The 132,750-nt window shown below is 37.8% G+C and overlaps 3 protein-coding genes and 2 long non-coding RNA genes across 14 annotated transcripts; 4 read left to right on the plus strand and 1 right to left on the minus strand.

The window, feature by feature from the left end:
• Positions 1-547: 547 nt before the first annotated feature.
• Positions 548-9,549, plus strand: LOC145277965 (cystatin-B-like). Its single transcript, XM_080130093.1, has 3 exons — positions 548-992; positions 5,949-6,050; positions 9,353-9,549. The coding sequence occupies exons 1-3, from the start codon at positions 924-926 to the stop codon at positions 9,470-9,472; spliced, it is 291 nt and encodes a 96-aa protein (XP_079986219.1). The 5' UTR covers positions 548-923; the 3' UTR covers positions 9,473-9,549.
• A 13,641-nt stretch (positions 9,550-23,190) lies between these two features.
• Positions 23,191-110,362, plus strand: LOC145277971 (uncharacterized). 7 transcript variants are annotated; one of them, XR_013868266.1, is made up of 4 exons: positions 23,191-24,051; positions 27,388-27,631; positions 104,219-104,327; positions 105,133-110,362. It is a non-coding gene; the product is annotated as an uncharacterized LOC145277971 (long non-coding RNA). The 7 variants fall into 7 exon arrangements; XR_013868262.1 differs by having other exon boundaries at positions 23,196-24,051; positions 104,219-110,362; XR_013868261.1 differs by lacking the exons at positions 23,191-24,051; positions 27,388-27,631 and adding an exon at positions 100,085-104,060.
• Positions 44,754-78,557, plus strand: LOC145277969 (uncharacterized). Of its 4 annotated transcripts, none has more exons than XM_080130104.1 (2): positions 44,754-66,331; positions 67,436-78,557. In XM_080130104.1, the coding sequence occupies exon 1, from the start codon at positions 44,754-44,756 to the stop codon at positions 45,093-45,095; it is 342 nt and encodes a 113-aa protein (XP_079986230.1). In that variant the 3' UTR covers positions 45,096-66,331; positions 67,436-78,557. The 4 variants fall into 4 exon arrangements, with proteins under 4 accessions (XP_079986230.1, XP_079986229.1, XP_079986227.1 ...); XM_080130103.1 differs by having other exon boundaries at positions 44,754-61,252; positions 61,546-78,557; XM_080130101.1 differs by having other exon boundaries at positions 44,754-54,621; positions 54,915-78,557.
• LOC145277970 (uncharacterized) lies at positions 52,057-78,557 on the plus strand. Its single transcript, XR_013868259.1, has 2 exons — positions 52,057-53,307; positions 53,584-78,557. It is a non-coding gene; the product is annotated as an uncharacterized LOC145277970 (long non-coding RNA).
• On the minus strand, positions 80,291-91,637 carry LOC145278330 (uncharacterized). Its single transcript, XM_080130621.1, has 2 exons — positions 91,032-91,637; positions 80,291-80,829 (listed from the first exon to the last, which is right to left on the minus strand). The coding sequence occupies exon 2, from the start codon at positions 80,674-80,676 to the stop codon at positions 80,311-80,313; it is 366 nt and encodes a 121-aa protein (XP_079986747.1). The 5' UTR covers positions 80,677-80,829; positions 91,032-91,637; the 3' UTR covers positions 80,291-80,310.
• Positions 110,363-132,750: the final 22,388 nt, after the last annotated feature.

Below are 132,750 nucleotides of genomic sequence, written 5' to 3' on the forward strand. Positions count from 1 at the left end.
AATTTGCAAAAGATAGCCTCAGCCGTTTTGGGACTTATGAGGAACTCACACACACACACACACACACACACACACACACACACACACACACACACAAAGTGAGTTTTATATAATAGTAGAAATGGAGATTACAATTTCTTTGGAATAATCTTCGCATTTTTACATAGAGACATCTTTTTTCTTACAATTCTTCGAAGTTGCGTTTTCTTAATAAAAAAAAGTAGTCGAAAAATAACAATTTCTCCAAAATTAGCGTCGCTTTCCACCACCCCCTGTTTTGCTGTTATTATTGTTGTTGTTGTTGTTGTTGTTGTTATTATTATTATTATTATTATTATTATTTTCTTTTTTTGTAATGTTAAAACTTTGTTACATTAAATTAAATTAAATAATTGAATGTTTTGTCCAATAAAAATGTAGTAAAAACAAAGCTATTTAGCGTCCTAAATTCTCGTATGAAAAACTGATTGAATCTGTTCGTAAATTGGAGTCAACACAATGACGACGACTGAAAAAAAAAAAAAAAAGAAAAAAAAAAGAAAAGCTCAGTACGTAAACTGTAGAAGTACCGATAAATGTTTAGTTTAATATCAGCTGCAGCTTGTAAACAAGAATTTCTATTTCCGGTGAACTATTCGTATTTTTCCATCGGAGGAAATGAAAAATAAATAAATAAAAAGGAAACTGCCCATCAGTTAATAATTAACACGTGCCCTTTGGGGCGTGGTCACCCACATGACAGTAAATAATAAAAACTATTGAACCAGCGCTTGTATTCGTCACATGTTTACAGTGAAGGCAACCTTAGTGTTTTAAAGGAAGTAGAATCGTAAGTAGCAGTAATATATAAACAGTAAACACAGAGTTCATCTGGCTCGAAAAGTAGACTGAACTTTACTAACTTTACATATAAAAAAATCAATATGCAGAGATGTGGAGGAGTACAGGAGCAGCAGGTTGCCACGGAGGAAATCCAAGCATACTGTGATCAAGTAAGTTTAATTTAAAACTATCCCACACCCAAAATGGGTCTTTTATAGAATCACTCCCGTTTCTAACCTAACGAATTCTTTGCGAATTCGTTTTTAGCGGTCCAATATATTATATACAGTTGAGTACAGTATATGAAGTAAGTTTAGAGACTAGAGTGATTGAATTGAACTAGGAATTGAACTGAGTTTTTTTTTTGGGGGGGGGCGTATTCTAAACTACTCCTTACCTAAGTTTAACGTTTATATTTTGTTGGTTCGGTCCAAATTCTGTAGAAGCACCGAGTAAGTTTATAACATACAAAAAGAAAGTCTAAGGGGAATAACTCCATACAAGTATTTTTGGCGGACCTGTACGAGAGTGCCCACTCTCTAAAAAATGCGTGACTTTCACCTGTTTATCTTTTTTTTTTTTTTAAGCATGTATGGTCCCCCCTCCCTCCCCCCCCGTGAGTGCACATGAACGAGGCATAAAAAAAATGACTAAGTTCAACATTTGCCCCCCTCCCATTTAGCCCCAAAAGCCCCCAACGCCTTAACATATTTGAGTTCAGCCAGCAGTCAGTCAGCGCCATGCAAAACTGCTAAATAGACATGCATGCAGTGCATAAAATTTTGGACAAACATGATAAAATAGTCCAGAAAAATGGAGTGTGTTTATTGGTCCCCCGATTTATCGGAGAGAGACCTATGTTTTTAGTGGCGTTAGTCCAGACGATTGCCAGTTAGCTATTCATTCGTTTTTCCTAGAAATTTTCCACAAGTTGTATTTCATTTAATAGATGTGCAGAGTAAAAAAAAAAAAAAAAAAATTAAAAAAAAATTTTATTTGCAAAAGTTTCCGTTGCGTCACAAGGGGCTCAAAAGAGGTCAAAAATGCCCCAAAATGGCCAAAAATGACACGTTTTGCCCCATAACTTTTGATCCATCCATTAGATTTTTCTGAATCTTGGCCAAAATGTGGAGCTGGGAGCCCATTGTTCTTAATATAAATCCAACATGGGTGATACTGGCAAAATTCTGGTTTGCATCCCCGGGACTTTCAGCGCTGAAAACGCCCCTTTTTGTGGCTCTTTTTTCATATTTCTCAACAAAAACTTTGTCTGACTATATAGTGGTTTTTCACGGTGGTCAACTCAAATATACATGTGTTAAGGCCTGAAACTGCACCGTTATCCATTTAAACTGGGATTCGGCGTCCCCAGGGGCTCCAAAGAGGTAAAAAATGCCCCCAAATGACCTAAAGTGACACCTTTTGCCTCATAGTGTTTGATCCATCCATTAGATTTTCCTGAAACTTGCCCAAAATGTGGAAACCATTGTTCCTAATATAAATTCAGTATGGGTGATGCTGGCAAAATTCTTGTTTGCATCCCTCTGGGACTTTTAGAGCTAAAAACATGCCTTTTTCAAGCTCTTTTTCCATATTACTCAAAAACTTGATATATATGTCTATATAGTGGTTTTTCATAGTGCTGAATTAAAATATACATGTCTTAAGGCATGAAACTGCATCGTTTGTCCATTTTAACTGGGATTCGGCTTTCCCAGGAGCTCAAAAGGGGTCACAAATGCCCCAAAATTGAAAATAATGACATTTACCCCATAACTTTTGTCCCATCCATTAGATTTTTATGAATCTTGATGAAAATGTGAAGGCAATGTTGGCCCTTCACACTTCTCACATTCATCATTTCTTCACTATTTTTGTGGCATCATCTCACATGCAGCACCAGAGGGGTCCACGCATGCACGGCTGGTTAGCTGTAAAAGAGCCCACGGGGCACACCCAAGAGTGATCGCGAAGTATATACAAACAAAATTATAGAGAAATCAGTTAGTTACAACTTTTCAGAAAGTTTTATAAAAATCCAAGGCATCAATTTTTTTTACTAAGCACAAAAATGTCAATTTTAGCCATTTTAATCTGAAAGCCCCCCCCCCCCGGGGGGTAACCAGAGTTTTTCCAGAAAATCCGTTCTGTTACTTTTTTACTCATATCATGTTTAATGTTTGTGCAAAAATTTTTTAAATTCTAAGGCGTAGTTATTAAGAAAAGCGCGGACAGATGAACAGACAAAAGGACAAGGGTGAATTTGCAGGTCCCCCCCCCCTCTCCTTTTGTCGGGGGGGGGGGACCAAAAAGTTTCATCCTTGTTTTATTAAAGAGTTTCATTCTTGACAGTTTTTAAAGGTTAAAGAAATATTTCTTAAAAACCTCTCATAACATTTGTTTTTTAATTAAGAAAAGTTGCCAAACTTCTTTTTTAAATGTGTTCATCTAATGAATATATTGTGGGTTCGTTGGGTTTCTCTTAATAGTCGCATAAAGACTACATTTTGTATTATTAATGTTATCAACTTTGTTACGTTAAAAAAAAAATTCGTTGCAGCTTTTTTTTTTTTTTTTATGTTTTGATGTAGAAATAAAAAAAAAAAGAACGTTGCGTCCTAAATTGAGATGAAAGATGAACGAATCTTAGTAAACGAGAGTTGTCTCTCTCTGCAGTGACAAATTGTAAAACAATGCCAAACTTTTTTCTATTTTTAATAGAATTTTAAACTTCCAACGGGTCACGGGTAGTCTAATTATATATATATATATATATATATATATATATATATAAAGACTACCCGTGACCCGTTGGGTCAGTATGTTATATTAGTAGTTTGAATTGGCCGCCATCTTTGTTTCAATAAAGTGGGATAGTGAGCATGCGCACAATGAGCACGAGCAGACGATCTGTGTAGTTAAGTCTACAATATACAAACGTTTATTCAACGTTATTTCTTTCAGAATAAACCCCCCTCCACCTCCCCATGTTAAGAACGGCTTTCGGAATAAACACCCCCAACCTCCTCATAGTGGAATTACCTGGACTTTTGAATTAGCCTGATTACATGATTGAATTTCGTTGAGTTAACTACACAGATCATCTGCTCATGCTCACTGCAGCATGGGCTCACATGCTCAGTATACCATTTCATTGAAACAACAAAGATGGCGCCCAAATAAAACTACTGGAAATTACATAGCATAATACAGGTATTTATATATTGAAAACTATTTGTCTGCGCTAATTTTTTCTGTGATATTTGTTTTCAGCATACCCAAAAACGTAGAAAAGTCTTTTTTGTTTTTTAACAAACTGTTAAGGCGACTTCAATTGGCATGACAGTGAACATTGACCCCACCCCACACCGAAGTTAAGCAACAATTAGGCTGGCCAGTACCAGATGAGTGACAATTTTGGGAATGCTAGGTGCCGTATGTGTTTGTGACAACTCCTGCATCTAGTATCACGCTTTGTCGTCTTGACCCTGTCTTGCCATTAGAACCAAGTGTTTCTGGATGAGAAAGTGTGGTAGATGCAAGTGTCTCACACTTTAAACTAAGTCAAGCGCAAGTCACAGCAAAAAGGAAAAGGGGGAGATAACAACTGTTTGTAAATACAAACAACTGTGTGTAAGCTTTTATGGTTGACCATAGGTGAGTTAATATCAAATAACAAATTGCTGAAAGAAATTATCGTATTTTTAGGAAAATGCAGTTATTTAGCGATTTTTTTTTTTTTATGTACCGATACTTCAAAGCATTTCTTATTTGGTCCTGGATATGACCTTAAACTATATCCGATGGTGAGGATCCCAGCTTTCAGGCCTTAGGGAGTGTGGAGTCACCCTTTAATTACCATTGCTCCCAGGTCCACTCTGACCCGGAGTGGTAGCACCTGTTAGGGTCCCAACTATGGGTTAAATAGAATACGACTTAAAAAACAGATATACTATATCAAAAAATCGTTCTTCAAAATCACCAGATTCGGCATTAAATAACCTGAAAAGGGTTGATATGCCGTAAAACAACCAACCAACCATTTCTTATTTAATGGTATATTAGCAATATTGAGTGCACTAAAAGAAAATTATTCGTGTTTTTTTGTAAAAATAATGAAAATATGTTCTGGCTATATTGTTTATAATAGAAACAAAATCCTTTATATCTTGTTCAAAATAAAAAAGGATTGTTTATTTAAAGAAACCGTTCTATTTATATGCTACCACCAGGCAATGCCGGTTAGCAGGTCCTGCTAGTATATAATAAAATAAAGTGAAGCTTATGCATTAATGTTCCTGTGTTATTTTTTAAATAGTATTTTCAAGTTTTACAATATCTTTTTTGTTTAATAAATTGTTAGGTGAAAGTACAGAATAGTTACAAAACACCTGCCAGCCTGATAACATAAGTGCCAATAAAGTGATTTTTTTTTTCCTTTTTTTTTTTTAAATATCGTAAATACTCCTCACTCCTCATCCAAAAATAACTGGTTTATTTTTCAGCTAAATTTATAACAAGCTTCAGTTGAATGAATAGTTTATTTTAATCTTGCTACACCGTAATCATTAAAAAATTTTCAGACAAAAATTTGGGAGACAACAAATCAAAGAGGACTCAATTATATATTGATATATTTTATGCAATAAATGTTTTAGTTTTCAAATATTTTTGTGTTTGGAAAAAAAATCTTTATGTATTTGTCATGTTATTTGGCAAAGAACTTGAAGTTATCACCCTCTAACAATGGCGCCGTCCATATAATTCAGAAAAAAAATGAGTATTTTTTTTTTTTTTTAATGGTTTCATTAAGAAATTTGTTTAATGCAACTATATTTGTTTTTTTTATTTTAGTGAAATTTTAAAATTGAAATATTCAATTTAGAGTGAAACCAATAGTATCTACTGAATCGTCATGTCACAGTAATGAATATATCCAAAAGTTACGAAAAACGATAAGGTAGAAAATTATTAATGAAAATCGTTTTCGAAGACGGTAAGCAAAAAGCAAGTCCCATCACTAATCTGAATATATTGCTGTTCTCTTTTGTTACATGTTTTGTTCAAGTATGTCTACCACAATAAATTATATTCATTAAATCAATTTTTTTTCTTTAATTCTTTAGTTAAAACCACAAGTTGAAGAGAAGGCGGGAACCACTTTCAGTGTCTATGAAAGCAAATCCTATCGGCACCAATTGGTGGCAGGAATGAACTATTTCGTGAAGGTAATTTTATTTATTTATTTTTTTTTTTAATGAAGACTGTATTTGCTATCTGCAATAGCAGCTAAATTACCAGTCTGCACTGTGTGAAGGGTTATAATTAGAGTTAAGTTTTTAGGCAAGGAAAGATAGTGGATTGAGGGAGAAAGTTACTGGTTAGGAACGTCAATGACATGTACAGTTGCTATAATGACTGACATATGCTGTGATAAACAATCCAGAATAACAACTGAACGGTAGTTGATTTAAGACCCAGAAGACGCTCACATGTGATTACTTATCTCATTACATACTTTCTCATCATCTTGTGCTTTGGATTTCTGAGTAACTGTGTTAATGTGTTCACTTTAATGTTTAATCGTAATGTTTTTTAATCAAGGTTTATTACAAAGATAAGAACAGTCACAGAAAAAAAAATCAGAACAACTGGTTACTTCCATATGCTTGAGCTGGAGAAAGACCAAGATGGATAGCTTGTCATTTGTCCTAACCCTAACCCGCTCTCTCATTGGGGATGACACCCTTGACATGAGTGAAATATCCTCGGACAAGAGACAGAAAATCTATGCCTGGAAGTTACTTCCATTCTAGGATCACCTCTAACCCGTAGGTGTCACTAAAACGTTTCCATTTAAACAGCAGTCCTTGTTATATTATAATTGGATTTTTTTTTTTTATTGTCCGAAATATTATTTTATTTCTCTATTTAAAAGATGAGAAACATAACCATGGCGTCTGTCCAGGAAAAAACGTCCAATATGGGATATTAACAATGAGCCATCCAACCAGCAAATGGACTCTATTTGTGCAACTTGTGACAATCAAAAAAAGGATCTATAATGTACAGGATACCCCATGAAAAAGAATTGATAGTTCTTTTTTTCTTTTCTTTATTTTTTCTTTATTTATTTGTTTTACAAATGAGTCACCAGTTATCGAGGCCCATCAAGGATATGGGTTAATGAGTGTATGGTAATCGTTAGTAGTGGAAATTTGGTAAATTGGATTACTTAAGGGGATGGCTCATCAAGAATTTGTTTATGTTGGACTTGGAGACAACCATATTGTAGTCAGCTGAAAAGCAGGGAAACAAGAGTTTTACAGGCATGCAGTTCTAAGAAAGAAGCTGTGTTCATGGAATCTGTTTAGGTTTAGGCACAGATAATGAGTGGGGGAAATTATTGATAGTGGTTTTGTTGAAGAGAAGTGCATTATAAATGGCAATGAGATGTCAGCAATAGATGAGCAGGTCAAGAGAGATGCTTGAAAAACGCCACTAAGAATTGTCGAATACTGATTTGTCATGGAACTGAGAAAATTTAGAAGTTGCAGAAGCAGCATCTGATCCATCTGTAAGAATTGAGAAAAATCTTATGAGAAGCTTGTAGCCTGCTTTTCAACTGACTAAAATATGATCATCTTCAAGTCCAACGTAAACAAGTTCTTGTTGAGTTGCTCCCCCTCCACCCCTAAAAAATCTATTTCTACCCAATTTCAACCACTAACTATTAATACACTGTTATCCCAGTGACCATCTTGCACTCATTAACCCTTATTCTCAAGTAACCTTTGAGCTTTGTTACTGGTGACTCCCACATAAAAAAAAAATAAATAAATTACTGTAAGATAAATAGGAAGGATGGAGGACTGTCAGGTGTTATTGTGGAAATGTTGAAGGTTTCAGATGAAACAGGCATAGAGATGATTAGAGGTGATATAGCAATAACCACTGCTTGTAAAACGTTACTAAAATAGCATCTTTGGGATAACGGTGTGAGGTATCCATCAAAAAGACACTTACAAAATTGCTATAAACATAAAATCTAATCAAAATATACATTAAATGAAAAAGAATTGATTTATCTATAAGCTTACCAATGTTATTTTTGTTTATCTTATTTGTATAACTGCTTATCAGTGAGATGAAAAATTAAAATTGTTGAATCCCAAGAAATGAATACTTGTAAATTTTAAGTTATTGCAATTAATGTGAATTGACCTTCTTGTTACATTCAAGTACAATCAAACCATTAATTTAACTTTTCATTATATTGAAATTGAGCACACTTATATCTCCTGCTAATTTCTTTCATTACATTTTTGTTAATGAGCATGTATGTTTATACTTGCATTCTTGAATAGGACCAAACTATTGCATGTTACAATAATTTTTTCATTACATAGAAAAATGTGTGCATGAAAAGTAATATGGTTGAGAATAAACATGGAAAAGTAAAAGGACTAGTTGTTAAAGTGGAAAAGAAAGACAAGATATTCTAGAAAAAAAATACAAGTCTATAACTTAAAATATTGCAGCATTAAGTTTTTTTTAAAATTCAATTTAACATTATATCATCAATTCTTAATTAATACTGTAATATTTTAAGTTATATATTTATTATATTTTTTTACTAGAATATCTTGTCTTTTTCTTTTCCAGTTTTAACAACTAGACCTTTTACTTTTCCATGTTTAAATCTTAACCATATTCACTTTTCATGCTCGTATTTTTCTATGTAATCCATGATTTTTCCAGGTTTCGCCTTGAAATAAAATTTTCTGTTTCACTTTTTACCTCTCTCTATGGATTGTGGTGTTCATTCAGCAGTCAGTTTTTGCTGGCAAGCAAAGACAAAAGGCGTTTAAGCACAGCGATGGTGAATTATCAGTGACAGTAAAACTGAGCGACAGATCGTGACAGCGGTGAATTATTAGTAACAGTTTTTTATATCTTGTTACATCATCTCCGCCGTTTCCAGTCGATTTGAGGTAGCCTAACAGCCAATCGTAAAAGAACGTCACTATATTCCTTACAAATTCTGATAATTTTTTAACACAGTAATTTTATAACTTCTGTTTTACTGAACAATTTTCTTTTTTTTCAAAATATAGCTGAGAAGGTGACTTATGAACTGTAAAAATTGTTTGGCATTTAGTCGCAAAATGAGTGAGCGGTGAGGCTTTAAAGCAATTTTAAATGGGTAAAACTAATAACCATATATTCAAACACTACTGTGTTTGAATGATTAAACGACTTCAGTTATAATTGCAGGAGTATGGTCCTTATCACAAGACATATTGACTGAGTTTGATATGCCGTCTGCCCTACACTGCTCATCTATTTTGCTAGGTTTCTAGTCACCCTAGTAAGTCATATTGGAGAACCAGTTCATCCGCCACGTTCTAAAGCAGACTTTTCCTTTCAGCTTAAACACCAAATATTTTCTCTGGATATAAACACCATTTTCTTTTTCTTTCTTTCTTTTTCTTTTTTTTTCATTTTTATTTATTTCTTCTTTTTCTAGGTCCACGTTGGGAATGGTAATTATATTCATTTAAGAATATACAAGATGCTGGACAACACCCTGGAGTTAACAAACGTTAAGTTGGATCAGAAAGATCACGATGAATTGGCATATTTTTAATAAAAATGACCATGTTAAATAAAACATATCTTTGCAACTCGTGTGTAAATTTAAAATAAATGATTTTATTGATAGCGTTTGACTGGTTTGTCATTAAATATTTTTTTAAAAATAATTAAAATAAACAAAGAAATGATATTTGTAATAGTTTTTATTGTTCTACATAGATACCTTGCTTGCCACCATCATCCCATCTGTGTAGCAGAAACCAGAAGTCAAAAAGAGAAGACAATCTTGACTATAAACCAAAATTTTACACTTGAGTGGCATTTGGTCCTTGCTAAGGGCTAAGGAATTTGTCAGGTGAACAGTGAGAAAATACATAGGAGATACATTAGTTGAAACAGAGTAGAATTTGAATATTTAAAAGGATGGCTCTGCAAATATTCATTAACACTACTTGAAAACAATCCTGCTGGGAAGCATCCCTGTGGGTTTGTGGTTCATAGATGGGTAATGTTTGGGAAAGAAACTCTCCCAAGGAACATCCGTTTAGCTCTAGGTACAGAATCATAGAAGGAAATTATTTGTAGTAGTTCTAGGTATATAGTTCTCTCCCACTGCAAGAACTGTGACACAACGGTTGGAAAGTGGAATTAAAAAGTCAACGCCCTCAAGGAGGCACACTCTGAACTGCAAAAAGTGCAAGGGCAACCCCATCAGCATTACCCGATGAGAGCGCCTCAAGCGATTATCAATAAGCTAACCTCTTCTCAGAGGTTAGTTTATTTAGAGAAGACAAAGCCTAGGATGGTGGACCCCCTAGGACTGCACAGAATTAAACTCTCACCACAAAATCAACAAGGATGGGATCTAATTTTTTTTTTTGGAGGGGGGGGTCCCAGGATAAAAATCCCTAGCGGAGTTTATTTGCAGTGATTGTAGCCCGACAGATATTTGCTTGTGAATGTTTTACAGGAGGCAGGGTGGGGGGTATTAGAGATGGTGGCATTTAAGATATTGCAAATATCCCAAACTCTGGGGTGGGCAAAACTAAGCAACATTTCACGCCTACTTTCTATGCAGTCCAAATCAAAGGATTGATATCAGTCATGTTACATACAGTCACATCATTTCTCATGCACTCAAGTGAGGTCTTCCTCAGTCTACCATATGAGAGGTATCCAGCTGTGTTATGGGGTTGATGCTAGAAGTTGCAAATCACCCGATATGCCAAGCAAATAAAGCATCTATAAACGCACCAAGTTTCTGATAAAGTATGGATGAAGGGATCGTTTCCTCCAGTTTGCTTCTCCATATTTACCTGATCATCATGTCAAGGCTGAGCCAGATCAGAAGTGTTTAGGCGATGTCTCTCCTATGCAAAATGGCAGAGCAAACACAGGTTGAAACAACTTTACCTCAAATCTTGAAGAGAATTTGCCTGGATATAAAAATTGGCCGCAGCTTCCCGAACCTTCCCTAAACAACACAACATCAAGCAATGATGATGGCTAAATGGTTAACGACACTGACAACCTGGGTGTACCAAGTTCGAATCCAGTTCATTCCACATGAACACTTTCATTTAGGGATGTTGGCAACCTCCATATGGTACCTCCTGTAATGTCTTTCTAGAAAGAATTCTAATTAGAAAGATATCAGAGGAAATGAATGCCAACAATAATCACCTTATTCATATGAAATGAATGATGCTCAACAACAATAATAGTGATATCACATTTATAACCACTAACAACATTCAACCGAAGCATCAAAAGGTGATTTCATCCAAATCTAAATGTGTTACAGTTCAATTAATGATTAGGTGAGAAACATAATCAAAAATTAGGCACCAAGTAAAACCATTACATTTGTGGACTCATAATTTCCACTATTCTGACAAGAAGCATTTAGCTTTGAAATACCATGGCCTGAAGAGGTTTCTCCCTTGTTCCCCTTTCTGTATCCCTTATTGATTTGATAATGGAATAAAGTTCCTATGCGACTTTACTTTTTATCATTTTAGCTTAATCTATTGTTCGCTCCTCTTAACCGGGTAGAGCTTTTCTTATCCAGATTGGTTTGCCTTATCATGGAAAATTTATTTTTCAGATTAATTTTATTAGTACACACACACACACACACACACATATATATATGGCCTTTGTGTTGATTAAATAGTGACTCATAGTGGCATTATATCTGGTTGAATAAAAGTAAAATAATAATGATAAATAAGCAAAAAAAAAAATAGATACATATCAAATTTTGTGTCAATGAATCTATGTTCTATTCAACTCTACAATCACTTCATGATTACATTTTATTCATATACGAGAACTCAAATGGCACGATTACACTAACACTGAGGTCATGCTGACATTGCAACATGTTTGACAACCGGTTTGACAACGATTTAATAAGAATTATTTTTCCAGTTTTATGAATCATACTAATATGCACCTGTCGTCGTATTGCCACTAAACAATAAGAGACTTTTCTAATCGTTTTGGGTACCAATAAGTCCCTGTTTAGCGAGTCCCAAAAGCCACTTGAGGATAAGAGTTAATGAATTTCTCAGATGGATGGAGAGACAAACATCTTTAGGGAGATGATGTATGAAACTAGGTAGAATCTGATTATTTAAAAGGATGGCCCACCAAGAATTTTTTAATAAGACTTGAGAATGACCATGCTTAAGTCAACTGGGCAGCAGCCTTATTGGAATGTGTTCCATAGACCGATGGTTATTGGAAAAAAACTACTCATAGAAAATCTATTTATGTCTCACCCCCCCCCCTCACTAAATTGCAGAGGTCGTTTTTAATGTGGGGGAAAAACCAGCTCTCCCAAAAAGAGAGCGCTCTGGCAGTATGCAAATAAATAGTAATTGTCTTGGTATGAAGGACCAATTCCAGAACAAATACTACCCAGCCGAAAGTTTTGCTTTATTCATATGAAAAAGACAAACACTCGAAACAAGGGGATTTTTTTAAAACTCAATCAAAAAGAAACAAAATAGAGACGATGTCTGTTTGCAAATCTGAGATATTACAACGTATAAGAAAACTTCTCCTGGAAGCTAACCAACACAAGAAGCCTGGCACAAAAAAAGCTTTTCGTGGACATCAACAAACGCGTGTGACCATCTTGCCTAGACTAGCCTAGGTGCCCGGGTGTTTATAGGTGTGTGTTGAGCAAAAAAAAAAAAAAAAGTTGAAGTAGGCAGGTTCAAACCCATGACACAAAGGCAGAAAAGAAAATGCAGGTGTGTGTGGTTGAACAAAAAAAGGAAAATTGGGAGTGCAAAAAAAGAAAGTGAAAAAAAAAACGTAACGCGTTAGCTGCTCCACGTTCTGAAGTGACATAGATTCAAATTAAGGCTAGACAATCGAAAGGAGGCAATGATTTTAAAAAATACCGGCAAAAAAAGCAAACCTTTCCTGTAGAAAAGTGCCCAGTTGAGGGTGACAGAATTAATCTTTTTGGCCAATTTTTCGATATTTGTCACCCGAAAGGTCAAGCTTCAAAATGATACTGATCTCATGAAAATCTGTCGCCTCTGTCAAAAGTTTTAGGCATACATACATACATCTCTCTCTCTCTCTCTCTCTCTCTCTCTCTCTCTCTCTCTCTCTCTCTCTCTGGCACTCCATCGATTTCAACGATGATGCAGAGATCAGTTAGTGTCCGTGTTGAAGGTGCGATGTGAGTCAGATTGGAGCTCTGAAACCCCGGCTACAGATGTGACACCTGATGGCAGGAAATCCGGGTAGTGGCGCCTGTAGTCACACTCTTTTTACTTCCCTTCAGCACGACCACAACCATTATACTCTAATCGCCTGAGTGCAGAGATCACACTACGGCTTCCAGTCCATCAAATCTGATGGTACGCCTTCACTCCATCGCAACAGGACTTTCACCTCTCTTCCAGCCTAGGCAAAGTAGGAATAAGCAGCTAGCACCCTCTCTACTGAAAGCAAAAGTACAGAAGTAAAGACGGGCCAGAACAGTCTGCACACATGCAATCAGTTGCATCCGATGGCTGAGGCAGACCCGAGTCAAGTAGGCACTGCGGTGCTGATTCATTCACTGCGCAAGCCGTTGGGATTCCTTCCTCATCTGCCAACAGTATCGTTGACCAGGCTTGGATATTTGTTATCCTGAATAGGGGGGCTAATGTGTACTACACCTTGCCCAAGGGTGACCCAGCATTACAATGACTAAGGGATAATGACATTCTCCCCAAAACCCTGGAGCTTCCACACCAATGCCTCGTTGTCGGATGTAGTTTTACGTCATACCCAGGACACACATACATACATACATACATTTAGACAGGTGAGAGTTATATTATAGATTATTATACATGGCTGTACTAGAATTTTAAAGAGAAACACTAGAATTATTCATTTACATTAATTTAAAGAGAAATACTAGAATTATTCATTTACATTATTTTAAAGAGAAATACTAGAATTATTCATTTACATTAATTTAAAGAGAAATATTTAAAGAGAAATTCTAGAATTATTCATTTACATTAATTTAAAGAGAAATATTTAAAGAGAAATACTAGAATTATTCATTTACATTATTTTAAAGAGAAATACTAGAATTATTCAGTTACATTATTTTAAAGAGAAATACTAGAATTATTCATTTACATTAATTTAAAGAGAAATACTAGAATTATTGATTTACATTAATTTAAAGAGAAATACTAGAATTATTCATTTGCATTAATTTAAAGAGAAATACTAGAATTATTCATTTACATTAATTTAAAGAGAAACACTAGAATTATTCATTTACATTATTTTAAAGAGAAACACTAGAATTATTCAGTTACATTATTTTAAAGAGAAACACTAGAATTATTCATTTACATTAATTTAAAGAGAAACACTAGAATTATTCATTTACATTATTTTAAAGAGAAATACTAGAATTATTCATTTACATTATTTTAAAGAGAAATACTAGAATTATTCATTTACATTAATTTAAAGAGAAACACTAGAATTATTCATTTACATTAATTTAAAGAGAAATACTAGAATTATTCATTTACATTAATTTAAAGAGAAACACTAGAATTATTCATTTACATTATTTTAAAGAGAAATACTAGAATTATTCATTTACATTAATTTAAAGAGAAACACTAGAATTATTCAGTTACATTAATTTAAAGAGAAATACTAGAATTATTCATTTACATTAATTTAAAGAGAAATACTAGAATTATTCATTTACATTAATTTAAAGAGAAACACTAGAATTATTCATTTACATTAATTTAAAGAGAAACACTAGAATTATTCATTTACATTAATTTAAAGAGAAATACTAGAATTATTCATTTACATTAATTTAAAGAGAAACACTAGAATTATTCATTTACATTAATTTAAAGAGAAACACTAGAATTATTCATTTACATTAATTTAAAGAGAAACACTAGAATTATTCAGTTACATTAATTTAAAGAGAAACACTAGAATTATTCATTTACATTAATTTAAAGAGAAACACTAGAATTATTCATTTACATTAATTTAAAGAGAAACACTAGAATTATTCAGTTACATTAATTTAAAGAGAAATACTAGAATTATTCATTTGCATTAATTTAAAGAGAAACACTAGAATTATTCAGTTACATTAATTTAAAGAGAAACACTAGAATTATTCAGTTACATTAATTTAAAGAGAAACACTAGAATTATTCAGTTACATTAATTTAAAGAGAAATACTAGAATTATTCAGTTACATTAATTTAAAGAGAAACACTAGAATTATTCAGTTACATTACATTAGCCCTGATCAAAATTAACCTTTTCTTAGTTTAATAGATGTCTATATTTTTGCCATGTTTGTTGACCTGACAAAGCCGTCAACTCCTTGACATGCTAAACTCAACATTATCTAATATCACTGCCGTCATCTCCTCCTCCTCCTTTTTTGTCCTCCTCCTCCGTTTTCGTCCTCCTCCTCCTCCTCTCATCATCATCATCATCATCCTCATCCTCCTCCTCCTCTCAGTAGTTCAATGCCCATTTTATATACTGTTGGGCGGCTTTTAGAAAATTAATTTCCAAACTTATCTCTGGTTACATTTATAAACGAATCGAGGCCATCAATTTATAAAGGGGGGGGGACCGATGACATTTAAATATTCATTCAAATATCATAGACTCCTTTATAATTAGAAATAAAATAAAATGCAAGAACAATGTCAATAAATGACAATCAACTCGAACTATTTTGTTCACATGTATGAAAAAATGATTTTTATTTATGACTTTCTTTTTGGTCATCCAAACCATTATGAAGTAAGTTAAGGATTGTGTTTATCAACGTGGAATCCAAGTTCATATTTTCTTTTAGAGAATGTCTAGAAATATTTAGTACATTATTTAGTGAATATAGTTTGAAATGAATCCTGTGTCAGGATAAAAGAAAAAAACTCAGAAGAAAATTATTCATGATTATTTGGTAAGGCAGAAATTCCTGGTGTGCATTAATTCTGGTGTGCGCAAAATCCATGGTAAAACCTTCTAACATCTTATGGTGGAGCTAGGAGCAAATAAAGAAAGTCTCTAACTGATTTGTTTTTCCTGCAAAACGGTATTGATAATCAGGATTACAACATTCTCGATAGTTCTGGGCTGTTTAAAGTATCAATACATGCAAAGACAAAAATTAGTCTGCATAGTATTTACACAGGCTTGAAACAGAGAACACATTGAACGCTATGCTATTTGTTTTATGTGGGTAGGTGCCGTTCTTGTCAGAACTGACAACTTGAAAATAATTTTGATTAAGTTATCTCCCTTTGATTGTGCAGAGATGGTGGATTCATCTGTATGGTGACAATTCACTGCAAGTTTCTTTGGAAGTTATTTCTTTAACTGGGGCACGATTTTTACAGAATAGATGCTCTTCCTGAGATCAACCCAGTGAGATGATTGGAACCAGCATTTTTAGCAATGCACCATCTCTAGGTGATTCCCTACCACTGCTAAAAAGTACTGCACCTACCTATAGAAAAGAAATAAGTACAAAAACATTTTTAACAAGTGCATAAGTCAGACCAACAATATAGGGATGGGCTAAATTCTTATCTGAGCCTTACTTCACCATATTCTATGAAATATTTCTGTGATTCCTTTAGCCTCTTGATGTGCGTGAGAAAACTAACAACTGGTTTAATTATGGTTAGAATAATTTTATTCCTGTACATATGCAGCTGTGAAAACTGCAATAAAAATAAATAAAAACGATTGGCCTAAATGAAATACAAAACGTACAAAACGATATATTTTACAAAAATAGCATGAAAACAAACAAAATAATACAAAGAAAAGGATAGGAGATAGACATGACAGCGACACCAGACACATATGATACAAAAAAGGATTCTTCAAGACTATCACGTGGAATGAGAAATGTAGCTGCCAAACGTATATTAATTATATAAGTAAAAAAAGATTGAATATACTCTTATTAAAAACAAGGCTACGTACTACCTTTTAACTAATTCATGATCAACAAAACATTAAGATTTTGGATTCTTACCTCGTTGGCACTTTTAGGGGCTAAAGAAAAACTGCTACTACATTTGAAACTGGCCGAACGATGGACGTACAGTGAAACGAAGTGATCTGTTCTCTCCAGGGTCTAATCTCAGAAAGGCTTGGCATCCTTTCTATGATATCACTTCACCTGGGGCATTGACCGAATAACGACTCGGAAGTAGGAACACCTATCTTATTTTGCTATCTAAGCTATATATAACAAAATGAATAATTATTTTATTTAAATATATTTATACCACGTTTACAATATTACTCTAACTAAAACAATATTTTTCCTATCTTTTTTAGCCTTATCTTAAGGGCCTATTTTACAGTGACGGATTTAGCTAGGGTCTATTAGGCTTTGCTATTTGGCATTAAAAAGCCAGAATGCCAAAACCCATCTATTCTATAAAAAATGAATCTGGCGGCAGCCACAATTTCAGTGGTTATGCCCTGGAAACATTAACGGCTGAATGAACACGTGTACACCGAAGACTTTCATTTCTCAACAGAAAATAAACGACATGTTTATTTTATTCCAGCATTTGAGTTCTTTGTTTCCTTCATTCAATTCGTTTCATTATTTTTTCTTGTAGCGAGTTAGGGTATTTTATATCCTGGTCCGCAACAAAATTAACAAAGTTTATTATTATTATTATTATTATTATTATTATTATTATAAGTATTTTATATCCTGGTCCGCAACAAGCCACTAGTATATGTTAAAGTTTTTTCTTCTTCTTCTTCTTCTTCTTCTTCTTCTTATTATTATTATTATTATTATTATTATTATTATTATTATTAACCTTACATAAATTTATAATTATTAAAAGTAAAATATTTCGATGGATGATGAATTCACAAATTCGTTGTTGATGCTACATGATCCACATGTTTCCTTCTGTTTTCACTTTTTTCACTATTTTAATCTATTCCCACTCTAACTAAAACGATATTTTTCCTATCTTTTTTGGCCTTATCTTAAGCGCCTATTTTACACTGATGATGATTAAGTGATGTAACCGATAAACATGAGGCTATCCAATATATTTCACTATAAAATACGAAATGACTAGTAAATGGAATTAGTAGATAAGAATGTATACAAAATAGTTACAAATATTGTTACACAGTTATAAGTGTTACAAAATAGTAAATTAAATTAAAACAACAGAGCGATTAATTTAAATATAATCTTTACTTAACACAAACACAATAAAACATTTAACATAAATGAAAAACAAAAGCAAAAAAAAAATTACTTAAGCTCACAATGAAGTCAGAAAACCTAATTGCAGGGAGGTGAGGGTATTAGGAGAAGGAAGACAGAGTATGCTGGGTAGTTTAATTTAAATATTCACATAAAGAAATCTCAAAATTTTAAATTCATGGTATCTTTGGTCAGAGAAATATTTCAAAAGAAGTTGCCTTTTCTTAACGAGAGGTTTTAAAGAGGATTCTTTCGGTTGACTGAACCAAACTTGAACTCATCATGTTGACAAACCAACAAATACCGCCTTTACATGAAAATCTTTTATAGCAAGTCACAACAGGTATTAAAATATTCTAGAACCCTCTCGATCTTTCTTGGAGGTCTGGGAAAGTTCTGGGAGATTCTGTTTTTTTTTTTGTTTTTTTAAATCTTTTTATTTCTTTTCTATATTATTATAGATTTTAGTGAAAAAAAATCTTTCTAAAATGGCAGATAAGACCTTTATATATATTTAAGAAAGATGAATTAAGCCCTCATAACAATATCAACATCAAAGATTGTTTAAAACGTACATGAGCTCTGATATTTTGAGTTGTATGGTCAGATTTTTATCATGGCAAGATGAAGATTTTATTATGAATGCTTTAAAAATGTTTCTCTGTCAATACTTGTAACTAGTTTGTTTTCATGTTTATCAACTAATTCCATGTATTAACCATTTTATTTTTATAGGAAATTTAATTTCCGTTTATTTAAATTTCCTCGGCTAAGTTCTAAATTCAGTTCAAAATTTTCTGTGTATGTCTATTTAGCAGGTGCTGAACTCAAATTTAAATATGTTAAGGTCTTGGGGACTTTTTAGGCTAAATGTGTGTGGGGGGGGGAAGGATGAACTTTGTCATTTCTTTTTTGCATGGTGCAGGACTCAAATTTATATATGTTAAGGCCTAAAACTGCTCCGTTTGTTCATTTCCACCAGGATTTGACGTCCCCTGGGGGCGTTTGAGGCTAAATGGGGGTGGGGGAATGCTGAACTTAGTCATTTTTTTATGCATCGTTCACTGTGCACTCACAGGGGACCATGCATACTTCATTTGTTTTTGTTTTTTTAATGTTTCATGATAAAACAAGAAGTGTTTCCATATGGTTTTGTTTTTCGTTTCATGCTTAGTGACTTCCGTTCCATATTTAGCTAAACCGAGTCCACTTCTGGCATCTTAACTTTGTGTACTGAAGTTTTGGATTTGTCCATTTCATTTCCTCACACTATTGTTAAAGTTGAACTATAAAACCTTTTTACCAAAATAACAGGATTGGCCATTAAATAAATCGAAAAATGTGTTCATATGCTGAAAAAACAAAACAAAAGAAAAAAAAATGAAACCAATATGGACGATGTTAAGTTAACCCACTCACTTTTGTACATAATAAAATCAGAACAAAAGAGATTGCCACTCCTTATTCATAGAGTTTTCTAGGTGTATTGTGGGTTTGTGTAATTGGGAGGAGAGTATGCCAAAACATCATATACAAAAATAGTAATGAATACTCTGTTTAAAAATAACTGTCGCTTTTAAATATATATATCCTTTAATACTTGTCATGACTTACTATCTCCAAACAGGTGACGGGATTGGCAGACTTAAATGATTATTCTTACTTGCTTCCCACGAAGGCAGAGTTAGATGTGAGGTCGGTTTTTAATGTGGGGAAAATCTAGCTCCCCAAAAAGGGGCACTCTGGATAGAAACAAAAATACAAATTGTCTCAGTCACTGAACTCCCTTCCAAATCTTTAAATATTGTTTTCTTTTTTCAATTTCTTTTGGTGCTTGTGCTCTTTTGCCACCGAGATTTTTAAATAGTTTTTTTCAGGTTAAATTCAAGCTTCACGATATCATTTTTTGTTTTAATTTTAATTGTTAGGTGGAAGCACATAATAGTTACAAAACATTCTCCCCTCCTCATGTTAAGAATGGCTTTCAAAATAATAACGTTATTATTTCAGCACAGTGGGAAAAGTGCATAAGTACCATTTTATTATTTTTTTTTTTTTAATCTGGTGTTCAATCGATAATAATCCGCAGATATATTTGAAAAAAGACGAAAAGGAAAAAATTGTAAGAGGGGTGACGATTGTTCAGGTGTACCATTTCTTAAAAAATGGGTGGGGGAGGGGTCTTTATTTAAAACGAAATAGAGTTGCACTAATGCACCAGTGCACTAGCAGTGTCAGAAAATCTCCATTAAAAATGCGTGATAAAAACTTGAATAATTAGACTTACTATCTTTCGAAGCTTATAACTACTTGCAAAATGTAATTCAACCCCTAATTTTTTTTTTCAATAAAAGAAGCAAAGACCAAATTTTAAAATAATAACAGGCTTAATAGAAAAATATGCAATATTTATTTTTTTTAAATCGGTTTTCTTTAAAAAAGATTTCAAGAAAATCAACGAATTTTAACTTACTTCGAATATAATATATATATATATATATATATATATATATATATTTATATATATATATATACATACATATATATATATACATACATATATATATATACATACATATATATACATACATATATATACATACATATATATATATATATATATATATAAATTCCAAAAAAATCACTTACCTATAAAAATACTAATCAATGGGTACTTCCAGTCTTCATTGTTAAGAATTTATCCAGATTTATATTTTATATTTCAGGTCCTTTTTTAAATAAAATACTTTTTAACCAAGGATTTAAAAAATACCGCGACATCAGATGTTTCACAACTGGAATAAAGGGAGACAAATGTTTCCTTTTATTCGAGTTGAGAACTTCGGTGGCCTTAAGCGCCAGAATTAATCTCTCTTTCTATTGCTGACTGTAAACAAAAGTTAGTCGATATCAGCCATCGTAACTGTAAAAAAGATCATATTTCATTTATTAGTTTTTGCCGTTTAAAAAAATTCCACTCGACTGGTTTTCCATTTTTTTTTTTCTCTCTCTTAAAGAAATACATGAGTTTTTGATTTCATATATTTTATTTCTTCCTTATGGGGTGATTTTTTTTTTTAATCTAAAAAAAAACATTTAATCTAGCAGAAAAAGTTGTTGTAGGTATTCAATCTTTTCCGGACAAAATTTAAAAAATGTGAGGTTTCACTTAAAAAAAAAATCAACGTGGTTTTTTAAAAAAAAGGTTTTAAACTTTTGACTTTTTGCACAAAACTATTCTTTTGTTTGTTTTACATTAGATTATTTTATTTATTGATTTTTTTTTATCTTCAATTTGTGATATATAAATCTGAGGGGGGTGAATTTAAAAAATGTTTGTCTAGAATATTATATTCGGTTTATTGGAAAGAGCATAAAATTTCACATTAAACCTGCAAATATTGTAAAAATTGAACCAATAGAAAAATTTTGATAGATTTTTAAATTTAAAAAATTGAAAAAAAATTTAACTCGTGAAATTCAATTCATTTTATTACGTAAAAAAATGGCTGCATGAGCGCGCGCAGGCACTTTGTAAACACGTTTTTTTTTTTGTTTTTTTTTTAAATAAATAATAATATTTCTATTATTTTTAAAAAAATCTTTAATAGTTTATTTTGAAAGTATATTCCATAAAGAAATTAAACAAACCACTTTAAAAAGATAAATTACGAGTTTTGTGTATTTTATTCGCAGTCTTGTGTTAAGGGTGTCAAAAATTCCCCAAAATTCCTCTCTTTGAGGCGGTAAGTTTGGGAGAATGAGTTATAAATAAAAAACCAGACAAAATACTGTTAGAAACTCGCTCAATACCGTGACATAGGCTGACATATATTCGACGGCTTTTCAACAGTATTTTGACTGTTTTTTTTTTTATATATAACTCATTTTCCCAAACTAACCGTTTCAGAGAGAGAGAGAGAGAGAGTAGGCCGCCGCCGTTGTAAATTTCCCAATACATCGGTAAACACTGTATGTTTTTCGAGCTGAATAAACATGCTACATTAAATATAAACACTAAAAACATATCCAGTTAGGTAGAAAAGTAACTTATCTGGGTTTGTATTAGTGTACGTACACATAGATTCGAAAAAGTTGTCAAAAAACAAATATATAACAAATAAATGTTATCAAAGGCAAGATAAGTTACTTTTCTACCTAACTGGATATATTTTTCGTGTTTTTATTCAATGTAACATGTTTATTCAGCTCGAAAAACTTACAGTGTTTACCGATGCAATGATGCATTGGAAAATTCAAGATGGCGTCTGACTCTCTCTTTAACACGGTAAGTTTGGGAAAAGGTGTTATAAATAAAAAAAACTGGATAAAATACTGTTAAAACTCGCTCAATATATGTTACTGTGACATAGGTTGACATATATTCGGCGGGTTTTTAATAGTATTTTATCTAGTTTTTTATTTATAACACCTTTTCCCAAACTTACCGTGTTAAAGAGGGAGTGAGGCGCCATCTTGAATTTTCCAATACATCGGTAAACACTGTATGTTTTTCGAGCTGAATAAACATGTTACATTAAATAAAAACACGAAAAATATATCCAGTTAGGTAGAAAAGTAACTTATCTTGCCTTTGATAACATTTATTTGTTATATATTTGTTTTTTGACAACTTTTTCGAATCTATGTGTACAGACTGTACAGTAATACAAACCCATTAATATGTGTCATTTTTACCGAGAACTATACAAGTAAAAATGAAAATAATAATCCGAATAATGAATCCATATCTAAAAAATTTCGAAAAATAAATTATTTTAACATAAAAAATCAATGAACAGCAGTTTACATTTTTTTTCCTCGTTTGGATTATTTATTTAAACATTAAATTGTTCTCGGAAGGGTTTTTTTTTTTTTTTTTGTATGTGATCAAATAAATAAGACGCAAATCGAGAAAAAGAAAAAAAAAAGAAAAAAAAAAAAGAAAAAAATTCCAAGGTCGAAACAAAGAAAACAAATTAGTAGGCGTGACTAGCCTACTAAAATTCTGACGCAATAGCCGAAGCACCTCATTTATTTCGCATTCCAGGAAATATCCTAACGCACTTTGGATTTATTAAATTTATTTAATTGTTTATAAAATTTATTTTCTATAAAGTTTTAGGTATTAAATATTGTTTATATGCTACAATATTTCTTTTTTATTTAATTTTTCACGAATTTTTAAATGTAATACTCCGTGGAACTATTTCTTTCGAATCCGTGTATGTAAACAGTGAACAGGCTTAAATGTAGGAAGTACAAGTATAAAAACGCATTCGGACGCCAGTTTACTTTTAGTTGCGGTGACCAGATGAACCATTCTATCATCCTATTTTGTTTGTCCCCCTCACTTTTTTTATAAAAAAAAAAAAAAAAAAAAAAAAAAAAAAGAACCAGATCGTAAACTTTTTCTCTTTTTCTTAAAGGAGGTTTGGTAACTTGTATAATTTTACTTTTTTAAAGAAAAAATTCCAGATCATGTATTTGATTTTGTTGAAAAAATAAAATTATTTGTTTTATAATTCAATCATATTTTTGCCGTTTTATTATCATTTGCCTTGCCTTTTTCTTTCACAGTTGCTTTGCGTGGCATCGGGTTTTAGATGGCTATGTTTCTTCCTTCGTTCCTTCCATGTGCAAAGTCCGACATTGGTTATAGGAAAATGAGAGGCGAAAGTGTTTCCTGTGTTTGCGTTTCCACTACCAACTTTATTACCTTCCAATTCATCTGGTCTCAAAATTTCTTTCGAGGGAAGAAAGCTGAAAATGGCCGTTTCGGGTTTGAAAACTATTTTCGCAGCGCACTTCCCACTTTTTCCTAAAGATTTAGTTAACGGTAAGGGAGTTTAACCATTTATATTTTCATGGTGATAAAAATTACCATAAACCGGAATTTATAAAAAAAAAAAAAAAAAACTTCCTATAAATTTCTCTGAAATCTTAATTCTGAAATGCTTTCCTATTTCTGATCAAATCTTTAAAATTAAAAGCAATATTTTCTATTTATAAAATAGAATTTGGTTAATCTGCGTTTTTTTATGGGGGGGGGGGTGATAAGCAAAGACGCCAACGAACTAAAAAGGTGAAAAAAAAAATCAAATACAAATGTTGCCATAGTCAATAGTTACTTTTGTATCTACCTGACTTTTATGTTTTCAGTTTTTAATCTTAGTTTAATGTCAAATCCTCGGATGACTCAACCAACAAATATGGCGTCACCTTTGTTTCCCATGGAGAAGATTCTAGAAATGTCACGCGATAGGCCGCCATCTTGATTGCAAAGTAACTCGCAAAAAGCTGTATATTTCACATTAAAAAAACATTTAAAACTATGTTGAAACAAAAAAAAAGAATCTTATGAACAAAATTATTAAATATAACATCCATTTATTGTGATTTTTATTTTTATCTTGGTCGTTTGTTGGCTTCTGCTGAATCTCCCACCCACTTTTTTTTTTTTTTTAAATCGAACTTGACCATTTTATTTTTAGAATGACGAAAAATAGGTTTGGATAACTGAATTCTTTTCGTAAGCAAAATATTCCTTTTCTGATATAAAATTATTTCTTAAAAGTACGGAGTCAAATTGCATCTTTACCTAATCCACATAGTTTAAACCTTTGTAACATTTAATAATTTTTCGGTGCAAGTCTATTATTGGGCCGAAAATGAAGTCGGTTACATGGAAAATCTGCAAAAAAACAGTATAACGTACGTACTTGTCATTGCATGTACATGTCATATTCCAAAAATCACGTAAATCGATCAAGTAGTTTTTTTTTTATTTAAGAAAATCAAATATTAAAGCACAGTTAATCGAGAATAAGTCGAGCGCCATGTTGGATCGACACTATGTCAGCTAACGCCACCTAACAGCCAAATGCGATCCACGGATCAAAGAAGGGGGAGATAATTGACATATTTATTTATTTTTTTATTTTTTTCCTGAAATGCCGAAAACAAACTTTTTCCTATTACAAATTAATAAAGTAACAATAACGACTTCTTTTCCTTTTTAGGAATGTCCGATTCAGTTATTTATTTGGAATAAAATGTCCGAATCAGTTATTTATTTGGAATGAAAAAAAAATATAAACTGATAAAATAAGACAACGACTTCTTTTCCTAAGAGTCAACAAATTAATAATTTCAAATACTGATTTCATGTCCGAATCAGTTTTTTTTTTAATAGACTTTAAGCGGACATGGAAAAAAAGGCGATTATCTCCCCCTTCTTTGATCCGTGGATCGCATTTGGCTGTTAGGTGGCGTTAGCTGACATAGTGTCGATCCAACATGGCGCTCGACTTATTCTCGATTAACTGTGCTTTAATATTTGATTTTCTTAAATAAAAAAAAAACTACTTGATCGATTTACGTAATTTTTGGAATATGACATGTACATGCAATGACAAGTACGTACGTTATACTGTTTTTTTGCAGATTTTCCATGTAACCGACTTCATTTTCGGCCCAATAATAGACTTGCACCAATTTTTCTTATAAAAATTTAGTTGACCGCCATTATCGATTGTAGAAAAATATTAAGAAAAAAGTATTAAAACTGTTTAAGGTGGCAAGATGGTGTTCGAAAATCCAGTCTTGTTATCAGTTTGGGGAAAGGTTGGTCATCTGTACATACCTAGCCCCTTTTTGAATAACGTGCCGAGTTAACTTCGAAATTTGACTTTTGATTTAATTGTTACACCATTTGTTTTTTTCTGTTCAAAGTCAACAACTCGGCAGTTTATTCAAATTAACTAAGTTCTTCGATGCAAATGTGACCAATCTTTCCCCAACCTGATAACGAGACAAGATTTTTAGGACCCCATCTTGCTACCTTAACCATGCGAGAAAAATTCTGTTTAGTCTTTATTTTTGAGGAATTTAAAATCCATTTAGTATTAATCCGGTACTTGAGAAAAACGTTTGAAATATGTCAATATTATTCAACATTGGGTGGAATTTGGACCCCCATTTTAACATATTAACACATTTTAAACTTTTTCTCAAGTTGCATGCGTAATACTAACTAGATTTTAATTCTAATTCTTTAGGTACGTGCAAAATGAATGGCCGATCCCTAAAATGCATAAACATTTTGATTCATTTAAAATTTCAGGAAATGAATTAATTTTAATGAAAATTGTTTAAATGTATTTTTTGTTAAAGTTTTCAAGTACTAAAAAAGTATGATTTTTTTTTTATATATAAAAATAAAGCATTGTAAATGTTAAATATTTCAGGATATTACAATGAAAAGCCTATAACATCCATTTTAGTGAAATCAATATAACTAAAGAAAAATCGATTTCTCAAACAATATCATTGAATTAAGTGTTTTTAATATTTTCATAAAATGATATTGAAAAAAATTCTTGTGATTTTAATAATTCTCACGATTTCAAATGTAATATTTTTCTTGGTATATGCATGATTCGTGTAAATATCGGTGAGATTTTTTTTATAATCCTGAAAAAGAAAAAAACCTCCAGAAATACAAAAATTAAGATATTTTTCAAATTCCTCTTTAACTAAAATTGCCTTTCTGGCGTTTTGGGCTTCCGTAGAACTTATATGCAACGTTTGTCTTTTTTTTTTTTTTTTCTTTTTTTTTTTTTTTTTTTTTTTTTTTTGTGCAAAAATAGATGTTACTAAACTCTAGCTTTTGGGGGTAAGGCAAGCTATTTTTTGTACAAACAAGTTTTTTTTTTTTTTTTTTTTTTTTTTCAATATCTCAAGACTACTAATTATCTTTGAAATAGTCCCAGAAAACTCTTTCTAAAAGGGATTTTACAACGTATTTAAATTCCAAATTTAGTTGAACTTATCAGCTTGACAACTGTTTTATGTGTAAAAAATATTTTTTTCCTTTTAGAGATTAACTTTCAAACACAAATGTAATTGGAAACCTACAAAAAAAAAAAAGTCAGCTTTAAAAAAAAACCATGCCCCCCACCCCACCCCTATCAGTTTCCATCATTAAATTGCACGTACCTATTCAGTAAATAGTCTAGAATTGAAAAATATAAAGAACTGTGATTATGAAATTGTTACATTTCAGGCCATTTTCTGTTTTAAATAAAATAGTTTTAAACTTGAAAAAAAAAATATTTTTCCAAAACTTTTGTCCACTCTTTTTGCTCCCTGAATTTTTTTATATTCTATGTAGCATCTGCTTCGTTGACTGAAACAACCAGGTGTGCATTATTGATTTGCAAAAAGGCCACAATCTCTATTGCTGAACAAGTGAAATTATAAAACCACTTCAGAAATAATGGCTGGTGAGTTGGGGTTTAAACTGACCAAGTTAGGAGCTTTTGTCCCCTGAATTGACATTGTTGTAAAAAACACTTGCCTGCTTGTGGAAGATGCTGATGGGTACAAAAAAGGGACCAACTTTTGAAATGATTTATGTAAGTGTCTCTCTTCAATAACAACTTGCATTTTGATTTCTATAGTCTGTGAAATTTTAGTTTATAACTTTAAACATTTAACTTTTTTTTACTTAAGAATGGGAATCTGAATTTTGCTTCTTTTTTTTTTTTTTTTTTTTTTTTTTTTTTTAACACTCTGGAGAGATGACACCTTATCCGACCTTTAGGATATAAAGTGTCACCCTTATCAGTTTCTGTGCAGACCTTTTTATGAAACTGGATTTTTCTTTTACCTTTGTGAGGTAGCCACTCGATATGGTCCCTCAGATCAACCCCCCCCCTCTAGTTTCCCATACTCAAACATTTTATGATTCTCCCATTTTAAGTAATGCAATTTGTTTTTCAAGCAAAATTTATTGAATTCTTTTACTTGTAAGACTTAATCTTCTCGTTTTCAAAGATATTTAAAACAATTTTTCTTTTCATGTTCATTTTTTTTATATACAACATAACACTTTGCTTCTTTTAGAAGCACCAATGAGCTGGAATACATGACATGAGTTTAAAATTGCGCTTTAATTTGATTTGAAATTGTCAGTCTGGTAAAATTGCAGTTTGACATGATGCAATTAAAATGAAGGTGATGAATATGGACATTTTTTAAAAATATTAAATAAAAGATGATTTCAAATCAAAATCCATTTAGGATTGTGCTTATTTTAAAAAAGAATACTTGACATGTAAACATATGCTGAAATAATTGCTAAAAGAAAACAATGTAATCTTCATACGTTTCAATACATTTCACATGATTTTGAAATCCATTTTTATATTTTTTTTTTTTTAGAAAACTTATTGCTAGATTGTAAATTAATTTTTCACCAAAATGTTAGTGTTGGTAGTTATTGTTGTTGTGGAAACTACTTTTGTACCCATTTATTTCCCTGGCCACAGAAATCTGAATGTGACTCGTGCTTGAACATAAGCAGCAGACGTTGTCCTTAGATTTATCTGCTTCCCCTCTTCAACAGTGAAACACCCAGGGGAATTTCATCTCCCTTCTCACAAGTTGGACACAAAATTGATAAACTGCAGGTAATAAATATATCGTGATTTTTACCATTTACTCCATATTTAATTCCATCTTTTATTTTCCCAAATGAAATTAGGAAATTTTGACTTGTTACAAAAAACATGGTTTTTATATGAAGAAAAAATTTTCTAATATAAAACTATGTACAAAAAACATGGGATATTTTATAGAATCACTTGTTTTTAATTGGGTGTTTTATAACAAGGTAAGACAAAAAGGCCGGAATAAAGTTTCGCAAACTAATAATTTGTAATGGATTTGATCAAAAATACAAAAAGTAAACTAGACGCCAGTGATTCTATAAAAATACCCTTTCTCCAGATTCATGGGTTCAAAGTCTTATTTAATTGAAAAATATATTATAAATATTTGATTTAAATGTTTGATTACTATCTGAAAATTGATAGATTTTAACAATGCAACAACTTTTTATAATTCTGTTTAAAATATTATGGTTAAATTATATATTAAAATAGCTCTTTTCTCATACAAGTGTCAATCTTTAAATGACCTTCACGTTTTTGCAGTAGATACATAATCAGGAATATTCATATATTAGACTTTTTTTTTTTTTTTTTTTTTTTCAACTTAAAAGATTTTTTAACAATAAACTCTCTAGGATATTTTGTATGCTTCAAAACATGCCTTCCAGTCCCTTTTCAGCTTCTTATACCTCATGTTCTAATTTGGAAGCAGTTTGGAGCATTTTAAAGGTTTGTGGTGCGAGTTAGCTTGTTTTTTTTTTTTTTTCTATTTTGAAACTTGATATTTCATATATGAAAAATGTCTGACTGCACATAATGAAGGAATCACTTCATCATACTATTAATTGCATTTGTTCAATAAAGTAAAAAAAATATCGTCTCAATACAATAAAAAGGCTTTCAAATTACAAGAAAAATATCTACTTTTCAACAAGGTATTTGGAGAAGGAATCTTAAATTTTCTGTTTCAAAAATTTGATTTTTATTCATTTAAATTTTATATTTTTCATCTACTTAAAAAAAAATTTCTTAATACAAAATTCATTCATATTTGAAAATAAAAATAATTTTGATAATTTTATTGAACAACCACCTTGCTTGACACTTTAATTACCTCCCATGTTCTTTCCCCCCTACATCAGCATCCAGTGGCTGTATGGCCTATTAGCTGTCCAGTTGTACTAGGACCACAGGTGTTTACATTGAACAACCCATAGCTGTCCACAGTGGACCACTCTTATGAAAAGTCTATCAACGAACCCATATCTGCGCTGTTTATTGACATCAACGAATGGTTTTGGTGGTAATTAGATGACTACACATGAAAGACCAAATTTGACAACTCGACCATTCAAGATTTGATTTTGTAACTCTAACAGACTGAAATTTCATCTTTATCTGCTCTTCTGAGGAAGTATTTTTTTTTTTCTTGTTGCTTGTCTTCGTTGGTTCAACAAAAGTCGCTTCAGAAAATCCCAAATAGATTAAGAGACTAAAGTCAGCCTTTTTGGCTGCTGCTCTACTAAAATCCATATGGTTTCGACAGGGGTCTTCATTTAGAGACAAATTCAGGTAAGTAAAAAGCTAACATGATTTTAGTTTCTCTAAATGTTTTCAACTTGAAAGTGACCTTTTTTTTTAAGCCTAATTCGTATTGTTTTGAAAACCGCTCTCTCTAAAACAACTTGTCGATTATCCAATATCAATGGTGTTTTTATTTAAATGTGTATGGGGAAATCTCCCAGAAAATTTTTTTTCTATTTCCCAGAAAATAGTAATGCCAGCATTTTTACATTTTCAATTTTCAGAACTGCAAAAGTATGGTAAAAGTAATTACATTAATAAAACGCACACCTATATTTTTGTTTTTGTTTCCGACATTTGTTCGATTATTCAACGTCCTAAATTCTTTCAAAATGTGCTTATTTTCTTAGTCACTGCCAGTTATCGCCCTCAAAGTTGATTATTTTTAAACTTCTAAAAAATGAGCAGGATCAAAAATATTTTCATATGTAACATTTGAGAAATTTAAACTTGTTTTAATAGTTTTCTCTCTTTGTCAGGCTTCTATAACTTCAACTAAAAAAAATCATTAACTTTGTTTTTTATAAGTTATCTTTTTTTTTCTTCCTTTTTTTTTATTGAATATGAAATGTGAAAGCATACGATGTAAAGATGTAAACCTATTATCAAAGTTCATATGGAGCTATTTTTTAATGTATAAAGGAGGTAATTTTTCACAAAATTCCTACCCGCATGGCTAGCAGTATTAGAATTTTCAGCCGAGTCGCCATAAGAAACAGTTGTTTGAATAGACACCTATCTGTCTATCAGATTATAACAATATGAAAACGTAATTTAAACCCGTAAATTTTATTTCAATAAAACGAGCAAAGACCAAATTTTAATATCATAAAAGCTTTAATAGAGAAATAAACAATTTTATTTATTTTTCCTTGGATTTCTTCACTTAACATTTCACGGAATATCGAAAAAATAACACTAGTTGAATCTTACGATATAGATTTTATCTGGCCAAATATCACTTACCTGCTCCATGAGTAAGATATGCTTTCTTTTAATCTTCCTGTATGAGAATTTATTCATATTTATGTATTATAATCCATGTATTTTTTAAATGGAAGGATTTTTCCAACACATATCGCGACAACGCGTGTCTTTCAAGAAAGTTGTAAAGACACCGGATGTTAAGATTATCACTTACTTTTGTACGGACGCCTATAAGAAAAAAAAAAAAACACTAATTCAGAAACCTTAATAATCTCGATATTGGATTATATTCCTTCAAATTTTCCACTTTTAAAGGTTTTCGGAGGCGCTGAAAACGGAAATAACCATTTATATATACGGCAAACGAAACTAGTAGTTTCCAAGATAAAAAATTTTACAAATGGTCACAAAGTGGGGGGTCACTTTTCTATAATGATGTGACGTCAAATGGGCACCCACTTTATGGCCACATTGCAATGAACAGATTTGGCCGTAATTTTAAAGGAATTTTCGAGGGTGGCTTCATATTGACCCTATATAAATAAAGGGTGGAATTCTTCATATTTACCCTATATGATTAAACAAACATTTAATGTAATAACAAACCAAAACATCTTTATAATATAAGTTTTTTTATTCCGTTATGTATAAAATAAACAAAGGTTTATGTATATATCAAAAATATAAACAGAACACTTTAGGATTGACATTTCCTATTTTCCAATGTAAGTAAGATTTTAATCAAATAATTTCTTATAAATTCTTCAAAGATGTGAGAAATTAAGCAGAAAGACAGAAATTCCATTTGAATTTATTGAAATAAAAAAGAAATTGAGTTTATTTTAAATTCAGGGGAAAAAAATTAAGATAAGTTTGCAAATGTCTTTAAAACAAGAAAATAAATAAAATTTTCCAGCGTACATTTTGAAATCAGAATAAAAGTTTAAATAATTTTATTTAAAACAAAATAAAATATAAATTCTCTTTAGACAGATTTAAATTCCAGAATAAAAAGTTTTTCAATTTTTTTTTACAAGAAAATAAATTTTTCCAGCAGACATTTTGAATTCAGAATAAAAGGTTTGGATTCAATTTTTTTTAAACAATAAAATAAGAAAATCTAAATTTCCTTGGACAGATTTATAAAACATGATAGAAAGTTTGCAATAATAGAAATTACGAGTTATATTTTATTTGCAGTTTCGTGTTAGGGGTGTCAAAAATTCTGATACTGCTTATACGTGCAAAACAAACCCACATTGCAACATGTGGGTTTGTTTTGCAACATTGTTGCATTAAATAAAGACACTAAAATATTATCCAGTTAGGTAGAAAAGTAACTTATCTTGCCTTTGATAGCATTTATTTGCTATATTTTTGTTTTTAGACCACTTTCTTTTTAATCTATGTGTACAGACAGAGACAGTAATAATACAAACGTAGTAACTTTTACTTTATCGCCGAAAATGTTTCGGCAATAAAGTGTAGAAATTACCTGAAAAATTCATGTTTTTTACTCAAATAAAGTTTAAAAAGTCAAAATAAAATTTAAATACAACTTTCTCATCAGTTACAGAAAGTAAAAAAATACGTGTAGTAAAAAAAAACAAAAAAAACTCACCATTATTCCAATAAAATTCTTTAAAGACAAGTAAATAAGTCTGCTTAAAAGGGAGATAACTTATCGTCCTTTTTTTTTTTTAATGTTGGTGCGTTTACGCTATCGTACATGAAAACTGGGATCTTTTATTTTTGGATTTACACGCATTACGGAATGACGAAGATATGAAATTAAAATTTTTTTTTTTTTAATATCTTAAAGAAATACCTGAATTTTTTATTTATTATACTATAAATCTGCATTATAGGGTTTTTTCTTCTTTTTTTTAATATCGAAAAAAGGAAACCAGGAATTAAATATAAAAATATAAATCTTGACTGGAAAATTCTAAACAAAAATTAAGCTTCCACTTAAAAAAAAAAAAAAAACACGTGGTTATCGAAAAAAGGATTTACATTTTGGACTTTACCGGTAAATTTACAGATAAGTGATATTTTTTTGTTGTTTTAAATTTAAGTATTTTATTTATTAATGTTTTATCTTCAATTTGTGATATATAAAACGTGTCAACCAAAATTAATTATTAAAATTCTCATAGACATTTCAAAATGGGGAGGGGTGAATTTATAAAACAACGTTTGTCTAAAATATTATATTCAGTTTATCGGAAAGAGCATAAAATTTTACATTCACCCTGAAAAAAACGTAACAATTAAACGAATAGGAAAATTTTGATAGATTTTTAAAGTTTAAAAATTGAAAAATATTCATCTCATAAAAATCAATTGATTTCACTACGTAACAAAATGGCTGCCTGAGCGCACGCACGTACTTTGTAAACACTGTTTTTTAAAAAATGAAAAATAATATTTCTATTTTTTAAACAACTTAAATAGTTTATTTTGAAAGTATATTCTATAAAGAAAATAAATAACCCACTTTAGAAAGAGAAATTACGAGTTTTCTATATTTTATTCGCAGTTTTCTGTTAGGGGTGTCAAAAATTCTGATACACCTACCGCATGGCTTCAGTCTGTGATTTAATAGACAACATTTGTCACAAGGGAACACACCGCAATTCAAAGTAAGGAAAGTTATCAAGGGAGATAATAACGTTCTGGAAAAAAAAATGGTAGTCCATATTAATGAAGTGAGTCTATGAAGACAACTTGTCTTATCAAGGGAGGTAATTCAAGCAGAAAACTTTTTTCTACAATGGATTTTAAAGATCTTTTAGGAATTAATAAAAAAAAAAGAATATTTTACTAAAGATGCAATTTCATTTTATACACACACACACATTGCAATATAGCTAATGAAATTGCATCTTTTAGTAAAATATTTTCATATTTACTATTGCATTTTAAAAGCCTTACAGAATCTTTATGATGTATGTACTAGTCACAGAACAGTGATGTCATATTCTAAAAATTGGATAATGTAGTTTTATAATAAAGGAGGAATTGGGAGTGGCCATATGGTCTTAAATTTTACCAAAATTCAAGTGACAATAATAGCGAAACATTTTAGTACATAAATTTAATGTAGATTTCGTATAAGTTATTTCTTCTGACGATAATTTGTCGCCTTAAGCTAAAATTGGTATGTGTAAAATTCGTGCACATGTACACAACCAAAATTTGTATAAATTTAATTTCCTTTATTAACTGTAAAAGTACAATATGTATTTTGCATTTATTAAGATGAAATAACGGTGTTCATGATTCCTGAAAAATATTGATACAATTAAATGGTTAAATCTATTGAAAATACATTGTCAATATGAACAAATAGAATATAGAAAATACTTGTCTATATGCGTCGTCTGTTATATAGAAGTATTTTTCTTGGCATATTTTAAACTTTATACAATACAGAAAAATGAATAAAAACTTAAATTTCAAGGGAGACAACTTTCATATTCAATTAAAAGGGTAATTTCCCTCCATTATAATTGAAATGGTTTTAATTAAGATTTTATATTAGTTACCTGGGTTGGACTTTTTTTTATATATAAATTGTAACAAAATATGTTAGTGTCAATAGCACAAAATTTGTTTAATGTCATCTTAAATGCTATCTAGGTCTAACTTTTAAAATGTCACTAGATAAGATGTTAGATTGAAAGAAAAAACTTATTCAATAATTATTTTAAACTAGAAACGAACATATTTACTTAATACAAATTTTTATTTCATTTGCATTACCGTGTTCGTTTATTTTTTATTTTTGTAAGATTTATTAAGGACAGTAAATTCAAACAATTCTTGCAGCCTTATTACATTTAGATTAGACTGTTGTCTTTAGCATTGATTACTAGGGCTATGACAACAGAATATTTTTTTATTGTTTTTACTCTTGAGTATATATCCGACACAGACACAATTAATCAGCTCACATCACTCTACATAAAAACATACAAGATACCTGAGAGTCAAAACAAGAAAAGAATATGCTGTTGTCCTAGCCCTATTGATTACTAACAGTTCTATTATATTTATTAAAAACACAATTGAATTTTCGAATTTCAAAATTCATTTTTAAAATTGAAAATACAAGGTGGATTAACTACTTCTTCCTTACATAGTTGTTTCCCTTTGTTTATAAAATATATTTTGTTATACTTAAAACAAAAAAACAAAAAAAAATTGCACATATTACTTTCATTCTCAGCACTAGCATTTTGAATTTTACAAGGGAATTATCATTTTGTCTTTGCATGATTACATACCTTTCTTTGCAAGTAAAATATTTTGAAATCCAAATCTCACAATGTCCAAGTTGAAAGTTTTTTGTATTAAATTTTTCTAAATCACTACATGTATATCTATTATATAAATCGTAAACAGTGGTGTGTGTTAATGTATGTCAGCTGCATCAGACCGGGTTGAGACTGGTACCATCTGAAAGCCCTCAGCTGCATAACATGTGAGAATTAGAAAAACGGTCAATTATTTTGTTATAGAAATGTTTTAAACAAAGGTAGGGTCAGTAAAATTGTCTCTTTGTAAAGGACTGCGCATGTGTCAAGCATTTTTTCTAATTGGTTTAAATAAAAGAATTTCCAGTGTTATTTCACAATCAGCGTTGTGGACCAGTGAATTTAGAGATTGCCTTGTAGGCTTTAGTTTTGACGTTCGCATGCATGTAACTTTTTTTTTTATCAGAATTTAAGTAAACTGGAGAAGTTTTTATTTACAACAAACAAAAATGCTAATCCAATGACTATCTAGGTTTTATATTTTTTTGTTTACAGGTTAAGATTTTTTTTATTAATTCTTTAAAATTGAAACAAGACCTTTTTCTTATTTCCGAGTTACATAATGTGACTTATAACAGTTATTTCGGATAAAACAATTTCTACTTTATTTTGAAAAATGAATTTTTAGTTTGTTTTTGTTGCAACAGACCGTAACGAAATCTTTCTAGATCAAGGCAGCATTAAAGAGGTTCGCTTGGATGATACCTTTTCGTGTTTTTTTTATGTTTTACGATGGAGTCAGCTGTGTCCAAACTGAACTTGCTGTCCACCCGGGTAACGCCGAGTATCCATGCTAGTTAAAATATAATCATTAGAAAATTTTCTCTTTGATAATAAATGTGAAATCTGCATAACTTAAAATATTCAAAATATTATGCCCCGGCAACACCAGCTAGCATGCTAGTTTTAACTATATGACCATCTTTAAAATTTCTGGAAGATTCACTATAACCAATGCACTTGCAGAAAGGTCAGTACGTACCCAAATACACTGTGATCAGTATAATCGTCCGGAATATAATTAAACGGCTCATTTTGTAAATATAGTCTAAAATGTTTTTATGGAGAAATACATAAAACCACCAAACCTAGATATGAAAGAAAAAAAAACATAACTTTCTAAATAATTTACTAATTCAATTAAGAGAAATTTATTGGATTTAATTGAAAAAAAAAAAAAAAAATGGATTTAAAGCATTTATCCAATTCAATACTTGGTTCAACACAATTTCATTTTGATGGATTTGCCATAGTGTTTGCGTATTATACAAAGGCTAAATCATCCCAAACAATCAAATTTTACTTGATATCCCTTCCCTCTGCTTAAAGATTCTCACTTTATAATGCTAAGTAGAGTGATCCTGGAAAAGGAGTGCCCCTCCCCTCTTTCTATCCCTATCTCGGTATAGTAGTTCATGAAAAAGGAGCCTTTGGGTTCCCTTGAACTATGATAGTCAACTTTTCTTTCTTTTAAACAGTAAAAATTGTTATGAACAGGTAATGAGAACAAGTGACAACAGGCACCCAATGCAGAAACAACTTAAAAGCAGCATCCATATTTGGTGTTAAAAAATAAAAAGGAGTAAGGTGTAAGGCAGCAGCTACTGGTTTGGTAGAAATGAAATTACAATAAGACAAGAAACGGGTAAATCAGTAAGTATTTTATTGCAGAAAATGGAGCCAGATGAGACAGATTATCATGTGATGACGGTTGAGGCAAACAAATGTAAACTGCAGCAACTGAGGAAGATTTATAGATATGGTAAGATGGCCATAGCGGCAGTTATAAAAAAAAATACTTGACTTGCAAAAGATTATAATAATGACCTAAAATCTAGTACATTTCTCTAACTCTCCTTAATCTAGCCCAGTCTAATTGATATAAAAGCAACAATGTCATGTACATACTGTTAGCTAGATTTATTTCTTTAACTATTCTGTACTTTTAATTATTGAGAACTCTTGAAGCAAAAAGATCCATAATCTATATAAAACACATTAGAATGACATTCACTACTGAACAAGGTTAATTTTAATATGAAAATGATTTTGTAAGATTTCTTACTACTTAGAAAACATACATTGCTTCCACAGTTTAAAAAAAAAAAAAAAAAATCGTTTGACATTTTCTTTTATGATTATTATAGAAGAGTTTTTATTCCTTTTATGTTTTAGTGTAAACTATTTTGTTCTTTTTGACCTAATGCATTTATATGTTCATTCTTTAGCATTTTATGATTTGTCTAGGTTAGTATACAAAGGGTGCTTAGTTATCATAGGATCTTTAAGCCATTCATAATTATCAAGGTTTCAATTGTAGAAAATCTATAGATCAGTTTTGTAATTGAAATGTGATCTCAACTGTATTATAGAGACAAAAGTAAAACAGGGGTTATAAATTCTTAGTTATAGGAAACACCCTACCAACTCAGATGAATGCGGAAGAATTCTATAATTTCATCAATAGGACTGACAGATTAACTGCTGGACATTTTTTTAAAGTATATTAGCCAAAAAGAAAAAAATGATAATGTAAACATTGTTGCAGTAAAGAAGACAAAAAATAGTACCTTCTATGAAAGAATGGCGCTGAATTAGACGCTAAAATAAATGAAATCATGACAGATAGGAAAAAGATGGAGCCAGCAACTGGAATCCAGTGGTACAAAGGAAGCAAAAAATTAAGCAGCAACAACCATTCAATGATAAAGACAGCGGAGAATGGGGCAGCAAAAGAGATGGTAACAGGACGAATGGAGCAGCAGACGATGTGGAAAAGTGACGGGTGAGAAAAGAGCTGGTCCAGATGGAAACAAGATGGATGAAATGACAGACCCACGACTGGGATGTAGACAAATGAGTAGAAACTAGCATTAGAGATTCAGTGACATGAATGGAAATGACCAGCAGCAACAATAAGGAATCCAATAACATCAATGGAACAGAGCAGCGACTGAGATGGTGTGAAGAAAGGAGCAGAAATCATCTTCATGCAACAGACCAGTGGCAGACGGTGTGGCAAAAAGAGGCGCAACCAGTATCATGGATCTAATAACGTCAATGGAAGAGAGCAGCGACAAAAATGGTGTGGAAACAAGAGCACCAACCAGCATCAATGTAACTACAAAGACTGCAATAATGTGGATAAAGAAGCTGCAATCACTGTCACAACGCCAGTAACATCAATGAAACTGAGCAGGAATTAAGATGGTGTGGTGAAAGGAGAAGCAACCAACGTCATAGATCCTGTGTCATCAATGGAACAAAACAGCAACTGAGATGGTGAAGAAAAGAGCAGCAACCAGTATCATAGGTCCAGTTGTGTATACAGAGCAGAACAAGTACAGCACCTATCAAGAACAGTGAGAGATTAAGTACCCATTTTCGTAGTATTGTTTTCATAGGTAAGTATTTGTATCTATATTTTGAAAATATTTTCCAGAAAGAATAAGGAGTAGAAAGGAGCAGCAAACAGCGTCATGGATCCAGTAACGTCAATGGACCAGTGCAACGACATGAAATGGTGTGTTGAAAGGAGCAGCAAACAGCAGCATAGGTCCAGTAACGTCAATGGACCAGTGCAACGACATGAAATGGTGTGGAGAAAGGGGCAGCAAACAGCGTCATAGATCTAGTAACGTCAATGTACCAGTGCAACGACATGAAATGGTGTGGAGAAAGGAGCAGAAAACAGAATCATGGATCCAGTAACGTCAATCGACCAGTGCAACGACATGAAATGGTGTGGAGAAAGGAGCAGCAAACAGCATCATGGATCCAGTAACGTCAATGGACCAGTGCAATGATATGAAATAGTGTGGAGACAGGAGCAGCAAACAGCGTCATAGATCCAGTAACGTCAATGGACCAGTGCAACGACATGAAATGGTGTGGAGAAAGGAGCAGCAAACAGCGTCATAGATCCAGTAACGTCAATGGACCAGTGCAACGACATGAAATGGTGTGGAGAAAGGAGCAGCAAACAGCATCATAGATCCAGTAACGTCAATGGACCAGTGCAACAACATGAAATAGTGTGGAGAAAGGAGCAGCAAACAGCGTCATAGATCCAGTAAAGTCAAATGAGCAGTGCAACGACATGAAATGGTGTGAAGAAAGGAGCAGCAAACAGCGTCATGGATCCATTAACGTCAATGGACCAGTGCAAATACATGAAATGGTGTGAAGAAAGGAGCAGCAAACAGCGTCATAGATCCAGTAACGTCAATGGACCAGTGCAACGACATTAAATGGTGTGTAGATAGGAGCAGCAAACAGCGTCATAGATCCAGTAACGTCAATGGACCAGTGCAACGACATGAAATGGTGTGGAGAAAGGAGCAGCAAACAGCGTCATAGATCCAGTAACGTCAATGGACCAGTGCAACGACATGAAATGGTGTGTAGAAAGGAGCAGCAAACAGCATCATAGGTCAAGTAACGTCAATGAACCAGTGCAACGACATGAAATCGTTTGGAGAAAGGAGCAGCAAACAGCGTTATAGATCCAGTAACATCAATGGACCAGTGCAACGACATGAAATGGTGTGAAGAAAGGAGCAGCAAACAGCGTCATAGATCCAGTAACGTCAATGGACCAGTGCAACGACATGAAATGGTGTGGAGAAAGGAGCAGCAAACAGCGTCATAGATCCAGTAACGTCAATGGACCAGTACAACGACATGAAATGATGTGGAGAAAGGAGCCGCAAACAGCATCATGGATCCAGTAACGTCAATGGAGCAGTGCAACGACATGAAATGGTTTGGAGAAAGGAGCAGCAAACAGCGTCATAGATCCAGTAACGTCAATGGAGCAGTGCAACGACATGAAATGGTGTGGAGAAAGGAGCAGCAAACAGCGTCATGGATCCAGTAACGTCAATTGACCAGTGCAACGACATGAAATGGTGTGGAGAAAGGAGCAGCAAACAGCGTCATAGATCCAGTAACGTCAAATGAGCAGTGCAACGACATGAAATGGTGTGTAGAAAGGAGCAGCAAACAGCGTCATAGATCCAGTAACGTCAATGGACCAGTGCAACGACATGAAATGGTGTGAAGAAAGGAGCAGCAAACAGCGTCATAGATCCATTAACGTCAATGGACCAGTGCAAATACATGAAATGGTGTGAAGAAAGGAGCAGCAAACAGCGTCATAGATCCAGTAACATCAATGGAGCAGTGCAACGACATGAAATGGTGTGGAGAAGGGAGCAGAAAACAGCGTCATGGATCCAGTAACGTCAATGAACCAGTGCAACGACATGAAATGGTGTGGAGAAAGGAGCAGCAAACAGCGTCGTGGATCCAGTAACGTCAATGGACCAGTGCAACGACATGAAATGGTGTGGAGAAAGGAGCAGCAAACAGCGTCATAGATCCAGTAACGTCAATGGACCAGTGCAACGACATGAAATGGTGTGTAGAAAGGAGCAGCAAACAGCATCATAGATCCAGTAACGTCAGTGGACCAGTGCAACGACATGAAATCGTTTGGAGAAAGGAGCAGCAAACAGCGTTATAGATCCAGTAACATCAATGGACCAGTGCAACGACATGAAATGGTGTGAAGAAAGGAGCAGCAAACAGCGTCATAGATCCAGATACGTCAATGGACCAGTGCAACGACATGAAATGGTGTGGAGATAGGAGCAGCAAACAGCGTCATAGATCCAGTAACGTCAATGGACCAGTGCAACGACATGAAATAGTGTGGAGAAAGGAGCAGCAAACAGCGTCATAGATCCAGAAACGTCAATGGACCAGTGCAACGACATGAAATGGTGTGTAGAAAGGAGCAGCAAACAGCATCATAGGTCAAGTAACGTCAATGAACCAGTGCAACGACATGAAATCGTTTGGAGAAAGGAGCAGCAAACAGCGTTATAGATCCAGTAACATCAATGGACCAGTGCAACGACATGAAATGGTGTGGAGAAAGGAGCAGCAAACAGCGTCATAGATCCAGTAACGTCAAATGAGCAGTGCAACGACATGAAATGGTGTGTAGAAAGGAGCAGCAAACAGCGTCATAGATCCAGTAACGTCAATGGACCAGTGCAACGACATGAAATGGTGTGGAGAAAGGAGCAGCAAACAGCGTCATGGATCCATTAACGTCAATGGACCAGTGCAAATACATGAAATGGTGTGAAGAAAGGAGCAGAAAACACCGTCATAGATCCAGTAACGTCAATGGAGCAGTGCAACGACATGAAATGGTGTGGAGAAAGGAGCAGCAAACAGCGTCATAGGTCAAGTAACGTCAATGAACCAGTGCAACGACATGAAATGGTGTGGAGAAAGGAGCAGCAAACAGCGTCATAGATCCAGTAACGTCAATGGACCAGTGCAACGACATGAAATGGTGTGGAGAAAGGAGCAGCAAACAGCGTCATAGATCCAGTACCGTCAATGGACCGGTGCAACGACATTAAATGGTGTGTAGATAGGAGTAGCACACAGCGTCATAGATCCAGTAAACTCAATGGACCAGTGCAACGACATGAAATGGTGTGGAGAAAGGAGCAGCAAACAGCGTCATAGATCCAGTAACGTCAATGGACCAGTGCAACGACATGAAATGGTGTGTAGAAAGGAGCAGCAAACAGCGTCATAGGTCAAGTAACCTCAATGAACCAGTGCAATGACATGAAATGGTTTGGAGAAAGGAGCAGCAAACAGCGTTATAGATCCAGTAACGTCAATGGACCAGTGCAACGACATGAAATGGTGTGGAGATAGGAGCAGCAAACAGCGTCATAGATCCAGTAACGTCAATGGACCAGTGCAACGACATGAAATGGTGTGGAGAAAGGAGCAGCAAACAGCGTCATAGATCCAGTAACGTCAATGAACCAGTGCAACGACATGAAATGGTGTGGAGAAAGGAGCAGCAAACAGCGTCATAGATCCAGTAGCGTCAATGGACCAGTGCAACGAAATGAGATGGTGTGGAGAAAGGAGCAGCCAGCAGCATCAAAGATCCACTAACATCAATGAAAGAGTGCGGCGACATGAGATTGTGCAGAAAAAGGAGCAGCAAACAGCATACTGGATTTAGTGAAATCAATGAAACAGAGGCATGACTGAGATGGTGTCGAAGGAGCAGCAAACAGCATCATAGATCCAGTAACACCATTGAACAGTGCGGCAACATGAGATGGTATGGAGAAAGGAGGAGCAAACAGCATCATAGATCCAATAACATCAATGAAAAAAAGCAGCAACTGAGATTGTGTGAAGAAAGGAGCAGCCAGCAGCATCATAGATCCAGTAACATCAATGGACCAGTGTGACGACATGAAATGGTGTGGAGAAGGAGCAGCCAGCCGCATCATAGATCCAGTAACATCAATGGAACAGAGGCGTGACAGAGATGGTGTGGAGAAGGAGCAGCCAACTGCATCAAATATCCAGTAACATCAATGGAACAGTGCACCGACATGAGATTGTGCGGAGGAAGGAGCTGCCAGCAAACTGAGCGATCCAGTAACATCAATGGAACAGAGGCGTGACTGAGATGTTGTGTAAAAGGAGCAGCCAGCAGCATCAAAGATCCAGTAACATCAATGGAACAGAGGCGTGACTGAGATGGTGTGGGTTAAGGTGCAGAAAACAGCGTCAATGATCCAGTAGCATCAATGGACCAGTGCAACGAAATTAAATGGTGTGGAAAAAGGAGCAGCAAACAGCGTCATAAATCCAGTGACATCAATGGAGCAGAGGCATGACTGAGATGGTGTGGTAGAAGGAGCAACCTGCAGCATCATAGATCCAGTAACGTCAATGGAACAGTGCAACGACATGAAATGGTGTGGAGAAAGGAGCAGCAAACAGCATCATGGATCCAGTAACGTCAATGGAGCAGTCCAACGACATGAAATGGTGTGGAGAAAGGAGCAGCAAACAGCGTCATAGATCCAGTAACGTCAATGGAGCAGTGCAACGACATGAAATGGTGTGGAGAAAGGAGCAGCAAACAGCGTCATGGATCCAGTAACGTCAATGGAGCAGTGCAACGACATGAAATGGTGTGGAGAAAGGAGCAGCAAACAGCGTCATAGATCCAGTAACGTCAATGGAGCAGTGCAACGACATGAAATGGTGTGTAGAAAGGAGCAGCAAACAGCGTCATAGGTCAAGTAACGTCAATGAACCAGTGCAACGACATGAAATGGTGTGGAGAAAGGAGCAGCAAACAGCGTTATAGATCCAGTAACGTCAATGGACCAGTGCAACGACATGAAATGGTGTGAAGAAAGGAGCAGCAAACAGCGTCATGGATCCAGTAACGTCAATGGAGCAGTGCAACGACATGAAATGGTGTGTAGAAAGGAGCAGCAAACCGCGTCATAGATCCAGTAACGTCAATGGACCAGTGCAACGACATGAAATGGTGTGGAGAAAGGAGCAGCAAACAGCGTCATAGATCCAGTAACGTCAATTGACCAGTGCAACGACATGAAATGGTGTGGAAAAAGGAGCAGCAAGCAGCGTCATGGATCCTTTAACGTCAATGGATCAGTGCAAATACATGAAATGGTGTGAAGAAAGGAGCAGCAAACAGCGTCATGGATCCAGTAACGTCAATGGAGCAGTGCAACGACATGAAATGGTGTGTAGAAAGGAGCAGCAAACAGCGTCATAGGTCAAGTAACGTCAATTAACCAGTGCAACGACATGAAATGGTGTGTAGAAAGGAGCAGCAAACAGCGTCATAGATCAAGTAACGTCAATGGACCAGTGCAACGACATGAAATGGTGTGGAGAAAGGAGCAGCAAACAGCGTCATAGATCCAGTAACGTCAATGGACCAGTGCAACGACATGAAATGGTGTGGAGAAAGGAGCAGAAAACAGCGTCATAGATCCAGTAACGTCAATGGACCAGTGCAACGACATGAAATGGTGTGGAGAAAGGAGCAGCAAACAGCGTTATAGGTCAAGTAACGTCAATGAACCAGTGCAACGACATGAAATTGTTTGGAGAAAGGAGCAGCAAACAGCGTCATAGATTCAGTAACGTCAATGGACCAGTGCAACGACATGAAATGGTGTGGAGAAAGGAGCAGCAAACATCGTCATGGATCCAGTAATGTCAATGGACCAGTGCAACGACATGAAATGGTGTGGAGAAAGGAGCAGCAAACAGCGTCATGGATCCAGTAATGTCAATGGACCAGTGCAACGACATGAAATGGTGTGGAGAAAGGAGCAGCAAACAGCGTCATAGATCCAGTAACGTCAATGGTCCAGTGCAGCGACATGAAATGGTGCGGAGAAGGAGACGCCAGCAGCATCCTAGATCAAGTAACATCAATGGAACAGAGCTGCGACTTAGATGGTGTGAAGAAAGGAGCAGAAATCATCTTCATGGAACAGACCAGTGGCAGACGGTGTGGCAAAAAGAGGCGCAACCAGTATCATGCATCTAATAACGTCAATGGAAGAGAGATGCGACAAAAATGGTGCGGAAACAAGAGCACCAACCAGCATCAATGTCACTACAAAGACTGCAATAATGTAGATAAAGAAGCTGCAATCACTGTCACAACGCGAGTAACATCAATGAAACGGAGCAGGAATTAAGATGGTTTGGTGAAAGGAGAAGCAACCAACGTCATAGATCCTGTGTCATCAATGGAACAAAACAGCAACTGAGATGGTGAAGAAAAGAGCAGCAACCAGTATCATAGGTCCAGTTGTGTATACAGAGCAGAACAAGTACAGCACCTATCAAGAACAGTGAGAGATTAAGTACCCATTTTCGTAGTATTGTTTTCATAGGTAAGTATTTGTATCTATATTTTGAAAATATTTTCCAGAAAGAATAAGGAGTAGAAAGGAGCAGCAAACAGCGTCATGGATCCAGTAACGTCAATGGACCAGTGCGACGACATGAAATGGTGTGTTGAAAGGAGCAGCAAACAGCAGCATAGGTCCAGTAACGTCAATGGAGCAGTGCAACGACATGAAATGGTGTGGAGAAAGGAGCAGCAAACAGCGTCATAGATCTAGTAACGTCAATGGACCAGTGCCACGACATGAAATGGTGTGGAGAAAGGAGCAGCAAACAGCGTCATAGATCCAGAAACGTCAATGGACCAGTGCAACGACATGAAATGGTGTGGAGAAAGGAGCAGCAAACAGCATCATGGATCCAGTAACGTCAATGGAGCAGTCCAACGACATGAAATGGTGTGGAGAAAGGAGCAGCAAACAGCGTCATAGATCCAGTAACGTCAATGGACCAGTGCAACGACATGAAATGGTGTGGAGAAAGGAGCAGCAAACAGCGTCATAGATCCAGTAACGTCAATGGAGCAGTGCAACGACATGAAATGGTGTGGAGAAAGGAGCAGCAAACAGCGTCATAGGTCAAGTAACATCAATGAACCAGTGCAACGACATGAAATTGTGTGTAGAAAGGAACAGCAAACAGCGTCATAGATCCAGTAACATCAATGGAGCAGTACAACGACATGAAATGATGTGGAGAAAGGGGCAGCAAACAGCGTCATGGATCCAGTAACGTCAATGGACCAGTGCAACGACATGAAATGGTGTGGAGAAAGGAGCAGCAAACAGCGTCATAGATCCAGTAACGTCAATGGACCAGTGCAACGACATGAAATGGTGTGTAGATAGGAGCAGCAAACAGCGTCATAGATCCAGTAACGTCAATGGACCAGTGCAACGACATGAAATGGTGTGGAGAAAGGAGCAGCAAACAGCGTCATAGATCCAGTAACGTCAATGAACCAGTGCAACGACATGAAATGGTTTGGAGAAAGGAGCAGCAAACAGCGTCATAGATCCAGTAGCGTCAATGAAAGAGTGCGGCGACATGAGATTGTGCAGAGAAAGGAGCAGCAAACAGCATACTGGATTTAGTGAAATCAATGAAACAGAGGCATGACTGAGATGGTGTCGAAGGAGCAGCAAACAGCATCATAGATCCAGTAACACCATTGAACAGTGCGGCAACATGAGATGGTATGGAGAAAGGAGGAGCAAACAGCATCATAGATCCAATAACATCAATGAAAAAGAGCAGCAACTGAGATTGTGTGAAGAAAGGAGCAGCCAGCAGCATCATAGATCCAGTAACATCAATGGACCAGTGTGACGACATGAAATGGTGTGGAGAAGGAGCAGCCAACAGAATCATAGATCCAGTAACGTCAATGGAAGAGAGGCGTGACAGAGATGGTGTGGAGAAGGAGCAGCCAGCCGCGTCATAGATCCAGTAACATCAATGGAACAGAGGCGTGACAGAGATGGTGTGGAGAAGGAGCAGCCAACTGAATCAAATATCCAGTAACATCAATGGAACAGTGCACCGACATGAGATTGTGCGGAGGAAGGAGCTGCCAGCAAACTGAGCGATCCAGTAACATCAATGGAACAGAGGCGTGACTGAGATGTTGTGTAAAAGGAACAGCCAGCAGTATCAAAGATCCAGTAACATCAATGGAACAGAGGCGTGACTGAGATGGTGTGGGTTAAGGTGCAGAAAACAGCGTCAAAGATCCAGTAGCATCAATGGACCAGTGCAACGACATGAAATGGTGTGGAAAAAGGAGCAGCAAACAGCGTCATAAATCCAGTGACATCAATGGAGCAGAGGCATGACTGAGATGGTGTGGTAGAAGGAGCAACCAGCAGCATCATAGATCCAGTAACGTCAATGGACCAGTGACACGACATGAAATGGTGTGGAGAAAGGAGCGGCAAACAGCGTCATGGATCCAGTAACATCAATGGACCAGTGGAACGAAATGCAATGGTGTGGAGAAAGGGGCAGCAAGCAGCGTCATAGATCCAGTAACGTCAATGGACCAGTGCAACTACATGAAATGGTGTGTAGAAAGGAGCAGAAAACAGCGTCAAAGATCCAGTAACGTCAATGGACCAGTTCAACGACATGAAATGGTGTGGAGAAAGGAGTAGCAAACAGCGTCATAGATCCAGTAACGTCAATGGACCAGTGCAACGACATGAAATGGTGTGGAGAAAGAAGTGGCCAACAGCGTCATGGATCCAGTAACATCAATGGGCCAGTGCAACGACATGAAATGGTGTGAAAAAAGGAGCAGCAAACAGCGTCATAGATCCAGTAACGTCAATGGACCAGTGCAACGACATAAAATGGTGTGTAGAAAGGAGCAGCAAACAGCGTCATAGATCCAGTAACATCAATGGACCAGTGGAACGAAATTAAATGGTGTGAAGAAAGGAGCAGCAAATAGCGTCATGGATCCAGTAACGTCAATGGACCAGTGCAACTACATTAAATGGTGTGTAGAAAGGAGCAGAAAACAGGGTCATAGATCCAGTAACGTCAATGGACCAGTGCAACGACATGAAATGGTGTGTAGAAAGGAGTAGCAAACAGCGTCATAGATCCAGTACCGTCAATAGACCAGTTCAACGACATGTAATGGTGTGGAGAAAGTAGCAGCAAACATTGTCATGGATCCAGTACTGTCAATGGACCAGTGCAACAACATGAAATGGTGTGGAGAAAGGAGCAGCAAACAGCGTCATAGATCCAGTAGCGTCAGTGGACCAGTGCAAAGACATTAAATGGTGTGGAGAAAGGAGCAGCAAACAGCGTCATAGATCCAGTACCGTCAATGGACCAGTGCAACGACATGTAATGGTGTGGAGAAAGGAGCAGCCAACAGCGTCAAAGATCCAGTAACGTCAATGGACCAGTGCAACAACAGGAAATGGTGTGGAGAAGGGGAAGCCAGCAGCATCAGAAATTCAGTAACATCAATGGAACAGAGGCGTGACTGAGATTGTGTGGAGAAGGAGAAGCCAGCAGCATTATAGATCAAGTAACATCAATGGAACAAAGCAGCAACTGAGATTGTGTGGAGAAGGAGAAGCCAGCAGCATTATAGATCAAATAACATCAATGGAACAAAGCAGCGACTGAGATTGTGGGGAGAAGGAGAAGCCAGCAGCATTATAGATGAAGTAACATCAATGGAACAGAGCAGCGACTGAGATTGATTGAAGAAAGGAGCAGAAGTCATTGTCATGAAACAGACCAGTGGCAGACGGTGTGGCAAAAAGAGGCGCAACCAGTATCATGCATCTAATAACGTCAATGGAAGAGAGCAGCCACTAAAATGGTGTGGAAACATGAGCACCAACCAGCATCATAGATCCAGTAAAATCATTGGAAGAGCACAGCAGGTGAGATGGTGTGGAGACAGGAATAGCAAAAAGCATCATAGATCCAGTAACATTAATGTAAGTACAAAGACTGCAATAATGCGGACAAAGAAGCAGCAATCACTGTCACAACGGCAGTAACATCAATGAAACGGAACAGAAATTTAGATGGTGTGGAGAAAGGAGAAGCAACCAAACTCATAGATCCAGTAACATCAATGGAACAGAGGCGTGACTAAGATGGTGTGGGTTAAGGTGCAGCAAACAACGTCAATGATCCAGTAGCATCAATGGACCAGTGGAACGACATGAAATGTTGTGGAGAATGGGGCAGCAAACAGCGTCATAGATCCAGTAACGTCAATGGACCAGTACAACTACATGAAATGGTGTGTAGAAAGGAGCAGAAAACAGCGTCATGGATCCAGTAACGTCAATGGACCAGTGCAACGACATGAAATGATGTGGAGAAAGGAGCAGCAAACAGCGTCATAGATCCAGTACCGGCAATCGACCAGTGTAACGACATGTAATGGTGTGGAGAATGGGGCAGCAAACATCGTCATGGATCCAGTAACGTCAGTGGACCAGTGCAACGACATGAAATGGTGTGGAGAAAGGAGCAGCAAACAGCGTCATAGATCCAGTACCGTCAATGGACCAGTGCAACGACATGTAATGGTGTCAAGAAAGCAGCAGCAAACAGCGTTAATGGACCAGTGCAACGACATGAAATTGTGTGGAGAAAGGAGCAGCAAACAGCATCATAGATCCAGTACCGTCAATGGACAAGTGCAACGACATGTAATGGTGTGTAGAAAGGAGCAGCAAACATCGTCATGGATCCAGTAACGTCAGTGGACCAGTGCAACGACATGAAATGGTGTGGAGAAAGGAGCAGCAAACAGCGTCATAGATCCAGAAACGTCAATAGACCAGTGCAACGACATGAAATGGTGTGTAGAAAGGAGCAGCAAACAGCATCATAGGTCAAGTAACGTCAATGAACCAGTGCAACGACAAAAAATCATTTGGAGAAAGGAGCAGCAAACAGCGTTATAGATCCAGTAACATCAATGGACCAGTGCAACGACATGAAATGGTGTGAAGAAAGGAGCAGCAAACAGCGTCATAGATCCAGTAACGTCAATGGACCAGTGCAACGACATGAAATGGTGTGGAGATAGGAGCAGCAAACAGCGTCATAGATCCAGTAACGTCAATGGACCAGTACAACGACATGAAATGATGTGGAGAAAGGAGCGGCAAACAGCGTCATAGATCCAGTAACATCAATGGAGCAGTGCAACGACATGAAATGGTTTGGAGAAAGGAGCAGCAAACAGCGTCATAGATCCAGTAACATCAATGGACCAGTGCAACGACATGAAATGGTGTGGAGAAAGGAGCAGCAAACAGCGTCATGGATCCAGTAACGTCAATGGACCAGTGCAACGACATGAAATGGTGTGGAGAAAGGAGCAGCAAACAGCGTCATAGATCCAGTAACGTCAATGGACCAGTGCAACGACATGAAATGGTGTGAAGAAAGGAGCAGCAAACAGCGTCATAGATCCATTAACGTCAATGGACCAGTGCAAATACATGAAATGGTGTGAAGAAAGGAGCAGCAAACAGCGTCATAGATCCATTAACGTCAATGGACCAGTGCAAATACATGAAATGGTGTGAAGAAAGGAGCGGCAAACAGCGTCATAGATCCAGTAACATCAATGGAGCAGTGCAACGACATGAAATCGTGTGGAGAAAGGAGCAGCAAACAGCATCATAGATCCAGTAGCGTCAATGGACCAGTGCCACAACATGAAATGGTGTGGAGAAGGAGAAGCCAGCAGCATCCTAGATCAAGTAACATCAATGGAACAGAGCAGCGACTGAGATGGTGTGAAGAAAGGAGCAGAAATCATCTTCATGGAAGAGACCAGTGGCAGACGGTGTGGCAAAAAGAGGCGCAACCAGTATCATGCATCTAATAACGTCAATGGAAGAGAGCAGCGACAAAAATGGTGTGGAAACAAGAGCACCAACCAGCATCAATGTAACTACAAAGACTGCAATAATGTGGATAAAGAAGCTGCAATCACTGTCACAACGTAACATCAATGAAACTGAGCAGGAATTAAGATGGTGTGGTGAAAGGAGAAGCAACCAACGTCATAGATCCTGTAACATCAATGGAACAAAACAGCAACTGAGATGGTGAAGAAAAGAGCAGCAACCAGTATCATAGGTCCAGTTGTGTATACAGAGCAGAACAAGTACAGCACCTATCAAGAACAGTAAGAGATTAAGTACCCATTTTCGTAGTATTGTTTTCATAGGTAAGTATTTGTATCTATATTTTGAAAATATTTTCCAGAAAGAATAAGGAGTAGAAAGGAGCAGCAAACAGCGTCATGGATCCAGTAACGTCAATGGACCAGTGCAACCACATGAAATGGTGTGGAGAAAGGAGCAGCAAACAGCATCATAGGTCCAGTAACGTCAATGGACCAGTGCAACGACATGAAATGGTGTGGAGAAAAGAACCAGCAAACAGCGTCATAGATCCAGTAACGTCAATGGAGCAGTGCAATGACATGAAATGGTGTGGAGACAGGAGCAGCAAACAGCATCATAGATTCAGTAACGTCAATGGACCAGTGCAACGACATGAAATGGTGTGTAGATAGGAGCAGCAAACAGCGTCATAGATCCAGTAACGTCAATGGACCAGTGCAACGACATGAAATGGTGTGGAGAAAGGAGCAGCAAACAGCGTCATAGATCCAGTAACGTCAATGGACCAGTGCAACGACATGAAATGGTGTGGAGAAAGGAGCAGCAAACAGCGTCATAGATCCAGTAACGTCAATGGAGCAGTGCAACGACATAAAATGGTGTGGAGAAAGGAGCAGCAAACAGCGTCATAGATCCAGAAACGTCAATGGACCAGTGCAACGACATGAAATGGTGTGTAGAAAGGAGCAGCAAACAGCATCATAGGTCAAGTAACGTCAATGAACCAGTGCAACGACATAAAATCGTTTGGAGAAAGGAGCAGCAAACAGCGTTATAGATCCAGTAACGTCAATGGACCAGTGCAACGACATGAAATGGTGTGGAGATAGGAGCAGCAAACAGTGTCAGATCCAGTAACGTCAATGGACCAGTGCAACGACATGAAATGGTGTGGAGAAAGGAGCAGCAAACAGCATCATAGGTCAAGTAACGTCAATGAACCAGTGCAACGACATAAAATCGTTTGGAGAAAGGAGCAGCAAACAGCGTCATAGATCCATTAACGTCAATGGACCAGTGCAAATACATGAAATGGTGTGAAGAAAGGAGCAGCAAACAGCGTCATAGATCCATTAACGTCAATGGACCAGTGCAAATACATGAAATGGTGTGAAGAAAGGAGCGGCAAACAGCGTCATAGATCCAGTAACATCAATGGAGCAGTGCAACGACATGAAATGGTGTGGTGAAGGGAGCAGCAAACAGCGTCATGGATCCAGTAACGTCAATGAACCAGTGCAACGACATGAAATGGTGTGGAGAAAGGAGCAGCAAACAGCGTCATGGATCCAGTAACGTCAATGGACCAGTGCAACGACATGAAATGGTGTGGAGAAAGGAGCAGCAAACAGTGTCAGATCCAGTAACGTCAATGGACCAGTGCAACGACATGAAATGGTGTGGAGAAAGGAGCAGCAAACAGCGTCAGATCCAGTAACGTCAATGGACCAGTGCAACGACATGAAATGGTGTGGAGAAAGGAGCAGCAAACAGCGTCGTGGATCCAGTAACGTCAATGGACCAGTGCAACCACATGAAATGGTGTGGAGAAAGGAGCAGCAAACAGCATCATAGGTCCAGTAACGTCAATGGACCAGTGCAACGACATGAAATCGTGTGGAGAAAAGAACCAGCAAACAGCGTCATAGATCCAGTAACGTCAATGGAGCAGTGCAATGACATGAAATGGTGTGGAGACAGGAGCAGCAAACAGCATCATAGATTCAGTAACGTCAATGGACCAGTGCAACGACATGAAATGGTGTGTAGATAGGAGCAGCAAACAGCGTCATAGATCCAGTAACGTCAATGGACCAGTGCAACGACATGAAATGGTGTGGAGAAAGGAGCAGCAAACAGCGTCATAGATCCAGTAACGTCAATGGACCAGTGCAACGACATGAAATGGTGTGGAGAAAGGAGCAGCAAACAGCGTCATAGATCCAGTAACGTCAATGGAGCAGTGCAACGACATAAAATGGTGTGGAGAAAGGAGCAGCAAACAGTGTCATAGGTCAAGTAACGTCAATGAACCAGTGCAACGACATGAAATGGTGTGTAGAAAGGAACAGCAAACAGCGTCATAGATCCAGTAACATCAATGGAGCAGTACAACGACATGAAATGATGTGGACAAAGGGGCAGCAAACAGCGTCATGGATCCAGTAACGTCAATGGACCAGTGCAACGACATGAAATGGTGTGGAGAAAGGAGCAGCAAACAGCGTCATAGATCCAGTAAACTCAATGGACCAGTGCAACGACATGAAATGATGTGGAGAAAGGAGCAGCAAACAGCGTCATAGATCCAGTACCGGCAATCGACCAGTGTAAGGACATGTAATGGTGTGGAGAATGGGGCAGCAAACATCGTCATGGATCCAGTAACGTCAGTGGACCAGTGCAACGACATGAAATGGTGTGGAGAAAGGAGCAGCAAACAGCATCATAGATCCAGTACCGTCAATGGACCAGTGCAACGACATGTAATGGTGTCAAGAAAGCAGCAGCAAACAGCGTTAATGGACCAGTGCAACGACATGAAATTGTGTGGAGAAAGGAGCAGCAAACAGCATCATAGATCCAGTACCGTCAATGGACAAGTGCAACGACATGTAATGGTGTGTAGAAAGGAGCAGCAAACATCGTCATGGATCCAGTAACGTCAGTGGACCAGTGCAACGACATGAAATGGTGTGGAGAAAGGAGCAGCAAACAGCGTCATAGATCCAGAAACGTCAATAGACCAGTGCAACGACATGAAATGGTGTGTAGAAAGGAGCAGCAAACAGCATCATAGGTCAAGTAACGTCAATGAACCAGTGCAACGACAAAAAATCATTTGGAGAAAGGAGCAGCAAACAGCGTTATAGATCCAGTAACATCAATGGACCAGTGCAACGACATGAAATGGTGTGAAGAAAGGAGCAGCAAACAGCGTCATAGATCCAGTAACGTCAATGGACCAGTGCAACGACATGAAATGGTGTGGAGATAGGAGCAGCAAACAGCGTCATAGATCCAGTAACGTCAATGGACCAGTACAACGACATGAAATGATGTGGAGAAAGGAGCGGCAAACAGCGTCATAGATCCAGTAACATCAATGGAGCAGTGCAACGACATGAAATGGTTTGGAGAAAGGAGCAGCAAACAGCGTCATAGATCCAGTAACATCAATGGACCAGTGCAACGACATGAAATGGTGTGGAGAAAGGAGCAGCAAACAGCGTCATGGATCCAGTAACGTCAATGGACCAGTGCAACGACATGAAATGGTGTGGAGAAAGGAGCAGCAAACAGCGTCATAGATCCAGTAACGTCAATGGACCAGTGCAACGACATGAAATGGTGTGAAGAAAGGAGCAGCAAACAGCGTCATAGATCCATTAACGTCAATGGACCAGTGCAAATACATGAAATGGTGTGAAGAAAGGAGCAGCAAACAGCGTCATAGATCCAGTAACGTCAATGGACCAGTGCAACGACATGAAATGGTGTGGAGAAAGGAGCAGCAAACAGCGTCATAGATCCAGAAACGTCAATAGACCAGTGCAACGACATGAAATGGTGTGTAGAAAGGAGCAGCAAACAGCATCATAGGTCAAGTAACGTCAATGAACCAGTGCAACGACAAAAAATCATTTGGAGAAAGGAGCAGCAAACAGCGTTATAGATCCAGTAACATCAATGGACCAGTGCAACGACATGAAATGGTGTGAAGAAAGGAGCAGCAAACAGCGTCATAGATCCAGTAACGTCAATGGACCAGTGCAACGACATGAAATGGTGTGGAGATAGGAGCAGCAAACAGCGTCATAGATCCAGTAACGTCAATGGACCAGTACAACGACATGAAATGATGTGGAGAAAGGAGCGGCAAACAGCGTCATAGATCCAGTAACATCAATGGAGCAGTGCAACGACATGAAATGGTTTGGAGAAAGGAGCAGCAAACAACGTCATAGATCCAGTAACATCAATGGACCAGTGCAACGACATGAAATGGTGTGGAGAAAGGAGCAGCAAACAGCGTCATGGATCCAGTAACGTCAATGGACCAGTGCAACGACATGAAATGGTGTGGAGAAAGGAGCAGCAAACAGCGTCATAGATCCAGTAACGTCAATGGACCAGTGCAACGACATGAAATGGTGTGAAGAAAGGAGCAGCAAACAGCGTCATAGATCCATTAACGTCAATGGACCAGTGCAAATACATGAAATGGTGTGAAGAAAGGAGCGGCAAACAGCGTCATAGATCCAGTAACATCAATGGAGCAGTGCAACGACATGAAATCGTGTGGAGAAAGGAGCAGCAAACAGCATCATAGATCCAGTAGCGTCAATGGACCAGTGCCACAACATGAAATGGTGTGGAGAAGGAGAAGCCAGCAGCATCCTAGATCAAGTAACATCAATGGAACAGAGCAGCGACTGAGATGGTGTGAAGAAAGGAGCAGAAATCATCTTCATGGAAGAGACCAGTGGCAGACGGTGTGGCAAAAAGAGGCGCAACCAGTATCATGCATCTAATAACGTCAATGGAAGAGAGCAGCGACAAAAATGGTGTGGAAACAAGAGCACCAACCAGCATCAATGTAACTACAAAGACTGCAATAATGTGGATAAAGAAGCTGCAATCACTGTCACAACGTAACATCAATGAAACTGAGCAGGAATTAAGATGGTGTGGTGAAAGGAGAAGCAACCAACGTCATAGATCCTGTAACATCAATGGAACAAAACAGCAACTGAGATGGTGAAGAAAAGAGCAGCAACCAGTATCATAGGTCCAGTTGTGTATACAGAGCAGAACAAGTACAGCACCTATCAAGAACAGTAAGAGATTAAGTACCCATTTTCGTAGTATTGTTTTCATAGGTAAGTATTTGTATCTATATTTTGAAAATATTTTCCAGAAAGAATAAGGAGTAGAAAGGAGCAGCAAACAGCGTCATGGATCCAGTAACGTCAATGGACCAGTGCAACCACATGAAATGGTGTGGAGAAAGGAGCAGCAAACAGCATCATAGGTCCAGTAACGTCAATGGACCAGTGCAACGACATGAAATGGTGTGGAGAAAAGAACCAGCAAACAGCGTCATAGATCCAGTAACGTCAATGGAGCAGTGCAATGACATGAAATGGTGTGGAGACAGGAGCAGCAAACAGCATCATAGATTCAGTAACGTCAATGGACCAGTGCAACGACATGAAATGGTGTGTAGATAGGAGCAGCAAACAGCGTCATAGATCCAGTAACGTCAATGGACCAGTGCAACGACATGAAATGGTGTGGAGAAAGGAGCAGCAAACAGCGTCATAGATCCAGTAACGTCAATGGACCAGTGCAACGACATGAAATGGTGTGGAGAAAGGAGCAGCAAACAGCGTCATAGATCCAGTAACGTCAATGGAGCAGTGCAACGACATAAAATGGTGTGGAGAAAGGAGCAGCAAACAGCGTCATAGATCCAGAAACGTCAATGGACCAGTGCAACGACATGAAATGGTGTGTAGAAAGGAGCAGCAAACAGCATCATAGGTCAAGTAACGTCAATGAACCAGTGCAACGACATAAAATCGTTTGGAGAAAGGAGCAGCAAACAGCGTTATAGATCCAGTAACGTCAATGGACCAGTGCAACGACATGAAATGGTGTGGAGATAGGAGCAGCAAACAGTGTCAGATCCAGTAACGTCAATGGACCAGTGCAACGACATGAAATGGTGTGGAGAAAGGAGCAGCAAACAGCATCATAGGTCAAGTAACGTCAATGAACCAGTGCAACGACATAAAATCGTTTGGAGAAAGGAGCAGCAAACAGCGTCATAGATCCATTAACGTCAATGGACCAGTGCAAATACATGAAATGGTGTGAAGAAAGGAGCAGCAAACAGCGTCATAGATCCATTAACGTCAATGGACCAGTGCAAATACATGAAATGGTGTGAAGAAAGGAGCGGCAAACAGCGTCATAGATCCAGTAACATCAATGGAGCAGTGCAACGACATGAAATGGTGTGGTGAAGGGAGCAGCAAACAGCGTCATGGATCCAGTAACGTCAATGAACCAGTGCAACGACATGAAATGGTGTGGAGAAAGGAGCAGCAAACAGCGTCATGGATCCAGTAACGTCAATGGACCAGTGCAACGACATGAAATGGTGTGGAGAAAGGAGCAGCAAACAGTGTCAGATCCAGTAACGTCAATGGACCAGTGCAACGACATGAAATGGTGTGGAGAAAGGAGCAGCAAACAGCGTCAGATCCAGTAACGTCAATGGACCAGTGCAACGACATGAAATGGTGTGGAGAAAGGAGCAGCAAACAGCGTCGTGGATCCAGTAACGTCAATGGACCAGTGCAACCACATGAAATGGTGTGGAGAAAGGAGCAGCAAACAGCATCATAGGTCCAGTAACGTCAATGGACCAGTGCAACGACATGAAATGGTGTGGAGAAAAGAACCAGCAAACAGCGTCATAGATCCAGTAACGTCAATGGAGCAGTGCAATGACATGAAATGGTGTGGAGACAGGAGCAGCAAACAGCATCATAGATTCAGTAACGTCAATGGACCAGTGCAACGACATGAAATGGTGTGTAGATAGGAGCAGCAAACAGCGTCATAGATCCAGTAACGTCAATGGACCAGTGCAACGACATGAAATGGTGTGGAGAAAGGAGCAGCAAACAGCGTCATAGATCCAGTAACGTCAATGGACCAGTGCAACGACATGAAATGGTGTGGAGAAAGGAGCAGCAAACAGCGTCATAGATCCAGTAACGTCAATGGAGCAGTGCAACGACATAAAATGGTGTGGAGAAAGGAGCAGCAAACAGCGTCATAGGTCAAGTAACGTCAATGAACCAGTGCAACGACATGAAATGGTGTGTAGAAAGGAACAGCAAACAGCGTCATAGATCCAGTAACATCAATGGAGCAGTACAACGACATGAAATGATGTGGACAAAGGGGCAGCAAACAGCGTCATGGATCCAGTAACGTCAATGGACCAGTGCAACGACATGAAATGGTGTGGAGAAAGGAGCAGCAAACAGCGTCATAGATCCAGTAAACTCAATGGACCAGTGCAACGACATGAAATGGTGTGGAGAAAGGAGCAGCAAACAGCGTCATAGATCCAGTAACGTCAATGGACCAGTGCAACGACATGAAATGGTGTGAAAAAAGGAGCAGCAAACAGCGTCATAGATCCAGTAACGTCAATGGACCAGTGCAACGACATGAAATGGTGTGTAGAAAGGAGCAGCAAACAGCGTCATAGATCCAGTAACATCAATGGACCAGTGGAACGAAATGAAATGGTGTGAAGAAAGGAGCAGCAAATAGCGTCATGGATCCAGTAACGTCAATGGACCAGTGCAACTACATTAAATGGTGTGTAGAAAGGAGCAGAAAACAGGGTCATAGATCCAGTAACGTCAATGGACCAGTGCCACGACATGAAATGGTGTGTAGAAAGGAGTAGCAAACAGCGTCATAGATCCAGTACCGTCAATGGACCAGTTCAACGACATGTAATGGTGTGGAGAAAGTAGCAGCAAACGTTGTCATGGATCCAGTACTGTCAATGGACCAGTGCAACAACATGAAATGGTGTGGAGAAAGGAGCAGCAAACAGCGTCATAGATCCAGTAGCGTCAGTGGACCAGTGCAAAGACATTAAATGGTGTGGAGAAAGGAGCAGCAAACAGCGTCATAGATCCAGTACCGTCAATGGACCAGTGCAACGACATGTAATGGTGTGGAGAAAGGAGCAGCCAACAGCGTCAAAGATCCAGTAACGTCAATGGACCAGTGCAACAACAGGAAATGGTGTTGAGAAGGGGAAGCCAGCAGCATCAGAAATTCAGTAACATCAATGGAACAGAGGCGTGACTGAGATTGTGTGGAGAAGGAGAAGCCAGCAGCATTATAGATCAAGTAACATCAATGGAACAAAGCAGCAACTGAGATTGTGTGGAGAAGGAGAAGCCAGCAGCATTATAGATCAAGTAACATCAATGGAACAAAGCAGCGACTGAGATTGTGGGGAGAAGGAGAAGCCAGCAGCATTATAGATGAAGTAACATCAATGGAACAGAGCAGCGACTGAGATTGATTGAAGAAAGGAGCAGAAGTCATTGTCATGAAACAGACCAGTGGCAGACGGTGTGGCAAAAAGAGGCGCAACCAGTATCATGCATCTAATAACGTCAATGGAAGAGAGCAGCCACTAAAATGGTGTGGAAACATGAGCACCAACCAGCATCATAGATCCAGTAAAATCATTGGAAGAGCACAGCAGGTGAGATGGTGTGGAGACAGGAATAGCAAAAAGCATCATAGATCCAGTAACATTAATGTAAGTACAAAGACTGCAATAATGCGGACAAAGAAGCAGCAATCACTGTCACAACGGCAGTAACATCAATGAAACGGAACAGAAATTTAGATGGTGTGGAGAAAGGAGAAGCAACCAAACTCATAGATCCTGTAACATCAATGGAACAGAGGCGTGACTAAGATGGTGTGGGTTAAGGTGCAGCAAACAACGTCAATGATCCAGTAGCATCAATGGACCAGTGGAACGACATGAAATGTTGTGGAGAAAGGAGCAGCAAACAGCGTCATGGATCCAGTAACGTCAATGGTCCAGTGCAACGACATGAAATGGTGTGTAGAAAGGAGCAGCAAACAGCGTCATAGATCCAGTACCGTCAATCGACCAGTGTAACGACATGTAATGGTGTGAAGAAAGGAGCAGCAAACATCGTCATGGATCCAGTAACATCAATGGACCAGTGGAACGAAATAAAATGGTGTGGAGAAAGGAGCAGCAAACAGCGTCATAGATCCAGTAACGTCAATGGACCAGTACAACTACATGAAATGGTGTGTAGAAAGGAGCAGAAAACAGCGTCATGGATCCAGTAACGTCAATGGACCAGTGCAACGACATGAAATGATGTGGAGAAAGGAGCAGCAAACAGCGTCATAGATCCAGTACCGTCAATCGACCAGTGTAACGACATGTAATGGTGTGAAGAAAGGAGCAGCAAACATCGTCATGGATCCAGTAACGTCAGTGGACCAGTGCAACGACATGAAATTGTGTGGAGAAAGGAGCAGCAAACAGCGTCATAGATCCAGTACCGTCAATGAACCAGTGCAACGACATGTAATGGTGTGAAGAAAGCAGCAGCAAACAGCGTTAATGGACCAGTGCAACGACATGAAATTGTGTGGAGAAAGGAGCAGCAAACAGCGTCATAGATCCAGTACCGTCAATGGACCAGTGCAACGACATGTAATGGTGTGTAGAAAGGAGCAGCAAACATCGTCATGGATCCAGTAACGTCAGTGGACCAGTGCAACGACATGAAATGGTGTGAAGAAAGGAGCAGCAAACAGCGTCATAGATCCAGTAACGTCAATGGACCAGTGCAAGGACATGAAATGGTGTGGAGAAAGGAGCAGCAAACAGCGTCATAGATCCAGTAACGTCAATGGACCAGTGCAACGACATGAAATGGTGTGTAGATAGGAGCAGCAAACAGCGTCATAGATCCAGTAACGTCAATGGACCAGTGCAACGACATGAAATGGTGTGGAGAAAGGAGCAGCAAACAGCGTCATAGATCCAGAAACGTCAATGGACCAGTGCAACGACATGAAATGGTGTGTAGAAAGGAGCAGCAAACAGCATCATAGGTCAAGTAACGTCAATGAACCAGTGCAACGACATAAAATCGTTTGGAGAAAGGAGCAGCAAACAGCGTTATGGATCCAGTAACATCAATGGACCAGTGCAACGACATGAAATGGTGTGAAGAAAGGAGCAGCAAACAGCGTTATAGATCCAGTAACGTCAATGGACCAGTGCAACGACATGAAATGGTGTGGAGATAGGAGCAGCAAACAGCGTCATAGATCCAGTAACGTCAATGGACCAGTACAACGACATGAAATGATGTGGAGAAAGGAGCGGCAAACAGCGTCATAGAACCAGTAACATCAATGGAGCAGTGCAACGACATGAAATGGTTTGGAGAAAGGAGCAGCAAACAGCGTCATAGATCCAGTAACATCAATGGACCAGTGCAACGACATGAAATGGTGTGGAGAAAGGAGCAGCAAACAGCGTCATGGATCCAGTAACGTCAATTGACCAGTGCAACGACATGAAATGGTGTGGAGAAAGGAGCAGCAAACAGCGTCATAGATCCAGTAACGTCAATGGACCAGTGCAACGACATGAAATTGTTTGAAGAAAGGAGCAGCAAACAGCGTCATAGATCCATTAACGTCAATGGACCAGTGCAAATACATAAAATGGTGTGAAGAAAGGAGCAGCAAACAGCGTCATAGATCCATTAACGTCAATGGACCAGTGCAAATACATGAAATGGTGTGAAGAAAGGAGCGGCAAACAGCGTCATAGATCCAGTAACATCAATGGAGCAGTGCAACGACATGAAATGGTGTGGTGAAGGGAGCAGCAAACAGCGTCATGGATCCAGTAACGTCAATGAACCAGTGCAACGACATGAAATGGTGTGGAGAAAGGAGCAGCAAACAGCGTCATGGATCCAGTAACGTCAATGGACCAGTGCAACGACATGAAATGGTGTGGAGAAAGGAGCAGCAAACAGTGTCAGATCCAGTAACGTCAATGGACCAGTGCAACGATATGAAATGGTGTGGAGAAAGGAGCAGCAAACAGCGTCAGATCCAGTAACGTCAATGGACCAGTGCAACGACATGAAATGGTGTGGAGAAAGGAGCAGCAAACAGCGTCGTGGATCCAGTAACGTCAATGGACCAGTGCAACGACATGAAATCGTGTGGAGAAAGGAGCAGCAAACAGCATCATAGATCCAGTAGCGTCAATGGACCAGTGCCACAACATGAAATGGTGTGGAGAAGGAGAAGCCAGCAGCATCCTAGATCAAGTAACATCAATGGAACAGAGCAGCGACTGAGATGGTGTGAAGAAAGGAGCAGAAATCATCTTCATGGAAGAGACCAGTGGCAGACGGTGTGGCAAAAAGAGGCGCAACCAGTATCATGCATCTAATAACGTCAATGGAAGAGAGCAGCGACAAAAATGGTGTGGAAACAAGAGCACCAACCAGCATCAATGTAACTATAAAGACTGCAATAATGTGGATAAAGAAGCTGCAATCACTGTCACAACGTGAGTAACATCAATGAAACTGAGCAGGAATTAAGATGGTGTGGTGAAAGGAGAAGCAACCAACGTCATAGATCCTGTAACATCAATGGAACAAAACAGCAACTGAGATGGTGAAGAAAAGAGCAGCAACCAGTATCATAGGTCCAGTTGTGTATACAGAGCAGAACAAGTACAGCACCTATCAAGAACAGTGAGAGATTAAGTACCCATTTTCGTAGTATTGTTTTCATAGGTAAGTATTTGTATCTATATTTTGAAAATATTTTCCAGAAAGAATAAGGAGTAGAAAGGAGCAGCAAACAGCGTCATGGATCCAGTAACGTCAATGGACCAGTGCAACCACATGAAATAGTGTGGAGAAAGGAGCAGCAAACAGCATCATAGGTCCAGTAACGTCAATGGACCAGTGCAACGACATGAAATGGTGTGGAGAAAAGAACCAGCAAACAGCGTCATAGATCCAGTAACGTCAATGGAGCAGTGCAATGACATGAAATGGTGTGGAGACAGGAGCAGCAAACAGCATCATAGATTCAGTAACGTCAATGGACCAGTGCAACGACATGAAATGGTGTATAGATAGGAGCAGCAAACAGCGTCATAGATCCAGTAACGTCAATGGACCAGTGCAACGACATGAAATGGTGTGGAGAAAGGAGCAGCAAACAGCGTCATAGATCCAGTAACGTCAATGGACCAGTGCAACGACATGAAATGGTGTGGAGAAAGGAGCAGCAAACAGCGTCATAGATCCAGTAGCGTCAATGGAGCAGTGCAACGACATAAAATGGTGTGGAGAAAGGAGCAGCAAACAGCGTCATAGGTCAAGTAACGTCAATGAACCAGTGCAACGACATGAAATGGTGTGTAGATAGGAGCAGCAAACAGCGTCATAGATCCAGTAACGTCAATGGACCAGTGCAACGACATTAAATGGTGTGGAGAAAGGAGCAGCAAACAGCGTCATAGATCCAGAAACGTCAATGGACCAGTGCAACGACATGAAATGGTGTGTAGTAAGGAGCAGCAAACAGCATCATAGGTCAAGTAACGTCAATGAACCAGTGCAACGACATAAAATCGATTGGAGAAAGGAGCAGCAAACAGCGTTATAGATCCAGTAACATCAATGGACCAGTACAACGACATGAAATGATGTGGAGAAAGGGGCAGCAAACAGCGTCATGGATCCAGTAACGTCAATGGACCAGTGCAACGACATGAAATGGTGTGGAGAAAGGAGCAGCAAACAGCGTCATAGATCCAGTAAACTAAATGGACCAGTGCAACGACATGAAATGGTGTGGAGAAAGGAGCAGCAAACAGCGTCATAGATCCAGTAACGTCAATGGACCAGTGCAACGACATGAAATGGTGTGTAGAAAGGAGCAGCAAACAGCGTCATAGGTCAAGTAACCTCAATGAACCAGTGCAATGACATGAAATGGTTTGGAGAAAGGAGCAGCAAACAGCGTCATAGATCCAGTAACGTCAATGGACCAGTGCAACGACATGAAATGGTGTGGAGAAAGGAGCAGCAAACAGCGTCATAGATCCAGTAACGTCAATGGACCAGTGCAACGACATGAAATGGTGTGGAGAAAGGAGCAGCAAACAGCGTCATAGATCCAGTAACGTCAATGGACCAGTGCAACGACATGAAATGGTGTGTAGAAAGGAGCAGCAAACAGCGTCATAGGTCAAGTAACCTCAATGAACCAGTGCAATGACATGAAATGGTTTGGAGAAAGGAGCAGCAAACAGCGTCATAGATCCAGTAACGTCAATGGACCAGTGCAACGACATGAAATGGTGTGTAGAAAGGAGCAGCAAACAGCGTCATAGGTCAAGTAACCTCAATGAACCAGTGCAATGACATGAAATGGTGTGGAGAAAGGAGCAGCAAACAGCGTCATAGATCCAGTAACGTCAATGAACCAGTGCAACGACATGAAATGGTGTGGAGAAAGGAGAAGCAAACAGCGTCATAGATCCAGTAACGTCAATGGACCAGTGCAACGACATGAAATGGTGTGGAGATAGGAGCAGCAAACAGCGTCATAGATCCAGTAACGTCAATGAACCAGTGCAACGACATGAAATGGTGTGGAGAAAGGAGCAGCAAACAGCGTCATAGATCCAGTAACGTCAATGGACCAGTGCAACGACATGAAATGGTGTGGAGATAGGAGCAGCAAACAGCATCATAGATCCAGTAACGTCAATGGACCAGTGCAACGACATGAAATGGTGTGGAGAAAGGAGCAGCCAGCAGCATCAAAGATCCACTAACATCAATGAAAGAGTGCGGCGACATGAGATTGTGCAGAGAAAGGAGCAGCAAACAGCATACTGGATTTAGTGAAATCAATGAAACAGAGGCATGACTGAGATGGTGTCGAAGGAGCAGCAAACAGCATCATAGATAGAGAAAGGAGCAGCAACCAGCAGCATCATAGATCCAGTAACGTCAATGGAGCAGTGCAATGACATGAAATGGTGTGGAGACAGGAGCAGCAAACAGCATCATAGATTCAGTAACGTCTATGGACCAGTGCAACGACATGAAATGGTGTGCAGATAGGAGCAGCAAACAGCGTCATAGATCCAGTAACGTCAATGGACCAGTGCAACGACATGAAATGGTGTGGAGAAAGGAGCAGCAAACAGCGTCATAGATCCAGTAACGTCAATGGACCAGTGCAACGACATGAAATGGTGTGTAGAAAGGAGCAGAAAACAGGGTCATAGATCCAGTAACGTCAATGGACCAGTGCAACGACATGAAATGGTGTGTAGAAAGGAGTAGCAAACAGCGTCATAGATCCAGTACCGTCAATGGACCAGTGCAAAGACATTAAATGGTGTGGAGAAAGGAGCAGCAAACTGCGTCATAGATCCAGTACCGTCAATGGACCAGTGCAAAGACATTAAATGGTGTGGAGAAAGGAGCAGCAAACTGCGTCATAGATCCAGTAACGTCAATGGACCAGTGCAACGACATGTAATGGTGTGGAGAAAGGAGCAGCAAACAGCGTCAAAGATCCAGTAACGTCAATGGACCAGTGCAACAACAGGAAATGGTGTGGAGAAGGGGAAGCCAGCAGCATCAGAAATTCAGTAACATCAATGGAACAGAGGCGTGACTGAGATTGTGTGGAGAAGGAGAAGCCAGCAGCATTATAGATCAAGTAACATCAATGGAACAAAGCAGCGACTGAGATTGTGTGGAGAAGGAGAAGCCAGCAGCATTATAGATGAAGTAACATCAATGGAACAGAGCAGCGACTGAGATTGATTGAAGAAAGGAGCAGAAGTCATTGTCATGAAACAGACCAGTGGCAGACGGTTTGGCAAAAAGAGGCGCAACCAGTATCATGGATCTAATAACGTCAATGGAAGAGAGCAGTCACTAAAATGGTGTGGAAACATGAGCACCAACCAGCATCATAGATCCAGTAAAATCATTGGAAGAGCACAGCAGGTGAGATGGTGTGGAGACAGGAATAGCAAAAAGCATCATAGATCCAGTAACATTAATGTAAGTACAAAGACTGCAATAATGCGGACAAAGAAGCAGCAATCACTGTAACAACGGCAGTAACATCAATGAAACGGAGCAGAAATTTAGATGGTGTGGAGAAAGGAGAAGCAACCAAACTCATAGATCCAGTAACATCAATGGAACAGAGGCGTGACTAAGATGGTGTGAGTTAAGGTGCAGCAAACAACGTCAATGATCCAGTAGCATCAATGGACCAGTGGAACGACATGAAATGTTCTGGAGAAAGGAGCAGCAAACAGCGTCATGGATCCAGTAACGTCAATGGACCAGTACAACTACATGAAATGGTGTGTAGAAAGGAGCAGAAAACAGCGTCATGGATCCAGTAACGTCAATGGACCAGTGCAACGACATGAAATGGTGTGGAGAAAGGAGCAGCAAACAGCGTCATAGATCCAGTAACGTCAATCGACCAGTGTAACGACATGTAATGGTGTGGAGAAAGGAGCAGCAAACATCGTCATGGATCCAGTAACGTCAGTGGACCAGTGCAATGACATGAAATTGTGTGGAGAAAGGAGCAGCAAACAGCGTCATAGATCCAGTACCGTCAATGGACCAGTGCAACGACATGTAATGGTGTGAAGAAAGCAGCAGCAAACAGCGTCAATGGACCAGTGCAACGACATGAAATGGTGTGTAGAAAGGAGTAGCAAACAGCGTCATAGATCCAGTACCGTCAATGGACCAGTGCAACGACATGTAATGGTGTGTAGAAAGGAGCAGCAAACATCGTCATGGATCCAGTAACGTCAGTGGACCAGTGCAACGACATGAAATGGTGTGGAGAAAGGAGCAGCAAACAGCATCATAGATCCAGTACCGTCAATGGACCAGTGCAACGACATGTAATGGTGTGGAGAAAGCAGCAGCAAACAGCGTCAAAGATCCAGTAACATCAATGGACCAGTGCAACAACATGAAATCGTGTGGAGAAGGAGAAGCCAGCAGCATCAGAAATTCAGTAACATCAATGGAACAGAGGCGTGACTGAGATTGTGTGGAGAAGGAGAAGCCAGCAGCATCATAGATTCATTAACATCAATGAAACAGAGGCGTGACTGAGATTGTGTGGAGAAGGAGAAGCCAGCAGCATTATAGATGAAGTAACAGTAGAAAGGAGCAGCAAACATCATCAAAGATTTAGTAAAATCAATGAAACAGAGGCGTGACTGAGATGGTGTCGAAGGAGCAGCAAACAGCATCATAGATCCAGTAACACCATTGAACAGTGCGGCAACATGAGATGGTATGGAGAAAGGAGGAGCAAACAGCATCATAGATCCAATAACATCAATGAAAAAGAGCAGCAACTGAGATTGTGTGGAGAAAGGAGCAGCCAGCAGCATCATAGATCCAGTAACATCAATGGACCAGTGTGACGATATGAAATGGTGTGGAGAAGGAGCAGCCAACAGCATCATAGATCCAGTAACGTCAATGGAAGAGAGGTGTGACAGAGATGGTGTGGAGAAGGAGCAGCCAGCAGCATCAAAGATCCATTAACATCAATGGAACAGTGAACCGACATGAGATTGTGCAGAGGAAGGAGCTGCCAGCAAACTCATAGATCCAGTAACATCAATGGAACAGAGGCGTGACTAAGATGGTGTGGGTTAAGGTGCAGCAAACAACGTCAATGATCCAGTAGCATCAATGGACCAGTGCAACGAAATGAAATGTTGTGGAGAAAGGAGCAGCAAACAGCGTCATAGATCCAGTAACGTCAATGGACCAGTGCAACGACATGAAATGGTGTGGAGAAAGGAGCAGCAAACAGCGTCATAGATCCAGTAACGTCAATGGACCAGTGCAACGACATGAAATGGTGTGGAGAAAGGAGCAGCAAACAGCGTCATGGATCCAGTAACGTCAATGGACCAGTGCAACGACATGAAATGGTGTGGAGAAAGGAGCAGCAAACAGCGTCATAGATCCAGTAACGTCAATGGACCAGTGCAACGACATGAAATGGTGTGGAGAAAGGAGCAGCAAACAGCGTCATGGATCCAGTAACGTCAATGGACCAGTGCAACGACATGAAATGGTATGGAGAAAGGAGCAGCAAACAGCATCATAGATCCAGTAACGTCAATGGACCAGAGCAACGACATGAAATGGTATGGAGAAAGGAGCAGCAAACAGCGTCATGGATCCAGTAACGTCAATGGACCATTGCAACGACATGAAATGGTGTGGAGAAAGGAGCAGCAAACAGCGTCATAGATCCAGTAACGTCAATGGACCAGTGCAACGACATGAAATTGTGTGGAGAAGGAGAAGCCAGCAGCATCAGAAATTACGTAACATCAATGGAACAGAGGCGTGACTGAGATTGTGTGGAGAAGGAGAAGCCAGCAGCATCATAGATCAAGTAACATCAATGGACCAGTGCAATGACATGAAATCGTGTGGAGAAAGGAGCAGCAAACAGCGTCATATATCCAGTAACGTCAATGGACCAGTGCAACGACATAAACTGGTGTGGAGAAAGGAGCAGCAAACAGCGTCATGGATCCAGTAACGTCAATGGACCAGTGCAACGACATGAAATCGTGTGGAGAAGGAGAAGCCAGCAGCATCAGAAATTACGTAACATCAATGGAACAGAGGCGTGACTGAGATTGTGTGGAGAAGGAGAAGCCAGCAGCATCATAGATCCAGTAACATCAATGTACCAGTGCAACGACATGAAATGGTGTGGAGAAAGGAGCAACACCCAGCGTCATAGATCCAGTAATGTCAATGGACCAGTGCAACGACATGAAATGGTGTGAAGAAAGGAGCAGCAAACAGCGTCATAGATCCAGTAACATCAAGGGAACAGAGGCGTGACTGAGATTGTGTTGAGATGGAGAAGCCAGCAGCATTATAGATCAAGTAACATCAATGGAACAGAGCAGCGACTGAGATGGTGTGAAGAAAGGAGCAGAAGTCATTGTCATGAAACAGACCAGTGGCAGACGGTGTGGCGAAAAGAGGCGCAACCAGTATCATGGATGTAATAACGTCAATGGAAGAGAGCAGCCACTAAAATGGTGTGGAAACAAGTGCACCAACCAGCATCATAGATCCAGTAATATCATTGGAAGAGCACAGCAGGTGAGATGGTGTGAAGACAGGAGTAGCAACAAGCATCATAGATCCAGTAACATCAATGTAAGTACAAAGACTGCAATAATGCGGACAAAGAAGCAGTAATCACTGTCACAACACCAGTAACATCAATGAAACAGAGCAGGAATTAAGATGGTGTGGAGAAAGGAGAAGCAACCAACGTCATAGATCCTGTAACATCAATGGAACAAAACAGCAACTGAGATGGTGAAGAAAAGAGCAGCAACCAGTATCATAGGTCCAGTTGTGTATACAGAGCAGAACTAGTACAGCACCTATCAAGAACAGTGAGAGATTAAATACCCATTTTCGTAGTATTGTTTTCATAGGTAAGTATTTGTATCTATATTTTGAAAATATTTTCCAGAAAGAATAAGGAGTAGAAAAGATGGCAATTGTCTTGAACATGTGCCGAGAGGAAAAGAGATTGAAGTTCCATGAGAGAGAGAGTAAAGTATGGAGCCGTTATAATCTAATGGTGTATATTAACGAGCAGCAGCTAGCATTACTTTTGAGTGATCACGAATCAAGTGAAATCAATAGGACAGAGCAGTAACTGTGACAAGCAGCAACCAGCATCATGAATCCAGTACAATCAATGGAACAGAGCAGCGACTGAGACAGTTTGGAAAAAGAAGCAGCAACCAGTCTAATGGATCCAGTAACATCAATGGAACGCCGGAGCGACTGAGATGATGTGGAAAAGTGAGCAGCGACAGATGCTGTAGAAGCAGGAGCAGAAAGCAGCGTCACAGATCCAATAATATAAATGGAACAGATCAGCGACAGATGGTGTCAATGTAGCAGAGGCGTGACTGAGATGGTGTGGTAGAAAGAGCAGCCAGCAGCATCATAGATCCAGTAACATCAATGGACCAGTGCAACGACATGGGATGGTGTGGAGAAAGGAGCAGCAAACAGCATCATAGATCCAGTAACACCATTGAACAGTGCGGCAACATGAGATGGTATGGAGAAGGGAGGAGCAAACAGCATCATAGATCCAATAACATCAATGAAAAAGAGCAGCAACTGAGATTGTGTGGAGAAAGGAGCAGCCAGCAGCATCATAGATCCAGTAACATTAATGGACCAGTGTGACGACATGAAATGGTGTGGAGAAGGAGCAGCCAACAGCATCATAGATCCAGTAACGTCAATGGAAGAGAGGCGTGACAGAGATTGTGTGGAGAAGGAGCAGCCAGCCGCATCATAGATCCAGTAACATCAATGGAACAGAGGCGTGACAGAGATGGTGTGGAGAAGGAGCAGCCAGCTGCATCAAAGATCCAGTAACATCAATGGAACAGTGCACCGACATGAGATTGTGCGGAGGAAGGAGCTGCCAGCAAACTGAGCGATCCAGTAACATCAATGGAACTGAGGCGTGACTGAGATGTTGTGTAAAAGGAGCAGCCAGCAGCATCAAAGATCCAGTAACATCAATGGAACAGAGGCGTGACTGAGATGGTGTGGGTTAAGGTGCAGCAAACAGCGTCAAAGATCCAGTAGCATCAATGGACCAGTGCAACGAAATTAAATGGTGTGGAAAAAGGAGCAGCAAACAGCGTCATAAATCCAGTGACATCAATGGAGCAGAGGCATGACTGAGATGGTGTGGTAGAAGGAGCAACCAGCAGCATCATAGATCCAGTAACGTCAATGGACCAGTGCAACAACATGAAATGGTGTGGAGAAAGGAGCAGCAAACAGCGTCATAGATCCAGTAACGTCAGTGGAACAGAGCAGCAACTGAGATGAAGTGGAGAAAAGAGCAGCAACCAGTGTCATAGATCCAGTAACATCAATGGAACAGAGCCGCGACTGAGATGATGTGGAGAAAAGAGCAGCAACCAGCGTCATAGATCCAGTAACATCAATGGAACAGAGCAGCAACTGAGAAGATGTGGAGAAAAGAGCAGCAACCAGCGTCATAGATCCAGTAACATCAATGGAACAGAGCAGTGACTGAGATGGTGTTGCAAAAGGTGGAGAAACCAGCGTCAGATATCTAGTAACAACAACAGAACAGTGCGGCGACTGGAATGGTATAAAGGCAGGAGCAACAACCGTCATCGTTGGTCCCGAAACATCAATGGAATAGTGCAGCAACAGAGATTGTGTTGACAAATGAGCAGTGTGGAGAAAAATAGCAGCAACCGGCGTTATACATCCAGTAACATACATTGGAACGAAACAATGGTTGAGATGGTGTTGAGAAAAGAGCAGCAATCCGCGTCACAAGGACAATAACATCAATGGAACAGAGCAGGGACTGAGATGGTGTGTCGAAATTATCAGCAAACAACATCATAGATCCAGTAACATCAATGGAACAGAGCAGCGAGTGAGATGGTTTGTCGAAATTATTAGCAAACAACATCATAGATCCAGTAACATCAATGGAACAGATCAGCGAGTGAGATGATGTGTCGAAATTATCAGCAAACAACATCATAGATCCAGTAACATAATGGAACAGAGCAGCGAGTGAGATGATGTCAAAATTATCAGCAAACAACATCATAGATCCAGTAACATAATGGAACAGAGCAGTGAGTGAGATGATGTGTCGAAATTATCAGCAAACAACATCATAGATCCAGTAACATCAATGGAACAGAGCAGGGACTGAGATGATGTGTCGAAATTATCAGCAAACAACATCATAGATCCAGTAACATCAATGGAACAGAGCAGCGAGTGAGATGATGTGTCGAAATTATCAGCAAACAACATCATAGATCCAGTAACATCAATGGAACAGAGCAGCGAGTGAGATGGTGTGTCAAAATTATCAGCAAACAACATCATAGATCCAGTAACATCAATGGAACAGAGCAGCGAGTGAGATGATGTGTCGAAATTATCAGCAAACAACATCATAGATGCAGTAACATAATGGAACAGAGCAGCGAATGAGATGATGTGTCGAAATTATCAGCAAACAACATCATAGATCCAGTAACATCAATGGAACAGAGCAGCGAGTGAGATGATGTGTCGAAATTATCAGCAAACAACATCATAGATGCAGTAACATCAATGGAACAGAGCAGCGAGTGAGATGGTGTGTCGAAATTATCAGCAAACAACATCATAGATCCAGTAACATCAATGGAACAGCAGCGAGTGAGATGATGTGTCGAAATTATCAGCAAACAACATCATAGATCCAGTAACATCAATGGAACAGAGCAGCGAGTGAGATGATGTGTCCAAATTATCAGCAAACAGCATCATAGATCCAGTAACATCAATGGAATAGAGCAGCGAGTGAGATGATGTGTCAAAATTATCAGCAAACAACATCATAGATCCAGTAACATCAATGGAACAGCAGCAAGTGAGATGATGTGTCGAAATTATCAGAAACAACATCATAGATCCAGTAACATCAATGGAACAGAGCAGCGAGTGAGATGATGTGTCGAAATTATCAGCAAACAACATCATAGATCCAGTAACATCAATGGAACAGCAGCGAGTGAAATGGTGTGTCGAAAGTATCAGAAAACAACATCATAGATCCAGTAATATCAATGGAACAGCAGCGAGTGAGATGATGTGTCGAAATTATCAGCAAACAACATCATAGATCCAGTAACATCAATGGAACAGCAGCGAGTGAGATGATGTGTCAAAATTATCAGCAAACAACATCATAGATCCAGTAACATAATGGAACAGAGCAGCGAGTGAGATGATGTGTCAAAATTATCAGCAAACAACATCATAGATCCAGTAACATCAATGGAACAGCAGCGAGTGAGATGATGTCAAAATTATCAGCAAACAACATCATAGATCCAGTAACATAATGGAACAGAGCAGCGAGTGAGATGATGTGTCGAAATTATCAGCAAACAACATCATAGATCCAGTAACATCAATGGAACAGCAGCGAGTGAGATGGTGTGTCGAAATTATCAGCAAACAACATCATAGATCCAGTAACATCAATGGAACAGCAGCGAGTGAGATGGTGTGTCGAAATTATCAGCAAACAACATCATAGATCTAGTAACATCAATGGAACAGAGCAGCGAGTGAGATGATGTCAAAATTATCAGCAAACAACATCATAGATCCAGTAACATAATGGAACAGAGCAGCGAGTGAGATGATGTGTCGAAATTATCAGCAAACAACATCATAGATCCAGTAACATCAATGGAACAGCAGCGAGTGAGATGGTGTGTCGAAATTATCAGCAAACAACATCATAGATCCAGTAACATCAATGGAACAGCAGCGAGTGAGATGGTGTGTCGAAATTATCAGCAAACAACATCATAGATCTAGTAACATCAATGGAACAGAGCAGCGAGTGAGATGATGTGTCGAAATTATCAGCAAACAACATCATAGATCCAGTAACATCAATGGAACAGAGCAGCGAGTGAAATGGTGTGGAGAAAGGAGCAGCAACCAGCGTCATAGTTCCAGTAACATTAATGGAACAGAGCGGTGATTGAGATGGTGTGGAGAAAAAATCAGTAACCAGCGACGTAGATCCAGTAACATCATTAGAATAGAGCAGTGATTGAAATGGTGTGGAGAAAAGAGCCACAACCAGCATCATTTATCCAATGACGTCAATGTAACAGACCAGCGATTGAGAAGGTTTGGAGAAAGAATCAGTAACCAGCATCATGGATCCAGTGACATCTATCGGAGCAAGGAGCAGCAACTGACATTGTTTCCAATGATCGCAATGGAATAGACCAGCGACTTGTAATGATTTAGAGAAAGGAGTAGCAACCAATATAATATTTTCCAGCGAAGCCATTGATAGACCAGCAACCCAAATAAATTGGAGAAAGGAGCAACCGATATTATATTTTCAGTTACAGCAATGCAACAGATCAGTAACTCAGATGATTTGAAGCAAAAAGTGACAACTGAAACTGACCTCTGCAGGGAAACAGACCAGTGATTAAGATGGTGTGGAGAAAGCAGGAGCAACAATTACCATCAGGAAATCAGTACCATCAATATAACAGACCAGCGACTGAGATGATGTCGACAAATAAGTAGCAACCAGTATCATAGATCCAGTGATTGAGATTGTATGAAGAAAGGAGCAGCAACTAGCATCTGTGTCCAGTAATCTCAATGTAACAGACCTGCGACTCAGATTGTCTGGAGAAAGGAGCAGCAACTGGGATTATGGATCCAGTAATATCAATGTAATAGAGCAGCAGCAACTGAGATGGTTTGGAGAAAGGAGCGGCAGTTAGCACCAGGGATCCAATAACGACAATGGAACAGAGTAGCGACTGAAATGGTGTGGAGAAAGCAGCAATTACATCAAGGATCCAGTAACATTATGGAACATACCAGCGACTGAGATAATGCGGAGAGAGGAGCAGTAATTAGCATCAGGGATCCATTAACATCAATGAAACAGACCAGTCACTAAGATTGTGTGGAGAAAGGAGCAGAAACAAGCATTAAGGTTTTCAGTGACAGAAATGAAACAGACAAACAATTGAGATGGTTTATAGACAGAGTACAACTGATATATTGTGCTATTGATTAGCGAATTACGGAGCAGAAACAATACAGCATCTACCAAGAACAGCAACAGATTAAAGTAATCATTTTTGTAATATGGTCTTGATAGGTAAGTATTTGTCTCTGTTTTTGGAATATTTTCCAGGAAGAAAATATTAGCAACAGACGTCATGGTTTCCAGTGGCAGAAGGTCAACGACTGAGATAGCCTGGAGAAAGAAGCATCAATGATCCAATGACATCAATTAGACAGACCAGCCACTAGGATGGTGTGAAAGAGCAGCAACCAGCATCATGGATCCAAAAACATCAATGGAACAGAGCAGCGATTGAAAAGGTGTGGAGAAAGGAGCAGCAACTAGCACCAGGGTTCCAGTAACATGAATGGAACAGAGCAGCAACTGAGATGGTGTGGAGGAAATAGCAGCAACCAGCATCATGGATCCAGTAATATCAATGGAACAGGGCAGCGACTAAGATGGTGTGGAGAAAGGAGGAGCAACAGGCGTCATAGATGCAGTAACATAAATGGAACAGAGCAGCGACTGAGATGGTGTGGAGAAAGCTGAAGAAGCAACTAGCATCAGGGATCCAGTAACATCAATAGAACAAACCAGCCAATGAGACACTGCTGAAAAAGGAGCAGCAATTAGTATCATGGATCCTATGACATCAACGGAACAGACCAACAACTGAGTTAGTGTGGAGAAAAGAGCCGCAACAGGCATTACGGTTTCCAGTTACAGCGATGAGACAGATCAGCGACTAAGGTAGTGTGAAGGAAAAAGCAGCAACAGACATTGTTTCCAGTGATACTGTGGAAAAAAAAGCAGCAACGAGCATAATCTATCCTGTGACATCAATGAAACAGGCCAGACACTGAGATAGTGTGGTGAAAGGAGCAGCAACCAGCATCAGGTATCCACTGATATCAATGAAACACACCAGTGACATAGATGGTGATGAGAAAGAGACAGCAACCAGCATCAGGGATCTAGTGACAGCAATGGAACAGACCAGCCACCAGGATATCTTGTTGAGAAAGAAGCAGCAGCCAACGTTAGGTATGCAGTCACAGTGATTGGACAGACCAGATACTTAGATGGTGTGGAGAATAAACAGCAACCAGCGTCATGGTTCCTGTAACATCAAGGGAAAAACCAGCCACTAAAATAGTGTTGAGAAAAGAGCAGCAACCAGCGTCATGGATCCAGTGACAGCAATGCAACAGTCCAACGACTGAGATGGTGTGGAAGCATGGAGCAGCAACCAATGGCATAAATCCACTAACATCAATGGAACAAACCAGCCACTGACGGTGTTGAGGAAGAAGCAGCAACTAGTAGGGATACAGTGATATCAACGGAATAGACCAGTGACTGAGATGGTGTGGAGAAAAGAGCAGCAGCAGGCATCACGGTTATCAGTGACAGCTATGGAACAGACCAGTTATTGAGATTGTATGGGGAAAAAGCAGGAAGAGACATGGTTTCTATAGCCATGGAATAGACCAACTACTCAGATCGTGTGGAGAAAAAAACAGCAACCAGCATAATCAGTCCAGTGACATCAATGCAAAAGACCAGCCACTAAGATTGTGTAGAGAAAGGAGCAGAAACAAGCATCATGGATCCATCTATGGAACAGACCAGCGACTGTGATGATGTGGAAACAAGGAGCAGCAACTGACATTGTTTCCAATGACATCAATGGAATAGACCAGCGACTTGAATGATTTAGAGAAAAGAGCAACAACCAATATATTTTCTAGTGAAAGCCATTGTTAGACCAGCAACCAATGTCATATTTCCAGTTACAGCAATGTAACAGATCAGTAACTCAGATGATTTAAGAAAAAAGCAGCAACTGAAACTATGACCATGATGTACAGCCACTGCAGGGAAACTGACCAGTGACTGAGATGGTGTGGAGAAACCAGGAGCAGCAACTAGCATCAGGAATCAGTTAACATCAATGAAGCAGCAACCAGCATCAGTGATCTAGTGACATCATTGGCAAAGACCAGTGACTGAGATGTTATGGAGAAAGGAGCAGCAACTAGCATCTGGGTCCAGTAATCTCAATGGAACAGACCTGCGACTGAGATGGTGTGGAGCCAGGAGTAGCAACCAGCATTATGGATCCAGTAAGATTAATAGAACAGAGCAGTGATTGAGATGGTGTGGAGAAAGGAGCAGCAACCAGCATCATGGATCCAGTAACATCAATGGACGAGAGCCGTGATTGAGAAGATGTGGAGAAAAGAGCAGCGACCCAGTAACTCAATGGAACAGAGTAGTGACTTAGATGGTGTGGAGAAAGGAGCAGCAAATACCATCAGGGATCCAGTAACCTCAATGGAGCAGAGCAGCGGCTGAGATGGTATGGAGAAAGGAGTTGCAACCGGCATCATGAATCCAGTAACATTAATGGAACAGAGTAGCAGGTTACATGGTGTGGAGACAGGAGCAGCAACCAGCATCCTGCATTCTGTAACATCAATGGAACACAGCAGCGAGTGAGGTGGTGTGGAGAAAGGAGCAGCAACTAGTATCATGGATCCAGTAACATCAATGGAACATCGGCAACTGAGATGGTGTTCACATAGAACAATAACCAGCATCAGGGATCCAGTGACATCAATGGACCCCAGCAGTGAGTGAGATGGTGTGGAGAAAGGAGCAACAAACAGCATTAGGGATCCAGTAACATCACTGAAACACTGCTGAAAAAGAAGCAGCTACTAGTATCATGGATCCAGTGACATCAACCAGCAACTGAGATAGTGTGGAGAGAGCAGCAGCATGTAGCAACTGAGGATCCAGTAACATTAATGGAACAGACCAGTGACTGATATAGTGTGCAGAAGCAGCAACTAGCATCAGGAATCCTATAACATTTAATGGAACCAATCAGCGACTGAGATGGTGTGGAGAAAGGAGCAGCAACAAGAATCGTGGATCCAATCATATCCATGGAACAGACCAGCGACTGAGACAGTGTGGAGAAAAAAGCAGCAACCAGCATTATGGATCCAGTTACATCAATGGAATAGACCAGTCACTGAGATGACATTGACAAAGAAGCAGCAACCAGCATCAGGGATCCAGTGACATGAATGGAACAGAGCAGCAATGGAAGTTTTGTTATGAAGATAGGAAATAAGGAACCAGCAATTGAGATTTTGTAAAAACAGGAAAGGCCACAGGCATAGGAGAGACAGCAAATAGATAATGTGCAGACAGGACCAGCAATGCAACATCTGAGGCAGAGATAGGAAAGAATGGACCAACAACTAAGATTGTCAGAAACAAGAGTATCAGCAACAATAACAGCAATATCGTAACGACAACAACAGAAGCAACTTACAATACACGATTTTTGATATGTATTTCAATTCTAAGCTGGGTGCTGATTGATTCAAGTATTTAACTTTCACTTTGGCTTGCCCAATCAAAAGCCATCTTTTGGATGAGCTGAGTACGCTACTGAAGTTCATAAAAGGGAGACCACACAGCAATCTGACTAATCCAGTGTTTCTACTAACCCATAAACTTCTCTTTTTGAGAAGCAACCAAACCTCTCTGAACCCTATGGTCTTACGTTTGATTTTGATAGGAGGACCCTAACATCCAACAATGCTATGAACTAAATATAACACATACATCAAACCCAAAATTTATTGTGTGATATGCTATAGCATAAGGAATAATGAATCCCCAAATTGAGCACATAGAAAGCCAAACATATACATTTTTTTTTCATTGTACTTGTTTTTTAATAAACAAGCACACATTACAATCCAGTTTAGTTCCTGGAGAGAAAGGAGTGAAGATACTTAACGAACAATTATAGACACACAACTATTTGTACACCCAACGAAGCATGCACACACGTTGCTCACGTACATATAAGCTCTCACTAACGCTAATATACACAGACGTTCTCTTTACACTTATTCCATTCACATGAACAAAAATGTATGTGGCGATAGCCGAAACAAACATGATTATTTATTTTCGCTTTACTGAGAAAACACCTTCCCTTTATCAGAATATTTTCAAACTCTTTGAACTCTTATTCTTTATCAACATTTTATTTCATATTGTGTGAAGAAATTTACCAATAAAAATTAATGATTTTTGAATGCATACATTTTGTCATTCTCTCTTTCTTTTGATAAGGTCCTATCTTCCACAATCTTATTGATCAATGGAGATAATGTAGCAGGTTTCAATGCGGGTATTAACTTGAAGCTTTGAAATATGTACAGCGCGGCCCACTTAAAAGTAGCCTGACGTCCCTGGTCTTTCTTTCTTCAATTTATTTCAGATAAGCAGCCCACTTAAAAGTAGCCCGATCTCTTTAATCTTTCTCTTGATGACCAACTGACACTACAAGACAAAATGCAATTCTTTTTCCAACAAGATGACGCTACATGGCATACGTCTCACAGATCACTGACACGAGTTCATGACATGTTTATGGAAAAAAGAACAATCAGCAAAGGATTATCTCCACCACGTTCCCCGAACTTGTCATCATATGATTTTTATCTTTTTGATGGACTGAGGACTTTACAAAAGTTTATGCAAATAATTCTCACAATCTAGACCAAAGTAAAGTAAAACATTACCTACGCTATCCGAAAAATCACCAGAGAAGATCTACAGGCAGTATCTGCAAACGTGCCCAGAAATGCATAGATGTAAACGGGGAGCACTTCCAGCATCTTTTATAACACAACAGGTAATTTAAACAATAAAAGAATGTTCCTCCTCTTTACCACATTTTTTCTGCGCTACTTTTAAGTGGGCCATCCTGTATAAGCATTAAGACCTTTTTTACAAACAGAAGTTTGAACATGAGACGTATAGTTTTTATGTGTCTTTCTCTCTCTCTCTCTCTCTCTCTCTCTCTCTCTCTCTCTCATATATACATTTACGTCAAATGCATTAAATAAATGACTGAAAAAAGGTTTAGCCTATCTTTTCATTTCTTCTACTTGGCATTGTCTTAAAGCAATGAAATTCTCATTATCAACATTATTTCTCACCATACTTTGATTTTGCCCTTGGCCCAGTGATGTTAAGGCTTCATTACTAACATCACAGTATTATGATGCTTCTGAATTTTTGAGACGAGGATTGGTTATTTGTATTTAGATTCATCGGACTCCTGTTTTCATCTTTAGTGTGATTTTCACATTTCGGTCAATGTAATCTCGACATCTTTCAAGTGTATCTTGTCGAACTTGAAGAAGGTTGGAGGTTACATCGATCAACCGAAATGTTATGAAAATCACACTCAAGAAATCGCAGTATTATGCTTGGTAACTGTGGTGGGGATGTAATCAAAACTTTTGTTCTACTCTTAGTTGTATGCAGCAAATTGATTTTCATTATTAACATCATTATATTTTGTAAGTAAGGATATGGAGGTGGGGGGGCAGAAACATTTCTTTTACTAGGAAATGTCAGGGAACAATAGATGTAAATTATAGAAATTACAGTACAGTAGAACCACAGTGGCCTTAAGACACGTTTTTTTTCAGATTATGATGTGGAATACAATATTTTTCTGCCTGAATTCAAATACAGTATAACTCCTATAATTTGAACATCTGCTTCATTCAAATTAGAGGATGCTGTTCAAGTTTCATGATAAAAAAATGTGCTGCAGTTTACTTAAATTTTCTAAGAATTAAGAAATAGTAAATGAAATTCATTGCTATATGATACTTCAACTATATATTAAATTGAGTTTAGGATATATTGCAAGTATGAATTGTTAAATATTATTACCAGGAACAAAAACATTGAAAATAAATTAAATCTACTCTTACTTGTTAGGTATTTATTACCTAAGTTATCATCTACAGAAATACATTTATGTAAAAAAATTTTATTTATTCCTTGAATGAGTCTCATTGCAGTTTCTATTTTTATCAATTGAGCTCTCGGGCGCTGCCATTGTATTCCGTAAGCAATCACGAAAATCTACAATTTCTTGGTTCTGTAGCTTCTTTATGATTATATCTCTTCGGAGTGACATTGCTTGCAAAACATAGTTGCCACTAAAGTAAGGACTTTTTTCTATAAATTTTATAACCGTCTCCATAGACTTTTCTGCATCATCCCATGATATTCCTTCAGTGTGTTCTTGGTTATTTACATTAGGGTCAAGAGAATTGGAACTGTCGCTATTTTCATCACCATTACTGCCTTCAGAATATTGATCAGTAGTTTCCTCATCTTGTTGCACCCACATTTCAACATCATTTGCATTAAGTAATTTAAGAACAACATGGTTGGTCGGTAACCGTTTGGTTTCAAGAATTTTTTCTAGACCAGATGTATTCTCTGATTTTAGAGTTGCAAGCCATTGTGATGGGTTGTTTTACACTATTTTAAATATAGCAATCTGAAAAAAAAATTACAGTTAGTGTAAATTATCAAATCAATAGCTAATCTACATTAATTACATAGTACCAATATTAACATTTCTGCGCAATATCTGACTAAACCATGTAAACAGTTTTACTGCAACTTCGCATCAAATATACTAATACAATTTCAATGACGAGACAGTTCAAGTTTAGAGAAAGTCCAGGTTTAGAAGAAGTCCAAATGAGAGGAAGTCCAACTTTAAAGGAAGTTCAAATTAAAAGAGTTTTACTGTATATTTAAGCATATTTTATGATTAGTAAAACCGGGTGCCCCCTTGCTAATCTATACTATTTCGCTGGTCAGTTGACACTTAGTATATCACTTTCAGGTGTGAACTCTTGGCAATTAGTGACTAAATATTTTTATCATCCATTAGAGCAGCGGTTCTCAACCTTTTTTGACCCATGGATCTCTTTTCCCTTCTTTTTTTTCTTGGTGGACCCCCTTATAATTTTTGGTCATAAAACAATATTCTATTTCTCAATATAATTTTTTGAGCTTTTAATAAACAAATAAATATTATATAATTAAACTTTATTTTTAAATGAAAACTAATTTAATGCAAATAAAGTATTTTACAACAATTATAATAATGAAAACTTGATTAACGCTAACTGTTTTTCGTGTTTTTGTTTTTGTAAATTCACGTAATGGAATGAATGTGTGTGTGTGTGTGTGTGTGAAAATTGTAAACACTTGTAAGACAATGTCACTGGAGAATCGGATTTACTGAAATAAATTGAATATTCAAAACTGACAATTCATTTATAAGAGAGCAATTCATAGGTCACGTGACCAAAGTTTCGCACTAATAGTTTAGCTACGCGTTTATAATTTCAAAAAATTTACTCGCAAAAATGTCAAAATTTTTCACAGATAAAATTGATTGAAAATCGCCCCCCAAAATTTGATTTTCGCCCACTAGGGGGCGATTCGCCCCCGGTTGAGAACCGCTGCATTAGAGGATTGTGAATTTGCTATTTACATAGAATATCATCCTGTTACATTTGCACTATATGCTAAGCCAAACAAATATTTCCTTTGGGAAAATATTTGGACTTCATTTCTCTGTTCTTGAGCAACATATGCCATGCATTCTGCAGATTGTTGTTGTTGAGCATCATTTATTTTGAATGAATCATAATGTTATTTGATTATATACTGTACTGTATTTTGTTACTAATTTTCAATGCCGTATCCCAGGGTTCTACTATATTATAATGAAATCTCTTTGGACTATTTTCCTTAACATCATTCTTCTTGATTTTTCTGTAAAAGCAGATGGGGAACTAAAGTGTCCATGATCAAGAATATCATTGTTTTGTTCTACTGTGTTGTCTAGGTGCAATAAATATGAGATTACAGTATTACATTTAAAATGGATAGCTTAGGTGATTAAAGTAGATTATTCCCAACACATAGAGGAATGGACAGCAGATGAGAAAGAGAGCGTTAGAGAGGGGTTAATGGAGAAGCGGATAGAGGGGCAGCTAAAAAGGAGAGTGCCCAGCTCCCCATAAAAAGGGGAGTGCTCAAATGAATAGCAATTGTCTGATGTAAGGAATTTCCCCCACATTGATCGAACCTGATTGCTTTCTGGACGTCTCAGCATGTAAGGCCGAGAACACAAATTCACTTTCACAGTTTCGCTTTTTTATACAGAAAAGCCAAAGAAACACGTGTAGACAAAAAAATATCACAAAAATAGCGTGTAAAAGTCGCCCAAATTAAAGATACACACAACATCGTTTACTAAATCGGAGATATTATAATCTACATAGCATATAAAAAGTTCCGAGCGCCCCCGCTCCAAAAAAAAGCCTTTGCCAGACATACACAAAAAATGCACACACTAACACACATTTTGCCATTTATATATATAGATGTACTGGATTTGTTGAATATTGGCCTGAGCAACGTCGAGAAGAAAAACATCTAATGGATTGCACACATACGCAATATTAAATTCAATTGTAAGAATTGGCATTTTCCCAACAATAGGAGTTACCACTTATCAAGGCCCAAAGGCCACTCGAGGATAAGGGTTAAAGAGTGTACAGTATCAGAATCATAGTAATTGTTAGTAGCAGAGATTCAGTAAATTTGTTAACTTAAATGGAACGGCTCATCAAGAACTTGTTTGCATTGGATTTGAAGATGGCCATATTGTAGTCAGCTGGAAAGCAGGCAAATGGAAGACAGTTCCACAGGCGTGCCGTACCGTTCTAAGAAAAAAACTTTGTTCATGGAATCTACGTTTAGGTTTTGGCACAGATAAAGAATAGGGGAAATTATTGATAGTGTTTTCAGCTAGACAAGTGTTTCTCGTGAAAGTTTGGCAAGGAGGGACCATAGATTGGATCTCAGACGAGCACTTGCTATGAAATAACGATAAAGCAGAGACAGTATATAAGTAGAGAATTGCATCAGCAGTGAGATATCTACTGGATCGATAGAAGGATCCCACCATTTTTCCAGCGATCTTGGCAATGAATTTGATGTATGTGTTCCATTTAAGATCAGGAGTAAACGTCAAGCCCAGAAGCTTGTCAAAACATGAGGCCTCCCCAAGACGAGAGCCATTCATTTCAATTGATGCCAGATGGGGATCAGAGTGTTGATAATGTAAAGATAGAAGCTTGGTTTTAGATGCATTAAAAGTAACCAGCCACCTCTTTCCTCATTGTATCACAAGATCAGAGGAGAGAGAATCAGAGAGAACTTGGTCGTTTACGGTTTTTGATATGCTACTATAGATGGTAGTGTCATCAGCAGAAATGTCTATGAATGATGTAAGAATGTGATTTGGAAGATCATTAATGTACATCAGAAAGAGAGTTGGGCCGAGGATGAGCTTCTGATTTCTGCCCACCAACCAATATTCTTATGAGCCTATCAGAGAGTAATGATTTAATAATTGAGAAAACATTTCCAGCTATACCGTAGCTCGAGATCTCGTAAACTAGACCTTTATGCCATACTTTATCAAAGGCCTTTGATATATCAAGAGCAATTGCCCTAGAGAGGAAGTCACCGTCAAGATATTCGCTAATCCTAGGAGATATAACTGTAAGCACGTCTACTATAGATCTAGCAGAACGGAAGCCATATTGCATGTCACTAAGATGGTTATTTTTGCTGAGATGGTTGACTACTTCTCTATTTAATACAGATTCCAGCAACTTACTCATTATGCACAGGAGACTTATTGGCCTGTACTGAGAGGGAGATGAATGATTACCTTAATTCTTAAATACAGAGCATACTAATGAGGTTTTCTAAGGTGTTGGGAAGCATTTCTCATTAAGACAACACTTAAATAACTTTGTACATATATGAGCGCTAGTTCTGGTTGAAGCTTTTTGAGAACTATAATTGGAATGCCGTCAGGGCCAGTTGCTTTACTGGAATCAAGGTTTTTGATTAGGTTGGCAACATCATGTACAGATATTTGTATGCCGCATAGCATATTTTCTGATACACAAGTAAATACTGGGGGTTGGCAGCCTTCGTCGCAAAGGGTAGAATTAGCTGCAAAGTTCTCGGCAAAGAGTTTGACTTTGTCTGATGCTGACGAAATTACCCCAGGTCCATTGATAATAGTTGCGATAGAGCACATGCTTCTGTTCAGGATTCTATTTGCTATTTGCCAAAACTGGTGAGAACGAAACCGTTGCTCAGCTACTTTGAACTTGACGGACTGAACATAAAACTCTGTTGTGTTCTTTATTACTCTTTTACAGTGGTTGTTGGCAGTCCTGAAAGCGGCTTAGTCTCAGTACATCTATTACATTGGAAGCAATGGAAAAAGTGATTTCTATGCACAATGACAGCAGCACATTCTGGAGAGAACCATGGCTGGCTGTTAGGTTTTTGCTGGAACTTTTTGAGGGTATGAAACCGTCTATACCTACAATTAACCGTTCCATCAGGTCTGATACTATAGATGATACATCCTTTTTAAAATATGGAACGCAGAGGTAGATCTGATATAAATGTACGAAAGCTATCCCAGTCAGCCATAGAGTATCAATATACTGTACGATGGAGAGGTATGCCTGAGGACCTATTACATTTTGTTTTTATCTTAACTGATACAACAGAGTGGTCAGAAGATCCCAGTGGAGACAGTACGGAAGATGAACATAGCTCAGGGAAAGTTGTGAGAAAAAGGTCTAGGAGACTTGTATACTGGCCATCAGTGTTGGGCACATGGGTGGGTTTGTGAACAATCTGAGTGAGGTCATAAGCAATGGGGAAATCATGACAGAACCTCCCCTCAGCATTGGTCTTGTTTGAGTGGGTTAACCATTCCACATTGTGAACATTAAAGTTTCCACAGACGTGCATGTTTGCTGAAGGAGACGCAAACAGGACGTAGTCAATTTTCTCAGATATACTTTTACAGATAGTAACTCTGCTGTTGTGGGGGCGATAAAGTGTAAATATAAATGCAGTAGTGTGAGCAAGTGCAACCCGGAAGCACATATAGGGTAAGTTAGGATCTTCACTGAAGATGTTCCTACCACATGGAAAGCTGTCTTTAATGTAGGCACATATTCCATGCCCACGGCAATCTTGGGGGTTGGATTTAGAAGTTAGAGTATCCTTTAACATTGGTGACCCTGACTACAAAAGCAACATGCAACCTCTGCACATCCCCTACTCGTGACGCCCACATTGGCGACCCTAACGGCAAAAGCAATACGCAACCACTGCACATTCTCTACTCGCAGCTCCCATTACAATTGATGATCCTCTTGTGAATCTGTAAATTGATGACTATTCAGATGGAGTATGGACACTTATTTTGGATAGCGTCACTGGATAATTAACGACGGCAAAATTCAGTAAATCAGTAGTATATGGATTGTGATCGGATGAGCGATGGACTAGAACACTCACGCGGCATATAATAGAGAACGACGGAGTGTCATCAAACTTGACTACACTTGCATTAGTAAAAGTCCCACCTGTTTGGGTGGACGACATTATGCTTTGGTTTCTCAACTCAAAACAAAAAACATGAACAGATTCCGAAAGTCAAAAAAAGATAAAAGAACAAAACTCATCTTTCTTTTCCAATCATCTAATATGATGTCAGCAAATGCAAAACCACGAATCTCTTTACAAACTAGCGACACTGGTCTCAATAAAATTAGCGATTTATGCCAATAATTGCTCAAAAACCGAAAATTAAACAAAACACTGTTTCCCTATGAATTGTAATTTTAATCCTCATGAAATCCTTATTTAACTAATCCTGCATAATGACTATTTTTATTACAAGAAAACACTTACTCTGGAACACTTTCAGCTAATTTTTCTAACACGTAAATATATGTTATTTCATATTAATACAACGATCTTGAGATCTTTGTCAGGTGTCATTATTTACCGGAGTTATTTCTATATTTATACTAGCATGGGTTTCCCGGCATTGCCCGGGTATTTGGAGGTGTATGTTGAGCAAAAAAAAAAAAATAAATAAAATAAAGCGGTCAGTTTTTTTAATTTTGACCCCTATTATGACCCCTTAAAATTTATTGTTTTGGGCTCAAATCAAGTTATTAAGTTAGATCCATGTCCAAGGAATCTATATCTAAAATTTCAAATGTTTAGACCCAAAATTGTTGGAGGAGTTTGGTAGAGTTCTCAAGGGTCAAATCGTTGAACTTTGACCCCTTAATCGTCAAATTTCTGGCTGAAAACCAATCATATCAATTTTCCCAAATCTCAGTACCCTGTACATCAAATTTCGAGTCTGTAGACTAAAAATTGACAGAGTTATTGCGTAGGGAAATGTACACAGACACACACACACAGACACGTTCACTTTTATAGATATATAGATAGACTTCATGTACGTGAGAATGTGATTTGATAACATCCTTCTGTTAATCGGTGATCTCATTAAATTTATCTTTAATGGTTCTTTCATTCCACTACTTTCGACTTCTAGAGGTTCCTGCACCTGCAACCTCAGTCTTAAAAATTGATAGATCCTAATTATGAATTGGTGGACACCAACTCATACCCTTACGAGTTAGTAACAACCACAGTAGCACTACAAGAGTAAATACTTACTTTCAAATATTAATTTTATAAAATGGTGGTGGGGGGGCGTTAGGTTGTATTTAAAACTAAACAAAAGTGAGATAATTTTCCACCCATGAACAATTCTAATGCTCCATTATGGAATTTTGTACCATTTTTTCCTATTTATTAACTTGTGCCATTTTTACCGAGAACTATAAATAATCATTCCGAGTAGTGAATCCATATCTAAAGAATTCCGAAAAAAATAAACAAATTATTTTTAACATAAAAAAAAATCAGGGTTATAGTCAGCTAACGGACTTCCTAATTTTCCTTGAAGTACTACCAGAAGTGGTGGCAAGACAAATCATTTCTTTAACTTTCACCATTTTTCAGTATTTCCACTGTGAAGCGATTTATTGAAATAAAATATGAGAAAAAGACTTTATTGAAAAGTATGCAACAAAAATTTACAAAATTATACGAATAAAAATAATACAATTAGTCTTTATTTGCACTTTTAATAACAAAATTTAAAAAATAAAAGTTATTTTATTTAAAATTTTATAAGAGTATCAGTTTTACTAAATATTGTGAGAAATTCCAGTTACATGCCATGATTCATTGTTTTAAGCCACCTACACACAATTCTAGTAGGCAGCCTGTGATTGGTTTATTTGTATGAGCCAAGTTAATTACTTGGCACCTTTTTTGTAAACATTCTTTTTCTTTTCAGTCTACAATAAAACGCTCGGCAGAAAAGACTCACCAAAGGGTGGCTCCGAGAAGAATGCCTTATCGAGAATGGAGCCGCCACAATCTCTTCACATTATATCACCTAAATGTTTGGTGAAAAAAGGACTTGAAATCTCTACAAGCAGAGATACCTTTATTTGTGCCGAAGATATCCTAATTAGAGGATGGCATCTTTTGAACATTTTCATCATGTTTATATCTACTAAATATTTGAACTTTTCTCAATTCAATTAAAGTCCTAGGGGACTCGATTTATGCCTAATTAAAGCACCAGAACTCTTGCCAAGGACACGATGAATTATCATGGATCCTTTTGAAGGAAAACTGAATTACCACTCCACCAAAAGGAGTTAACTACTGGCTCCCTATTTGGGAGGCAAAACTGGCCCATCGTTTTGCAAGGACTGTATCATGACCAATAACCTTTCTTTGCTGTTATAACTGAATAAATTTTGAGTTTAAAGGTATGGTTTCAATACATAAAAAAAAAATTCAGTTATTTCGGTCACTGGACTTTTCTTGGTTATTTCATTTAAAAAAAAAACAAAACATTCAATTACCTCAGTCGCAGGACTTTTCTACTTCATCACATATAGATCTTTTTATACCTCAGTTGCAGAACTGTCTTTTTCATTACCTGAAAAACTTTTAATACCACAGTCGCAGAACTGTCTTCTTCATTACATAAAAAGCATTTAATTACCAGCAGTTCACGGCCAAACGTGCTGTAACGTTGTTCTGCCAGTTTCAGTTGTCGTGAAAAGTATGCGAGAGGTTGTAACTGTTGTTGGTGCTGCTGTTGCAATACTGCACCTGCAGCTGTGCCTGATACGTCAACGACCAGTGAAAACTGGGCATTGGGTACAGGATGTGCAAGTAAAGATGTTGTCGCCAGTTTTGTTTTCACTTCATTAAAAGCTTTAAGTTGGATCTCATTAAGTGAGATTTGCTCATTTTTCTTCTTCTTGTTACGTAACAGGTCAGAAAGAGGAGCTAGAAGATCTGCACAGTGTGGGATAAAGCGTCTGTAGTAGTTCAACAAACCGAGGAAGTGCCTTAGTTAGCAAAGTGAAGTAGGTGGTTGAAGGTCTTGCAGAGCCTTCACCTTTTCTGGTAACGGAGATATATCATCTGGGCTGATAATGTGGCCCAGGAAAACTAGTGACGAAGCACCGAAAACGCATTTACCAGGGTTAATCCTCACCTGGTATTGCTGAAACCGTTCGAACAGTAGGCGGAGGTGAGTGACGTGTTCCTCAGGTGACACACTTGCCACAAGAATATCGTCTATATAGTTATAGACGAAGTCCAAATCACGCACTACTTCGTCCATGAAGTACTGAAAAGTACCAGCGGCATTACGTAAACCGAAAGGCATAGTTAAATATTCAAACGCTCCGAATGGAGTTGTTACTGCCGTCTTTGGTATGTCGGCCGGATTTACTGGGATTTGATGGTAAGCCTTGACCAAATTTAGTTTGGAAAAGGTCTTACAACCATGCAACGAGGAAGCAAAATCCTGTATATGTGGGATTGGGTAATGATCAGATACCGTTATGGCATTGAGTCGTCGGTAGTCCCCAGTCGGACGCCAATCTCCGTCACATTTTGGGACCATATGCAAAGGGGAAGCCCATGGACTGGACGAGGGCCGTATTATTTCCAACTGTAATAAATGATTGAATTTAGTCTTCGCTGCTTTAAGTTTATCAGCAGGGAGGCGACGAGGGCGTGAAAACACAGGAGCACCTGTGGTCTCGATGTGGTGTTTTGTGGTGTGTGTGGGTTTGCTCACCACGAAATTTAAGTTTATTAACTCCGGGTAGGAGTGTAGCAACTCGTGGTAAGGATCATTTGAAGTGGCAATGAAAAATACTGGGCTGATAGATGGGACATTTTGTATTATGCCAGGGACGGAAAGTTCCATACTAGCGTCTATCAGCCTGTGTCTGTGAATGTCTACCATTAAATTAAAATGATGCAGGAAGTCCGCGCCTAGGATGAGGTAAGGTAAATCCGCTACAGTAAAAACACATGTAAAGTCTCTCCGTAATTCCAAATCCAGAGAACGTGAAATTTAACCGTACATGGGGATAGAGGAGTGATTTACCGCTTGCAGTGTGGTGGGGGAAACTGGCAGCTTCTCTGTAAGGAGTTTCAGGGGTCAAATGCTGCAAGCTGCTCTTGTATCAACCAAGCAACGCACTTGGTATAAGGAGTCAATGATAAAATACGCACGGTTGTGGGTGGTCTGTGGAGAATGTGACGTGCTCAGTTCTCCAGACAATCATTTCCCTGGTTCAAATACGAACAGGGCATTTTACAGTGCCGTGCATCCTTGCCAAAATAACTATGTTAAAAGCATAGTCCTGGCTTGCTAGAGTGATGGCGGTGATGTGGGGATGGCAAACGGCTCTTGTAGTGGCGTCGGGGCGAATGTAGCCTGCTCATGTTCAGCTTACTCACCTCTCTGGGGAGGCGTTCGATGGCTGTAAGTATAGCCACCGATATTGCTTCTTGCGTTACCTTTCTATCCACCGCAGGGCCCGCAGGTACTTCAACCTGTTGCTGAGGGATCACCGCGGTGGTAGGCCCTCTCACAAAATCCATTACTTTATCCGCTGACGCTGCTACTACGTCGACGGAATGCTTCTCTATCATAGGCGCTAGTATTGCCTTGAAAAGAAAAGCTGCTTAATTAGGGTACTGTCAGGGGGGACATCTTCTGCCAGCTCCCTCATTCTGCGGAGTAACTCTGTTGGCCTGCGGTCCCCTAAATGCTCATCATGTACTAACGTCTGGAAACATTTTTCTGCCGACACAGACGTCCAGAGCAGAACCTCCCGCTTTATGCTGTCATATGTAGCGTTAAGAGGGGTGTCAGTTATTAAGTCCTTGACAACAGGAGTCAAAGACGTGGGAAAGCACTAAATAAAATATGTAATTGTGTTTGCTCCAAAACGTTGTTCGCAGCAAAATATGATTCGAGTTGGGCAAACCAAACTGGAACGTCACCGGCAAAGGCGGGCAATGTTGTCATTTTAAGAGGAAAATAGACAAAAAAAAAAAATTAATAAATAAACTATCCAGATACTAGAAGGACATTAGCGGAGGACCACGTAAGAAAAAGGGAAAATATTTAGACAGAAGCAAAAATAAGAAAAATATTTAACAGGCTAAAAAAAAAAAGAGAGAAGAAAAAAACATTTTTTACCAGAAAATAAACTAGAAAAATGGTTCAAAAGAGCAGTGGTAAAAAAAAAATGGACAATATGTGGGTGCTTTTTTTTTTGTGTGTGTGTGTGTGTGTGTGTGTGTGTGTGTTACTGTGTGTGTAACCTATAACCGGGAGGTAAATGAATTCTTTAAACGGGTACTTACGTTTTGGCTGATACGTGAAAGCAAGTTTATTTTTTGTTTTTTTTTTAGTAAAAGTTATTTCTTTATTTTCGCAGAATTAACTGTCCCTCGAATTACTTGTCTCCTGTTCGCATGTGTGTGCGTTCTGGCGTCGTTTTCCCCAGGAGGTGGGTGAAAAAAAAACTTTTAGTCACTTTGGTTTTCAAGTCATTTACGACGAACTGCTATCCGTGTCTCTCGCGTTCTTTTTCCTAGGATATCCACCACGCGGGTCAAAAGAGTCTGGTGCAGGAAATAATGTCTTCCTTTTTGTTTTTTTTTATATGGTGACGAAGAAAAAAAAAATGTTTCCGTGACAAATTTTTTTTTTTTTTTATATATATCCTTCTCAGAGGATATATATAAAAAAAAAGTTTGTCCGTATTACTTTTCTTGAGGAAAGTATTTCAGGAATTTCTGCTCGCCGCCCCCTCCTTGCTTAGGCGGGGTAGAAGTCCGGCTCGCCATTCAGTAAACTTGTGTACACGTCGGGTCACCATTTTAAAGAGTTGAGTTAATGCTTTTCGGGCACTCCCTAATAAAATAAATATTTCAAGACAAGCTACTGAATAAACGAATAAACGACTTCGTAAAACTTGCAAGGAAGAGGTTTATTGAGGCAAGGGCGTGATGCCATTTAGATATAGCTAGGATAGAACTCATCTGCCTTTGCCCGGTAGTTAATCCCAAGTGGGAATTGTAGATACCGATGTAGGCAGAGAGAGAGTGTGAGGAAACAGGTCCGCTCTCTTTGATGTCTTGCTGGAAAAGGGTAGAGTTTTTCTCGTCCGGGATGGAAGCAGTTATAGTTCCTTAAGGGGGTAAGGAAGATCCCTGCACTATGCCTCTGATTGGTCAGTATGTGCCATATCGCACAGTCAGGGAAGGCACTGACGCACAAGAAAAGAGTTCTATTTGTTTCTGCTACATATCTTCTGAAAATTTTTTGATCTCTGCGATCCTGTTTTCAATGAATATATTTTTCTTGGATCTTTTACCGTTCAGGACCCACGAGAGGGCAACTTGGGAATCAGACATCAGGAAAAAATTATCAATGTTAAGAGGCCCAAAGTCACCCAAAACCTGAGGGGCTACCTTAAGGACTAAAAACATAGCCAATAGTTCCAAAGTGGGAAGTGACTTCCCTTTAATTGGAGCCATTCTGGCCTTTGCGAACAACAGAGAACAATTCACTCCCTGTTTTGCATACAGGGTGAATCCGTACGCGTTTTTCAACGGATCACAGAAACAAATAAATTCGGCAGACTAATTTTCTGACAATACACGCCTGGGAAATTCAAACTTCCCCAAGTCATTTAGATCCTTGGCATGGGTTTGCCACAGCTTATTGAGCTCTTCAGATATCCGCTTATCCCACAACAACTTGCTTTTCCAGATTGAGCTGCCAATGATCTTCCCCTGTATCATGACGGGGAGAAGCATAGATAAAGGTTCATATACTGCGAAAGAATCCCCCATTTGCTATTGACCTCAGGGTCGACTAAAGTGGGAGAAAGTTTGAACGTGTCCCAAATAGGATCATATAGATATCCCAATACCTTCTCAAAGGCCGAGAAGGGAGAAGAAATAGTTTCATCGTCCAACATTTTTTCTTGTATCTTAGAACAGTTAGAATTGCAGGATCATAAATCGAAGCCTGCCTCTAACAATCTGCTACTAACATTGTTATAAATAGCAAGTAGGGACTTTCCGTCACAACTGGTGGTGACAAGATTATCGACATAAAAATTGTTGGAAATAGCATGTGATGCGGCATCTTTTGCATATTTTTCTGCATGGAATTTCAAAATGAAGTTCAGAAAGAAGGGGCTAGCATTGAAGCCAAATATAATTGTTTTGTACCTGTAAGTACATAATTTGTCACCCTTTTTAAGGAAAAAACAAAATCTGTTTTCATCCTCTTCCGATTTAAGGTGAATTTGTAAAAAGGCCTTCCTTATATCTCGTAGAAGGATATATTCATTTTTCCTGAATCCCAGCAATAAATCTAATAATTTAGCAGATAAGTTCACGCCCATGTAGGCAGCATCATTAATTGACGTCCCCTCTCGACGTTTCAGGGAGCAGTTAAATACAGGATAAATTTTTTCATCACTCCAGTTCCCTCCTTAATAACGGGTCTATAAGGAACCCAAATATAATCTTCATACTTCCCAGGCAGGACAAAAAACTGCTCCACTATTCCACATTCCTCATAATCCTCAAACACTTGGAGGTACTCATACATTTCCTTCCTTTCTCAGGATTCTGCCACTCTCTCCATTACCTTTAAGAAAGTCATAAAGTTACTTTTTACCTGTGGGATCCTATCATGATGCCACGGTAAGTTTACATAATATTTCCCCTCCTCCCATACGATTGAGTTTTTAAGCTCTTCTATCCTCTCCTTGTCCATGGCCGATAACTTGACTTCTTCATCAATTCCTAATGAGTCGAGACTGAGCAACGTCTCTACCCCTTGTTGAACTGCGGAGAAGAAAGGCTTCAATCCGTCCTCATAAGAGAGTGTCAGATTTAGAACAGAATTGATCAAATAGCTGTTGCATTGAAAGAGGGATTTCACAACACAATCAAAGGGAGGCAACTCTACCTTATTCAAATTTTTATTCAAAAAATGTTGGCTCTTGCCAAACAGAATTATGAAATTTCCATGTCACCATGCGTTCCCATTAAGACACTCAACTAATCTGAAATTATCTAATTTACTCAGAAGGTTCAAACGAATAATCCCCTTAATGGGAGTTCGATTTAAATTCTTATAACCGGGACAGAGCTGGAAACCTTCTTGAGATAAGTTATTGACAACTTTATCGAAATTATCCACTTTGAATTTTAAATTCAAATCTCTGGAAAATAACGCTGCAAATTTAAAGGGATTTTGATCACCTAATTTTATAGATATATTGTACTCCTGCAATCTCAAGGAGTCACTGCCAATCAATGTGTTCACTGCCATATCAACCTTCTTGTGGTTTATGGTTTTAGCAGAACACAATTTAACTAGAATTTCCTGGGCGAAAAACGAACGTTGACTCCCAGTATCAATCAAACAGAAAAAATAGATTGGCCGTCCATGTGCTTTCATCGATATTCTAAGGACAGGAAAAATACTGTTCTGTGGTTCAGAATATGTTGTTCAGCCCACAAAGTACTTATTTCCTTTAGGACACATGACACTAAAATGGGTTTTCAGCCCACAGACTGTACACGGGTAAGGAAATCTCTTACTTCCACGACAAACTGCATCTGAGTGTTCACCCAGACACTGAGTACATAATTTTAACTGTTTAGCCCTTCGGCATTTCGCCTCAAAGGAAGGAAATTTACTACATTTCTTACTAGAATGATCTGTAGCTTCGCACAGCTTACATAATAAAGTGGCTTTCACCTCACGTAGGGAAGAAGACGCCATATTGGATTTCATCTTAGGTGAAGAAGGCGCCAATTTTGGCATGCAAATATCCTGCCGAACATCGAGCAGAGTGGCTAATAAATATTCTGTAATTTCAAACACATGGGACATAATATTATTCAGAGAACGGAATCTTTCATCATTTCTACTCATAAATTCTCTTCTTATAACATTAGGACATTTAGCAAATAATATGTGGACTATCAATGCTCCTGAGTCCCACCCTCAGCAAAAAAATCAGTCCCATAGGACTTGTCAAGTTCGGTCCAATCCCTCTTAACTTTTTCGAGAAATTACTTCAAAATTTTGAAATCCATTAGAAGAGATAGAGAAGGAATAATTTCCTCAAAAACCCGGTTTTTAATTAAATCAGGGTTTAAATATTTTTCCCTTAACAATTTTAGGGCTACATCATAATTATCTGATGTTACATCTAGACTGGAGACTATATAAAATGCATCCCCGTCTAGTTTTGATTTAAGCACTAACAGTCTGTCAGCTTTATTTAAACTATCAGTGCAAAAGGCCAAATTCGCTAAATTTAGCTTTAAAACGCCAAATCTCGCAAACCTGAGCAAGATTATGATTTATCTCCCTTTCATGTAGCTTCCTTCACAAATATCATTGCAATAAAATATAGTTATCATTGTGTCATTATAGTATGAGAACTCGTAGTGATTTTGATGTGCAGTTGTTCTTCCTTGAAGAAAGAATTGCTTCTTACAATGTGATTTTATTTTTTTTTTGTATTGAACTATGTAGCACAATATAACTTTCCGAATATTTATTAGTACTTATTATCGTATTTGATTTGGGTCAGTTCTATATTTAAAGCACAATGGTCTTTATAATGGCCTATATAAAATGCATCCCCATCTAGTTTTGATTTAAGCACCAGCAGTCTGTTAGCTTTACTTATCAGTGCAAAATTCGAATTTGTTCAGAAATGTTCTGAACAAAAATTTATCATCCATGGACGTTCCGTAAAACCTCGGACAGTCCAATTGCATTTTTACAGGCATAACTGTCGAAGCTTACATAACTTGAGGTGCATCCAATTTTAATTTTAACGAAATCAATTTTTCTTCTATTTCCGAAGAAAACCTTTCCGAAACCTTGCAAAGCTGCAATTTCTCCTCTTCTGGAGTCTTGATTAGAATTTGGTCTATCAGGTCATCCAAGTTCCGTAACCAAACTCTTGTTACATGATAAGGGCTGTCCCCTTTTCATGTAAGTATAAAAATAGAGAGATTTAGTTAAAATGAAAATGAAATAGAATAGACGAAATTCGAACCTCGTAACTTAGGTTTAGAAATAGATTACGAGAGAGAATTAGCAAATGGAATGTAAAACAAACCATTGCTAAGCTTAGAGATAAAATAGTTTTAAGAAAAGAATGTGCATTGTCAATTCTGTTATGAAAATTCAATTGAAGAATGCAACTATAAGATAATTTAATAAACATGTTTTTAACATATTGGAAATATAGGTTACTGAGAATATAGGTTAAAATTCCTTTTGTAAACAAAGGAAAAAGTTTTGGATACGCATTTCCAGAACACGTGAAAGAAGACACATGTTTTAACATGTGTATGACGTCATGGAAAATGGGAAGTTCTCGATATAGTTAGAAACTTTAGAGTTAAGCAGGGAGAAACTGGGGGAGCGTGTGAAATAGAGTCTGAGGACTACGGACGACAGTCCAGACATGGGATTCAAACGTCTAGAAGCGAGACGGTCACCTTTGAAACTTAGAATGTGAAACTTGAATTCTTGACTATGAAAACCATGACCAGTCGGGAGAAGAAATGAACCCATCATGTGTTTCTATAAACGTCGTCTTTGTGTTGTAATTCTACCAAAAGGTAAAGTGAAAATTGTTATTATATGTCTTGTATATCATGTGTTTTAAAATGTCTTTACATACACGTCTCGACATCTCATATCTACAATGTGAACACTAAGACTGTCTGAACACTGTTTCATCACTCAAAGAGCTTCTATTACACTTCTAAGTATGAACATTTTATATATATGAATCTCTTTATAACACGAACAATCTCTCTTACAACATCTCTCTCTCTCTCTCTAAGACACAACAACAAACTCTTAATAAGACTCACACTTTTAAAAAGTCCTAACAAGAAAACGAATAATAACAACAAAAACAATAATAATAAGATATATACAACACTCTAATTACTGCCTCTCCGGATTTGAAAAAATCTGGTGAAGAGTCGTTAACTTCCAACCAGTTCACCGTACTATCAATGCGATACCTTTTGGCATCCCATTTAGACATAAGTTTCTTTAGGGCCATATTCTTCCCTCGATAATAAAATAACCGAGATATAATTATCTGTAAATATTAAGGTGGCGAAAACCGCCAATATCATTCCAAAATGGAATTATGTAATCACAATAAACATGCTAAGGAAATGGCCGCCAGCGATTAATCTACCCCAAAATTAGGGCTAATGCTCTAAGAAATATGATTGAGTTACATATTTATAACCGTATTCAAAATTCTCAAGCTACTAATGGAGCCTAACAAACTGAAAGGGGGGGGGGAGTAAACCCTTTGCTGTCCCCTAAAGATTGTTTTTATAATAATAAAATTTTAACTCACATTATCATTTCAAAACTGACAACAGCAGCACAAACAATCAATATACAATAAACATGGCATCACAATTACAAATCAACATTAGCAATCTCAATTTAAATTAATCGATGATTTAAAAATCAAATTAACATCCTATGGATGCAATAAACACATTCAAAGTGTGACTTTTACCATTAAACATTTAAATTGCAGAAAAGAAAAATCATTAACGGTTTCTTTACTCCTGTGTTTTACGTCTACAGAATTTGAGCTGAAGTTTTTTTTCTTTTTTAATTTAGTCACGTAATGATCCACGTGAGATCTTAAATTCAAAAATGCAGTTATAATACGCCAATAACTTACGACCCCAATTTCCAGGTTGAATTAATTTATTATCTAACGTAATTTCAAACGTAAGAAGAATTCCAAACTTTCTTTACTTACTCTCTATTTTTTTTTAATTTAAAAATGCAAACATAGCGTCAATCGAAACTTATCAATGTCTTATTATTTTTTTGCGACATAAGTTACTTTAATGAAATAATTACTCTTCTGATTTAACGAAACAGAAAAAATACTTTATCTTTTCTTCTTTTTTTTTTTTTTGAGGTAACAACTATGGTTTGTAAGAATTACGTTAAAACTTATCAAGAATAATCTGCTCAAATTATGAAAAAAATTCTGCTCGTCTTAAATCCAGAATTTTCACAAATTATATAACTAATCATTACGGTAGCAAAAAAAAAAAAAAAAAAAAATGAGATCTCATTACATTTTGCAAAAAAAAAAAAAAAAAAATGAGAATATATTTAAACTAGCCATTTGTAAAAAATGAGAATCTAAACGTTTGCAAAAAAGAGAATCATTTTTTTCGTCGTTTTGCAAAAAAATGAGTGTAAGAAATTTCTTTCCTACATACTTAATTTCCTCCTTGCAGGAGCAAATGAATTCCACAAACAAACGCCATATCTTTAAACTCAAAATTTATTTACAAATAACAGCAATGGAATTTCTTTGGTTCTAGTATAATCCTTTTGTAAAACGGTGGCCCAATTTGCCCCCATACGCATGGAGCCTTTCGTACGAATTCGTATTGGTGGAATGTTAGTTTGTTGTTCCTTTGGAAGGATCCATGATGATCATGGAGAACACGGCGGGAATGATGGCGCCTATAATCAGGCATAATATGAGCCCCTTGGGACTCAAGAAGAAATGAGATAAGATCCAATATTTGGACAATAAACATGACGAACAGTTTCTTTAATGTCATCCTTGATTTGAATAGATTCAGCAATATAAGTTTTCTCTGCTTGTAGAGATGTGTCTTTCGTTCACCGACTGTTTGGTGTCCATGAAGGAATTGTCTTGGCTCTCTAGTGAGAGAACTGCTGTGGTTTGAGTCTATCCCGATCCCGTGTTTTTCTTAGACTGAAAAATAAACGCATGAACACAAAAAAGCCACCAAGTCAAATCACCTGACACATTCAAATTTAAACCAATCACAGACCGACTACTAGAACTGTATGGTAGGCCTAAAAGAAAGATGGTGGTTGTATATGGAATTTCTCACAATATATTTGTGAAAAAAATAACCTTTCGACTGAAACTTGTGAATAAATTCATTTTATTGTTTATTTTAATAATACCACAGCAGATTTTTACAATATTTGGCGCTGACAAACCCAGTAGTTCGTCCATGTCGAAGTTGCTTTAATAGCAAATTAGCAGCAGGAGCAAATAACCGTACATTATTTAGTCGTAGAATTTTAGTAAACCCCCTTATTATATGTACGACCAAAACCCGGCACGACTCGGCTCCTGCGGATTTAAACAACTTTACACAATGTTTCTATATGACAAACGTCAGGAACAGTCAAGCATAATTTTTGGTCGTACATTTTTAGTAAAACTCTTAGAAATATGTTTATGAAATTATAAAAATATGTTGTTTTTTTTTTTAATTAAAAGAAAATAAAAGATTTTGGTACTTATGTATTTTTGGTACCGCGCTAAATAATAACGTTATTATTTTGAAAGCCATTCTTAACATGGAGAGGGAGAGTGTTTTGTAACTATTCTGTACTTCCACCTAACAATTTAATAAAAAAGTATATCGTGAAACTTGAATTTCACATAAAAAAAAAAAAAACTATTTAAAAATAGCGCGGTACCAAAATTACAAAAGAAAATACAAAACCACTAAGATTTTTATTTGCCCCCTCCCCAATGTAAACAGCATTTTTGTGAAATGTTATACGATACTGTCGGCGCGTTACTTACGGAAAAACGGTTAATTAAACTGCAGAAGCACCTGTTAAACTACATAAGTTCTCCCTCCCCCCCAAAAAAGAACGAAAGACAAAAATGTTTTTGTAACCCGTTCACGAAAACTTTATTTTTTTTAGATCAATTAAAAAGCATCAAAAACTACGCAAGACATACAAAAAAAATGAACCAGACTTTTTTTTTTTTTTTTTTTTTTTTTAACTTATTTCAAATCGCCAATCAGAGATTCCTCCGCGATGTGATAAGACACTTCATTACGCCCGTTCGCAAGCGAACGTATCATGTAAGAACAACACTACCGAAGGCGGTGAAATGGTGTAAAATAGTCCCAAGGCACAGGGGTTAATGCCATGCAAACGGTAAATTTGCGACAGGTTTGATTATCAGATTCGTTGTCAGCGACCTTGAATACCCACTAAAACAACAAATTAAAGTGGTCGGGATTTTGTTGTAGCATAAAGTAACATTTACCCCCCCTTTTTTTTTTGGTTCGTATGCGATCAAATAAATAAGACGCAAATCGCAAAACAAATATAAAGTTCAAGGTCGAAACAAAGAAAACAAATTAGTAGGCGTGACTAGCCTACTAAAATGCTGACGCAATAGCCGAAGCACCTCATTTGTTTCGCATTCCAGGAAATATCCTAACGCACTTTGGATTTATTACATTGCTTATAAAATTTATTTTTCTATGTAATTTCAGGTATTAAATATTATTTCTATGCTACAATATATCTTTTTAAAAAGTTAACTATTATTTCATGAAATGTTTAAGTGTAATATTCCGTGGAACTATTTCTTTCAAATCCGTGTATGTAGACAGTGAATAGGCTTAAATGTAGGAACTACAAATGTAAGCCCTCATTCCGCCGACGCCATTTTCGTTTTATTTGCTGAGACAAGACGAGACGTCCAACACCGAGAGATTTTTTTCCCCCCGTTAAAAAAAAAAAAAAATCGTAAAGTTTTCTCTTTTTCTTAAAGGAGGTTTGGTAACTTGTATAATTTTACTTTTTTAAAGAAAAAATTCCAGATCATGTATTCGATTTTATTGAAAAAATAAAATTATTTGTTTTTTAATTCAATCATATTTTTGCCGTTTTATTATCATTTGCCTTGCCTTTTTCTTTCACAGTTGCTTTTCGTGGCATCGGGTTTTAGATGGCTATGTTTCTTCCTTCGTTCCTTCCATGTGCAAAGTCCGACATTGGTTATAGGAAAATGAGAAGCGAAAGTGTTTCCTGTGTTTGCGTTTCCACTACCAACTTTATTACCTTCCAATTCATCTGGTCTCAAAATTTCTTTCGAGGGAAGAAAGCTGAAAATGGCCGTTTCGGGTTTGAAAACTATTTTCGCAGCGCATTTCCCACTTTTTCCTAAAGGTTTAGTTAACGGTAAGGGAGTTTAACCATTTATATTTTCATGGTGATAAAAATTACCACAAACTGGAATTTATAAGAAAAAAAAAATATCCCAGTCCTTGTAACTAATTTCTTTGACATTTTCGAAAAAAAATAAATACATAAAATAACTTCAAGATTTCTGATCGAATCTTTATCTAAGACAATCGTCAGTTTTAATCAGTAAAGATAAAACTTGACTTAATCATCCAAACCTATAAATACGATTCTTACATTAAAAGTAATATTTAAAATTTATAAAAAATATTGTACAATGTTGATATTTTTTCCGAACGGGGGGGGGGGGTAGAGAAGCCAACAAATGAACAAGTAAAAATGTTGCCATAGTCAGTAAAAGTTACTTTTCTATCGACCAGACCATTTTTTTTTTTTTTTTTTTTTTAATGTTTTTAATGCTCTTTTTTTTAAATCTCAATCGCCTTGATGAGCTACTTAACGAACAAATATGGCGGCGCCTTTGTTTCCCATGAAGAAGATTCTAGAAAGGTCAGGCGCTAGGCGCCATCTTGATTGCAAAGCAACTTGCAAAAAAGCTGAATATTCGAAATAAAAAAAAAAAAACCCCAAATATTTAAATCTTAAAAAGGGGGGGGGGGGCGGATAGGTAACAAAAGTAACGACCGCCAAAGTAATTTTTATTAAATATAACTTTATTTGATTTTTTTTTTCTTTTTTTAGTCTTTTGTTGGCTTCTCTGCTGAATCCACACCCACTTTTTTTTTCTTTCGAACTAGGCCATTTTATTTTATTTATTTTTTAGAATGACGAAAAATAAACTGAATTTGTCAGCGAATTCTTTTTGTAAACACAAATGTTATTTGATATAAACTTTCTTAAAAGGAGTCAAATTGCATCAGAAACTCTACCTAATCCGCATAGTTTTTAACCTTTTTGTAAGATTTCATTTTTTAATATAAAATCTACAGTTGGCCGCCATTATTGTCAATTGTCGAAGATTTTGAAGACAATTTTATGTGAAAATTGTGTTTATGTATTTCTGAGTAATCTATTTTTATTCAAATACTTTTTAAAACGGTTTTTATAAATATCTTCGATTAGATAGTTATAGATGCCGAGAATTTTTATTTTTTGTGTAGATGACATATCTAACATATCTAAGCGCCCGCTCTCGGCTTTGTCCGAAACATAACGTCACTTGCCGGATTATACCGAGCGTCGCCGATTTTCAAATCTTAACTCGTAATAAAAATTGTAGAAACTTTTTTTTTTTTTTTTTTTAAACAAACAATTTTTTTAAGTTTTAAGAAGCAATGTTTTAAGTTTATTTTATATTTTTTTTTTTTCGGTAAATATCCAGATACGCTACAACAGAACACCGACCACTCTAATTTGTTTTTTATAGGTATTAAAAAAATGTCAGTCCGTAATTTTTTGATTCATACGCCATGTGAGAAGGCAGTTTGCAAGGTGAAGAAGCAAGCCGTCGTTTATGCTGCAGCGCGCGTGCGTAGCATAAACGGAAGTTGCAAAATGGTGGAAAGTAGTACGTGGGTTCAGTCAGGGGTTAATACCATGCAAACCGTAAATTTGCCCCAAGTTTGACTATCAGATTCGTTGTCAGCGACCACAGTTACCTAAAAAAACAAATTAGACTGGTCGGTGTTCTGGATATTTACCTTTTTTTTTTTTTTTTTTCCAAGAAAATTGTCTAAAGATTATTAAAATTTGTCAAAATTGCAAAAGGTTTTTACACTTCAGCCACATCCATCGTTTATCGAGCCTGTAATGCAATTCTTTTGGGGATGGATTAATTTCTAATTTTGACAAAAAAAAAAAAAAAAAAAAAAATCAGACGTCTAACGTTGATTCATAATGTTGTTAGTATCCATGTTTTCCATATAACATTATTTTATTCCACTATTTATGCGAAAGTTGTCGTTTGCCGCATAACATGATTATCGTATTACATCAGATTACAAGGTAAACTCGAGCAGTTGATGTAAAGTTTCGGGGCAAAGCCGAGCGCCGCTCAGATTTGCCAGGTTCAAAAATCTACAAAAGTATATTTTGGATCTCCTGTAGAAGATGTCTCCCTGTTTCCTTTGGCTATTTTCGCGCACATGCTCCGATTCCGAATTTGTAGTGGCCAGCTGACATTCAGTGGCCTTTTTTTTTTTCCTACCAAAACTTATTTGAAATTTAAGTTAAGCATATTTCGAACTGATATAAATTATTGCACAACAAAGAATAATTAAATTAAAACAAATCATTTAATCAAGTAAAAATTGCATTTTTTTTTTTTTACTTTAAAAAAGTTATTCTAACAAATTACCTAACAATTTTTAATAAAAAAAAATATCGTAAACTGAATTTAATTTAAAAATATGAAAAGAAAACTTTAGATTTAGTAATCGAGTAAAAAAAAAAAAAATGGAATTTTTACTTAAATAATTCGAAATTTTTAAAATTTTTATTGTGCAATTTATCAGTTTAAAATGTTTAACATTAAAAAATATTTGATAGAAAAAAAAAAAAAAGTCCAGAATGTCGGTTCACTCGTACGGATTTGGAATAGGGGCATATGAGCGAGAAAAGCGGAAGTAAAAACCATGGAGACATCTTCTACAGGAGAAATCCATTTAGTATTACGCATGTAACTTGGGATGTGTCAATATTATGCGACATCAGGTCAAATTGTGTCGCTATTTTGTCTTAATTTCTCTACTTTACATAAGGTTGACGCACTTGAAGTTTTTTTTTTAAGTTGCATGCATAGTACTAACTGGATTTTAACTCTAAATAATTCCTTATTAATAAAAACGAAATTTTTTCCTAGTTACCATCTTCGGTTATTATGCTATAATTATTTGGTAAATATTGTAGAATTGAAAAATATGAAAAAAAGCAATGATAGAATTAATTTGTTAGATTTAAAACCATTTTACTCTTGTCTTTACTAATTAAAATGGTTTTAAACTTGAAAAAAAAAATATTTTTCCAAAACTTGTTTGTCCACTCTTTTTGCTCCCTGAATTTTTTTATATTCTATGTAGCATCTGCTTCGTTGACTGAAACAACCAGGTGTGCATTATTGATTTGCAAAAAGGCCACAATCTCTATTGCTGAACAAGTGAAATTATAAAACCACTTCAGAAATAATGGCTGGTGAGTTGGGGTTTAAACTGACCAAGTTAGGAGCTTTTGTCCCCTGAATTGACATTGTTGTAAAAAACACTTGCCTGCTTGTGGAAGATGCGCTGTTTTTGATGGGTACAAAAAAAGGACCAACTTTTGAAATGATTTGTGTAAGTGTCTCTCTTCAATAACAACTTGCATTTTGATTTCTATAGTCTGTGAAATTTTAGTTTATAACTTTAAACATTTAACTTTTTTTACTTAAGAATGGGAATCTGAATTTTGCCTTTGATATTTTTTTTTTTTTTTTTTTTTTAACACTCTGGAGAGATGACACCTTATCCGACCTTTAGGATATAAAGTGTCATCTGTTTCTGCCCAGGGGAACCCTTCTCAAAGTTGGAATCTCAGTTCAAACATTTTGTACCTTTTGTGAGGTAAACTTTTCCCACTTTTATGATTCTCTCATTCTTAATGCAATTTGTTTTCCAACCGAAATTTAATGAATTCTTTTGTAAGACTTTCGCATTTCGGTGTTTATGCAATTTAGAAAAGATGTTTAAAAAAAAAAAAAATCTCTGTACGTGCCTGTTATGGAATGAAAAAAAATTGCTTAATTTGATAGTCCCCCCCCCCATTCCATAACAGGCACAAAGATTTTTCTTTTGTGCTGTTTAATTCTTTGCTAAAGTATCCTAATTTCTTAGTCACCAGATAATTATTTTAAAAACCTGCATAACGTTCTCATTCTGAGCTGAGTTTTTGTCATGTTTGTTTTGTTTTATGCGACACAAAACTTAGGAGCACCAATGAGCTGTAATACTTGACAGGAGATAAACTTTTACATTTTTAATTACACTCATACATTACTTTGAAACTGATGTCAATCTGATAGAATTAGTTTAGTGGCCTGAACATAATGTAATGAAAAATGGTCAAGGTGATATTTTTTTATTTTTTTTGTTAAATGAAGAACCGTCTCAAATTAAAATTCATTTAGGATTATGCTTGTAATCTTAAAACTACTTGAAATGTAAACATATGCTGAAATAATTGATAGAAAAAAACAATACAATTGTCATAAATTTCATTTCGCATGATTTTGAAATCCATTTTTATAATTTTATTTTTTTAGAAAACTTATTGCTAGATTGTAAATTAATTTTTCACCAAAATGTTAGTGTTGGTAGTTATTGTTGTTGTGGAAACTACTTTTGTACCCATTTATTTCCCTGGCCACAGAAATCTGAATGTGACTCATGCTTGAACATAAGCAGCAGACGTTGTCCTTAGATTTATCTGCTTTCCCTCTTCAGCAGTGAAACACCCAGGGGAATTTCATCTCCCTTCTCACAAGTTGGACACAAAATTGATAAACTGCAGGTAATAAATATATCGTGATTTTTACCATTTACTCCATATTTAATTCCATCCTGTATTTTCCCAAATGAAATTAGGAAATTTTGACTTGTTACAAAAAACATGATTTTTATATGAAGAAAAAATTTTCTAATATAAAACTATGTACAAAAAACATGGGATATTTTATAGAATCACCCCCATTTCCAATCCGATGGTTTTAACGGAAGACAAAAAAGCCGGAATAAATCTTGCAAACTAATTTTTAATGAATTTTAATAAAATTCTTTCTTGACCATAAATACATTTAAAAATGTGTAGACGGGAGTGATTCTATAAAAATACCTTAGATTAATTGTTGTCATGGATTCAAAGTCTTATTTAATTGAAAATATATTACAAATATTTTGATTTAAACGTTTGTTTACTATCTGCAAATTAAGATTTTTACAATGCAACAAACGTTTTTTATAATTCTGATTAAAACATTAAACTATTAAAATAACTCTCCTTTTTTTTCTTATGAGTGTCAATCTTTAAATGACACTCAGTGTTTTGCAATAGATACATAATTATGAATATTCAATATTAGACAACCCCCCCCCCCCCCCACAATTTATAAGATCTTTTTAAAGCGATGCCTCAAAGGCAATAAGTTTTTTGCATGCTTCAAAATATGCCTTCCAGCCCTTTTCAGCTTATCTCTCATGTTGCAATTTGGAAGCAGTTTGGGAACATTTTGAAGGTTTGTGCTGCGATTTAGTGAGATTTTTTATTTAATATCCAAATTTTGATATTTTGTATATTAAAAATGCCTGACTGCACATATATAATGAAGGAAATGCATCGTCAATCTATTAATAATTGCATTTGTTCAATAAAATAAATTGAATAAAAAAAAAAAATAATATTCACCAAAAAGCTTATATTTTCAGTAACGAATTTAATGCTTTTAAATTACAAGGAAATGGTAACTGTTTTCCAACAAAATACGATTTACATAAGTTTGAGATTTTCTGTTAAAAAATTGGATTTTTATTAAAGCTAAAATATTGTATTTTTCATCAATTTTGAATAATAAAAACATTTATTAAAATACAAAATACATTCATATTTGAAAAAAAATAATTTTGATAACTTTATTGAACAACCACTTCTTGCTTGACACTTTAATTACCTCCCATGTTCTTTCCCCCCTACATCAGCATCCAGTGGCTGTATGGCCTATTAGGTGTCCAGTGGTACTAGGACCACACAATTAAAAGGTGCTTGCATCGAACAACTTGTAGCTGTCCACAGTGGACCACTCTAACGAATCCATATCTGCGCTGTTTATCGACATCAACGAATGGTTTTGGTGGTAATTAGATGACCACACACGAAAGACAAAAGTGTACAACTCGACTGTTCAAGATTTGATTTTGCAACTCTAACAGACTCAAATTTCATCTTTATCTGCTGTTCTGGAGAAGCTTCTTTTTGCTTGTTTGTCTTAATTGGTTCAACAAAAGCTGCTTCAGAAAATCCCAAATAGATTAAGAGACAGCCTTTTTGGCTGCTGCTCTACTAGAATCCTTATTTTTGATGGGTCTTCATTTATAGACAAATTCAGGTAAGTAAAAGGCTAATATGATTTTAATTACTTTTTAGATCGCTTACAACCTGAAAGTGACCTCCCTATCTAATTTGTATTTTAAAAACCACTCATACAGAAGCTTAATCTCTAAAGTTAAACAGTGTTTTCTTATACAAATGTAAATCTTTAAATGACATTGACCTTTTTGCAGTATATACATAATCATAAATATACAATATTAGACAATTTTTATAAGGTCTTTTTAAAAATGATGCCTCAAAGTCTTAAGGGCCTTTTTGTATGCTTAAAAACATACTTTCCAGACCTTTTCAGTTTCTTATACCTCTAGTCTTGTGATATTGGAATTTGAAAACAGTTTGGGACATTTTAAAGGTTTGTGGTGTGAGTTAGTGAAATTTCTTATAAATTTAATATCAAAACTTTAATATTTTTATATCATAAATGTCTGACTGCACATATAATGAAGGAAATACATTGTCAATCTATTAATAATTGCATTTATTCAATAAATTGACTAAAAAAAAAAAAAAAAATTGGTTTATCAATACAATAGTTCTTTTCAATAAAGAATTTAAAGCTTTCAAACAAGAAAAATATCTGTTTTCCAACAATAATAATCTTTGATTTTCTGTTAGAAAAATTGGATTTTTATTAAAAATTGGATTTTTATTAAGTTTAAATTTCATATTTTTTCATCAACTTAGAAAAAATTAAAATACAAAATTCATATTTTATTGAACAACCACTTCCTGCTTGACACTTTAATTACCTCCAATGTTCTTTCCCCCCACATCAGCATCCAGTGACTATATGGCCTATTAGCTGCCCAGTGGTACTATGACCACACAATTAACAAGGAAAGGTGCTTGCGTTGAACAACATGTAGCTGTCCACAAGGGACCACACTCTTATGAAAAGTCTATCAACGAACCCATATCTCTGCTGCTTATCAACATCAACAACCAAAGATCTGTGGTAAAGATGACCACACATTCTCTGCCTAACAAAGTTCGACAACTTGACCATTCAAGATTTGTTTTTGTAACTCCTACAGACTGAAACTTCATCTTTCAACTGCACTTCCGAAAAAGTCTTTTTCTTGTTGCTTGTGTGTCTTCAATGATTGAACAAAAGTCGCTTCAGAAAATCCCAAATAGATTAAGAGACTAAAGTCAGCCTTTTTGGCTGCTGCTCTACTAAAATCCATATGGTTTCGACAGGGGTCTTCATTTATAGACAAATTCAGGTAAGTAAAAAGCTAACATGATTTTAGTTTCTCTTTAGATGTTTTCAACTTGAAAGTGACCTTCCTTTTTAAGCCTAATTCGTATTGTTTTGAAAACCGCTCTCATTCAGAAGTTTAAACTCTAAAACACAATTTGGAGATATCCAATATCCTTAATATTTTAAACATTTGTATAAAAAATACCCTAAAAAAATATATATATTTAGATTATGTATTTCCAAAAAAATAGTAATGCCAACATTTTTAATTTTCAGAAATACCGTTTAGTATAATTAAAATAAAATTTTTAATGAATCTAATTTTTAGATTGGAGAAAATCTGAAAGTAGAAATTTTCTAGACTAATTTTTTATTCATATTTTTCTCTAACAAAGGGAGGTAACTTTTAAAATGAAAATGCTAAAAATTTCAACAATTGATTTTTAACATTAAACATTGGAACAACAAAAAATAAACAGTAAAACGCAAACAATATCAAACATGAACCTGAGAAACTTATATAGTTCTTGAATTCAGAGAATGATACAAATCAAATACTTTGCCCTTTTCTCTTGTTTTTCAACCAAATGTAACATATCCTGTAGGTTTCTGAAAAGTTTCTCTATTCCTATTTTTGTATGACCACAAGATTTCAAAGTTGAAAAAAAAGTTTCCTTTTAATAAAAAAAATTCTTTTTAAATATTTTTTGTTAGATGCTAGTGGAGGCAGGGTTGTGATTAGAGAGATAATTTACATTAACTTCAGAAAATTAGCATATTTTGCAAGAGACAATTTAGGACATTAAATTAATTAAACAAAAGAATACAAAAAAAAAAAAGTACATGTGGGGATACTTTTGCATAATTATTCATTTAAGAGATAATTCTATTCTATGTAATCATAAATTGCAGATGAAATTGTTGAAAATTAACAAATCGCTTTATAATGTGAATTGTATTCCAAATTGATTTACCATTTCTCAACCAGTAAATTATTGGTATTTTTATAGAATTTGAACCAATTTTTTTTGTTTTTGTACTTTAAACTAAGTTTTTGGGTTAGTTTGGCAAAAGTCATATTGCTTAAAAGAAATGCATCGTTATTTGAGAGACCGAGAGGACAAAGTCATCATCATTGATGTTAAAAGCAAAAAAAAAAAAAAAAATGAACAAATGTAAATTGCTTGGTTATGCATTCATTTTCTTTCAAAATTATTGACTGATTTTTCTCTCAATATCAAGTAAACATTAAAATTACAACTTTGTGTTTAATCGTCGACAAGAATATTACAGAAGCCAGCATATTCAGAAAGATCATAAAAGTTATTAGTAAGAAATGGGCTCCTAAAGAATTTCAGTTATGGAATTAGTTTTAAGTATAGAAAGAAAATCTGGCATCAATCCTGGAAATGGCTGAAAAGTTAATGACTTAAAAAAAAAAAAAAAAAAAAAACCCTCCCCCTTTAGGGGGGGGGTAATTTTAACGTAAACAGAATCGTTCACATGCATAATGTTCTCTACCTTCCATTTTTTTTTTTTTTTTTTTTCCCCCCCCCCGCTTTCGCCTCAAGGATTCAAGTTCGAATGTCTCCCCCCCCCCCAAATTGTTTTTTAAATCTTTAAACAGGGTTATTTTACCCCCCCCACACGCACACACACGCCTCTAAAAAAAAAAACCCTGCTAGTACTTTCATAAAGCAGTCCATTTTCTGTAGGCTGTTTTTGAACCCAGTCAACGACAGATAATTTTGCTAGTATTTGATAAATTTAAAACAAACTTTGCTTTTACAAATTAAGCAATCTCCTTTTGTCAGAATTCTATAATGTAAAAAAGGGTCCATTTTAATTAACTTGTTTTTAAAATAGTTACCTAGTTTACTAAATGTCTTTTATCGAATATGAAATGTGAAAATTTACAATGTAAAGAAACCTATTATCAAAGTTCACATGAGGCTGTTTTTTTAATGTATAAAGAAAGGAGGCAATTTGTCACAGAAGATTCCTATTTGCATGTCTCCACTCCTTGATTTAATTTGTCCCCTGGGGATATGCTTAAATTCAAAGTAAGAAAAGTTAAACTAAGGGAGATAATAACGTTGTGGGGGAAAAAAAAAATTGTCTATAATAACAAAGTGAATTGAAGATATCAAGGGAGTTAAGTCAAGCAGAAACTAAATTTTTTTTTCTACAATTATGCTTTTAATTACTAAAAATCTTATTTAATTTCAATACAAATGAAATTGCATTTTAGTAATTTTCAAATTAGATTAAAAAAAAAAAAAAAAAAAAAAATACAGAATCTTTATGATGTACATACATGTCAAGGAACAAAGGAGTCATATTCGAAAAATGACTTGAGTTGATCAAGTAGTTTTATATTTAATTAAAAAATTCAAATTTTATGAGAAAGCAGAGATTAAGCGGCCACATTATTTTTAAATTTTGCCTACAAATATTTTGTTTGTATTCAAAATAAACTTAAACTAATAAAAATTGGAAAATTTGATTTTCTTAAACAAAAACCTACTTGATTAATTTGTGATTTTTGGAATGTGACTTCATTCCATGATGTGTACATGCATCACAAAGATTTTTGTATTTTTTTCCCAGAAAATGTGTTCTGTTACTTTTTTACTCATATCATATTTAATGTTTGTACAAAATTTCCAAAAATTCGAAGGCGTACTTATTGAGAAAAGTATGGACGAACAGATAATTAACAATTTTGTCGGGGGACCAAAAATATATCTATTAGTCTTTGCGCAAAAGAGCAGGACACAAAATGTTTTAAATAATAATAATAGAATAACAATACAAAGACTTTCATTGGAGAGGACTATTGAGCGTAATCAGTTATACAGTCCTTTTGAAATTTTCATCTCTATTTTTCTCATTATGTACTGAATATTTGTTAATGAAACCTATACGAAATACGTTCCTTATTAAATTTTAAAGATTTTCTCTTCTGAAAGAAGTTTAAAAAAATTTAATCTAAAAAAGTTATTTTAAAGGTTTTTTTACAAAAAATTCAGATTTTCTCATTATTCAGACCTGTATTACAAAGAGGGGGGGGGTTGCAAAAATGAGTTGTGGTGTGAGGAGAAATATAAACTGAAATAGAGAGTTTTAAAATATAATCTTAAAAAGATAAGATACAAGTCAGAAAAGCATTTCATCGAAGGCATGAAAATTGTGAAATAAAATGTTTTTACTATAGGCTTTAAAAATAAAGGTACAAGATTCAATTTGAAATTTATTTATCTTCAAAGTGCACTTTTATAAATTTTACAAAGGTATAAAAATTTAATTTAAATTGAATCAAAAAAATTACCTTGGATTTATTTTACGTAATGTACATTTTGTTGCAATTTGAAAACATCTTTCATCTAGCAATTAATGATATAGATATAAAATTTTCAATGAATTTTTTTTAAAAAGTGCAACAGAATGTACATTACATAAAATAAATCCCAGGTAATTTTTTTGATTCAATTTAAATTAAATATTTATACCTTACTTTGTAAAATTTATAAAAGTGCACTTTGAAGATAAATTTCAAATTGAATCTTGTACCTTTATTTTTAAAGCATATAGTAAAAACATTTTGTTTAACAATTATCATGCCTTGGATGAAATGCTTTTCTAACTTGTATATACATAACTTGAGTTCCTCCAGCTATAACCAAAACTTATGAAAAATTCTTGGTAAAATTATTTATTACTAGAAATCAAAGGTCATAACAAACAAGTCACTTGAAAGAACAAAGGTGTAAGCGTGGCACACAAAATAACACGCTATTATATTAATGTATAGATACAATCGAATTTCTAATTTCAAAATAAAACCATTTCTTCCTTAGTTGTTCCCCTTTGTTTATAAGATATATTTTGTTGGTAACCTAACCTTCGCACTAAGGCAAAAAAAAACAAACCCTAAATCGCATATATTACTTTCATTCTCAGCACTACTAGTTTAAAATATAAAGAAGGGAATTATCGTTTTGTCTTTACATGATTACATACCTTTCTTTGCAAGTAAAATATTTTGAAATCCAAATCTCACAATGTCTAAGTTGGAAGTTTTTGTTTGTTAACTCTTATAAATCACTGTTTATTACGATATAATAATCAATAGAAAATTGGTTCTGTAATCATAAATCTGAAATCTGCATAAATTAAAATATTTAGAATTTTATACCTGGGCAATGGTGGCAACATGCTCATCCTATCTATCTATCTATCTATCTATCTATATATATATATATATATATATATATATATATATAAAATCCTGGAAGATTCACACTAGTCAATACATTTGCAGAAAGATCAGTAAAGATTAAAGGCCTTATTTTAAAAATTATTGAATAAAACCATTTTTATGAAGAAATATATAAAACCACCAAATCTAGATATGGGAGAAGGAACATAAATTTACTAATTGCAATAAAACATCAAGAGAAAAAATTTATTGGATTTAATTAAAAAACAAATGTTGATTTAAAAGCATTTATCCAATATAATACTCAGTGTAACAAAATTTCATTTTAATGGATTTGGCAAAATAGTGTTTATTATGCCAATGCACTAGGATTCAATCCTTTTTCAAATCATCCGAAGGAATCAAAATTTTACTCGATACCCCCTCCGCCTGCTTAAAGTCTCTCCCTTTATTCTCATTATATAATACAAAGTGGAGTAATCCTGGAAAAAGAGTTTCCCCACCTTTTCATCCCTATCTCAGTATAGTAGTACATGAAAAAGGAGCCTTTGGGTTCCCTTGAACTATGGTAGTCAACTTTTCTTTTAAACAGTAAAAATTGTTATGAACAGGTAATGAGAACAAGTGACAACAGGAACCCAATGCAGAAACAAGTTAAAAGCAGCATCCATATTTGATGTTAAAAAATAAAAAGGTGTAGGGCAACAGCTACTGGTTTGGTAGAAATGAAATTACAATAAGACAAGAAACAGGTGAATCACAACGTATTTTATTGCAGAAAATGGAGCCAGATGAGACAGATTATCATGTGATGACGGTCGAGACAAACAAATGTAAACTGCAGCAACTGAGGAAGATTTGTAGATATGGTAAGATGACCATACAAGCAGTTATGAAAAAATACTTGATTTGTAAAAGACTATAATAATGACCTAAAATCTAGTATGTTTCTCCAACTCTCCTTAATCTATCCCAGTCTAATCAATATAAAAATAGTGATGTCATGTTTATACTCTTAGTGAACTAGATTAATATATTTTTTTTGGTAAAAGTACATAATAGTTAACAACCAAGAACTTTATAAGTTCTTCAGTGTGAACTATTCTGTTCCCTTCTCCAAAAATTCGTTTGGCTTTTTTTTTCTTCTCTCTTATTTTGATCTAATACATTTATATATTCATTCTTTAGCATTTTGATTTGTCTAAACAAAAGGTGGTTAATTATCATAGGATCTTTGGGCTATTCATAATCAAAGTTTCAGAAGTATGGTGTGGTTTGCTTGAAGCATTGTTAAATAATAATAAATATTTTTGGAGGAATGTACAGTGGTTATAAGCAGGTAAATAAATGAATGATAATTCAATAATTTCAAAAAAAAAATTTTTTTTATTTATATTTATTCATTTATCTACCTGTATTTTTCTTTTTTTTTTTAACTGAATAGTTCTTATTATTTACAGCTTAGAAAGAGGATTTGTTTTTCCACCGATGATGGGTTAGAACCCGAAAGGACATTTGGAATAAGTACCATAAAAAAGTTAATTATTATTGAATTATTTATCATTTATTTATTTATCTGCTCATAAAGCCTTCAAAAATACTTTTAATCAAAGTTTTAATTTTATAAAAACTTCTTTAGATCAGTTTTGTTGTTAAAATGAAATGAAGTCAAGAGCTGCAAAAGATACAATGAACCACAAAGATGGAGTTGCAAACAGTGACAGACAAGTATATAAATACAGAAGTTGCGATAGGAAAAGAAGTGAGAGCTGGTGTTACAGGGATGGAGAAAAGGATAGTAGATGGTACTGAAAGAGAGTGAAAAGGAACATTACCGATGCAAAAACAAGTGATTGTAATAGGGTCTATAAGGACTCAGGAATAGACATTATCTAGTACAGAAAAGGAGAAAGCGAGATGGCTAACTTAGTGTAGACATGTAGTGAAATAATGGCAAGACACTGAACAGAAACTGATATAGTATGATGAGGGATCCAGAATATGGCATCATGGTATATAGATCAGAAAATAGGTGTGGAGAATTCTTTCCAGTTATAGAATTACAACAGGGCAACAACTGAGATGGTGTTGAGAAAAAAGCAGCTACATCCATCATGGTTTCAAGTAATTAAAATGGTGTGGGGAAACAGAACGAAAAAAACATCTGGATTTACTACGAGAGTAATACAAAACGCCAATGAGTGAGACGCTGTTATAAACATGCAACAAAATGGTTTCCATTTAAAAAAATGGAAATGACCGGCGACAAAGATCGTGTTCAGTAAAGAAAAAAAAAAGTACGGTTTGCAGTGATGGCGAGGAAACACACGTGACTGAAATGGTTGGAAGAAAGACAGGAACTGACATGGTTACCAGTGACAGCAATGGAACAGAGCAGCGACTTAGATGGTATGAAAAAAAGACAGTAACAGACATGGTTACCAGTAACAGCAATGTAACAGAGCAGCACAGCAACTTAGATGGTGTGTAAGAAAGACAGAAAAAGGCATGGATTCCAGTGACAGCAATGGAACAAAGCAGCGAGTTAGATGGTATGAAAGAAAGACAGCAACAGACATGGTTTCCAGTGACAGCAATAGAACAGAGTAGCGACTAAGATGGTGTGAAAGAGAGACAGCAATAGACATGGTTTCCAGTGACAGCAATGGACCAAAGCAGCGACTAAGATGGTATGGAAGAAAGACAGCAACAGACATGGTTTCCAGTGACAGCAATGTAACAGAGCAGCGACTTAGATGGTATGAAAGAAAGATAACAACAGACATGATTTCCAGTGACAGCAATGGAACAGAGCAGCGACTTAGATGGTGTGAAAGAAAGACAGCAACGCACATGGTTTCCAGTGACAGCAATGATACAAAGCAGCGACTGAGATGGTTTGGAAGAAAGACAGCAACAGACATGGTTTTCAATGAGAGCAATAGAACAGAGCAGCAACTTAGATGGTATGGGAGAAAGACAGCAACAGACATGGTTTCCAGTGACAGCTATGGAGGGGAGCAGTGACTTAGATGGTATGAAAGAAAGACAACAACGGACATGGTTTCCAGTGACAGCAATGGAAAAGAGCAGCGACTGAGATGGTATGACAGAAAGACAACAACAAACATGATTTCCAGTGACAGCAATGGAACGGAGCAGCGACTTAGATGGTATGTAAGAAAGACAGCAACAGACATGGTTTCCAATGACAGCAATGGAACAGAGCAGCGACGTAGATGGTATAGAAAAAAAACGGCAACAGACATGGTTTCCAGTGAGAGCAATGAAACAGAGCAGCGACTTAGGTTGTATGGGAGAAAGACTGCCACAGACATGATTTCCAGTGACAGCAATGGAACAGAGCAGCGACTAAGATGGTGTGAAAGAAAGACAACAACGGACATGGTTTCCAGTGACAGCAATGTAACAGAGCAGCGACTTAGATTGTGTGAAAGAAAGCCAGCAACCGACATGGTTTCCAGTGACAGCAATGTAAAAAAGCAGCGACTAAGATGGTGTGAAAGAAAGACAGCAACAGACATGTTTCCAGTGACAGCAATGTAACAGAGCAGTGACTAAGATGGTGTGAAAGAAAGACAACAACAGACATGGTTTCCAGTGACAGCAATGTAACAGAGCAGCGACTAAGATGGTGTGAAAGAAAGACAACAACAGACATGGTTTCCAGTGACAGCAATGGAACAGAGCAGCGACTAAGATGGTGTGAAAGAAAGACAACAACAGACATGGTTTCCAGTGACAGCAATGGAACAGAGCAGCGACTGAGATGGTATGGAAGAAAGACAACAACAGACATGGTTTCCAATGACAGCAATGGAACAGAGCAGCGACTTAGATGGTATGAAAGAAAGACAACAACAGACATGGTTTCCAGTGACAATGATGGAGGAGAGCAACGACTTAGATGGTGTGACAGATACAAAGCAACAGACATGGTTTCCAGTGACAGCAATGAAACAGAGCAGCGACTAAGATGGTGTGAAAGAAAGACAGCAACAGACATGGTTTCCAGTAACAGCAATGGAACAGAGCAGCAACTTAGATGGTGTGAAAGAAAATCAGCAACAGACATGGTTTCCAGTGACAGCAATCTAACAGAGCAGCGACTAAGAGTGTGTGAAAGAAAGACAACAACAGACATGGTTTCCAGTGACAGCAATGGAACAGAGCAGCGACTGAGATGGTATGGAAGAAAGACAGCAACAGACATGGTTTCCAGTGACAGTGACATAGGAGAGCAGCGACTTAGATGGTGTGAAAGAAAGACAGCCACAGACATGGTTTCCAGTGACAGCAATGTAACAGAGCAGCGACTTAGATGGTATGTAAGAAAGTCAACAACAGACATGGTTTTCAGGTGACAGCAATGGAACAGAGCAGCGACTTAGATGGTATGAAAGAAAGACAACAACAGACATGGTTTCCAGTGACAGCAGTGGAGCAGAGCAGCGACTTAGATGGTATGGAAGAAAGACAGCAACAGACATGGTTTCCAGTGACAGCAATGGAACAGAGCAGCAACATAGATGGTATGGAAGAAAGACAGCAACAGACATGGTTTCCAATGACAGCAATGGAACAGAGCAGCGACTTAGATGGTATGAAAGAAAGACAACAACAGACATGGTTTCCAGTGACAATGATGGAGGAGAGCAGCGACTTAGATGTTGTGACAGAAAGACAACAAAATACATGGTTTCAAGTGACAGCAATGGAAAAGAGCAGCGACTGAGATGGTATGAAAGAAAGACAGCAACAGACATGGTTTCCAATGACAGCAATGGAACAGAGCAGCGACTTAGATAGTATGAAAGAAAGACAACAGATATGATTTCCATTGACAGCAATTGACCAGAGCAGCGACTTAGGTGGTATGGAAGAAAGACAACAACAGACATGGTTTCTAATGACAGCAAGGAAACAGAGCAGCGACTTAGATGGTATGAAAGAAAGACAGAAACAGACATGGTTTCCAGTGACAGCAATAGAACAGAGTAGCGACTAAGATGGTGTGAAAGAGAGACAGCAATAGACATGGTTTCCAGTGACAGCAATGGACCAAAGCAGCGACTAAGATGGTATGGAAGAAAGACAGCAACAGACATGGTTTCCAGTGACAGCAATGTAACAGAGCAGCGACTTAGATGGTATGAAAGAAAGATAACAACAGACATGATTTCCAGTGACAGCAATGGAACAGAGCAGCGACTTAGATGGTGTGAAAGAAAGACAGCAACGCACATGGTTTCCAGTGACAGCAATGATACAAAGCAGCGACTGAGATGGTTTGGAAGAAAAACAGCAACAGACATGGTTTTCAATGAGAGCAATAGAACAGAGCAGCAACTTAGGTGGTATGGGAGAAAGACAGCAACAGACATGGTTTCCAGTGACAGCTATGGAGGGGAGCAGTGACTTAGATGGTATGAAAGAAAGACAACAACGGACATGGTTTCCAGTGACAGCAATGGAAAAGAGCAGCGACTGAGATGGTATGACAGAAAGACAACAACAAACATGATTTCCAGTGACAGCAATGGAACGGAGCAGCGACTTAGATGGTATGTAAGAAAGACAGCAACAGACATGGTTTCCAATGACAGCAATGGAACAGAGCAGCGACGTAGATGGTATAGAAAAAAAACGGCAACAGACATGGTTTCCAGTGAGAGCAATGAAACAGAGCAGCGACTTAGGTTGTATGGGAGAAAGACTGCCACAGACATGATTTCCAGTGACAGCAATGGAACAGAGCAGCGACTAAGATGGTGTGAAAGAAAGACAACAACGGACATGGTTTCCAGTGACAGCAATGTAACAGAGCAGCGACTTAGATTGTGTGAAAGAAAGCCAGCAACCGACATGGTTTCCAGTGACAGCAATGTAAAAAAGCAGCGACTAAGATGGTGTGAAAGAAAGACAGCAACAGACATGTTTCCAGTGACAGCAATGTAACAGAGCAGTGACTAAGATGGTGTGAAAGAAAGACAACAACAGACATGGTTTCCAGTGACAGCAATGTAACAGAGCAGCGACTAAGATGGTGTGAAAGAAAGACAACAACAGACATGGTTTCCAGTGACAGCAATGGAACAGAGCAGCGACTAAGATGGTGTGAAAGAAAGACAACAACAGACATGGTTTCCAGTGACAGCAATGTAACAGAGCAGCGACTAAGATGGTGTGAAAGAAAGACAACAACAGACATGGTTTCCAGTGACAGCAATGGAACAGAGCAGCGACTGAGATGGTATGGAAGAAAGACAACAACAGACATGGTTTCCAATGACAGCAATGGAACAGAGCAGCGACTTAGATGGTATGAAAGAAAGGCAACAACAGACATGGTTTCCAGTGACAATGATGGAGGAGAGCAGCGACTTAGATGGTGTGACAGATACAGAGCAACAGACATGGTTTCCAGTGACAGCAATGAAACAGAGCAGCGACTAAGATGGTGTGAAAGAAAGACAGCAACAGACATGGTTTCCAGTAACAGCAATGGAACAGAGCAGCAACTTAGATGGTGTGAAAGAAAGCCAGCAACAGACATGGTTTCCAGTGACAGCAATCTAACAGAGCAGCGACTAAGAGTGTGTGAAAGAAAGACAACAACAGACATGGTTTCCAGTGACAGCAATGGATCAGAGCAGCGACTGAGATGGTATGGAAGAAAGACAGCAACAGACATGGTTTCCAGTGACAGTGACATAGGAGAGCAGCGACTTAGATGGTGTGAAAGAAAGACAGCCACAGACATGGTTTCCAGTGACAGCAATGTAACAGAGCAGCGACTTAGATGGTATGTAAGAAAGTCAACAACAGACATGGTTTTCAGGTGACAGCAATGGAACAGAGCAGCGACTTAGATGGTATGAAAGAAAGACAACAACAGACATGGTTTCCAGTGACAGCAGTGGAGCAGAGCAGCGACTTAGATGGTATGGAAGAAAGACAGCAACAGACATGGTTTCCAGTGACAGCAATGGAACAGAGCAGCAACATAGATGGTATGGAAGAAAGACAGCAACAGACATGGTTTCCAATGACAGCAATGGAACAGAGCAGCGACTTAGATGGTATGAAAGAAAGACAACAACAGACATGGTTTCCAGTGACAATGATGGAGGAGAGCAGCGACTTAGATGGTGTGACAGAAAGACAACAAAATACATGGTTTCAAGTGACAGCAATGGAAAAGAGCAGCGACTGAGATGGTATGAAAGAAAGACAGCAACAGACATGGTTTCCAATGACAGCAATGGAACAGAGCAGCGACTTAGATGGTATGAAAGAGAGACAACAGATATGATTTCCATTGACAGCAATTGACCAGAGCAGCGACTTAGGTGGTATGGAAGAAAGACAACAACAGACATGGTTTCTAATGACAGCAAGGAAACAGAGCAGCGACTTAGATGGTATGAAAGAAAGACAGCAACAGACATGGTTTCCAGTGACAGTGATGGAGGAGAGCAGCGACTAAGATGGTGTTACAGAAAGACAACAACAGACATGGTTTCAAGTGACAGCAATGGAACAGAGCAGCGACTGAGATGGCATGGAAGAAAGACAGCAACAGACATGGTTTCCAGTGACAGCAATGGAACAGAGCAGCGACTGAGATGGTATGGAAGAAAGACAACAACAGACATGGTTTCCAATGACAGCAATGGAACAGAGCAGCGACTTAGATGGTATGAAAGAAAGACAACAACAGACATGGTTTCCAGTGACAATGATGAAGGAGAGCAGCGACTTAGATGGTGTGACAGAAACAGAGCAACAGACATGGTTTCCAGTGACAGCAATGAAACAGAGAAGCGACTAAGATGGTGTGAAAGAAGGACAGCAACAGACATGGTTTCCAGTAACAGCAATGGAACAGAGCAGCAACTTAGATGGTGTGAAAGAAAGCCAGCAACAGACATGGTTTCCAGTGACAGCAATCTAACAGAGCAGCGACTAAGAGTGTGTGAAAGAAAGACAACAACAGACATGGTTTCCAGTGACAGCAATGGAACAGAGCAGCGACTGAGATGGTATGGAAGAAAGACAGCAACAGACATGGTTTCCAGTGACAGTGACATAGGAGAGCAGCGACTTAGATGGTGTGAAAGAAAGACAGCAACAGATATGGTTTCCAGTGACAGTAATGTAACAGAGCAGCGACTTAGATGGTATGTAAGAAAGTCAACAACAGACATGGTTTTCAGGTGACAGCAATGGAACAGAGCAGCGACTTAGATGGTATGAAAGAAAGACAACAACAGACATGGTTTCCAGTGACAGCAGTGGAGCAGAGCAGCGACTTAGATGGTATGGAAGAAAGACAGCAACAGACATGGTTTCCAGTGACAGCAATGGAACAGAGCAGCAACATAGATGGTATGGAAGAAAGACTGCAACAGACATGGTTTCCAATGACAGCAATGTAACAGAGCAGCGACTTAGATGGTATGAAAGAAAGACAACAACAGACATGGTTTCCAGTGACAATGATGAAGGAGAGCAGCGACTTAGATGGTGTGACAGAAAGACAACAAAATACATGGTTTCAAGTGACAACAATGGAAAAGAGCAGCGACTGAGATGGTATGAAAGAAAGACAGCAACAGACATGGTTTCCAATGACAGCAATGGAACAGAGCAGCGACTTAGATGGTATGAAAGAAAGACAACAACAGACATGGTTTCCAGTGACAATGATGGAGGAGAGCAGCGACTTAGATGGTGTGACAGAAACAGAGCAACAGACATGGTTTCCAGTGACAGCAATGAAACAGAGCAGCGACTAAGATGGTGTGAAAGAAAGACAGCAACAGACATGGTTTCCAGTAACAGCAATGGAACAGAGCAGCAACTTAGATGGTGTGAAAGAAAGCCAGCAACAGACATGGTTTCCAGTGACAGCAATCTAACAGAGCAGCGACTAAGAGTGAGATAAAGAAAGACAACAACAGACATGGTTTCCAGTGACAGCAATGGAACAGAGCAGCGACTGAGATGGTATGGAAGAAAGACAGCAACAGACATGGTTTCCAGTGACAGTGACATAGGAGAGCAGCGACTTAGATGGTGTGAAAGAAAGACAGCCACAGACATGGTTTCCAGTGACAGCAATGTAACAGAGCAGCGACTTAGATAGTATGTAAGAAAGTCAACAACAGACATGGTTTTCAGGTGACACCAATGGAACAGAGCAGCGACTTAGATGGTATGAAAGAAAGACAACAACAGACATGGTTTCCAGTGACAGCAGTGGAGCAGAGCAGCGACTTAGATGGTATGGAAGAAAGACAGCAACAGACATGGTTTCCAGTGACAGCAATGGAACAGAGCAGCAACATAGATGGTATGGAAGAAAGACAGCAACAGACATGGTTTCCAATGACAGCAATGGAACAGAGCAGCGACTTAGATGGTATGAAAGAAAGACAACAACAGACATGGTTTCCAGTGACAATGATGGAGGAAGCAGCGACTTAGATGGTGTGACAGAAAGACAACAAAATACATGGTTTCAAGTGACAGCAATGGAAAAGAGCAGCGACTGAGATGGTATGAAAGAAAGACAGCAACAGACATGGTTTCCAATGACAGCAATGGAACAGAGCAGCGACTTAGATGGTATGAAAGAAAGACAACAGATATGATTTCCATTGACAGCAATTGACCAGAGCAGCGACTTAGGTGGTATGGAAGAAAGACAACAACAGACATGGTTTCTAATGACAGCAAGGAAACAGAGCAGCGACTTAGATGGTATGAAAGAAAGACAGCAACAGACATGGTTTCCAGTGACAGTGATGGAGGAGAGCAGCGACTAAGATGGTGTTACAGAAAGACAACAACAGACATGGTTTCCAGTGACAGCAATGAACAGAGCAGCGACTGAGATGGTATGAAAGAAAGAAAACAACAGACATGGATCCTAATGACAGCAATGGAACAGAGCAGCGACTTAGATGGTATGGAAGAAAAACAGCAACAGACATGGTTTCCAGTGACAGCAATTGAACAGAGCAGCGACTTAGATGGTATGGAAGAAAGACAACAACAGACATGGTTTCTAATGACAGCAATGGAACAGAGCAGCGACTTAGATGGTATGGGAGAAAAACAGCAACAGACATGGTTTCCAGGGAGAGCAACGGAACAGAGCAGCGACTTAGATGGTATGGGAGAAAGACTGAAACAGACATGATTCCAAGTGACAGCAATGGAAAAGAACAGCGACTAAGATGGTGTGAAAGAAAGACAGCAACAGACATGGTTTCCAGTGACAGCAATGTAACAGAGCAGCGACTGAGATGGTTTGGAAGAAAGACAGCAACAGACATGGCTTCCAATGAGAGCAATAGAACAGAGCAGCGACTGAGATGGTATGGAAGAAAGACAGCAACAGACATGGTTTCCAGTGACAGCTATGGAGGAGAGCAGTGACTTAGATTGTGTGAAAGAAAGACAACAACAGACATGGTTTTCAGTGACAGCAATAGAACAGAGCAGCGACTTAGATGGTATGTAAGAAAGTCAACAACAGACATGTTTCCAGTGACAGCAATTTAACAGAGCTGCAACTTAGATTGTGTGAAAGAAAGACAGCAACAGACATGGTTTCCAGTGACAGCAATGGAACAGAGCAGCGACTAAGATGGTGTGAAAGAAAGCCAGCAACAGACATGGTTTCCAGTGACAGCAATGTAACAGAGCAGCGACTGAGATGGTATGGAAGAAAGACAACAACAGACATGGTTTCCAATGACAGCAATGAAACAGAGCAGCGACTTAGATGGTATGAAAGAAAGACAACAACAGACATGGTTTCCAGTGACAATGATGGAGGAGAGCAGCGACTTAGATGGTGTGACAGAAAGACAACAATAGACATGGTTTCCAGTGACAGCAATGTAACAGAGCAGCGACTAGATGGTGTGAAAGAAAGACAGCAACAGACATGGTTTCCAGTGACAGCAATGTAACAGAGCAGCAACTTAGATAGTGTGGAAGAAAATCAGCAACAGACATGGTTTCCAGTGAAAGCAATCTAACAGAGCAGCGACTAAGAGTGTGTGAAAGAAAGACAACAACAGACATGGTTTCCAGTGACAGCAATGGAACAGAGCAGCGACTGAGATGGTATGGAAGAAAGACAGCAACAGACATGGTTTCCAATGACAGCAATGAAACAGAGCAGCGACTTAGATGGTATGAAAGACAGACAACAACAGACATGGTTTCCAGTGACAATGATGGAGGAGAGCAGCGACTTAGATGGTGTAACAGAAAGACAACAAAATACATGGTTTCCAGTGACAGCAATGAAACAGAGCAGCGACTGAGATGGTATGGAAGAAAGACAGCAAAAGACATGGTTTCCAATGACAACAATGGAACAGAGCAGCGACTTAGATGGTATAAAAGAAAGACAACAACAGACATGATTTCCAGTGACAATGATGGAGGAGAGCAGCGACTTAGATGGTGTGAAAAAAAGACAACAACAGACATGGTTTCCAGTGACAGCAATGAAACAGAGCAGCGACAAAGATGTTGTGAAAGAAAGACAGCAACAGACATGGTTTCCAGTGACAGCAATGTAACAGAGCAGCGACTAAGATTGTGTGAAAGAAAGACAACAACAGACATGGTTTCCAGTGACAGCAATGGAACAGAGCAGCGACTGAGATGGTATTGAAGAAAGACAGCAACAGACATGGTTTCCAATGACAGCAATGGAACAGAGCAGCAAGTTAGATGGTGTGAAAGAAAGACAACAACAGACATGGTTTTCAGTGACAATGATGGAGGAGAGCAGCGACTTAGATGGTGTTACAGAAAGACAACAACAGACATGGTCTCCAGTGACAGCAATGGAACAGAGCAGCGACTAAGATGGTGTGAAAGAAAAACAGCAACAGACATGGTTTCCAGTGAGAGCAATGGAACAGAGCAGCGACTTAGATGGTATGGGAGAAAGACTGAAACAGACATGATTCCAAGTGACAGCAATGGAACAGATCAGCGACTTAGATGGTGTGAAAGAAAGACAGCAACGGACATGGTTTCCAGTGACAGCAATGGAACAGAGCAGCGACTTAGATGGTTTGCAAGAAAGACAGAAAAGACATGGTTTCCAGTGACAGCAATGGAAAAGAGCAGCGACTAAGATGGTGTGAAAGAAAGACAGCAACAGACATGGTTTCCAGTGACAGCAATGTAACAGAGCAGCGACTGAGATGGTTTGGAAGAAAGACAGCAACAGATATGGCTCCCAATGAGAGCAAAAGAACAGAGCAGCGACTGAGATGGTATGGGAGAAAGACAGCAACAGACATGGTTTCCAGTGACAGCTATGGAGGAGAGCAGCGACTTAGATTGTGTGAAAGAAAGACAACAACAGACATGGTTTTCAGTGACAGCAATAGAATAGAGCAGCGACTTAGATGGTATGTAAGAAAATCAACAACAGACATGGTTTCCGGTGACAGCAATGGAACAGAGCAGCGACTGAGATGGTATGGAAGAAAGACAGCAACAGACATGGTTTCCAATGACATCAATGGAACCGAGCAGCAACTTAGATGGTATGGAAGAAAGATGACAACAGACATGATTTCCAGTGACAGCAATGGAACAGAGCAGCGACTGAGATGGTGTGAAAGAAAGACAACAACAGACATGGTTTTTTCAGTGATAGCAATGGAACAGAGCAGCGACTAAGACGGTGTGACAGAAATACAGCAACAGACATGTTTCCAGTGACAGCAATTGAACAGAGCAGCAACTTTGATGGTGTGAAAGAAAGACAGCAACAGACATGGTTTCCAGTAAAAGCAATGTAACAGAGCAGCAACTTAGATGGTGTGTAAGAAAGACAGAAACAGACATGGATTCCAGTAACATCAATGGAACAAAGCAGCGACTGAGATGGTGTGAAAGAAAGACAGCAACAGACATGGTTTCCAGTGACAGCAATGGAAAAAAGCAGCGACTAAGATGGTGTGAAAGAAAGACAACAACAGACATGGTTTCCAGTGACAGCGATGGAACAGAGCAGTGACTTAGATGGTGTGAAAGAAAGCCAGCAACAGACATGGTTTCCAGTGACAGCAATGAAACAGAGCAGCGACTGAGATGGTGTGAAAAAAAGGCAGCAACAGACATGTTTCCAGTGACAGCAATTTAACAGAGCTGCGACTTAGATTGTGTAAAAGAAAGACAGCAACAGACATGGTTTCCAGTGACAGCAATGGAACAGAGCAGCGACTAAGATGGTGTGAAAGAAAGCCAGCAACAGACATGGTTTCCAGTGACAGCAATGGAACAGAGCAGCGACTTAGATAGTATGGAAGAAAGACAACAACAGACATGGTTTCCAATGACAGCAATGTAACAGAGCAGCGACTTAGATGGTATGAAAGAAAGACAACAACAGACATGGTTTCCAGTGACAATGATGGAGGAGAGCAGCGACGTAGATTGTGTGAAAGAAAGACAACAACAGACATGGTTTCCAGTGACAGCAATGGAACAGAGCAGCGACTAAGATGGTGTGAAAGAAAAACAGCAACAGACATGGTTTCCAATGACAGCAATGGAACAGAGCAGCGACTTAGATGGTATGAAAGAAAGACAACAACAGACATGGTTTCCAGTGACAATGATGGAGGAAGCAGCGACTTAGATGGTGTGACAGAAAGACAACAAAATACATGGTTTCAAGTGACAGCAATGGAAAAGAGCAGCGACTGAGATGGTATGAAAGAAAGACAGCAACAGACATGGTTTCCAATGACAGCAATGGAACAGAGCAGCGACTTAGATGGTATGAAAGAAAGACAACAGATATGATTTCCATTGACAGCAATTGACCAGAGCAGCGACTTAGGTGGTATGGAAGAAAGACAACAACAGACATGGTTTCTAATGACAGCAAGGAAACAGAGCAGCGACTTAGATGGTATGAAAGAAAGACAGCAACAGACATGGTTTCCAGTGACAGTGATGGAGGAGAGCAGCGACTAAGATGGTGTTACAGAAAGACAACAACAGACATGGTTTCCAGTGACAGCAATGAACAGAGCAGCGACTGAGATGGTATGAAAGAAAGAAAACAACAGACATGGATCCTAATGACAGCAATGGAACAGAGCAGCGACTTAGATGGTATGGAAGAAAAACAGCAACAGACATGGTTTCCAGTGACAGCAATTGAACAGAGCAGCGACTTAGATGGTATGGAAGAAAGACAACAACAGACATGGTTTCTAATGACAGCAATGGAACAGAGCAGCGACTTAGATGGTATGGGAGAAAAACAGCAACAGACATGGTTTCCAGGGAGAGCAACGGAACAGAGCAGCGACTTAGATGGTATGGGAGAAAGACTGAAACAGACATGATTCCAAGTGACAGCAATGGAAAAGAACAGCGACTAAGATGGTGTGAAAGAAAGACAGCAACAGACATGGTTTCCAGTGACAGCAATGTAACAGAGCAGCGACTGAGATGGTTTGGAAGAAAGACAGCAACAGACATGGCTTCCAATGAGAGCAATAGAACAGAGCAGCGACTGAGATGGTATGGAAGAAAGACAGCAACAGACATGGTTTCCAGTGACAGCTATGGAGGAGAGCAGTGACTTAGATTGTGTGAAAGAAAGACAACAACAGACATGGTTTTCAGTGACAGCAATAGAACAGAGCAGCGACTTAGATGGTATGTAAGAAAGTCAACAACAGACATGTTTCCAGTGACAGCAATTTAACAGAGCTGCAACTTAGATTGTGTGAAAGAAAGACAGCAACAGACATGGTTTCCAGTGACAGCAATGGAACAGAGCAGCGACTAAGATGGTGTGAAAGAAAGCCAGCAACAGACATGGTTTCCAGTGACAGCAATGTAACAGAGCAGCGACTGAGATGGTATGGAAGAAAGACAACAACAGACATGGTTTCCAATGACAGCAATGAAACAGAGCAGCGACTTAGATGGTATGAAAGAAAGACAACAACAGACATGGTTTCCAGTGACAATGATGGAGGAGAGCAGCGACTTAGATGGTGTGACAGAAAGACAACAACAGACATGGTTTCCAGTGACAGCAATGTAACAGAGCAGCGACTAGATGGTGTGAAAGAAAGACAGCAACAGACATGGTTTCCAGTGACAGCAATGTAACAGAGCAGCAACTTAGATAGTGTGGAAGAAAATCAGCAACAGACATGGTTTCCAGTGAAAGCAATCTAACAGAGCAGCGACTAAGAGTGTGTGAAAGAAAGACAACAACAGACATGGTTTCCAGTGACAGCAATGGAACAGAGCAGCGACTGAGATGGTATGGAAGAAAGACAGCAACAGACATGGTTTCCAATGACAGCAATGAAACAGAGCAGCGACTTAGATGGTATGAAAGACAGACAACAACAGACATGGTTTCCAGTGACAATGATGGAGGAGAGCAGCGACTTAGATGGTGTAACAGAAAGACAACAAAATACATGGTTTCCAGTGACAGCAATGAAACAGAGCAGCGACTGAGATGGTATGGAAGAAAGACAGCAAAAGACATGGTTTCCAATGACAACAATGGAACAGAGCAGCGACTTAGATGGTATAAAAGAAAGACAACAACAGACATGATTTCCAGTGACAATGATGGAGGAGAGCAGCGACTTAGATGGTGTGAAAAAAAGACAACAACAGACATGGTTTCCAGTGACAGCAATGAAACAGAGCAGCGACAAAGATGTTGTGAAAGAAAGACAGCAACAGACATGGTTTCCAGTGACAGCAATGTAACAGAGCAGCGACTAAGATTGTGTGAAAGAAAGACAACAACAGACATGGTTTCCAGTGACAGCAATGGAACAGAGCAGCGACTGAGATGGTATGGAAGAAAGACAGCAACAGACATGGTTTCCAATGACAGCAATGGAACAGAGCAGCAAGTTAGATGGTGTGAAAGAAAGACAACAACAGACATGGTTTCCAGTGACAATGATGGAGGAGAGCAGCGACTTAGATGGTGTTACAGAAAGACAACAACAGACATGGTCTCCAGTGACAGCAATGGAACAGAGCAGCGACTAAGATGGTGTGAAAGAAAAACAGCAACAGACATGGTTTCCAGTGAGAGCAATGGAACAGAGCAGCGACTTAGATGGTATGGGAGAAAGACTGAAACAGACATGATTCCAAGTGACAGCAATGGAACAGATCAGCGACTTAGATGGTGTGAAAGAAAGACAGCAACGGACATGGTTTCCAGTGACAGCAATGGAACAGAGCAGCGACTTAGATGGTTTGCAAGAAAGACAGAAAAGACATGGTTTCCAGTGACAGCAATGGAAAAGAGCAGCGACTAAGATTGTGTGAAAGAAAGACAGCAACAGACATGGTTTCCAGTGACAGCAATGGAACAGAGCAGCGACTAAGATGGTGTGAAAGAAAGCCAGCAACAGACATGGTTTCCAGTGACAGCAATGTAACAGAGCAGCGACTGAGATGGTATGGAAGAAAGACAACAACAGACATGGTTTCCAATGACAGCAATGAAACAGAGCAGCGACTTAGATGGTATGAAAGAAAGACAACAACAGACATGGTTTCCAGTGACAATGATGGAGGAGAGCAGCGACTTAGATGGTGTGACAGAAAGACAACAACAGACATGGTTTCCAGTGACAGCAATGTAACAGAGCAGCGACTAGATGGTGTGAAAGAAAGACAGCAACAGACATGGTTTCCAGTGACAGCAATGTAACAGAGCAGCAACTTAGATAGTGTGGAAGAAAATCAGCAACAGACATGGTTTCCAGTGAAAGCAATCTAACAGAGCAGCGACTAAGAGTGTGTGAAAGAAAGACAACAACAGACATGGTTTCCAGTGACAGCAATGGAACAGAGCAGCGACTGAGATGGTATGGAAGAAAGACAGCAACAGACATGGTTTCCAATGACAGCAATGAAACAGAGCAGCGACTTAGATGGTATGAAAGACAGACAACAACAGACATGGTTTCCAGTGACAATGATGGAGGAGAGCAGCGACTTAGATGGTGTAACAGAAAGACAACAAAATACATGGTTTCCAGTGACAGCAATGAAACAGAGCAGCGACTGAGATGGTATGGAAGAAAGACAGCAAAAGACATGGTTTCCAATGACAACAATGGAACAGAGCAGCGACTTAGATGGTATAAAAGAAAGACAACAACAGACATGATTTCCAGTGACAATGATGGAGGAGAGCAGCGACTTAGATGGTGTGAAAAAAAGACAACAACAGACATGGTTTCCAGTGACAGCAATGAAACAGAGCAGCGACAAAGATGTTGTGAAAGAAAGACAGCAACAGACATGGTTTCCAGTGACAGCAATGTAACAGAGCAGCGACTAAGATTGTGTGAAAGAAAGACAACAACAGACATGGTTTCCAGTGACAGCAATGGAACAGAGCAGCGACTGAGATGGTCTTGAAGAAAGACAGCAACAGACATGGTTTCCAATGACAGCAATGGAACAGAGCAGCAAGTTAGATGGTGTGAAAGAAAGACAACAACAGACATGGTTTTCAGTGACAATGATGGAGGAGAGCAGCGACTTAGATGGTGTTACAGAAAGACAACAACAGACATGGTCTCCAGTGACAGCAATGGAACAGAGCAGCGACTAAGATGGTGTGAAAGAAAAACAGCAACAGACATGGTTTCCAGTGAGAGCAATGGAACAGAGCAGCGACTTAGATGGTATGGGAGAAAGACTGAAACAGACATGATTCCAAGTGACAGCAATGGAACAGATCAGCGACTTAGATGGTGTGAAAGAAAGACAGCAACGGACATGGTTTCCAGTGACAGCAATGGAACAGAGCAGCGACTTAGATGGTTTGCAAGAAAGACAGAAAAGACATGGTTTCCAGTGACAGCAATGGAAAAGAGCAGCGACTAAGATGGTGTGAAAGAAAGACAGCAACAGACATGGTTTCCAGTGACAGCAATGTAACAGAGCAGCGACTGAGATGGTTTGGAAGAAAGACAGCAACAGACATGGCTCCCAATGAGAGCAAAAGAACAGAGCAGCGACTGAGATGGTATGGGAGAAAGACAGCAACAGACATGGTTTCCAGTGACAGCTATGGAGGAGAGCAGCGACTTAGATTGTGTGAAAGAAAGACAACAACAGACATGGTTTTCAGTGACAGCAATAGAATAGAGCAGCGACTTAGATGGTATGTAAGAAAATCAACAACAGACATGGTTTCCGGTGACAGCAATGGAACAGAGCAGCGACTGAGATGGTATGGAAGAAAGACAGCAACAGACATGGTTTCCAATGACATCAATGGAACCGAGCAGCAACTTAGATGGTATGGAAGAAAGATGACAACAGACATGATTTCCAGTGACAGCAATGGAACAGAGCAGCGACTGAGATGGTGTGAAAGAAAGACAACAACAGACATGGTTTTTTCAGTGATAGCAATGGAACAGAGCAGCGACTAAGACGGTGTGACAGAAATACAGCAACAGACATGTTTCCAGTGACAGCAATTGAACAGAGCAGCAACTTTGATGGTGTGAAAGAAAGACAGCAACAGACATGGTTTCCAGTAAAAGCAATGTAACAGAGCAGCAACTTAGATGGTGTGTAAGAAAGACAGAAACAGACATGGATTCCAGTAACATCAATGGAACAAAGCAGCGACTGAGATGGTGTGAAAGAAAGACAGCAACAGACATGGTTTCCAGTGACAGCAATGGAAAAAAGCAGCGACTAAGATGGTGTGAAAGAAAGACAACAACAGACATGGTTTCCAGTGACAGCGATGGAACAGAGCAGTGACTTAGATGGTGTGAAAGAAAGCCAGCAACAGACATGGTTTCCAGTGACAGCAATGAAACAGAGCAGCGACTGAGATGGTGTGAAAAAAAGGCAGCAACAGACATGTTTCCAGTGACAGCAATTTAACAGAGCTGCGACTTAGATTGTGTAAAAGAAAGACAGCAACAGACATGGTTTCCAGTGACAGCAATGGAACAGAGCAGCGACTAAGATGGTGTGAAAGAAAGCCAGCAACAGACATGGTTTCCAGTGACAGCAATGGAACAGAGCAGCGACTTAGATAGTATGGAAGAAAGACAACAACAGACATGGTTTCCAATGACAGCAATGTAACAGAGCAGCGACTTAGATGGTATGAAAGAAAGACAACAACAGACATGGTTTCCAGTGACAATGATGGAGGAGAGCAGCGACGTAGATTGTGTGAAAGAAAGACAACAACAGACATGGTTTCCAGTGACAGCAATGGAACAGAGCAGCGACTAAGATGGTGTGAAAGAAAAACAGCAACAGACATGGTTTCCAATGACAGCAATGGAACAGAGCAGCGACTTAGATGGTATGAAAGAAAGACAACAACAGACATGGTTTCCAGTGACAATGATGGAGGAAGCAGCGACTTAGATGGTGTGACAGAAAGACAACAAAATACATGGTTTCAAGTGACAGCAATGGAAAAGAGCAGCGACTGAGATGGTATGAAAGAAAGACAGCAACAGACATGGTTTCCAATGACAGCAATGGAACAGAGCAGCGACTTAGATGGTATGAAAGAAAGACAACAGATATGATTTCCATTGACAGCAATTGACCAGAGCAGCGACTTAGGTGGTATGGAAGAAAGACAACAACAGACATGGTTTCTAATGACAGCAAGGAAACAGAGCAGCGACTTAGATGGTATGAAAGAAAGACAGCAACAGACATGGTTTCCAGTGACAGTGATGGAGGAGAGCAGCGACTAAGATGGTGTTACAGAAAGACAACAACAGACATGGTTTCCAGTGACAGCAATGAACAGAGCAGCGACTGAGATGGTATGAAAGAAAGAAAACAACAGACATGGATCCTAATGACAGCAATGGAACAGAGCAGCGACTTAGATGGTATGGAAGAAAAACAGCAACAGACATGGTTTCCAGTGACAGCAATTGAACAGAGCAGCGACTTAGATGGTATGGAAGAAAGACAACAACAGACATGGTTTCTAATGACAGCAATGGAACAGAGCAGCGACTTAGATGGTATGGGAGAAAAACAGCAACAGACATGGTTTCCAGGGAGAGCAACGGAACAGAGCAGCGACTTAGATGGTATGGGAGAAAGACTGAAACAGACATGATTCCAAGTGACAGCAATGGAAAAGAACAGCGACTAAGATGGTGTGAAAGAAAGACAGCAACAGACATGGTTTCCAGTGACAGCAATGTAACAGAGCAGCGACTGAGATGGTTTGGAAGAAAGACAGCAACAGACATGGCTTCCAATGAGAGCAATAGAACAGAGCAGCGACTGAGATGGTATGGAAGAAAGACAGCAACAGACATGGTTTCCAGTGACAGCTATGGAGGAGAGCAGTGAC

Source organism: Euprymna scolopes, chromosome 6, assembly GCF_053919585.1.
Source record: "Euprymna scolopes isolate OS-2025 chromosome 6, ASM5391958v1, whole genome shotgun sequence".
Classification (NCBI taxonomy): Eukaryota; Metazoa; Mollusca; class Cephalopoda; order Sepiida; family Sepiolidae; genus Euprymna; species Euprymna scolopes.

Excerpts from the sequence above, each read along its gene's own strand:
- LOC145277965 (XM_080130093.1), top strand. The coding sequence starts at position 924 with ATGCAGAGATGTGGAGGAGTACAGGAGCAGCAGGTTGCCACGGAGGAA. Across the intron at positions 993-5,948 it reads TCCAAGCATACTGTGATCAA|TTAAAACCACAAGTTGAAGA; the intron begins GTAAGTTTAATT and ends TTAATTCTTTAG. Across the intron at positions 6,051-9,352 it reads GAATGAACTATTTCGTGAAG|GTCCACGTTGGGAATGGTAA; the intron begins GTAATTTTATTT and ends TTCTTTTTCTAG.
- LOC145277969 (XM_080130104.1), top strand. The coding sequence starts at position 44,754 with ATGGTCCAGTGCAGCGACATGAAATGGTGCGGAGAAGGAGACGCCAGC.
- LOC145278330 (XM_080130621.1), bottom strand. The coding sequence starts at position 80,676 with ATGTGGGTGCAACAAGATGAGGAAACTACTGATCAATATTCTGAAGGC.